At 45.5% G+C, this 140,180-nt stretch overlaps 1 protein-coding gene across 1 annotated transcript; it reads left to right on the top strand.

Annotated features, from left to right (window-relative positions):
• The first annotated feature begins 35,527 nt into the window (after window positions 1-35,527).
• LOC142664836 (uncharacterized) lies at window positions 35,528-81,557 on the top strand. The gene is made up of 8 exons (XM_075844209.1): window positions 35,528-35,725; window positions 50,417-50,571; window positions 53,923-54,102; window positions 54,187-54,310; window positions 64,899-65,050; window positions 65,760-65,945; window positions 66,021-66,144; window positions 79,236-81,557. Exons 2-8 carry the CDS (start codon window positions 50,449-50,451, stop codon window positions 80,888-80,890), a joined length of 2,544 nt encoding a protein of 847 aa, XP_075700324.1. The 5' UTR covers window positions 35,528-35,725; window positions 50,417-50,448; the 3' UTR covers window positions 80,891-81,557.
• The last annotated feature ends 58,623 nt before the right edge of the window (window positions 81,558-140,180 follow it).

Here is a 140,180-nt window from a genome sequence, read left to right on the forward strand (position 1 = left end):
AGGGATGCAGCAGCCGAAGAAACTCTTCCAGGTTCCTCAAAGATCGAGCGGAAGGTCCGTAAGAAGCACTGCAAGTCCCGGGTCTCTGGTCCCTGATGTTCCCACAGAGGATTGGCCCATGCCAGGGCTTTGCCAGTAAGGAGAGAGATGATGAAGTCCTGACGTCATCCAAACAGAAGGACCTGGCATGAAGTCTGAAATGGATCAGGCACCGATTCAAAAATCCCCTGCAGGACCTCGGATCTCCGTCATAGCGTGGAGGTAGCAGCAAAAAACACAGGGGGTTGGTACCGGTACAGACAGGAAGTGTAGCAGGCGGAACCGCAGGAATGGGTGCGGTGACGACTGTGGTTGGAGCGAGCAACCGATGGGCTATGGCGTTCACCGACAGGAGGAGCTGGTCTTATCGTGACTGGAGATCCTCCATCTCAGCCAGCGTGGCTTGTGCCGTCAAAGTCTCAGGTTGACCAGCGGGGTCCATGGCCTGGGCGTACTGTCACAAAGCGGGTTAGTGGACCCACTAGGCCGTACCGCCGTACCCGGAAGGCAGCTGGACAAACCACAGGAAACCCTAGAAATACAATGTCCCGCACAAGGGTACCTGAATAGTCCAGATGGTGGCCGCAGCTCTGGCACAGATGAGATGGGTGCAGAGGATGGCGCCAAACGTGGCGGATGACACAGGAGCCGCAAGTTGCGCCAGACGTGGCGGATTCCTCCGGACGTGGCAGATGACACAGGACGTGGCAGATTCCTCTGGACGTGGCAGATGACACAGGACGTGGCAGATTCCTCTGGACGTGGCAGATGACACAGGACGTGGCAGATTCCTCTGGACGTGGCAGATGACACAGGACGTGGCAGATTCCTCTGGACGTGGCAAATGACACAGGACGTGGCACGACTAGATACTAAGGCAAAGCACGGGAAACAGGAACGGGGAACAAGGCACGGGTAACAACAAAAACGGGAAACACTAAGGGACCATTTGCAAGACAGACTGGGAAAACTAACAACGCTCAAGCAAGGATTAGAAGGCATGGGGCCTTCTTATAGACCAGGAAATCGTGGCAGTTGATGATGATGACGATTTCCTTATTGCGCGCACTGGCCCTTTAAGACAGGGCGCAAGCGTGCGCGCGCACCCTTCGGGACACAGCCGAACGGAGCGGAAGTGAGCGCTGGCGTCTCCTAGGAGGGAGACGGGGACCAGCGCTCATAGATCCATGGCTGCGGGCGTCGGGAGGTGAGTGAACCCGACGGCCCGCGGCCATGGACGCTACACCGGGCTTAAGGCCACCCTGAGAACAGGTCTTCACATACGAGCACATTGTCATACACTTCTTCCTCGGGTAGTTGTATGTTCTGCAGTGGGGAAGGTGCTGGATGGGCTTCAGGCCTCCCTGAGAACAGGTTTACACATACGAGCACCTTGTCATACACTTCTACCTTGGGTAGTTGTATCTTCTGTAACGGGGAAGATACTGGCCGGGTTTCAGGCCACCCTGAGAACAGGTCTTCACATACGAGCGCATTCTCATATACTTCTACCTCGGGTAATTGTATGTTTTGCAGTGGGGAAGATACAGGCCGCCCTTCAGGCCACCCTGAGAACATGTCTACACATACGAGCACATTGTCATACACTTCTACCTTGGGTAGTTGTATCTTCTGTAGTGGGGAAGATACTGGCCGGGCTTCAGGCCACCCTGAGAACAGGTCTTCACATACGAGCGCATTCTCATATACTTCTACCTCGGGTAGTTGTATCTTTTGCATTGGGGAAGATACAGGCCGGCCTTCAGGCCACCCTGAGAAAAGGTCTACACATACGAGCACATTGTCATACACTTCTACCTCTGGTAGTTGTATGTTCTGCAGTGGGGAAGTTACTGGCCGTACTTCAGGCCTCCCTGAGAACAGGTCTACACATACGAGCACATTGTCATACACTTCTAACTCGGGTAGTTGTAAGTTCTGCTGTGGGGGAGATACAGGCCGGGCTTCAGGCCACCCTGAGAACAGTAGAACCTATCCATAGGGTATATACATGCATCATTTTACATAACCATTTCCTCACGTAACACGGCTGTGCTCCTTATAAATATTATACCAAAAAAGAGTACATGGAGTCTTTAAGTCAAGAAATAAAACATATACTTTATTTAGCAAAATATAAAAAGTTAATACATGAACTATTTAAAAATGAAACACCACAGATGACAGACAAAAAGACCACCAGAACATGAGGCAATTAATCATAAGAATTCACATAACCATTATATATCCACATATACATTGGTGTACAGTATCATAAAGAAAGTGCATAGTGCAACATGATTACTTAGACCATTAGTATATCTATTTCTAAGGGTATGGAAAATATACTGTTACCAGCCTCAATACAAGGGCCAATAGGGGACCCCCCTACCACTATTCCATTTAGTAAAGTGCTAAGTGCAATAGTTAAAGTGCAATATGTGCAATAGTTAACTTGGTAGTTGTATGTTCTGCAGTGGGGAAGATACAGGCCAGGCTTCAGGCCACCCTGAGAACAGGTCTACATATACGAGCACCGTGTCATACATTTCTACCTCGGGTAGTTGTATGTTCTGCAGTGGGGAAGATAGTGGCCGGGCTTCAGGCAACCCTGAGAAAAGGTCTTCACATACGAGCACATTTCCATACACTTCTACCTCAGGTAGTTGTATGTTCTGCAGTGGGGAAGATACAGGCCGGGTTTCAGGCCACCCTGAGAACAGGTCTTCACATACGAGCACATTGTCATACACTTCTACCTCGGCTAGTTGTAAGTTCTGTAGTGGGGAAGATACAGGCCGGGCTTCAGGCCACCCTGAGTACAGGTCTACACATACGAGCACATATTCATACACTTCTACTTTGGGTAGTTGTATGTGCTGTAGTGGGGAAGATACAGGCCGGGCTTCAGGCCACCCTGAGAACAGGTCTTCACATACGAGCACATTGTCATACACTTCTACCTCGGGTAGTTGTATGTTCTGTAGTGGGGAAGATACTGGCCAGGCTTCAGGCCATCCTGAGAACAAGTCTTCACATACGAGCACATATTCATACACTTCTACCTCGGGTAGTTGTATGTTCTGCTGTGGGGGAAATACAGGCCGGGCTTCAGGCCACCCTGAGAACAAGTCTTCACATACGAGCACATTGTCATACACTTCTACCTCGGGTAGTTGTATGTTCTGTAGTGGGGAAGATACTGGCCAGGCTTCAGGCCATCCTGAGAACAAGTCTTCACATACGAGCACATATTCATACACTTCTACCTCGGGTAGTTGTATGTTCTGCTGTGGGGGAAATACAGGCCGGGCTTCAGGCCACCCTGAGAATAGGTCCACACATACGAGCACATATCCATATACACTTCTACCTCGGGTAGTTATATGTTCTGCAGTGGGGAAGACACTGGCCGGGCTTCAGGCCTCCCTGAGAACAGGTCTACACATACGAGCACATTGTCATACACTTCTACCTCGGGTAGTTGTATGTTCTGCAGTGGGGAAGATACACGCTGGGCTTCAGGCCACCCTGAGAACAGGTCTACACATAGGAGCACATATTCATACACTTCTACCTCTTGTAGTTGTATGTTCTGCAGTGGGGAAGATACTGGCCTGGCTTCAAGCCAGCCTGAGAACAGGTCTTCACATACGAGCACATTGTCATACACTTCTACCTCGGGTAGTTGTATGTTCTGCAGTGGGGAAGATACTGGCCTGGCTTCAAGCCAGCCTGAGAACAGGTCTTCACATACGAGCACATTGTCATACACTTCTACCTCGGGTAGTTGTATGTTCTGCAGTGGGGGAAGATACTGGCCGGGCCTCAGGCCACCCTGAGAACAGGTCTCCACATACAAGCACATTGTCATACACTTCTACCTCGGGTAGTTGTATGTTCTGCAGTGGGGAAGATGCTGGCCGGGCTTCAGGCCACCCTGAGAACAGGTCTACACATACGAGCACATTTCCATACACTTCTACCTCGGGAAGTTGTATGTGCTGCAGTGGGGAAGATACAGGCCGGGCTTCAGGCCACCATGAGAACAGGTCTTCACATACGAGTACATTGTCATACACTTCTACCTCGGGTAGTTGTATGTTCAGCAGAACAATGGCCTCCTGTCTGCCAAGTACGGAAGCCTGCTGGTCCCGCCCGGGGGCTTGCCCTAAAAGGATTCCGGTCGCTAAAGAAAGGTGGCGCAGGCTCAGAAGCTGAGCCTGTGACATCTGCCGCCGTGCTGTAACGGCAGGGAACGGAGCTAGCACCTGGAGGCCTAATAATGGTCTCCTGGTCTCCATGTACAATAGCCTATTTGGTCCCGCCCACAGACGGATCTAATAGGCTTTTTGTCAGTAAATGTAAGATTAGAGGTGCAGGTCCTCAGGTTCCCAAGTGGTACGAAAAAAGCAAAAAGTTAAATAAAAGTGTAAAAATAAAAGTTTCAAGTGAATAAAAACAAACACTCACTTTTTTTCTATAAGTTTTTTATTATTGGAAAAAAATGCACGTTAAAAAAGGTTCACAAATTTGGTAAACAAAACCTATAAAACTGGAATGTTATTTTTCCCGCATGGTGAACCCCGCAAAAAAACATTAGTAAAACAGAATGCCAGAATCTCGATTTTTTTTTTTATCACCATCCCTCCAAAACATGGAATAAAAAGTGATCAAAAAGTTGCATGTACCCCAAAATGGTACCAATAAAAACTACAACCCGTCACGCAAAAAACAAGTCCTCCCCCAGCTTATATAACTGAAAAAAAAGGTTATGGCTCTCAGAATATGGGGACACAAAATGTGCAGTGTACCAAAAGCGGATAAGATCGGGCACCATTTATCAGTGTGACACCGGCTACATATCTGCAGGTTTTTATTTATTTACCCCATTATTAAACCCTCTTATTATACCCTGATGTACTCCTCACATATTACATATACCCTGATGTACACCTCACATATTACATATATCCTGATGTACTCCTCACATATTACATATATCCTGATGTACTCCTCACATATTACATATATCCTGATGTACTCCTCACATATTACATATACCCTGATGTACTCCTCACATATTACATATATCCTAATGTACTCCTCACATATTACATATATCCTGATGTACTCCTCACATATTACATATATCCTGATGTACTCCTCACATATTACATATACCCTGATGTACTCCTCACAGATTACATATACCCTGATGTACTCCTCACATATTACATATACCCTGATGTACTCCTCACATATTACATATACCCTGATGTACTCCTCACACATATTACATATACCCTGATGTACTCCTCACATATTACATATACCCTGATGTACTCCTCACATATTACATATATCCTGATGTACTCCTCACATATTACATATATCCTGATGTACTCCTCACATATTACATATACCCTGATGTACTCCTCACATATTACATATACCCTGATGTACCCCTCACATATTACATATATCCTGATGTACCCCTCACATATTACATATATCCTGATGTACTCCTCACATATTACATATACCCTGATGTACTCCTCACATATTACATATACCCTGATGTACTCCTCACATATTACATATACCCTGATGTACTCCTCACATATTACATATACCCTGATGTACTCCTCACATATTACATATATCCTGATGTACTCCTCACATATTACATATACCCTGATGTACTCCTCACATATTACATATACCCTGATGTACTCCACACATATTACATATATCCTGATGTACTCCTCACATATTACATATACCCTGATGTACTCCTCACATATTACATATACCCTGATGTACTCCTCACAGATTACATATACCCTGATGTACTCCTCACATATTACATATACCCTGATGTACTCCTCACATATTACATATACCCTGATGTACTCCTCACACATTACATATATCCTAATGTACTCCTCACATATTACATATATCCTGATGTACTCCTCACATATTACATATATCCTGATGTACTCCTCACATATTACATATATCCTAATGTACTCCTCACATATTACATATATCCTGATGTACTCCTCACATATTACATATATCCTGATGTACTCCTCACATATTACATATACCCTGATGTACTCCTCACAGATTACATATACCCTGATGTACTCCTCACATATTACATATACCCTGATGTACTCCTCACATATTACATATACCCTGATGTACTCCTCACACATATTACATATACCCTGATGTACTCCTCACATATTACATATACCCTGATGTACCCCTCACATATTACATATATCCTGATGTACCCCTCACATATTACATATATCCTGATGTACTCCTCACATATTACATATACCCTGATGTACTCCTCACATATTACATATACCCTGATGTACTCCTCACATGTTACATATACCCTGATGTACTCCTCACATATTACATATACCCTGATGTACTCCTCACATATTACATATACCCTGATGTACTCCTCACATATTACATATACCCTGATGTACTCCTCACATAATATATATACACTGATGTACTCCTCACCTATTATATATACCCTGATGTACTCCTCACATATTACATATATCCTGATGTGCTCCTCACATATTACATACATCCTGATGTACTCCTCACATATTACATACACCCTGATATGCTCCTCACATATTACATATATCCTGATGTACTCCTCACATATTACATACATCCTGATGTACTCCTCACATATTACATATATCCTGATGTACTCCTCACATATTACATATATCCTGATGTACTCCTCACATATTACATATACCCTGATGTACTCCTCACATATTACATATACAGCGATGTACTCCTCACATATTACATATATCCTGATGTACTCCTCACATATTACATATACCTTGATGTACTCCTCACATATTACATATATCCTGATGTACTCCTCACATATTACATATATCCTGATGTACTCCTCACATATTACACATATACTGATGTACTCCTCACATATTACATATACCCTGATGTACTCCTCACATATCACATATACCCTGATGTAATCCTCACATATTACATATACCCTGATGTACTCCTCACATATTACATATACCCTGATGTACTCCTCACATATTACATATACCCTGATGTACTCCTCACATATTACATATATCCTGATGTACTCCTCACATATTACATATATCCTGATGTACTCCTCACATATTACATATATCCTGATGTACTCCTCACATATTACATATATCCTGATGTACTCCTCACATATTACATATACCCTGATGTACTCCTCACATATTACATATACCCTGATGTACTCCTCACATATTACATATACCCTGATGTACTCCTCACATATTACATATATCCTGATGTACTCCTCACATATTACATATACCCTGATGTACTCCTCACATATTACATATACCCTGATGTACTCCTCACATATTACATATACCCTGATGTACTCCTCACATATTACATATATCCTGATGTACTCCTCACACAGCCCACTATAGGCAGTGCCACACAGCCCCCTGTAGATAATGTCACACAGCCCTGTAGCAAGTGCCACACAGCCCCCTGTAGATAGTGCCACACAGCCCCCTGTAGATAGTGCCACATAGCCTCTTGTAGATACTGCCACACAGCCCCCTGTAGATAGTGCCACACAGCCCCCTGTAGATAGTGCCACACAGCCCCCTGTAGATAGTGCCACACAGCCACCTGTAGATAGTGCCGCACAGCCCCCTGTAGATAGTGCCGCACAGCCCCTTGTAGGTAGTGTCGCACAGCCCATCTGTAGGTAATGCCGCAGAGTCCCCTGTAGGCAATGTCACACAGCCCCCTGTACGCAATGTCACACAGCCCCCTGTAGGCAATGTCACACAGCCCCCTGTAGGCAATGTCACACAGCCCCCTGTAGGCAATGTCACACAGCCCCCTGTAGGCAATGTCACACAGCCCCCTGTAGGCAATGTCACACAGCCCCCTGTACGCAATGTCACACAGCCCCCTGTAGGCAATGTCACACAGCCCCCTGTAGGCAATGTCACACAGCCCCCTGTAGGCAATGTCACACAGCCCCCTGTAGGCAATGTCACACAGCCCCCTGTAGGCAATGTCACACAGCCCCCTGTAGGCAATGCCACACAGCCCCTTGTAGGTAATGCCACACAGCCCCCTGGAGATAATGTCACACAGCCCCCTGTAGGTAATGCCACATAGCAACCTGTAGGAAATGTCACACAGCCCCGTGTAGGCAATGTCACACAGCCCCCTGTAGGTAATGCCACACAGCCCCCTGTAGATGTCACACAGCCCCCTGTAGGTAATGCCACACAGCAACCTGTAGGCAATGTCACACAGCCCCCTGTAGGCAATGTCACACAGCCCCCTGTAGGTAATACCACACAGCCCCTGTAGGTAATGCCACACAGCCCCCTGTAGATAATGCCACACAGCCCCCTGTAGGTAATACCACACAGCCCCTTGTAGGTAGTATCACATAGCCCCCTGTAGATAATGTCCTACAGCCCCCCTGTAGGTAGTACCACACAGCCCCCCTGTAGGTAGTGCCACACAGCAACCTGTAGGCAATGTCACACAGCCCCCTGGTGGTAATGCCAAACAGCCCCCTGTAGATAATGCCACACAGCCCCCTGTAGATAATACCACACAGCCCCCTGAAGATATTGTCACACAGCCCCCTGTAGTAAATGACACACACCCCCTGTAGATAATGCCACACAGCCCCCTGTAGGTAGTGCCACACAGCCCCCTGTAGATAATGCCACACAGCCCCCTGTAGGTAGTGACACACAGCCCCCTGTAGGTAATGCCACACAGCCCCCTGTAGGTAATGCCACACAGCCCCCTGTAGATGTCACACAGCCCCCTGTAGGTAATGCCACACAGCAACCATTAGGAAATGTCACACAGCCCCCTGTAGGCAATGTCACACAGCCCCCTGTAGGTAATACCACATAGCCCCCTGTAGGTAATGCCACACAACCCCCTTTAGATTTTGTCACACAGCCCCCTATAGATAATGCCAAACAGCCCCCTGTAGGTAATACCACACAGCCCCCTGTAGGTAATGCCACACAGCCCTGTAGATAATGCCGCACAGCCCCCACTAGGTAATGCCATACAGCCCCCTGTAGATAGTGCCACACAGCCCCTGTAGATAATGCCACACAGCCCCCTGTAGATAATGTCACACAGCCCCCTGTAGGTAATGCTACATAGCCCCCTGTAGGTAGTGCCACACAGCCCCCTGTAGATAATGCCACACAGCCCCCTGTAGATAATGCCACACAGCCCCTGAAGATAATGCCACACAGCCCCCTGTAGATAATGCCACACAGCCCCCTCTAGGCAATACCACACAGCCCCCTGTAAGTAAAGTCACACAGCCCCCTGTAGATAATGTCACACAGTCCCCTGTAGATAGTGACACACAGCCCCTGTAGATAATGTCACATAGCCCCCTGTAGATATGTCACACAGCCCCCTGTAGGTAGTGCCACACAGCCCCCTGTAGGTAGTGCCACACAGCCCCCTGTAGATAATGTCACACAGCCCCCTGTAGGTAATGCCACACAGCCCCCTGTAGGTAGTGCCACACAGCCCCCCTGTAGGTATTGCCACACAGCCCCCTGTAGATAATGCCATACAGCCCCCTGTAGGTAGTGACACACAGCCCCCTGAAGATAATGCCACACAGCCCGCTGTAGATAATGCCACACAGCCCCCTGTAGGCAATACCACACAGCCCCCTGTAGGTAATGTAACTCAGCCCCCTGTAGATAATGTCACACAGTCCCCTGTAGGTAGTGACACACAGCCCCCTGTAGATAATGTCCCACAGCTCCCTGTAGGTAGTGCCACACAGCCCCCTGTAGGTAGTGCCACACAGCCCTGTAGATAATGCCGCACAGCCCCCACTAGGTAATGCCACACAGCCCCCTGTAGATAATGCCACACAGCCCCCTGTAGATAATGCCACACAGCCCCCTGTAGATAAAGTCACACAGCCACCTGTAGGTAATGCCACATAGTCCCCTGTAGGTAGTGCCACACAGCCCCCTGTAGATAATGCCACACAGCCCCATGTAGATAATGCCACACAGCCCCCCTGAAGATAATGCCACACAGCCCCCTGTAGATAATGCCACACAGCCCCCTGTAGATAATGCCACACAGCCCCCTGAAGATAATGCCACACAGCCCCCTGTAGATAATGCCACACAGCCCCCTGTAGATATGTCACACAGCCCCCTGTAGGTAGTGACACACAGCCCCTGTAGATAATGTCACACAGCCCCCTGTAGATATGTCACACAGCCCCCTGTAGGTAGTGCCACACAGCCCCCTGTAGGTAGTGCCACACAGCCCCCTGTAGATAATGTCACACAGCCCCCTGTAGGTAATGCCACACAGCCCCCTGTAGGTAGTGCCACACAGCCCCCCTGTAGGTATTGCCACACAGCCCCCTGTAGATAATGCCACACAGCCCCCTGTAGGTAGTGACACACAGCCCCCTGAAGATAATGCCACACAGTCCGCTGCAGATAATGCCACACAGCCCCCTGTAGGCAATACCACACAGCCCCCTGTAGGTAATGTCACTCAGCCCCCTGTAGATAATGTCACACAGCCCCCTGTAGATAATATCCTACAGCCCCCTGTAGGTAATGCCACACAGCCCCCCTGTAGGTAGTGCCACACATCAACCTGTAGGCAATGTCACACAGCCCTCTGTAGGTAATGCCACACAGCCCCCTGTAGGTAGTGCCACACAGCCCCCCTGTAGGTAGCGCCACACAGCAACCTGTAGGCAATGCCACACAGCCCCCTGTAGGTAATGCCACACAGCCCCCTGTAGGTAATGCCACACAGCCCCCTGTAGGTAATGCCACACAGCCCTGTAGAGAATGCCGCACAGCCCTGTAGAGAATGCCGCACAGCCCTCTCTAGGTAATGCCTCACAGCCCCCTGTAGATAATGCCACACAGCTCCCTGTAGATAATGTCACAAAGCCCCTTGTAGGTAATGCCACACACCCCTGTAGGTAATGCCACACAGCCCCCTGTAGATAATGCCACACAGCCCCCTGAAGATAATGTCACACAGCCCCCTGTAGATAATGACACACACCCCCCTGTAGATAATGCCACACAGCCCCCTGTAGGTAGTGCCACACAGCCCCCTGTAGGTAGTGCCACACAGCCCCCTGTAGATAATGCCACACAGCCCCCTGTAGAAAATGCCACACAGCCCCCTGTAGATAGTGTCAAATAGCCCCCTGAAGATAATGCCACACAGCCTTCTGTAGATAATGCCACACAGCACCCTGTAGGCAATACCACACAGCCCCCTGTAGGTAATGTCACACAGCCCCCTGTAGATAATGCCACACAGCCCCCTGTAGATAATGCCACACAGCCCCCTGTAGATAATGTCACACAGCCCCCTGTAGGTAATGCTACATAGCCCCCTGTAGGTAGTGCCACACAGCCCCCTGTAGATAATGCCACACAGCCCCCTGTAGATAATGCCACACAGCCCCTGAAGATAATGCCACACAGCCCCCTGTAGATAATGCCACACAGCCCCCTCTAGGCAATACCACACAGCCCCCTGTAAGTAAAGTCACACAGCCCCCTGTAGATAATGTCACACAGTCCCCTGTAGATAGTGACACACAGCCCCTGTAGATAATGTCACATAGCCCCCTGTAGATATGTCACACAGCCCCCTGTAGGTAGTGCCACACAGCCCCCTGTAGGTAGTGCCACACAGCCCCCTGTAGATAATGTCACACAGCCCCCTGTAGGTAATGCCACACAGCCCCCTGTAGGTAGTGCCACACAGCCCCCCTGTAGGTATTGCCACACAGCCCCCTGTAGATAATGCCATACAGCCCCCTGTAGGTAGTGACACACAGCCCCCTGAAGATAATGCCACACAGCCCGCTGTAGATAATGCCACACAGCCCCCTGTAGGCAATACCACACAGCCCCCTGTAGGTAATGTAACTCAGCCCCCTGTAGATAATGTCACACAGTCCCCTGTAGGTAGTGACACACAGCCCCCTGTAGATAATGTCCCACAGCTCCCTGTAGGTAGTGCCACACAGCCCCCTGTAGGTAGTGCCACACAGCCCTGTAGATAATGCCGCACAGCCCCCACTAGGTAATGCCACACAGCCCCCTTTAGATAATGCCACACAGCCCCCTGTAGATAATGCCACACAGCCCCCGGTAGATAATGTCACACAGCCACCTGTAGGTAATGCCACATAGTCCCCTGTAGGTAGTGCCACACAGCCCCCTGTAGATAATGCCACACAGCCCCGTGTAGATAATGCCACACAGCCCCCCTGAAGATAATGCCACACAGCCCCCTGTAGATAATGCCACACAGCCCCCTGTAGATAATGCCACACAGCCCCCTGAAGATAATGCCACACAGCCCCCTGTAGATAATGCCACACAGCCCCCTGTAGATATGTCACACAGCCCCCTGTAGGTAGTGACACACAGCCCCTGTAGATAATGTCACACAGCCCCCTGTAGATATGTCACACAGCCCCCTGTAGGTAGTGCCACACAGCCCCCTGTAGGTAGTGCCACACAGCCCCCTGTAGATAATGTCACACAGCCCCCTGTAGGTAATGCCACACAGCCCCCTGTAGGTAGTGCCACACAGCCCCCCTGTAGGTATTGCCACACAGCCCCCTGTAGATAATGCCACACAGCCCCCTGTAGGTAGTGACACACAGCCCCCTGAAGATAATGCCACACAGTCCGCTGCAGATAATGCCACACAGCCCCCTGTAGATAATGTCACTCAGCCCCCTGTAGATAATGTCACACAGCCCCCTGTAGATAATATCCTACAGCCCCCTGTAGGTAATGCCACACAGCCCCCCTGTAGGTAGTGCCACACATCAACCTGTAGGCAATGTCACACAGCCCTCTGTAGGTAATGCCACACAGCCCCCTGTAGGTAGTGCCACACAGCCCCCCTGTAGGTAGCGCCACACAGCAACCTGTAGGCAATGCCACACAGCCCCCTGTAGGTAATGCCACACAGCCCCCTGTAGGTAATGCCACACAGCCCCCTGTAGGTAATGCCACACAGCCCTGTAGAGAATGCCGCACAGCCCTGTAGAGAATGCCGCACAGCCCTCTCTAGGTAATGCCTCACAGCCCCCTGTAGATAATGCCACACAGCTCCCTGTAGATAATGTCACAAAGCCCCTTGTAGGTAATGCCACACACCCCTGTAGGTAATGCCACACAGCCCCCTGTAGATAATGCCACACAGCCCCCTGAAGATAATGTCACACAGCCCCCTGTAGATAATGACACACACCCCCCTGTAGATAATGCCACACAGCCCCCTGTAGGTAGTGCCACACAGCCCCCTGTAGGTAGTGCCACACAGCCCCCTGTAGATAATGCCACACAGCCCCCTGTAGAAAATGCCACACAGCCCCCTGTAGATAGTGTCAAATAGCCCCCTGAAGATAATGCCACACAGCCTTCTGTAGATAATGCCACACAGCACCCTGTAGGCAATACCACACAGCCCCCTGTAGGTAATGTCACACAGCCCCCTGTAGATAATGTCACACAGTCCCCTGTAGATAGTGACACACAGCCCCCTGTAAATAATGTCACACAGCCCCCTGTAGGTAGTGCCACACAGCCCCCGATAGGTAGTGCCACACAGCCCCCTGTAGATAATGTCACACAGCCCCCTGTAGGTAGTGCCACACAGCCCCCTGTAGGTAGTGCCACACAGCCCCTGCAGGTAATGTCACACAGCCCCCTGTAGATAATGCCACACAGCCCCCTGTAGGTAGTGTCACATAGCCCACTGTAGATAATGTCCTACAGCCCCCCTGTAGGTAATGCCACACAGCCCGCTGTAGGTAGTGCCACACAGTCCCCCTGTAGGTAGTGCCACACAGCCCCCTGTAGATGTCACACAGCCCCCTGTAGATGTCACACAGCCCCCTGTAGGTAATGCCACACAGCAACCTGTAGGAAATGTCACACAGCCCCCTGTAGGCAATGTCACACAGCCCCCTGTAGGTAATACCACATAGCCCCCTGTAGGTAATGCCACACAACCCCCTTTAGATAATGTCACACAGCCCCCTATAGATAATGCCAAACAGCCCCCTGTAGGTAATACCACACAGCCCCCTGTAGGTAATGCCACACAGCCCTGTAGATAATGCCGCACAGCCCCCACTAGGTAATGCCATACAGCCCCCTGTAGATAATGCCACACAGCCCCCTGTAGATAATGCCACACAGCCCCCTGTAGATAATGTCACACAGCCCCCTGTAGGTAATGCTACATAGCCCCCTGTAGGTAGTGCCACACAGCCCCCTGTAGATAATGCCACACAGCCCCCTGTAGATAATGCCACACAGCCCCTGAAGATAATGCCACACAGTCCCCTGTAGATAATGCCACACAGCCCCCTCTAGGCAATACCACACAGCCCCCTGTAAGTAAAGTCACACAGCCCCCTGTAGATAATGTCACACAGTCCCCTGTAGATAGTGACACACAGCCCCTGTAGATAATGTCACATAGCCCCCTGTAGATATGTCACACAGCCCCCTGTAGGTAGTGCCACACAGCCCCCTGTAGGTAGTGCCACACAGCCCCCTGTAGATAATGTCACACAGCCCCCTGTAGGTAATGCCACACAGCCCCCTGTAGGTAGTGCCACACAGCCTCCCTGTAGGTATTGCCACACAGCCCCCTGTAGATAATGCCATACAGCCCCCTGTAGGTAGTGACACACAGCCCCCTGAAGATAATGCCACACAGCCCGCTGTAGATAATGCCACACAGCCCCCTGTAGGCAATACCACACAGCCCCCTGTAGGTAATGTAACTCAGCCCCCTGTAGATAATGTCACACAGTCCCCTGTAGGTAGTGACACACAGCCCCCTGTAGATAATGTCCCACAGCTCCCTGTAGGTAGTGCCACACAGCCCCCTGTAGGTAGTGCCACACAGCCCTGTAGATAATGCCGCACAGCCCCCACTAGGTAATGCCACACAGCCCCCTGTAGATAATGCCACACAGCCCCCTGTAGATAATGCCACACAGCCCCCGGTAGATAATGTCACACAGTCCCCTGTAGATAATGTCACACAGCCCCCTGTAGATAATGCCACACAGCCCCGTGTAGGTAATGCCACATAGTCCCCTGTAGGTAGTGCCACACAGCCCCCTGTAGATAATGCCACACAGCCCCGTGTAGATAATGCCACACAGCCCCCCTGAAGATAATGCCACACAGCCCCCTGTAGATAATGCCACACAGCCCCCTGTAGATAATGCCACACAGCCCCCTGAAGATAATGCCACACAGCCCCCTGTAGATAATGCCACACAGCCCCCTGTAGATATGTCACACAGCCCCCTGTAGGTAGTGACACACAGCCCCTGTAGATAATGTCACACAGCCCCCTGTAGATATGTCACACAGCCCCTGTAGGTAGTGCCACACAGCCCCCTGTAGGTAGTGCCACACAGCCCCCTGTAGATAATGTCACACAGCCCCCTGTAGGTAATGCCACACAGCCCCCTGTAGGTAGTGCCACACAGCCCCCCTGTAGGTATTGCCACACAGCCCCCTGTAGATAATGCCACACAGCCCCCTGTAGGTAGTGACACACAGCCCCCTGAAGATAATGCCACACAGTCCGCTGCAGATAATGCCACACAGCCCCCTGTAGGCAATACCACACAGCCCCCTGTAGGTAATGTCACTCAGCCCCCTGTAGATAATGTCACACAGCCCCCTGTAGATAATATCCTACAGCCCCCTGTAGGTAATGCCACACAGCCCCCCTGTAGGTAGTGCCACACATCAACCTGTAGGCAATGTCACACAGCCCTCTGTAGGTAATGCCACACAGCCCCCTGTAGGTAGTGCCACACAGCCCCCCTGTAGGTAGCGCCACACAGCAACCTGTAGGCAATGCCACACAGCCTCCTGTAGGTAATGCCACACAGCCCCCTGTAGGTAATGCCACACAGCCCCCTGTAGGTAATGCCACACAGCCCTGTAGAGAATGCCGCACAGCCCTGTAGAGAATGCCGCACAGCCCTCTCTAGGTAATGCCTCACAGCCCCCTGTAGATAATGCCACACAGCTCCCTGTAGATAATGTCACAAAGCCCCTTGTAGGTAATGCCACACACCCCTGTAGGTAATGCCACACAGCCCCCTGTAGATAATGCCACACAGCCCCCTGAAGATAATGTCACACAGCCCCCTGTAGATAATGACACACACCCCCCTGTAGAGAATGCCACACAGCCCCCTGTGGGTGTCACACAGCACCCTGTAGATAGTGTCATACAGCGCCCTGTAGATAATGCCACACAGCCCCCTGTAGATAATGCCACACAGCCCCCTGTAGGTAATGCCACACAGCCCCCTGTAGGTAATGCCACACAGCCCCCTGTAGGTAATGTCACACAGCCCCATGTAGATAATGCCACACAGCCCCCTGTAGGTAATGTCACACAGCCCCTTGTAGATAATGCCACACAGCCCCCAGTAGATAATGCCACACAGCCCCCTGTAGATAGTGTCACACAGCCCCCTGTAGATAATGCCACACAGCCCCCTGTAGATAATGCCACACAGCCCCCTGTAGATAATGCCACACAGCCCCCTGTAGATAATGCCACACAGCCCCCTGTAGGTAATGCCACACAGCCCCCTGTAGGTAATGCCACACAGCCCCCTGTAGGTAATGTCACACAGCCCCCTGTAGATAATGCCACACAGCCCCCTGTAGGTAATGTCACACAGCCCCTTGTAGATAATGCCACACAGCCCCCAGTAGATAATGCCACACAGCCCCCTGTAGATAGTGTCACACAGCCCCCTGTAGATAATGCCACACAGCCCCCTGTAGATAATGCCACACAGCCCCCTGTAGGTAATGTCACACGGCCCCCTGTAGATATTGTCACACAGCCCCCTGTAGGTAATGCCACACAGCCCCCTGTAGATAATGTCTCACAGCCCCCTGTAGATAATGCCACACAGCCCCCTGTAGGTAATGTCACACAGCCCCCTGTAGATAATGCCACACAGCCCCCTGAAGATAATGCCACACAGCCCCCTGTAGAGAATGCCACACAGCCCCCTGTAGGTAATGTCACACAGCCCCCTGTAGGTAATGTCACACAGCACCCTGTAGATAGTGTCACACAGCCCCCTGTAGATAATGCCACACAGCCCCCGGTATATAATGCCACACAGCCCCCTGTATATAATGCCACACAGCCCCCTGTAGGTAATGTCACACAGCCCCCTGTATATAATGCCACACAGCCCCCTGTAGAGAATGCCACACAGCCCCCTGTAGGTAATGCCACACAGCCCCCTGTAGGTAATGCCACACAGCCCCCTGTAGGTAATGTCACACAGCCCCCTGTAGATAATGCCACACAGCCCCCTGTAGATAATGTCACACAAGCCCCTGTAGATAATGTCACACAGCCCCCTGTAGGTAATGCCACACAGCCCACTGTAGATAATGCCACACAGCCCCCTGTAGATAATGCCACACAGCCCCCTGTAGATAATGTCACACAGCCCCTGTTGGTAGTGTCACACAGCCCCCTGTAGATAATGTCACACAGCTCCCTGAAGGTAATGTCACACAGCCCCCTGTAGATAATGTCACACAGCCCCCCTGTAGGTAGTGCGACACAGCCCCTGTAGGTAATGTCACACAGCCCCCTGTAGATAATGCCACACATCCCACTGTAGTTAGTGCCACACAGCCCCCTGTATATGATGTCACACAGCCCCCTGTTGGTAATGCCACACAGCCCCCTGTTGGTAATGCCACACAGCCCCCTGTAGATAATGTCACACAGCCCCCTGTAGGTAATGTCACACAGCCCCCTGTACATAATGCCACACAACCCCCTGTAGATAATGCCACACAGCCCCGTGTAGATAATGTCACACAGCCCCCTGTAGGTAATGCCACACAGCCCCCTGTAGGTAATGTCACACAGCCCCCTGTAGATAATGTCACACAGCCCCCTGTAGGTAATGTCACACAGCCCCCTGTAGATAATGTCACACAGCCCCCTGTAGATAATGGCACACAGCCCCCTGTAGATAATGGCACACAGCCCCCTGTAGGTAATGTCACACAGCCCCCTGTAGATAATGTCACACAGCCCCCTGTAGATAATGGCACACAGCCCCCTGTATATAATGCCACACAGCCCCCTGTAGGTAATGGCACACAGCCCCCTGTAGATCATGGCACACAGCCCCTGTAGATAATGGCACACAGCCCCCTGTAGATAATGGCACACAGCCCCCTGTATATAATGCCACACAGCCCCCTGTAGGTAATGTCACACAGCCCCCTGTATATAATGGCACACAGCCCCCTGTAGATAATGCCACACAGCCCCCCTGTAGGTAATGCCACACAGCCCCCTGTAGATAATGTCACACAGCCCCTTGTAGATAATGTCACACAGCCCCCTGTAGGTAACGGCACACAGCCCCCTGTAGGTAATGCCACACAGCCCCCTGTAGATAATGCCACACATCCCACTGTAGTTAGTGCCACACAGCCCCCTGTAGGTAGTGTCACACAGTCCCCTGTAGATAATGCCACACAGCCCCCTGTAGATAATGCCACACAGCCCCCTGTAGGTAATGCCACACTGCCCCCTGTAGGTAATGCCACACAGCCCCCTGTAGGTAATGTCACACAGCCCCCTGTAGATAATGCCACACAGCCCCTGTAGATAATGTCACACAACCCCCTGTAGATAATGCCACACAGCCCCCTGTAGGTAATGCCACACAGCCCCCTGTAGATAATGCCACACAGCCCCCTGTAGATAATGTCACACAGCCCCTGTTGGTAGTGTCACACAGCCCCCTGTAGATAATGCCACACAGCCCCCTGTAGATAATGTCACACAGCCCCCTGTAGTTAATGTCACACAGCTCCCTGAAGGTAGTGCGACACAGCCCCCTGTAGGTAGTGCGACACAGCCCCTGTAGGTAATGTCACTCAGCCCCCTGTAGATAATGCCACACATCCCACTGTAGTTAGTGCCACACAGCCCCCTGTATATGATGTCACACAGCCCCCTGTTGGTAATGCCACACAGCCCCCTGTTGGTAATGCCACACAGCCCTGTAGATAATGTCACTCAGCCCCCTGTAGGTAATGCCACACAGCCCCCTGTAGGTAATGTCACACAGCCCCCTGTAGATAATGTCACACAGCCCCCTGTAGATAATGTCACACAGCCCCCTGTAGATAATGCCACACAGCCCCCTGTAGATAATGCCACACAGCCCCCTGTAGGTAATGTCACACAGCCCCCTGTATATAATGCCACACAGCCCCCTGTAGATAATGCCACACAGCCCCCCTGTAGGTAATGGCACACAGCCCCCTGTAGATAATGTCACACAGCCCCTTGTAGATAATGTCACACAGCCCCCTGTAGATAATGCCACACAGACCCCTGTATATAATGTCACACAGCCCCCTGTAGATAATGTCACACAGCCCCCTGTATGTAATGTCACACAGCCCCCTGTAGGTAACGGCACACAGCCCCCTGTAAGTAATGTCACACAGCCCCCTGTAGATAATGCCACACATCCCACTGTAGTTAGTGCCACACAGCCCCCTGTAGGTAGTGTCACACAGCCCCCTGTAGGTAGTGTCACACAGTCCCCTGTAGATAATGCCACACAGCCCCCTGTAGGTAATGCCACACTGCCCCCTGTAGGTAATGCCACACAGCCCCCTGTAGGTAATGTCACACAGCCCCCTGTAGATAATGCCACACAGCCCCCTGTAGATAATGTCACACAACCCCCTGTAGATAATGTCACACAGCCCCCTGTAGGTAATGCCACACAGCCCACTGTAGATAATGCCACACAGCCCCCTGTAGATAATGCCACACAGCCCCCTGTAGATAATGTCACACAGCCCCTGTTGGTAGTGTCACACAGCCCCCTGTAGATAATGCCACACAGCCCCCTGTAGATAATGTCACACAGCCCCCTGTAGTTAATGTCACACAGCTCCCTGAAGGTAGTGCGACACAGCCCCCTGTAGGTAGTGCGACACAGCCCCTGTAGGTAATGTCACTCAGCCCCCTGTAGATAATGCCACACATCCCACTGTAGTTAGTGCCACACAGCCCCCTGTATATGATGTCACACAGCCCCCTGTTGGTAATGCCACACAGCCCCCTGTTGGTAATGCCACACAGCCCCCTGTAGATAATGTCACACAGCCCCCTGTAGGTAATGTCACACAGCCCCCTGTAGATAATGCCACACAGCCCCGTGTAGATAATGTCACACAGCCCCCTGTAGGTAATGCCACACAGCCCCCTGTAGGTAATGTCACACAGCCCCCTGTAGATAATGTCACACAGCCCCTGTAGATAATGCCACACAGCCCCCTGTAGATAATGCCACACAGCCCCCTGTATATAATGCCACATAGCCCCCTGTTCGTAATGCCACATAGCCCCCTGTAGGTAATGTCACACAGCCCCTTGTATATAATGCCACACAGCCCCCTGTATATAATGCCACACAGCCCCTGTAGATAATGTCACACAGCCCCCTGTATATAATGTCACACAGCCCCCTGTAGATAATGTCACACAGCACCCTGTAGATAATGTCACACAGCCCCTTGTAGATAATGTCACACAGCCCCCTGTAGGTAACGGCACACAGCCCCCTGTAGGTAATGTCACACAGCCCCCTGTAGATAATGCCACACATCCCACTGTAGTTAGTGCCACACAGCCCCCTGTAGGTAGTGTCACACAGTCCCCTGTAGATAATGCCACACAGTCCCCTGTAGGTAATGCCACACAGCCCCCTGTAGGTAATGCCACACTGCCCCCTGTAGGTAATGCCACACAGCCCCCTGTAGGTAATGTCACACAGCCCCCTGTAGATAATGCCACACAGCCCCCTGTAGATAATGTCACACAACCCCCTGTAGATAATGTCACACAGCCCCCTGTAGGTAATGCCACACAGCCCCCTGTAGATAATGCCACACAGCCCCCTGTAGATAATGCCACACAGCCCCCTGTAGATAATGTCACACAGCCCCCTGTAGGTAATGTCACACAGTCCCCTGTAGATAATGCTACACATCCCACTGTAGTTAGTGCCACACAGCCCCCTGTATATGATGTCACACAGCCCCCTGTTGGTAATGCCACACAGCCCCCTGTTGGTAATGCCACACAGCCCCCTGTAGATAATGTCACACAGCCCCCTGTAGGTAATGTCACACAGCCCCCTGTAGATAATGCCACACAGCCCCCTGTAGATAATGCCACACAGCCCCGTGTAGATAATGTCACACTGCACCCTGTAGGTAATGCTACACAGCCCCCTGTAGGTAATGCCACACAGCCCCCTGTAGGTAATGCCACACAGCCCCCCTGTAGATAATGCCACACAGCCCCCCTGTAGATAATGTCACACAGCTCCCTGTAGATAATGTCACACAGCCCCCTGTAGATAATGTCACACAGCCCCCTGTAGGTAATGCCACACAGCCCCCCTGTAGTTAATGCCAGACAGCCCCCTGTATATGATGTCACACAGCTCCCTGTAGATAATGTCACACAGACCCCTGTAGATAATGTCACACAGCCCCCTGTAGATAATGTCACACAGCCTCCTGTAGATAATGTCACACAGCCTCTGTAAATAATGCGACACAGCCCCCTGTAGATAATGTCACACAGCCCCCTGTGGGTAATGCCACACAGCCCCCTGTAGATAATGTCACACAGCCCCCTGTAGGTAATGCCACACAGCCCCCTGTATATAATGTCACACAGCCCCCTGTAGATAATGTCACACAGCCCCCTGTATATAATGTCACACAGCCCCCCTGTAGATAATGTCACACAGCCCCCTGTAGGTAATGCCACACAGCCCCCTGTAGATAATGTCACACAGCCCCCTGTATATAATGTCACACAGCCCCCTGTAGATAATGTCACACAGCCCCCTGTATGTAATGTCACACAGCCCCCTGTAGATAATGTCACACAGCCCCCTGTAGATAATGTCACACAGCCCCCTGTAGATAATGTCACACAGCCCCCTGTAGGTAATGTCACACAGCCCCCTGTAGATAATGTCACACAGCCCCCTGTAGATAATGTCACACAGCCCCCTGTAGGTAATGTCACACAGCCCCCTGTAGATAATGTCACACAGCCCCCTGTAGATAATGTCACACAGCCCTCTGTATGTAATGTCACACAGCCCCCTGTAGATAATGTCACACAGCCCCCTGTAGATAATGTCACACAGCCCCCTGTAGGTAATGTCACACAGCCCCCTGTAGATAATGTCACACAGCCCCCTGTATGTAATGTCACACAGCCCCCTGTAGATAATGTCACACATCCCCCTGTAGATAATGTCACACAGCCCCCTGTAGATAATGTCACACAGCCCCCTGTAGGTAATGTCACACAGCCCCCTGTAGATAATGTCACACAGCCCCCTGTAGATAATATCACACAGCCCCCTGTAGGTAATGTCACACAGCCCCCTGTAGATAATGTCACACAGCCCCCTGTAGGTAATGTCACACAGCCCCCTGTAGATAATGGCACACAGCCCCCTGTAGATAATGCCACACAGCCCCCTGTAGCCAATACCACACAGCCCCCTGTAGATAATGTCACACAGTCCCCTGTAGGTAATGCCACACAGCCCCCTGTAGATAATGTCACACAGCCCCCTGTAGATAATGTCACACAGCCCCCTGTAGATAATGTCACACAGCCCCCTGTAGATAATGTCACACAGCTCCCTGTAGATAATGTCACACAGCCCCCTGTAGGTAATTCCACACAGTCCCCTGTAGGTAGTGCCACACAGCCCCCTGTAGATAATGTCATACAGCCCCCTGTAGGTAGTGCCACACAGCCCCCTGTAGGTAATGTCACACAGCCCCTGTAGGTAATGTCACACAGCCCCCAGGAGGAGATATAAGAGGAGAGGACTACAACTCCCAGCATGTCCAGACTGTTACTATGTGATATCAGAGGACATTACAGGAGGAGGTATAAGAAGAGAGGACTACAACTCCCAGCATGTCCAGACTGTTATTATGTGATATCAGAGGACATTACAGGAGGACATATAAGAGGGGAGAACTACAACTCCCAGCATGTCCAGACTGTTATTATGTAATATTTGAGGACATTACAGAAGGAGGTATAAGAGGAGAGGACTACAACTCCCAGCATGCCCAGACTGTTATTATGTGATATTAGAGGACATTACAGGAGGAGGTATAAGAGGAGAGAACTACAACTCCCAGCATGTCCGGACTGTTATTATGTGATATCAGAGGACATTACAGGAGGAGATATAAGAGGAGAGGACTACAACTCCCAGCATGTCCAGACTGTTATTATGTGATATCAGAGGACATTACAGGAGGAGGTATAAGAGGAGAGGACTACAACTCCCAGCATGTCCAGACTGTTATTATGTTATATCAGACTACAATACAGGAGGAGATATAAGAGGAAAGAACTACAACTCCCAGCATGTCCAGACTGTTATTATGTGATATCAGAGGACAATACAGGAGGAGATATAAGAGGAGAGAACTACAACTCCCAGTATGTCCAGGTTGTTATTATGTGATATATAAGAGGAGAGGACTACAACTCCCAGCATGTCCAAATTGTTATTATGTGATATCAGAGGACATTACAGGAGGAGATATAACAGGAGAGAACTACAACTCCCAGCATGTCCAGGTTGTTATTATGTGATATATAAGAGGAGATGACTACAACTACCAGCATGTCCAGACTGTTATTATGGAATATCAGAGGACATTACAGGAGGAGATATAAGAGGAGAGAACTACAACTCTCAGCATGTCCAGACTGTTATTATGTGATATCAGAGGACATTACACAGGAGGAGGTATAAGAGGAGAGAACTAAAACTACCAGCATTTCCAGGCTGTTATTATGTGATATCAGAAGACATTACAGGGAGATATAAGAGGACAGGACTACAACTCCCAGCATGTCCAGACTGTTATTATCGGATATCAGAAGACATTACAGGAGGAGATATAAGAGGAGAGTACTACAACTCCCAGCATGTCCAGACTGTTATTATGTGATATCAGAGGACATTACAGGAAGAGATATAAGAGGAGAGAACTACAACTCCCAGCATGTCCAGACTGTTATTATGTGATATCAGAGGACATTACAGGAGGAGGTATAAGAGGAGAGAACTACAACTCCCAGCATGTCCAGACTGTTATTATGTGATATCAGAGGACATTACAGGAGGAGATATAAGAGGAGAGAACTACAACTCCCAGCATGCTCAGACTGTTATTATGTGATATCAGAGGACATTACAGGAGGAGATATAAGAGGAGAGAACTACAACTCCCAGCATGTCCAGACTGTTATTATGTGATATCAGAGGACATTACAGGAGGAGATATAAGAGAGAACTACAACTCCCAGCATGTCCAGGATGTTAATATGTGATATCAGAGGACATTACAGGAGGAGGTATAAGAGGAGAGAACTACAACTCCCAGCATGTCCAGGATGTTATTATGTGATATCAGAGGACATTACAGGAGGAGATATAAGAGGAGAGAACTACAACTCCCAGCATGTCCAGACTGTGATTATGTGATATCAGAGGACATTACAGGAGGTGGTATAAGAGGAGAGAACTACAACTCCCAGCATGTCCAGACTGTTATTATGTGATATCAGAGGACATTACAGGATGATATATAAGAGGAGAGGACTACAACTCCTAGCATGTCCAGACTGTTATTATGTGATATCAGAGGACATTACAGGAGGAGATATAAGAGGAGAGGACTACAACTCCCAGCATGTCCAGACTGTTATTATGTGATATCAGAGGACATTACAGGGAGGAGGTATAAGAAGAGAGAACTACAACTCCCAGCATGTCCAGATTGTTATTATGTGATATCAGAGGACATTACAGTAGGAGGTATAAGAGGAGAGAACTACAACTCCCAGCATGTCCAGACTGTTATTATGTGATATCAGAGGACATTACAGGAGGAGGTATAAGAGGAGAGGACTACAACTCCCAGCATGACCAGACTGTTATTATGGGATATCAGAGGACATTACAGGAGGAGGTATAAGAGGAGAGAACTACAACTCCCAGCATGTCCAGGCTGTTATTATGTGATATCAGAGGACATTACAGGGAGGAGATATAAGAGGAGAGGACTACAACTCCCAGCATGTCCAGGCTGTTATTATGTGATATCAGAGGACATTACAGGGAGGAGATATAAGAGGAGAGAACTACAACTTCCAGCATGTCCAGACTGTTATTATGTGATATCAGAGGACTTTACAGGATGATATATAAGAGGAGAGGACTACAACTCCTAGCATGTCCAGACTGTTATTATGTGATATCAGAGGACATTACAGGAGGAGATATAAGAGGAGAGGACTACAACTCCCAGCATGTCCAGACTGTTATTATGTGATATCAGAGGACATTACAGGAAGGAGGTATAAGAGGAGAGAACTACAACTCCCAGCATGTCCAGACTGTTATGGGATATCAGAGGACATTACAGGAGGAGATATAAGAGGAGAGAACTACAACTCCCAGCATGTCCAGACTGTTATTATGTGATATCAGAGGACATTACAGGAAGGAGATATAAGAGGACAGGACTACAACTCCCAGCATGTCCAGACTGTTATTATCGGATATCAGAAGACATTACAGGAGGAGATATAAGAGGAGAGTACTACAACTCCCAGCATGTCCAGACTGTTATTATGTGATATCAGAGGACATTACAGGAAGAGATATAAGAGGAGAGAACTACAACTCCCAGCATGTCCAGACTGTTATTATGTGATATCAGAGGACATTACAGGGGGAGATATAAGAGGAGAGAACTACAACTCCCAGCATGTCCAGACTGTTATTATGTGATATCAGAGGACATTACAGGAGGAGATATAAGAGGAGAGAACTACAACTCCCAGCATGCTCAGACTGTTATTATGTGATATCAGAGGACATTACAGGAGGAGATATAAGAGGAGAGGACTACAACTCCCAGCATGTCCAGACGGTTATTATGGGATATCAGAGGACATTACAGGAGGAGATATAAGAGGAGAGGACTACAACTCCCAGCATGTCCAGACTATTATGTGATATCAGAGGACATTACAGGAGGAGATATAAGATAGAACTACAACTCCCAGCATGTCCAGATTGTTATTATGTGATATCAGAGGACATTACAGGGAGGAGATATAAGAGGAGAGGACTACAACTCCCAGCATGTCCAGACTGTTATTATGTGATATCAGAGGACATTACAGGAGGAGATATAAGAGAGAACTACAACTCCCAGCATGTCCAGGATGTTAATATGTGATATCAGAGGACATTACAGGAGGAGGTATAAGAGGAGAGAACTACAACTCCCAGCATGCCCAGACTGTTATTATGTGATATCAGAGGACATTACAGGAGGTGGTATAAGAGGAGAGAACTACAACTCCCAGCATGTCCAGACTGTTATTATGTGATATCAGAGGACATTACAGGATGATATATAAGAGGAGAGGACTACAACTCCTAGCATGTCCAGACTGTTATTATGTGATATCAGAGGACATTACAGGAGGAGATATAAGAGGAGAGGACTACAACTCCCAGCATGTCCAGACTGTTATTATGTGATATCAGAGGACATTACAGGGAGGAGGTATAAGAAGAGAGAACTACAACTCCCAGCATGTCCAGACTGTTATTATGTGATATCCGAGGACATTACAGTAGGAGGTATAAGAGGAGAGAACTACAACTCCCAGCATGTCCAGACTGTTATTATGTGATATCAGAGGACATTACAGGAGGAGGTATAAGAGGAGAGGACTACAACTCCCAGCATGACCAGACTGTTATTATGGGATATCAGAGGACATTACAGGAGGAGGTATAAGAGGAGAGAACTACAACTCCCAGCATGTCCAGGCTGTTATTATGTGATATCAGAGGACATTACAGGGAGGAGATATAAGAGGAGAGGACTACAACTCCCAGCATGTCCAGGCTGTTATTATGTGATATCAGAGGACATTACAGGGAGGAGATATAAGAGGAGAGGACTACAACTCCCAGCGTGTCCAGACTGTTATTATGGGATATCAGAGGACATTACAGAAGGAGGTATAAGAGGAGACGACTACAACTCCCAGCATGTCCAGACTGTTATTATGTGATATCAGAGGACATTACAGGAGGAGATATAAGAGGAGAGAACTACAACTCCCAGCATGTCGAGACAGTTATTATGTGATATCAGAGGACATTACAGGGAGATATAAGAGCAGAGGACTACAACTCCCAGCATGTCCAGACTGTTATTATGTGATATCAGAGGACATTACAGGAGGAGATATAAGAGGAGAGGACTACAACTCCCAGCATGTCCAGACTGTTATTATGTGATATCAGAGGACATTACAGGGAGATATAAGAGGAGAGAACTACAACTCCCAGTATGTCCAGACTGTTATTATGTGATACCAGAGGACATTACAGGAGGAGGTATAAGAGGAGAGAACTACAACTCCCAGCATGTCCAGGATGTGATATCAGAGGACATTACAGGAGGTGGTATAAGAGGAGAGAACTACAACTCCCAGCATGTCCAGACTGTTATTATGTGATATAGGAGGACATTACAGGAGGAGGTATAAGAGGAGAGGACTACAACTCCCAGCATGTCCAGGCTGTTATTATGGGATATCAGAGGACATTACAGGAGGAGATATAAGAGGAGAGGACTACAACTCCCAGCATGTCCAGGCTGTTATTATGTGATATCAGAGGACATTACAGGAGGAGATATAAGAGGAGAGGACTACAACTCCCAGCATGTCCAGACTGTTATTATGTGATATCAGAGGACATTACAGTAGAAGATATAAGAGGAGAGAACTACAACTCCCAGCATGTCCAGGCTGTTATTATGTGATATCAGAGGACATTACAGGATGATAAATAAGAGGAGAGGACTACAACTCCCAGCATGTCCAGACTGTTATTATGTGATATCAGAGGACATTACAGGAGGAGGTATAAGAGGAGAGGACTACAACTCCCAGCATGACCAGACTGTTATTATGGGATATCAGAGGACATTACAGGAGGAGGTATAAGAGGAGAGGACTACAACTCCCAGCATGACCAGACTGTTATTATGGGATATCAGAGGACATTACAGGAGGAGGTATAAGAGGAGAGAACTACAACTCCCAGCATGTCCAGGCTGTTATTATGTGATACCAGAGGACATTACAGGGAGGAGATATAAGAGGAGAGGACTACAACTCCCAGCATGTCCAGGCTGTTATTATGTGATATCAGAGAACATTACAGGGAGGAGATATAAGAGGAGAGGACTACAACTCCCAGCATGTCCAGACTGTTATTATGGGATATCAGAGGACATTACAGAAGGAGGTATAAGAGGAGACGACTACAACTCCCAGCATGTCCAGACTGTTATTATGTGATATCAGAGGACATTACAGGAGGATATATAAGAGAGAACTACAACTCCCAGCATGTCCAGACTGTTATTATGTGATATCAGAGGACATTACAGGAGGAGATATAATGGGAGAGAACTACAACTCCCAGCATGTCGAGACAGTTATTATGTGATATCAGAGGACATTACAGGGAGATATAAGAGCAGAGGACTACAACACCCAGCATGTCCAGACTGTTATTATGTGATATCAGAGGACATTACAGGAGGAGATATAAGAGGAGAGGACTACAACTCCCAGCATGTCCAGACTGTTATTATGTGATATCAGAGGACATTACAGGGAGATATAAGAGGAGAGAACTACAACTCCCAGTATGTCCAGACTGTTATTATGTGATACCAGAGGACATTACAGGAGGAGGTATAAGAATAGAGAACTACAACTCCCAGCATGTCCAGGATGTGATATCAGAGGACATTACAGGAGGTGGTATAAGAGGAGAGAACTACAACTCCCAGCATGTCCAGACTGTTATTATGTGATATAGGAGGACATTACAGGAGGAGGTATAAGAGGAGAGGACTACAACTCCCAGCATGTCCAGGCTGTTATTATGGGATATCAGAGGACATTACAGGAGGAGATATAAGAGGAGAGGACTACAACTCCCAGCATGTCCAGGCTGTTATTATGTGATATCAGAGGACATTACAGGAGGAGATATAAGAGGAGAGGACTACAACTCCCAGCATGTCCAGACTGTTATTATGTGATATCAGAGGACATTACAGTAGAAGATATAAGAGGAGAGAACTACAACTCCCAGCATGTCCAGACTGTTATTATGTGATATCAGAGGACATTACAGGAGGAGATATAAGAGGAGAGAACTACAACTCCCAGCATGTCCAGACTGTTATTATGTGATATCAGAGGACATTACAGGAGGAGATATAAGAGGAGAGAACTACAACTCCCAGCATGTCCAGACTGTTATTATGTGATATCAGAGGACATTACAGGAGGAGGTATAAGAGGAGAGAACTACAACTCCCAGCATGTCCAGACTGTTATTATGTGATATCAGAGGACATTACAGGAGGAGGTATAAGAGGAGAGAACTACAACTCTCAGCATGTCCAGACTGTTATTATGTGATATCAGAGGACATTACAGGAGGAGGTATAAGAGGAGAGGACTACAACTCCCAACATGTCCAGACTGTTATTATGTGATATCAGAGGACATTACAGGAGGAGATATAAGAGGAGAGAACTACAACGCCCAGCATGTCCAGACTGTTATTACGTGATATCAGTGGACATTACAGGAGGAGGTATAAGAGGAGAGAACTACAACTCCCAGCATGTCTAGGATGTTATTATGTGATATCAGACGACATTACAGGAGGAGGTATAAGAGGAGAGAACTACAACTCCCAGCATGTCCAGGATGTTATTATGTGATATCAGAGGACATTACAGGAGGTGGTATAAGAGGAGAGGACTACAACTCCCAGCATGTCCAGACTGTTATTATGTGATATCAGAGGACATTACAGGAGGAGGTATAAGAGGAGAAGACTACAACTCCCAGCATGTCCAGACTGTTATTATCTGATATCAGAGGACATTACAGGAGGAGATATAAGAGGAGAGAACTACAACGCCCAGCATGTCCAGGCTGTTATTATGTGATATCAGAGGACATTACAGGAGGTGATATAAGAGGAGAGAACTACAACTCCCAGCATGTCCAGACTGTTATTATGTGATATATAAGAGGAGAGGACTACAACTCCCAGCATGTCCAGGTTGTTATTATGTGATATATAAGAGGAGAGGACTACAACTCCCAGCATGTCCAAACTGTTATTATGTGATATCAGAGGACATTACAGGAGGAGATATAACAGGAGAGAACTACAACTCCCAGCATGTCCAGGTTGTTATTATGTGATATATAAGAGGAGAGGACTACAACTCCCAGCATGTCCAAACTGTTATTATGTGATATCAGAGGACATTACAGGAGGAGGTATAAGAGGAGAGAACTACTACTCCCAGCATGTCCAGACTATTATTATGTGATATCAGAGGACATTACAGGAGGAGATATAAGAGGAGAGAACTACAACTCCCAGCATGTCCAGACTGTTATTATGTGATATCAGAGGACATTACAGGAGGAGGTATAAGAGAAGAGGACTACAACTCCCAGCATGTCCTGACTGTTATTATGTGATATCAGAGGACATTACAGGAGGAGATATAAGAGGAGAGGACTACAACTCCCAGCATGTCCAGACTGTTATTATGTGATATCAGAGGACATTACAGGAGGAGATATAAGAGGAGAGAACTACAACTACCAGCATGTCCAGACTGTTATTATGGAATATCAGAGGACATTACAGGGATATATAAGAGGAGAGAACTACAACTCCCAGCATGTCCAGGCTGTTATTATGTGATATCAGAGGACATTACAGGAGGAGATATAAGAGGAGAGAACTCCAACTCTCAGCATGTCCAGACTGTTATTATGTGATATCACAGGACATTACAGGAGGAGGTATAAGAGGAGAGAACTACAACTCCCAGCATTTCCAGGCTGTTATTATGTGATATCAGAAGACATTACAGGGAGATCTAAGAGGACAGGACTACAACTCCCAGCATGTCCAGACTGTTATTATCGGATATCAGAGGACATTACAGGAGGAGGTATAAGAGGACAGGACTACAACTCCCAGCATGTCCAGACTGTTATTATCGGATATCAGAGGACATTACAGGAGGAGATATAAGAGGAGAGAACTACAACTCCCAGCATGTCCAGACTGTTGTTATGTGATATCAGAGGACATTACAGGAGATATAAGAGGAGAGAACTACAACTCCCAGCATGTCCAGGCTGTTATTATGTGATATCAGAGGACATTACAGGAGGAGATATAAGAGGAGAGAACTACAACTCCCAGCATGTCCAGACTGTTATTATGTGATATCAGAGGACATTACAGGAGGAGGTAAAAGAGAGAACTACAACTACCAGCATGTCCAGACTGTTATTATGTGATATCAGAGGACATTACAGGAGGAGATATAAGAGGAGAAAACTACAACTCCCAGCATGTCCAGACTGTTATTATGTGATATCAGAGGACATTACAGGAGGAGATATAAGAGGAGAGAACTACAACTCCCAGCATGTCCAGACTGTTATTATGTGATATCAAAAGACATTACAGGAGGCGATATAAGAGAGGAGAGGACTACAACTCCCAGCATGTCCAGACTGTTATTATGTGATATCAGAGGACATTACAGGAGGAGATATAAGAGGAGAGGACTACAACTCCCAGCATGCCCAGACTGTTATTATGCGATATCAGAGGACATTACAGGAGGAGATATAACAGGAGAGGACTACAACTCCCAGCATGTCCAGACTGTTATTATGTGATATCAGAGGACATTACAGGAGGAGATATAAGAGGAGAGAACTACAACTCCCAGCATGTCCAGACTGTTATTATGTGATATCAGAGGACATTACAGGAGATACAAGAGGAGAGAACTACAACTCCCAGCATGTCCAGACTTTTATTATGTGATATCAGAGGACATTACAGGAGGAGATATAAGAGGAGAGAACTACAACTCCCAGCATGTCCAGGCTGTTATTATGTGATATCAGATGACATTACAGGGGGAGATATAAGAGAGGACTACAACTCCCAGCATATTCAGACTGTTATTATGTGATATCCGAGGACATTACAAGAGGAGGTATAAGAGGAGAGAACTACAACTCCCAGCATGTCCAGACTGTTATTATGTGATATCAGAGGGCATTACAGGAGGAGATATAAGAGGAGAGGACTACAACTTCCAGCATGTCCAGACTGTTATTATGTGATATCAGAGGACATTACAGGAGGAGATATAAGAGGAGAGAACTACAACTCTCAGCATGTCCAGACTGTTATTATGTGATATCAGAGGACATTACAGGGAGATATAAGAAGAGAGAACTTCAACTCCCAGCATGTCCAGGCTGTTATTATGTGATATCAGAGGACATTACAGGAGGAGATATAAGAGGAGAGAACTACAACCCCCAGCATGTCCAGGCTGTTATTATGTGATATCACAGGACATTACAGGAGGAGATATAAGAGGAGAGAACTACAACTCCCAGCATGTCCAGGCTGTTATTATGTGATATCAGAGGACATTACAGGAGGAGGTATAAGAGGAGAGAACTACAACTCCCAGCATGTCCAGGCTGTTATTATGTGATATCAGAGGACATTACAGGGGGAGATATAAGAGGAGAGGACTACAACTCCCAGCATGTCCAGACTGTTATTATGTGATATCAGAGGACATTACAGGAGGAGATATAAGAGGAGAGGACTACAACTCCCAGCATGTCCAGACTGTTGTTATGTGATATCAGAGGACATTACAGGAGGAGGTATAAGAGAGAACTACAACTCCCAGCATGTCCAGACTGTTATTATGTGATATTAGAGGACATTACAGGAGGAGATATAAGAGGAGAGGACTACAACTCCCAGCCTGTCCAGACTGTTATTATGTGATATCAGATGACATTACAGGGGGAGATATAAGAGGAGAGAACTACAACTCCCAGCATGTCCAGACTGTTATTATGTGATATCAGAGGACATTACAGGAAGAGATATAAGAGGAGAGAACTACAACTCCCAGCATGCCCAGACTGTTATTATGTGATATCAGAGGACATTACAGGAGAAGATATAAGAGGAGAGAACTACAACTACCAGCATGTCCAGGCTGTTATTATGTGATATCAGAGGACATTACAGGAGAAGGTATAAGAGGAGAGGACTACAACTCCCAGCATGTCCAGACTGTTATTATGTGATATCAGAGGACATTACAGGAGGAGATATAAGAGGAGAGAACTACAACTCCCAGCATGTCCAGGCTGTTATTATGTGATATCAGAGGACATTACAGGAGGAGATATAAGAGGAGAGGACTACAACTCCCAGCATGTCCAGACTGTTATTATGTGATATCAGAGGACATTACAGGAGGAGATATAAGAGAGAACTACAACTCCCAGCATGTCCAGACTGTTATTATGTGATATCAGAGGACATTACAGGAGGAGATATAAGAGAGAACTACAACTCCCAGCATGTCCAGACTGTTATTATGTGATATCAGAGGACATTACAGGAGGAGATATAAGAGGAGAGAACTACAACTCCCAGCATGTCCAGACTGTTATTATGTGATATCAGAGGACATTACAGGAGGAGGTATAAGAGGAGAGAACTACAACTCCCAGCATGTCCAGACTTATTATGTGATATCAGAGGACATTACAGGAGGAGATATAAGAGGAGAGAACTACAACTCCCAGCATGACCAGACTGTTATTATGTGATATCAGAGGACATTACAGTAGGAGATATAAGAGGAGAGAACCACAACTCCCAGCATGTCCAGACTGTTATTATGTGATATCAGAAGACATTACAAGAGGAGGTATAAGAGAGAACTACAACTCCCAGCATGTCCAGGCTGTTATTATGTGATATCAGATGACATTACAGGAGGAGATATAAGAGGAGAGAACTACAACTCCCAGCATGCCCAGACTGTTATTATGTGATATCAGAGGACATTACAGGAGGAGATATAAGAGGAGAGAACTACAACTCCCAGCATGTCCAGACTGTTATTATGTGATACCAGAGGACATTACAGGAGGAGATATAAGAGGAGAGAACTACAACTCCCAGCATGTCCAGACTGTTATTATGTGATATCAGAAGACATTACAGGAAGAGATATAAGAGGAGAGAACTACAACTCCCAGCATGTCCAGACTGTTATTATGTGATATCAGAGGACATTACAGGAGGAGATATAAGAGGAGAGGACTACAACTCCCAGCATGTCCAGACTGTTATTATGTGATATCAGAGGACATTACAGGAGGAGATGTAAGAGGAGAGGACTATAACTCCCAGCATGTCCAGACTGTTATTATGTGATATCAGAGGACATTAAAGGAGGAGATATAAGAGGAGAGGACTACAACTCCCAGCATGTCCAGACTGTTATTATGGAATATCAGAGGACATTACAGGGATATATAAGAGGAGAGAACTACAACTCCCAGCATGTCCAGACTGTTATTATGGAATATCAGAGGACATTACAGGGATATATAAGAGGAGAGAACTACAACTCCCAGCATGTCCATGGCCATAGCCCCGCCCCTCGAATAGCCCCGCCCATCCTCTAGGTCATTATCTCCTCTTTACACTGTTAAAGAGCCCCGCCCCTCAAATCACGTGATCATCACTATTTACTGCTCAATTGAGTTCCGCCCCCTCAGGTACTGATCACATGATAGTGACGTCATCACAGCTCCTTTGTCTACTTCTCTGCTGCATTGCTTGAGTTCCGCCCCCTTTAGAAATGAATCACATGATGATGACGTCACCACCACAGGTCCTTCATCCACCACCTATAAGCTGCACAGTGTAGCTCCGCTCCCTCAGGTAGGAATAACAGCAGAGACGTCATCACAGGTCCTTAATCTACCATTTCTCTGCCGCACAGATGAGCTTCGCCTCCCCCATTGTCTACTTCTCGTCTGTACAGCTGAGCTCCGACCCCCTCATGGCACGTGATTTCTATCACATGATGGTGACGTCATCACAGGTCCTTCAGACATAGTCCTATTACAGAAACGTAGCAGGTCCTGGTCGGTGGAGGACTGGTAGTCACTGCTGTTGTGTTCTTCTCTCTGTTATCAGTCAGTAGAAGATTTCCCATGATTCACAGCGGTGTATACAGAGGATATATATATATTACCTGCTAGTAAGCTGCATTCTCCCCTGTCTTACATTATTAGTAGAAGAAGACGCGGCGTGTGACTGCAGTGTAAGGTAAGATGACGTCACACGCGTTATATGTGAGGAGAGAGGCTGCCGGTGACGTGTTATATGTGAGGAGAGAGGCTGCCGGTGACGTGTTATATGTGAGGAGAGAGGCTGCCTGTGACGTGTTATATGTGAGGAGAGAGGCTGCCGGTGACGTGTTATATGTGAGGAGAGAGGCTGCCGGTGACGTGTTATATGTGAGGAGAGAGGCTGCCGGTGACGTGTTATATGTGAGGAGAGAGGCTGCCGGTGACGTGTTATATGTGAGGAGAGAGGCTGCCGGTGACATGTTATATGTGAGGAGAGAGGCTGCCGGTGACGTGTTATATGTGAGGAGAGAGGCTGCCGGTGACGTGTTATATGTGAGGAGAGAGGCTGCCGGTGACGTGTTATATGTGAGGAGAGAGGCTGCCGGTGACATGTTATATGTGAGGAGAGAGGCTGCCGGTGACATGTTATATGTGAGGAGAGAGGCTGCCGGTGACGTGTTATATGTGAGGAGAGAGGCTGCCGGTGACATGTTATATGTGAGGAGAGAGGCTGCCGGTGACGTGTTATATGTGAGGAGAGAGGCCGCCGGTGACGTGTTATATGTGAGGAGAGAGGCTGCCGGTGACGTGTTATATGTGAGGAGAGAGGCTGCCGGTGACATGTTATATGTGAGGAGAGAGGCTGCCGGTGACGTGTTATATGTGAGGAGAGAGGCTGCCGGTGACATGTTCTATGTGAGGAGAGAGGCTGCCGGTGACGTGTTATATGTGAGGAGAGAGGCTGCCGGTGACGTGTTATATGTGAGGAGAGAGGCTGCCGGTGACGTGTTATATGTGAGGAGAGAGGCTGCCGGTGACATGTTATATGTGAGGAGAGAGGCTGCCGGTGACGTGTTATATGTGAGGAGAGAGGCTGCCGGTGACGTGTTATATGTGAGGAGAGAGGCTGCCGGTGACGTGTTATATGTGAGGAGAGAGGCTGCCGGTGACATGTTATATGTGAGGAGAGAGGCTGCCGGTGACGTGTTATATGTGAGGAGAGAGGCTGCCGGTGACATGTTATATGTGAGGAGAGAGGCTGCCGGTGACATGTTATATGTGAGGAGAGAGGCTGCCGGTGACGTGTTATATGTGAGGAGAGAGGCTGCCGGTGACATGTTATATGTGAGGAGAGAGGCTGCCGGTGACATGACACGCGTTATATGTGAGGAGAGAGGCTGCCGGTGACGTGTTATATGTGAGGAGAGAGGCTGCCGGTGACGTGTTATATGTGAGGAGAGAGGCTGCCGGTGACGTGTTATATGTGAGGAGAGAGGCTGCCGGTGACGTGTTATATGTGAGGAGAGAGGCTGCCGGTGACATGTTATATGTGAGGAGAGAGGCTGCCGGTGACATGTTATATGTGAGGAGAGAGGCTGCCGGTGACATGTTATATGTGAGGAGAGAGGCTGCCGGTGACATGTTATATGTGAGGAGAGAGGCTGCCGGTGACATGTTATATGTGAGGAGAGAGGCTGCCGGTGACATGTTATATGTGAGGAGAGAGGCTGCCGGTGACATGTTATATGTGAGGAGAGGCTGCCGGTGACGTGTTCTATGTGAGGAGAGAGGCTGCCGGTGACATGTTATATGTGAGGAGAGAGGCTGCCGGTGACATGTTATATGTGAGGAGAGAGGCTGCCGGTGACGTGTTATATGTGAGGAGAGAGGCTGCCGGTGACGTGTTATATGTGAGGAGAGAGGCTGCCGGTGACATGTTATATGTGAGGAGAGAGGCTGCCGGTGACGTGTTATATGTGAGGAGAGAGGCTGCCGGTGACGTGTTATATGTGAGGAGAGAGGCTGCCGGTGACGTGTTATATGTGAGGAGAGAGGCTGCCGGTGACGTGTTATATGTGAGGAGAGAGGCTGCCGGTGACGTGTTATATGTGAGGAGAGGCTGCCGGTGACGTGTTCTATGTGAGGAGAGAGGCTGCCGGTGACGTGTTATATGTGAGGAGAGGCTGCCGGTGACGTGTTCTATGTGAGGAGAGAGGCTGCCGGTGACATGTTATATGTGAGGAGAGAGGCTGCCGGTGACATGTTATATGTGAGGAGAGAGGCTGCCGGTGACGTGTTATATGTGAGGAGAGAGGCTGCCGGTGACGTGTTATATGTGAGGAGAGAGGCTGCCGGTGACGTGTTATATGTGAGGAGAGAGGCTGCCGGTGACGTGTTATATGTGAGGAGAGAGGCTGCCGGTGACGTGTTATATGTGAGGAGAGAGGCTGCCGGTGACGTGTTATATGTGAGGAGAGGCTGCCGGTGACATGTTATATGTGAGGAGAGGCTGCCGGTGACGTGTTCTATGTGAGGAGAGAGGCTGCCGGTGACATGTTATATGTGAGGAGAGAGGCTGCCGGTGACATGTTATATGTGAGGAGAGAGGCTGCCGGTGACGTGTTATATGTGAGGAGAGAGGCTGCCGGTGACGTGTTATATGTGAGGAGAGAGGCTGCCGGTGACGTGTTATATGTGAGGAGAGAGGCTGCCGGTGACGTGTTATATGTGAGGAGAGAGGCTGCCGGTGACGTGTTATATGTGAGGAGAGAGGCTGCCGGTGACGTGTTATATGTGAGGAGAGAGGCTGCCGGTGACGTGTTATATGTGAGGAGAGAGGCTGCCGGTGACGTGTTATATGTGAGGAGAGAGGCTGCCGGTGACGTGTTATATGTGAGGAGAGAGGCTGCCGGTGACGTGTTATATGTGAGGAGAGAGGCTGCCGGTGACGTGTTATATGTGAGGAGAGAGGCTGCCGGTGACGTGTTATATGTGAGGAGAGAGGCTGCCGGTGACGTGTTATATGTGAGGAGAGAGGCTGCCGGTGACGTGTTATATGTGAGGAGAGAGGCTGCCGGTGACGTGTTATATGTGAGGAGAGAGGCTGCCGGTGACGTGTTATATGTGAGGAGAGAGGCTGCCGGTGACGTGTTATATGTGAGGAGAGAGGCTGCCGGTGACGTGTTATATGTGAGGAGAGAGGCTGCCGGTGACGTGTTATATGTGAGGAGAGAGGCTGCCGGTGACGTGTTATATGTGAGGAGAGAGGCTGCCGGTGACGTGTTATATGTGAGGAGAGAGGCTGCCTGTGACGTGTTATATGTGAGGAGAGAGGCTGCCGGTGACGTGTTATATATGAGGAGAGAGGGTGACGTGTTATATGTGAGGAGAGAGGCTGCCGGTGACGTGTTATATATGAGGAGAGAGGGTGACGTGTTATATGTGAGGAGAGAGGCTGCCGGTGACATGTTATATGTGAGGAGAGAGGCTGCCGGTGACGTGTTATATGTGAGGAGAGAGGCTGCCGGTGACGTGTTATATATGAGGAGAGAGGGTGACGTGTTATATGTGAGGAGAGAGGCTGCCGGTGACATGTTATATGTGAGGAGAGAGGCTGCCGGTGACGTGTTATATGTGAGGAGAGAGGCTGCCGGTGACGTGTTATATGTGAGGAGAGAGGCTGCCGGTGACGTGTTATATATGAGGAGAGAGGGTGACGTGTTATATGTGAGGAGAGAGGCTGCCGGTGACATGTTATATGTGAGGAGAGAGGCTGCCGGTGACGTGTTATATGTGAGGAGAGAGGCTGCCGGTGACGTGTTATATGTGAGGAGAGAGGCTGCCTGTGACGTGTTATATGTGAGGAGAGAGGCTGCCGGTGACATGTTATATGTGAGGAGAGAGGCTGCCGGTGACATGTTATATGTGAGGAGAGAGGCTGCCGGTGACGCGTTATATGTGAGGAGAGAGGCTGCCGGTGACATGACACGACACGACACGTGTTATATGTGAGGAGAGAGGCTGCCGGTGACGTGTTATATGTGAGGAGAGAGGCTGCCGGTGACGTGTTATATGTGAGGAGAGAGGCTGCCGGTGACATGACACGACACGTGTTATATGTGAGGAGAGAGGCTGCCGGTGACGTGTTATTTGTGAGGAGAGAGGCTGCCGGTGACGTGTTATTTGTGAGGAGAGAGGTTGCCGGTGAGGTGTTATATGTGAGGAGAGAGGCTGCCGATGACGTGTTATATGTGAGGAGAGAGGCTGCCGGTGACGTGTTATATGTGAGGAGAGAGGCTGCCGGTGACATGTTATATGTGAGGAGAGAGGCTGCCGGTGACGTGTTATATGTGAGGAGAGAGGCTGCCGGTGACATGTTATATGTGAGGAGAGAGGCTGCCGGTGACATGTTATATGTGAGGAGAGAGGCTGCCGGTGACATGTTATATGTGAGGAGAGAGGCTGCCGGTGACATGTTATATATGAGGAGAGAGGGTGACGTGTTATATGTGAGGAGAGAGGCTGCCGGTGACGTGTTATATGTGAGGAGAGAGGCTGCCGGTGACGTGTTATATGTGAGGAGAGAGGCTGCCGGTGACGTGTTATTTGTGAGGAGAGAGGCTGCCGGTGACGTGTTATGTGTGAGGAGAGAGGCTGCCGGTGACGTGTTATATGTGAGGAGAGAGGCTGCCGGTGACGTGTTATATGTGAGGAGAGAGGCTGCCGGTGACGTGTTATATGTGAGGAGAGAGGCGGTGACGTGTTATGTGAGGAGAGAGGCTGCCGGTGACATGACACGTGTTATATGTGAGGAGAGAGGCTGCCGGTGACATGTTATATGTGAGGAGAGAAGCTGCCGGTGACATGACACGTGTTATATGTGAGGAGAGAGGCTGCCGGTGACGTGTTATATGTGAGGAGAGAGGCTGCCGGTGACGTGTTATATGTGAGGAGAGAGGCTGCCGGTGACGTGTTATATGTGAGGAGAGAGGCTGCCGGTGACGTGTTATATATGAGGAGAGAGGGTAACGTGTTATATGTGAGGAGAGAGGCTGCCGGTGACGTGTTATATGTGAGGAGAGAGGCTGCCGGTGACGTGTTATATGTGAGGAGAGAGGCTGCCGGTGACGTGTTATATGTGAGGAGAGAGGCTGCCGGTGACGTGTTACATGTGAGGAGAGAAGCTGCCGGTGACGTGTTACATTTGAGGAGAGAGGCTGCCGGTGACGTGTTACATGTGAGGAGAGAGGCTGCCGGTGACGTGTTACATGTGAGGAGAGAGGCTGCCGGTGACGTGTTACATGTGAGGAGAGAGGCTGCCGGTGACGTGTTACATGTGAGGAGAGAGGCTGCCGGTGACGTGTTACATGTGAGGAGAGAGGCTGCCGGTGACGTGTTACATGTGAGGAGAGAGGCTGCCGGTGACGTGTTACATGTGAGGAGAGAGGCTGCCGGTGACGTGTTACATGTGAGGAGAGAGGCTGCCGGTGACGTGTTATATGTGAGGAGAGAGGCTGCCGGTGACGTGTTATATGTGAGGAGAGAGGCTGCCGGTGACGTGTTATATGTGAGGAGAGAGGCTGCCGGTGACGTGTTATATGTGAGGAGAGAGGCTGCCGGTGACGTGTTATATGTGAGGAGAGAGGCTGCCGGTGACGTGTTATATGTGAGGAGAGAGGCTGCCGGTGACGTGTTATATGTGAGGAGAGAGGCTGCCGGTGACGTGTTATATGTGAGGAGAGAGGCTGCCGGTGACGTGTTATATGTGAGGAGAGAGGCTGCCGGTGACATGTTATATGTGAGGAGAGAGGCTGCCGGTGACGCGTGTTATATGTGAGGAGAGAGGCTGCCGGTGACGCGTGTTATATGTGAGGAGAGAGGCTGCCGGTGACGTGTTATATGTGAGGAGAGAGGCTGCCGGTGACATGACACGTGTTATATGTGAGGAGAGAGGCTGCCGGTGACATGTTATATGTGAGGAGAGAGGCTGCCGGTGACATGACACGTGTTATATGTGAGGAGAGAGGCTGCCGGTGACATGTTATATGTGAGGAGAGAGGCTGCCGGTGACATGACACGTGTTACATGTGAGGAGAGAGGCTGCGCGTTACATGTTATATGTGAGGAGAGAGGCTGCCGGTGACGTGTTAAATGTGAGGAGAGAGGCTGCCGGTGACGTGTTATATGTGAGGAGAGAGGCTGCCGGTGACGTGTTATATGTGAGGAGAGAGGCTGCCGGTGACGTGTTATATGTGAGGAGAGAGGCTGCCGGTGACGTGTTATATGTGAGGAGAGAGGCTGCCGGTGACGTGTTATATGTGAGGAGAGAGGCTGCCGGTGACGTGTTATATGTGAGGAGAGAGGTGACCGGTGACATGTTATATGTGAGGAGAGAGGCTGCCGGTGACGTGTTATATGTAAGGAGAGAGGCTGCCGGTGACGTGTTATATGTAAGGAGAGAGGCTGCCGGTGACGTGTTATATGTGAGGAGAGAGGCTGCCGGTGACATGTTATATGTGAGGAGAGAGGCTGCCGGTGACATGACACGTGTTATATGTGAGGAGAGAGGCTGCCGGTGACATGACACGTGTTATATGTGAGGAGAGAGGCTGCCGGTGACGTGTTATATGTGAGGAGAGGCTGCCGGTGACATGTTATTTGTCAGGAGAGAGGCTGCCGGTGACATGTTATATGTGAGGAGAGAGGCTGCCGGTGACATGTTATATGTGAGGAGAGAGGCTGCCGGTGACATGACACGTGTTATATGTGAGGAGAGAGGCTGCCGGTGACGTGTTATATGTGAGGAGAGAGGCTGCCGGTGACGTGTTATATGTGAGGAGAGAGGCTGCCGGTGACGTGTTATATGTGAGGAGAGAGGCTGCCGGTGACGTGTTATGTGTGAGGAGAGAGGCTGCCGGTGACGTGTTATGTGTGAGGAGAGAGGCTGCCGGTGACGTGTTATGTGTGAGGAGAGAGGCTGCCGGTGACGTGTTATATGTGAGGAGAGAGGCTGCCGGTGACGTGTTACATGTGAGGAGAGAGGCTGCCGGTGACGTGTTATGTGTGAGGAGAGAGGCTGCCGGTGACGTGTTATGTGTGAGGAGAGAGGCTGCCGGTGACGTGTTATGTGTGAGGAGAGAGGCTGCCGGTGACGTGTTATGTGTGAGGAGAGAGGCTGCCGGTGACGTGTTATGTGTGAGGAGAGAGGCTGCCGGTGACGTGTTATGTGTGAGGAGAGAGGCTGCCGGTGACGTGTTATATGTGAGGAGAGAGGGTGACGTGTTATATGTGAGGAGAGAGGCTGCCGGTGACATGACACGTGTTATATGTGAGGAGAGAGGCTGCCGGTGACATGTTATTTGTGAGGAGAGAGGCTGCCGGTGACATGACACGTGTTATATGTGAGGAGAGAGGCTGCCGGTGACATGTTATTTGTGAGGAGAGAGGCTGCCGGTGACATGTTATATGTGAGGAGAGAGGCTGCCGGTGACATGTTATATGTGAGGAGAGAGGCTGCCTGTGACATGACACGTGTTATATGTGAGGAGAGAGGCTGCCGGTGACGTGTTATATGTGAGGAGAGAGGCTGCCGGTGACATGTTATATGTGAGGAGAGAGGCTGCCGGTTATATGTGAGGAGAGAGGCTGCCGGTGACATGACACGTGTTATATGTGAGGAGAGAGGCTGCCGGTGACGTGTTTTATGTGAGGAGAGAGGCTGCCGGTGACGTGTTATATATGAGGAGAGAGGGTGACGTGTTATATGTGAGGAGAGAGGCTGCCCGTGACACGTGTTACATGATATAAAGAGGTATTTCCGTCACATGTATAACATATTAGAGGAGACCTCCAGTGGTAACACAACTTTCCATGTCTGCACCCCCCACCCGGCTGTATACCTCTCTCTACACGTCTTCTATATATACTGGATTTGATCTTCTGCCTTGTCTGTTCTTTATAAAAGTCTCCATCCTGATTCTGAGATTTCCCCGGCTTTCTCTTCCTCTCTGCTTTATCAATCCCATGATGCTTCAGCACAACATCACATGACCAGCTACAGACCATACCATTTCTTCATGCTGAGGGACACTGATTATCACTCTCTATGAAAAACCATAAGTATACAGACAGGGAGGCTGCACTTTATTCTTAAACATCATGATTTCCTAAACTGTGAGTCGTAACCCCCTGGGGGTCGTGTGAAGACCTCCGGGGAGTCGCCAGCCACTGACAGAGTCGAATCCAGGACATCAATCTGTGTCCTCAGTGTGCAGATACAGTTGACTTCAATGCTGGAGCAAGGAGCTGACGCCTGTCTGCACTGAGCCACACACTACGCAGACCAGAGGAGCAGAGAATCTCCTCCACCCATCGTGGGAACGGGCATAGGCGAGTATGTATATTATTATTTTTATTAGGCACAATTGGGGCTGTGTGGGGGCAGCTATGGGGGCATTATACTGTGTGGAGGCAGCTATGGGGCATTATACTGTGTGGAGGCAGTTATGGGGCATTATACTGTGTGGAGGCAGTTATGGGGCATTATACTGTGTGGAGGCAGTTATAGGGGCTTTATACTGTGTGGAGGCAGCTATGGGGGACATTATACTGTGTGGAGGCAGCTATGGGGGTATTATACTGTGTGGAGGCAGCTATGGAGACATTATACTGTGTGCGGGCAGCTATGGGGACATTATACTGTGTGCGGGCAGCTATGGGGGTTTTATACTGTGTGCGGGCAGCTATGGGGGTATTATACTGTGTGGAGGCAGCTATGGGGGCATTATACTGTGTGGAGGCATCTATGGGGGCATTATACTGTGTGGAGGCATCTATGGGGGCATTATACTGTGTGGGGGCATCTATGGGGGCATTATACTGTGTGGGGGCAGCTATGGGGGCATTATACTGTGTGGAGGCAGCTGTGGGGACATTATACTGTGTGGAAGCAGCTATGGGGACATTATACTGTGTGGAGGCAGCTATGAGGACAATATACTGTGTGGGGGCAGCTATGGGGACATTATACTGTGTGGAGGCAGCTATGGGGACATTATACTGTGTGGAGGCAGCTATGGGGACATTATACTGTGTGGAGGCAGCTATGGGGACATACTGTGTGGAGGCAGCTATGGGGACATTATACTGTGTGGGGGCAGCTATGGGGACATTATACTGTGTGGGGCCAGCTATGGGGGCATTATACTGTGTGGGGAGGCATTATCTGGACATTATACTGTGTGGGGGCAGCTATGGGGACATTATACTGTGTGGAGGCAGCTATGGGAACATTATACTGTGTGGAGGCAGCTATGGGGACATTATACTGTGTGGAGGCAGCTATGGGGACATTATACTGTGTGGAGGCAGCTATGGGGGTATTATACTGTGTGGGGCACTATAGGCGCCTTATACTGTGTGGGGGGTGCTATAGGGACATTATGCAGTGTGGGGGAAGTTATAAGGGCATTATACTGTGTGGGAGGCGCTATAGGGGCATTATACTGTGTGGGGAGACGCTATAGGGGCATTATACTGTGTGGAGGCAGCTATGGGGACATTATACTGTGTGGGGGCAGCTATGGGGCATTATACTGTGTGGGGGCAGCTATGGGGACATTATACTGTGTGGAGGCAGCTATGGGGGCATTATACTGTGTGGAGGCAGCTATGGGGGCATTATACTGTGGGGGCAGCTATGGGGACATTATACTGTGTGGAGGCAGCTATGGGGACATTATACTGTGTGGAGGCAGCTATGGGGACATTATACTGTGTGGAGGCAGCTATGGGGACATTATACTGTGTGGAGGCAGCTATGGGGGCATTATACGGTGTGGAGGCAGCTATGAGGACATTATACTGTGTGGAGGCAGTTATAGGGGCTTTATACTGTGTGAAGGCAGTTATAGGGGCTTTATACTGTGTGGGGGAAGCTATGGGGACATTATACTGTGTGGAGGCAGCTATGGAGACATTATACTGTGTGGAGGCAGCTATGGGGACATTATACTGTGTGGAGGCAGCTATGAGGGCATTATACTGTGTGGAGGCAGCTATGAGGGCATTATACTGTGTGGAGGCAGCTATGGGGACATTATACTGTGTGGAGGCAGCTATGGGGGCATTATACTGTGTGGGGGCAGCTATGGAGACATTATACTGTGTGGAGGCAGCTATGAGGGCATTATACTGTGTGGAGGCAGCTATGGGGACATTATACTGTGTGGGGGCAGCTATGGGGGCATTATACTGTGTGGAGGCAGCTATGGGGGCATTATACTGTGTGGAGGCAGCTATGGGGGCATTATACTGTGTGGAGGCATCTATGGGGGCATTATACTGTGTGGGGGCATCTATGGGGGCATTATACTGTGTGGGGGCAGCTATGGGGACATTATACTGTGTGGAGGCAGCTATGGGGGCATTATACTGTGTGGAGGCAGCTGTGGGGACATTATACTGTGTGGAGGCAGCTGTGGGGACATTATACTGTGTGGAAGCAGCTATGGGGACATTATACTGTGTGGAGGCAGCTATGAGGACAATATACTGTGTGGGGGCAGCTATGGGGACATTATACTGTGTGGAGGCAGCTATGGGGACATTATACTGTGTGGAGGCAGCTATGGGGACATTATACTGTGTGGAGGCAGCTATGGGGGCATTATACTGTGTGGAGGCAGCTATGGGGACATTATACTGTGTGGAGGCAGCTGTGGGGACATTATACTGTGTGGAGGCAGCTATGGGGGCGTTATACTGTGTGGAAGCAGCTATGGGGACATTATACTGTGTGGGGGCAGCTATGGGGACATTATACTGTGTGGAGGCAGCTATGGGGGCATTATACTGTGTGGAGGCAGCTGTGGGGACATTATACTGTGTGGAAGCAGCTATGGGGACATTATACTGTGTGGAGGCAGCTATGAGGACATTATACTGTGTGGGGGCAGCTATGGGACATTATACTGTGTGGAGGCAGCTATGGGGACATTATACTGTGTGGAGGCAGCTATGGGGACATTATACTGTGTGGAGGCAGCTATGGGGACATTATACTGTGTGGAGGCAGCTATGGGGGCATTATACTGTGTGGAGGCAGCTATGGGGGCATTATACTGTGTGGAAGCAGCTATGGGGACATTATACTGTGTGGGGGCAGCTATGGGGACATTATACTGTGTGGAGGCAGCTATGGGGGCATTATACTGTGTGGGGGCAGCTATGGGGGCATTATACTGTGTGGGGGCAGCTATGGGGGCATTATACTGTGTGGAGGCAGTTATGGGGACATTATACTGTGTGGGGGCAGCTATGGGGACATTATACTGTGTGGAGGCAGCTATGGGGACATTATACTGTGTGGAGGCAGCTATGGGGACATTATACTGTGTGGGGGAAGCTATGGGGACATTATACTGTGTGGAGGCAGCTATGGAGACATTATACTGTGTGGAGGCAGCTATGGGGACATTATACTGTGTGGAGGCAGCTATGGGGACATTATACTGTGTGGAGGCAGCTATGGGAGCATTATACTGTGTGGAGGCAGCTATGGGGACATTATACTGTGTGGTGGCAGCTTAGGGGACATTATACTGTGTGGGGGCAGCTATGGGGGCATTATTCTGTCTGTGGGCAGCTATGGGGACATTATACTGTGTGGGGGCAGCTATGGGGACATTATACTGTGTGGGGGCAGCTATGGGGGCATTATACTGTGTGGGGAGGCATTATCTGGACATTATACTGTGTGGGGGCAGCTATGGGGACATTATACTGTGTGGAGGCAGCTATGGGGACATTATACTGTGTGGAGGCAGCTATGGGGACATTATACTGTGTGGAGGCAGCTATGGGGACATTATACTGTGTGGAGGCAGCTATGGGGACATTATACTGTGTGGAGGCAGCTATGGGGGCATTATACTGTGTGGGAGGCGCTATAGGGGCATTGTACTGTGTGGGAGGCGCCATAGGGGCATTGTACTGTGTGGGGAGACGCTATAGGGGCATTATACTGTGTGGAGAGACGCTATAGGGGCATTATACTGTGTGGAGAGGCATTATAGGGACATTATACTGTGTGGAGAGGCACTATAGGGACATTATATGGTTTGTGAGCCACTAAGGGGTCATTATAATGTGGGGGGAGGCATTATACGGTGTGTGGAGGCACTAAAGGGGCATTATACGTTGTGGGGAGGCAGTATAGGGACATTATACCGTGTGGGTAGGCACTATAAGAGCATTATACTGTTTGGGGAGGCGCTATAGGGGCATTATACAGTGTGGGGAGGCAGTATAGGGGCATTATACAATGTGGGGAGGCAGTATAGGGGCATTATACAGTGTGGGGAGGCAGTATAGGGGCATTATACTGTGGGGGACACTATAGGGACATTATACTGTGTGGGAGGCACTATAGGGCCATTATACAGTGGGGAGGCACTATAGGGCCATTATACAGTGTGGAGAGGCGCTATAGGGACATACAGTGTGGTGAGGTGCTATAGGGGCATTATACTGTGGGGAGGCGCTATAGGGGCATTATACTGTGTGGGGAGACGCTATAAAGGCATTATACTGTGGGGGTATTATGCTGTGTGGGGAGGCACTATATGGACATTATACGGTGTGGGGAGGTGCTATAGGGGCATTATACTGTGTGGGGAGACGCTATAAGGGCATTATACTGTGCGGCACAGCTATAGGGGTATTATACTGTGTGAGGAGGCACTATAGGGGCATTATGCTGTGTGGGGAGGCATTATAGGGACATTCTACTGTGTGGGGGCAGCTATAGGGGCATTACACTGTGGGGGCACTATAGGGTCATTATACTTTGTGGGGGCACTATAGGGTCTTTATACTGTGTGGGGGCCACTAAGGGGTCATTATACTGTGTGGGGGCCACTAACGGGTCATTATACTGTTTGGGGAGACGCTATAGGGACATTATACTGTGCGGCACAGCTATAGGGGTATTATACTGTGTGGGGAGGCACTATAGGGACATTATACTGTGTGGGGGCAGCTAGGGGGGCATTTTTTACGGTGTGGTGGACACTAAGGGGTTGTTTACTATGTGGGGGCATTTATGGGCCTTATACTTTGCGGTTGCAGCTTTACGGGCGTTATATTGTGTAGGACGGCATTATGCATGGGCATTATACTATGTGGGGCAGATATAGGGGCATTATACTATGTGGGGCAGATATAGGGGCATTATACTTTGTGGGGGTAATTTATACTGTGTGGGGGCAGCTATAGGGGCATTACACTGTGTGGGGGCCACTAAGGGGTCATTATACTGTGTGGAGGCAGCTATGGGGGCATTATACTGTGTGGGGGCCACTAAGGGGTCATTATACTGTGTGGGGGCCACTAAGGGGTCATTATACTGGGTTGGGACCCTTTCAGATCTGTATCACCCCCCTGTTAACGCCTAGCTACACCTGTATGAGCCACTAATAGATGGGTCGGGTCACATAGCCCACCACCAGCAGCCATAGTTGGGCCTCAGCGACACACAGCAGCAGGATACCTAGAGCCCGTTCCATCCCCCACCCGCACAATTGTCGCTGTTTTCCATGTTCCAGGGACTTATTTTTGGAATGGACATATAAGTTTCTGCTGATGGGTGACACATAGATCTCCATAGACTCAAGTACAGAAAGCGTGTCACCGAGCCCGATCCACACTGCTGCTAAGCAACCGCCCCAGTCTGATATATAGAGATAAAAGGTGAGGGATGGACACATGGAAAACCAGAATGAAGCACATTGGAGAGTTTAGTTTAGGCCGGAGTGTCCCTTTAACAGGATATTCCATAAATGTCTGATAGATACGGGTCTCTCCTTTGGGAACCCCACCTATGTAGAGAAGAGGGGTCCCCTGACCTGCCTGATGTGGTGGTCGCTGCATCCAGGAGAAGAATGAATGTAGAGGGGGCCGCGCTCATCTGTTTCCCTTACACCAGTAGAAGTGAATAGAACGAGTCGTACATGTGTGACCACCTCTATCATGGGGTTCGTGTGGTTAATGCACGATCAACAGAGCCAGTGACGACGGGGCAACTCCAACAGGGTTTATTGTATCCAATGTTGACAGAACAACTCGCGTTCAATGCAGGAACAACACACAGTCCACAAGATCAGGTGATCACAGGAACATCTTCAGAGCGCCGGCCTCAGCTTCAGCTCTCCTGAAGGTCTAAATCCAGAAGATCTCCATCCTCCCCAGGACAATCCCTTATATCCACTCAGGGGGAGGAACATCTTGGCAGTTTCTAGTCACCATCATTATAATGACTTTAGTTTGTGTCTCTACTGTCTGTATGCGAGATGTGGTCCTTTGTGCTATCATGTGTATTGCCATAGCCGGGATGAGAATACAATGGGGAAGATAATTGGATCTGCCTTGTTTGCTGGTCTGGACCTGAGCTGAATGTAACTGTGGTGTCTCCTGATGACCCCCTGTGGAGACTGGACAATGAGGACACTTTATGTCTTGTGGACTTCACCTCTGACTTTTCTGATTGTCCATAGGCCGTAGACACAAACTGTGGTACCCGATTACAGAATCATTCCTCTCTACTGAGGGCTCACAATAAACCACACATAATGCGCCATCACACCCTCTTTATTAATTCTCTGCCTGGACCAGTCACCAGCAGCCCCCTCGCCCACATGGGTACGGGTCCCCCTCGCCCACATGGGTACGGGTCACCCCTCTGGGACCCATACCTCTCATCAATCAGACATTTATGATATATCTAGTAGATAATTGTCGGTGCTGGTCATGTCCCTTTATTCCATGTGGTGGAGGCTCGGAGAACCGGTTTCTGACGTCCCCTGTATGATTTTCTCCTCTTCTCATAAAGTCGCCTGCAGTACTACAACCACCAGTGGATCCATGTTCTCATCCAGAATGTTCCTTCTCCTGAATGACCCACCAACGATGGACAAGGACAGCAATGAGATGACCACAAGAATATTAAACTTCACCCTGGAGATCATCTACCTTCTGAGCGGAGAGGTAAACGTTTCTATATTTCTATGTTCTTTATTGTATTATGTAACAAGTCACACATAAGAGGAAGAAGCCGGTGTCCTGTATACCATCTACGAGACCTTCCAAGTGACGGGAAGAAGTGAAGATCAGCAAGCAATATGGTCAGTTATGTGTCATGGTGATAGTAATGTAGAGTAATGAGAATAGTAAGTAGTCACGTTGTAACCAGGATGAGAAGGACCACCGGGACCAGGAGGAGAAGGACCAGAGGAACCAGGAGAATCACATGGTCAGAGTCTGTCCTGGAGAGGAGGATTTCTACCACTAGTCTGACCTCTATATAGAAACATAGAAGATGACGGCAGGAGGAGAATCACATGGCCGGAAGTCTGTCCTGGAGAGGAGGATTTCTACCACTAGTCTGACATATATATAGAAACATAGAAGATGACTGCAGGAGGAGAATCACATGGCCGGAGTCTGTCCTGGAGATGTGGATTTCTACCACTAGTCTGACATCTATATAGAAACATAGAAGATGACGGCAGGAACCAGGAGAATCACATGGCCGGAGTCTGTCCTGGAGATGAGGATTTCTACCTCTAGTCTGAACTCTATATAGAAACATAGAAGATGATGGCAGGAGAAGAATCACATGGCCGGAGTCTGTCCTGGAGATGAGGATTTCTACCTCTAGTCTGAACTCTATATAGAAACATAGAAGATGATGGCAGGAGAAGAATCACATGGCCGGAGTCTGTCCTGGAGATGAGGATTTCTACCACTAGTCTGACCTACTATATAGAAACATAGAAGATGACGGCAGGAACCAGGAGAATCACATGGCTGGAGTCTGTCCTGGAGATGAGGATTTCTACCACTAGTCTGACATCTATATAGAAACATAGAAGATGACGGCAGGAGGAGAATCACATGGCCGGAGTCTGTCCTGGAGACGAGGATTTCTACCACTAGTCTGACATCTATATAGAAACATAGAAGATGACGGCAGGAGGAGAATCACATGGCCGGAGTCTGTCCTGGAGACGAGGATTTCTACCACTAGTCTGACCTCTATATAGAAACATAGAAGATGATGGCAGGAACCAGGAGAATCACATGGCCGGAGTCTGTCCTGGAGACGAGGATTTCTACCACTAGTCTGACATCTATATAGAAACATAGAAGATGACGGCAGGAACCAGGAGAATCACATGGCCGGAGTCTGTCCTGGAGACGAGGATTTCTACCACTAGTCTGACATCTATATAGAAACATAGAAGATGACGGCAGGAGGAGAATCACATGGCCGGAGTCTGTCCTGGAGATGAGGATTTCTACCACTAGTCTGACATCTATATAGAAACATAGAAGATGACGGCAGGAGGAGAATCACATGGCCGGAGTCTGTCCTGGAGACGAGGATTTCTACCACTAGTCTGACCTCTATATAGAAACATAGAAGATGATGGCAGGAACCAGGAGAATCACATGGCCGGAGTCTGTCCTGGAGACGAGGATTTCTACCACTAGTCTGACATCTATATAGAAACATAGAAGATGACGGCAGGAGGAGAATCACATGGCCGGAGTCTGTCCTGGAGATGAGGATTTCTACCACTAGTCTGACATCTATATAGAAACATAGAAGATGACGGCAGGAGGAGAATCACATGGCCGGAGTCTGTCCTGGAGATGAGGATTTCTACCACTAGTCTGACATCTATATAGATACATAGAAGATGACGGCGGGAGGAGAATCACATGGCCGGAGTCTGTCCTGGAGATGAGAATTTCTACCACTAGTCTGACATCTATATAGAAACATAGAAGATGACGGCAGGAGGAGAATTACATGGCCGGAGTCTGTCCTGGAGATGACGATTTCTACCACTAGTCTGACATCTATATAGAAACATAGAAGATGACGGCAAGAGGAGAATCACATGGCCGGAGTCTGTCCTGGAGACGAGGATTTCTACCACTAGTCTGACATCTATATAGAAACATAGAAGATGACGGCAGGAGGAGAATCACATGGCCGGAGTCTGTCCTGGAGACGAGGATTTCTACCACTAGTCTGACCTCTATATAGAAACATAGAAGATGACGGCAGGAGGAGAATTACATGGCCGGAGTCTGTCCTGGAGATGACGATTTCTACCACTAGTCTGACATCTATATAGAAACATAGAAGATGACGGCAAGAGGAGAATCACATGGCCGGAGTCTGTCCTGGAGACGAGGATTTCTACCACTAGTCTGACCTCTATATAGAAACATAGAAGATGACGGCAGGAACCAGGAGAATCACATGGCCGGAGTCTGTCCTGGAGACGAGGATTTCTACCACTAGTCTGACATCTATATAGAAACATAGAAGATGACGGCAGGAACCAGGAGAATCACATGGCCGGAGTCTGTCCTGGAGACGAGGATTTCTACCACTAGTCTGACATCTATATAGAAACATAGAAGATGACGGCAGGAGGAGAATTACATGGCCGGAGTCTGTCCTGGAGATGACGATTTCTACCACTAGTCTGACATCTATATAGAAACATAGAAGATGACGGCAAGAGGAGAATCACATGGCCGGAGTCTGTCCTGGAGACGAGGATTTCTACCACTAGTCTGACATCTATATAGAAACATAGAAGATGACGGCAGGAGGAGAATCACATGGCCGGAGTCTGTCCTGGAGACGAGGATTTCTACCACTAGTCTGACCTCTATATAGAAACATAGAAGATGACGGCAGGAGAATCACATGGCTGGAGTCTGTCCTGGAGATGAGGATTTCTACCACTAGTCTGACATCTATATAGAAACATAGAAGATGACGGCAGGAGGAGAATCACATGGCCGGAGTCTGTCCTGGAGACGAGGATTTCTACCACTAGTCTGACCTCTATATCGAAACATAGAAGATGACGGCAGGAACCAGGAGAATCACATGGCCGGAGTCTGTCCTGGAGACGAGGATTTCTACCACTAGTCTGACATCTATATAGAAACATAGAAGATGACGGCAGGAGGAGAATCACATGGCCGGAGTCTGTCCTGGAGATGAGGATTTCTACCACTAGTCTGACATCTATATAGAAACATAGAAGATGACTTCACCTGGTCCATCTAGTTGACTTTTATATCAATTCCTTCTTATATCTCTGAGGATAGATCTAGGATTACACCGGGCAGGTTTACATTTATGATTTTCCCCCACATTAATATCAGATTGTGCCCTCGTGTTGTAGTTTCTTTCTTCCTGTAATATATAAAGTTTTCCATCGTGTCCCATTATCCTTTGTTAAACAAACGAAGTTCTTAAGTATCTATCTCTCTCTCTCTCTCTCTCTCTCTCTCCATACACAGGAATACACAATAGTGAAGAAGACATGGGGTGACTGTGTGGCCCCCAGCAGTCATGAGTCTGGGGGATGGAGCCGGACCCCCATCACAGAGCCCTTTCCTCACTCCCGGATACATGAGAAGAACAATATGCAGAAGATCCTAGAACTTCTCCACAAGATGACTGAGCTGCTGACTGGAGAGGTGACGCTGCTGGGAATGCTGGGAAATTATACAGTATCAGCACTGGAGGAGTCTGGGTAATGACTGTGTCATTGTGTGTGTCAGGTTCCTATAAGGTGTCAGGACGTCGCTGTCTATTTCTCCATAGAGGAGTGGGAGTATGTAGAAGAGCACAAGGATCTGTACGAGGAGGTCATGATGGAGGACTACCGGCCACACACATCACAAGGTAAAACTATATATATATATTTATTTTAACCCATTAAATAATACCTGTAATTTCAGGTGACTTTACAGAATAATCTACTATGTGTGTGTGTGTGTACATGAGTAACTATTTCTGTCTATTATATAACTTCTGTAATTCATTTATCAGGTTTCCCCGCTGTAATCTCTATTTCTAATTGTCATTTGTCCCTGAACTCTAGATGTCCCCCTGCACATCACATAGAGGGAAGGGGAGATACTGCTGCTCTGTCAGTAGCACAAATTCACTGTATAAATTGATATAAATATAATTGTGCTCCCACAATATGAGAAAATTAGAAGGTTCACTGAAATGACAATTGAGTAAAATATACCTTTTATTAGTAACTCATTTTAAAAACAGGGGTAACACACCACTGTGAAATAAGCCCCACCGTGATAATTTAAAAACGTATTAAACAGAAAACACTGAGTCATTATGATAGATATATCTCAGTGTTTGTAACAATGTTTCACTGACAACAGCATTTGACCTGGGCACAACAGTAGTACAATCCCCAAAGTGCACCAGTGTCCGTGAACAAAACACCGGAACTCCTAGCGCTGGGTGTAAACAATGCTACTGTCCCCTATGCAGACATTCAGTATACAATGAAAGACCCTACGCGTTTCAGATACTCATCCTCAGGGGTCCGTATCTTGGTCACTCTGGCCTCATCACCAGCGATAATGGTATTCAACAGCAGATATTCTGCTGTGCGTCACGGGAAGATGCTCGTATCGATGTCAACGGCATACTTCATTACAGGCGCTAGGTTACTATAAGCCCCAAACTCCACCCCTCGTTTTGGCGGCGATACATAAACTGACCAATCACAACACCCTCTCGATTCGTGACACCTGCCCATGTGACCCCCCGCCGTCAGCTGACAGCCAGGGGTCATCATCGGCCGCATCAATCCGAACGCGCAGGCGCAGTGGGAGCCAGGGACGTATCGCCCGGACTGCCAGGTAGGAGGAAGGTAAGAGCAAGCCGATAATTTGTTTGTGAATATGTCTTGCGGGACAGTTACCCACCGCAAGTGGACTGCCTCAAATAAGCAACTCTTTAGTTTAAAAACACATATTAGGTGGACGAGATAGCGGAATCCCTCCCATTTGAAATATTTAAGCACAAGATCTCTAAATATGTTAAGGGGCCAATATGGCCATATCAAACATAGTGAACTATGCAAAATACCACCCAACCAAAAGGCCACCCAAGGTGAATATTGGCCGTCTAAGGTGGAGGAATAGTATAACATATTAAATAAAACAAGTATAATTAGTCTGCTCGTTTAAACCCGCTGGTTGTATGCATGCCAATCTATGGATCCATTGGGCTTCTTTGCGTAGAATAAGGTTGTCCCAATCACCTCCTCTTTTGGGGGGTCTAATAAGTTCAATTGCTTGAAACTTTAAACATGCTGCTTGGCCTTGGTGTTTGGCATGCACATGCTTAGATATTGGGGTGTCCCTAGCATGGATAATATCTCCAACATGCTCCCTTATCCGGCGCCGAAATTGTCGCGCCGTTTTTCCCACATAATTAAGGGGGCATGGGCATGTAATGAGGTAAACCACCCCCGCTGTTTTGCAATTGACAAAATCCCGAATGTTGTATTTCTCCTGTGTTGCAACACCCTCAGAAGCAGCACGGAGGATATAGTATAGCTGTGACTCAAGCACCTAGTGAAGATAAAACTTTACTAGGAGAAGTATCCGCATGTAGTACATTATACAGCAGTAATGAGCAGTGTAGCTGTGACTCCCAGCACTGGGGTGAGAGAGAGCACTTACTGGCAGCAGCATGGAGGACATTATACAGCAGTGATGAGCAGTGTAGCTGTGACTCCCAGCACTGGGGTGAGAGAGAGCACTTACTGGAAGCAGCATGGAGGACATTATACAGCAGTGATGAGTAGTGTAGCTGTGACTCCCAGCACTGGGGTGAGAGAGTTACTGGAAGCAGCATGGAGGACATTTTACAGCAGTGATGAGCAGTGTAGCTGTGACTCCCAGCACTGGGGGGAAAGAGAACACTTATTGGAAGCAGCATGGAGGACATGATACAGCAGTGATGAGCAGTTTAGCTGTGACTCCCAGCACTGGGGTGAGAGAGTTACTGGAAGCAGCATGGAGGACATTTTACAGCAGTGTAGCTGTGACTCCCAGCACTGGGGGGAAAGAGAACACTTACTGGAAGCAGAATGGAGGACATTATACAGTAGTGATGAGCAGTGTAGCTATGACTCCCAGCATTGGGTGAGAGAGAACACTTACTGGAAGTAGCATGGAGGACATTATAAAGCAGTGATGAGCAGTGTAGCGGTGACACCCAGCACTGGGGTGAGAGAGAACACTTACTGGAAGCAGCATGGAGGATATTCTACAGCAGTGTAGCTGTGACTCCCAGCACTGGGGTGAGCGAGAGCACTTACTGGAAGCAGCATGGAGGACATTATACAGCAGTGATGAGCAGTCTAGCAGTGACTCCCAGCACTGGGGTGAGAGAGAGCACTTACTGGAAGCAGCATGGAGGATTTTATACAGCAGTAATGAGCAGTGTAGCTGTGACTCTCCGCATTGTGGTGAGATAGTAAAATATTGCTGCTTTTAGTAATGTAACACAATTGTGGACACCATGTAACTGTCTTTTTTGAGGAGGCCTGTGAGTCTGCCACTAGTTCCCCCATCCTTTATAGTTGGAGTATTTCCTGGAAGCGTTCAATGATTTTTGGGAGGCATGAGTTTTTCCTTAGGGTATTATAGTCCTGGCTGCTATTAACAGGAATCTGAGAAGACTCTTAGAAGCCATAAAGGAATTATAGATCGCAGTAAAACTGCCGGATCATTAGAGATGGAAAACCCATGCTCTTACCAATCAACGCCACCACTTTAGTCTATAAGCCTGTATGGGGGGGGGAGGAACACTCCCACCATATGTGCGGCATTACCCCACAGGCCTGGCAGCATTGATCTGAGACCGCTGGATACAGTAAAAGTAGCACCACCGACACCCTGTAACAGCGGGATAACATTTTGTAGTTTTGTCTCTTGAGCTTTGCAGGATGTGAGAATTTATGGCAGAGTGAAGGATTTTGTCCCATCAGCTGAGGGAATATATGGTTGAGTTTTTTGTTTTTTTCCCAAGAAGAGTGGAATGTAGGGGATATAGCAGAATTTAGTGATAAAAAATTTATAATGGAAATTACTTTGGGAGGGTGTCCTAGATGCAAAACTTCTCATAAGGAGTCCGAGAACATGCATTTTCAAATGAAGTTTTTGGGCATCTTAGAAATGTCTCGTATTCCGATCATTTCCTGGACCATCGTAGAAATGTCTCGTATGAAGGTATTCCAATCATTTCCCGGATGATCGTAGAAATGTCTGGTATGAAGGTATTCTAATAATTTCCTGGACGATCGTAGAAATGTCTCGTATGAAGGTATTCTGATCATTTCCTGAACCATCGTAGAAATGTCTCGTATGAAGGTATTCCAATAATTTCCTGGACCATCGTAGAAATGTCTCGTATGAAGGTATTCCAATCATTTCCTGGACCATCGTAAAAATGTCTCGTATGAAGGTATTCCAATCATTTCCTGGGCGATCGTAGAAATGTCTCGTATGAAGGTTTTCCGATCATCTCAGAAGAGCGAAGGCAGGCACGTTGGACAGTGATCGAAATGACGTGGTCAGACCTGAAGGAAATGCCAGATTTCCAGATAAAAGGGGTAGAGGGCCATCCATTGAAAAGAGGCTTGTTTAACCCCTTCAGGACGCAGCCTTGTTTTGGCCTTAAGGCTCAGAGCGCATTTTTCAAATCTGACATATTTCACTTTATGTGGTAATAACGTCGGAATGCTTAAACCTATCCAAGCGATTCTGAGATTGTTTTCTCGTGACACATTGGGCTTCATGTTCGCGGTAAAATTTGGTCGATATATTCAGTGTTTATTGGTGAAAAATTGCAAAATTGAGAGAAAATTTTGAAAAAATAGCATTTTTCAGAATTTAAATGCATCTGCTTGTAAAACAGACGGTTATACCACCCAAAATAGCCACTAGTTCACATTTCCCATATGTCTACTTTAGATTGGCATCGTTTTTTGAACATTCTTTTATTTTTCTTGGACGTTACAAGGCTTAGAACATAAACAGCAATTTCTCATATTTTTAAGAAAATTTCAAAAGCCTTTTTTTTAAGGTACCTCTTGAGTTCTGAAGTGGCTTTGAGGGGCCTCTGTATTGGAAACCCTGATAAAACACCCCATTTTCAAAACAGCATTTAGAAAGTTTTTTAACCCTTCAGGCATTTCACAGAAATTAAAGCAAAGTGGAGGTGAAATTTGCAAATTTAATTTTTCTTGCTGAATTTCAATTTTATTCAATTTTTTTCTGTAACACAGAAGGTTTTACCAGAGAAACACTACTAAATATGTATTGTCCAGATTCTGAAGTTTTTAGAAATGTCCCACATGTGTCTCTAGTGGCTCGTGGAATAAAACACAAGCCCTAGAAGCAAAGAAGCACCTCGTGCATTTTGAGGCCTCTTTTTTTTATTAGAATATATTTTAGGCAGCATGCCAGGTTTGAAGAGGTGTTGAGGTGCCAAAACAGTAGGAATCCTCCAATAGTGACCCCATTTTGGAAACTACGCCCCTCAAGGAATTAATCTATGGTTGTTGTTACCATTTTGACCGCACAGTTTTTTCACAGCACGTATTTGAATTGGGCTGTGAAATGAAAATAATTTCATTTTTTCCAATAAAATGTCATTTGTGATCAAAAATTCTTATTTTCACAGGGAACAAAATACCCCATTGTGTTGCCCAATTTGTCCTTAGTGTGGCAATACCCCATTTGTGGTGATAAACCGCCGTTTGGGCCCATGAGAGGGCTCAGAACGAAAGGAGCGCTATGTGTTTGTTGGCGTCCAGATTTTGCTGGATTGGTTTTCGGGTGCCATGTCGCATTTGCAGAGCCCCAGAGATATCAAAGCAATGGAAACCCACCATAAGTGACCCCATTTTGGAAACTACACCCCTCAAGGAATTCAAATATGGTTGTTGTTACAATTTTGACCACACAGTTTTTTCACAGCACATATTTGAATTGGGCTGTGAAATGAAAATAATTTCATTTTTTCCAATAAGATGTCATTTTTTATCAAAATTTCTTATTTTCACAGGGAACAAAATACCCCATTTTGTTGCCCAATTTCTCCTGAGTGCAGCAATACCCCATTTGTGGCGATAAACTGCCGTTTGGGCCCATGGGAGGCCTCAGAAGGGAAGGAGCGATGTGTGGTCTTTGAAGTGCAGATTTTGCTGGTTTGGTTTTCGGGTTCCGTGTCGCATTTGCAGAGCCCCAGAGATATCAAAGCAATGGAAACCCACCAGAAGTGACCCCATTTTGGAAACTACATCCCTCAAGGAATTCATTTATGGCTGTTGTGACCATTTTTACCCCATAGTTTTTTCACAGAACTTATTTGAATTGGGCTGGGAATTAATACAAAATAGTTTTTTTCAAATAATATGTAGTTTTGGCTGAAAATTTTTTATTTCCACAAGAAACAAAATACCCCATTCTGTTGCGCAATTTGTTCTGAGTGCCACAATACCCCATTTGTGGTGAAATACTGCCGTTTGGGCCCATGGGAGGGCTCAGAAGGAAAGGAACACTATTTGGCCTACTGGGGATTTTCTAGTGCGAAGTCATGTGTATGCAGAAGCCCCTGAGGTACCAGTACAGTTGAAACCCCCGAGAAGTGACCCCGTTTTAAAAACTACACCCTTAAGGCATTCATCTAGAGGTGTAGTGAGCATTTTGACCGGAGACCTACACCCCATAAACTGTAATGTGGGTTCTCCCGTGTATGGCAATACCCTACATGTGGCTGTTATCAGCTGCCTGGGCACACAGCAGGGCCCAGAGGGGAAAGACGAGGGGTGATAAGCTGTGCGGAGGGCATCAGGGTAAGTAAAATTGGGGTAAATTATAAACCAAGGGATGTATGATCAATTTTAAAACACTCTTTCATACAGAGCTCTGGTTATTCGGGACACGCGTCACATTGATATATTGTGTCCTCCCTTATCGCCCTCTTATAGCAGACTTTGCACCTCTTTTGACTTTTTCCCTTCTTGCCAGTTTGGGGAACTTCTCCTGGAAAGTGTTGCCGCCCTGGTACGATGCGTGTGGCCCCGCTTCCAGAAGTACTGGGTGCCCCCCCTTCTTGGTCCCTAAAGATTAGGTTCTTGATAATCACCTATTGAAATTCCAGGAAAGTTCCCCTCTGGCCTGCACATCGATGTAGTACGTACGTGTTGTACAATGCCATCTGTATGAGGTGCCCAGCCAGCTTCTTATACCTCACCGCATGGCGCTTCAGGACTTGATCTGACAAGTCCACCCCTCCCATGCACCTATTGTAGTCCAGGATGCAGTCTGGTTTGGGGGTGGCCTTTCCTTCATATATCCTAAACCTGTAGGTATACCCTGATGCACTCTCGCACAGCTTATACATCTTCACGCCATACCTTGCCCTCTTACCCGGCAGGTACTCGTGGAATTGAACCCTCCCTTTAAATTCTACCAAGAACTCATCAATAGAAATACACGCCTCGGTGGTGAATGCTGGGAAAACCGGGCACTGAAACGGTCTAATAGGGGTCTCCGTTTATACAAACGGTCAAAACTGGGGTCGTCTTGGAGTGGGCAATGCTCATTAGGAGAAGCGAAGTATTGCCTCATTTTTATTGTTTTTTAGTTTCCAGTTCAGTTCTGAAGTTGCTTTGAGGGGCCTATATATTAGAAACCCCTATGAAAAACCCCATTTTAGAAACTAGACCCCTCAAAGTATTCACAACAGCATTTAGAAAGTTTATGAACTCTTAAGGGGTTTTACAGGAAATTAGAGCAAAGTAGAGGTGAAATGTACATTTTTATTTTTGTCAGAAAATCCTTTTTATACTATTTTTTCCTATAACACAAAAGGTTTTACCAGAGAAACGCAACTTAATACTTATTGCCCGGATTTTGCAGTTTTGAGAAATATCCCACACGTGGCCCTAGTGTGATAATGGACTGAAGCCCCGGCCTCCGAAGCAAAGGAGCATCTGGTGGATTTTGAGGCCTCTTTTTTATTAGGCACCATGTCCGGTTTGAAGAGGTCTTGTGGTGCCAAAACAGTGGAAACCCCCCAAAAGTGACCTAAATTTGGAAACTAGACCCCTTGAGAAATCCATTGTAGTTTTCTTGGGGTGCATGCGGCTTTTTGATCAGTTTTTATTCTATTTTTAGGTGGCGTGGTGACTAAAAAACAGCAATTCTACTATTGTTTTTTTATTCAATTTTTTTTTTTACAGCGTTCACCGTGCGCTATAAATGACATATTCACGTTATTCTGCGCGGCGATACGATTACGGTGATACCAGATGTTTATAGTTTTTTATGTCTTATGGCGTTTGCACAATAAAATACGTTTTGTAAACAATCATTCACTTTTTGTGTTCCTTATTCTAAGAGCCAGAACTTTTTTATTTTTCAATCAATAAAGCCGTGCGAGGACTCATTTTTTGCGTAACGAACTGTAGTTTCCATCAGTACCATTTTTAGGTACATGCGACTTTTTGATCTTTTTATTCCATTTTTTTGGTTTGTGAAGTGACCAAACAATTGTGATTGTGGTTCTGTTTATTATTATTTTCGTTTACGGCGTTCACCGTGCGGGATAAATAATGAAATAATTTTGTAGTTCAGGTCGTTACGGACGCGGCGATACCAATTATGTATAGTTTATTTGTTTGTTTATATATTTTTATTAATAATAAAGGACTGATAAGGGAAAAAGGGGGATTTTTACTTTTAAAACTTTTATTTTCTTATTTTTACACAACTTTTTTTTAACTTTATTACTTTGTCCCATTAGGGGACTTGAGGGCAGGAGGCCCTGATCGCTATTCTAATACACTGCACTAAATGCGTAGTGCAGTGTATTAGAACTGTCAGCTACTCACTGACCGCAAGCATAGTGGGTCCTGACTAGGGCATAGCCGGACGCCATTGTTTGGTGTCCGGTTGCCATAGTCACCATCGCCGGCCGCTATCGTGTAGCAGGCCAGCGATGGCAGCTTAACCCCTAAAAAGCCGCGATCTCGATAGAACGCGGCTTTTAAGGGGTTAATCAGCGGGGACACAGCGATCGGTCCCCGCTGTAGGAGCTGTGACAGCTGCTGTACAAGACAGCAGCTGTCACAGCTCCTGTATGTGTCGGGAGGACGGCCGAAACGGCCGTTACTCACGAGACATACTATTTGGTCATGGAGCGCGAACGATAAAGCTGCCATGACCTAATAGTACGTCCAGGAGCGGGAAGGGGTTAAGATGAAGAAGAATTACATGCACGCACCCAAATCGTTTGCTATAAAGGGAAGTGATGATTTGTGACATACTGTCCAAGTCGCTTTGCTAGTCCAAGGGATCACAGTTAAAGGAACCTGTCAAATTGGAGCTTCTAAGCCAACCCAAAGCTTGGACTGTTCATGGAGGGACCAGTCAATAACTAAATCTCAAGGAGAGCTTAAAGTCTCCACAACGCATCGGGTACCCTACATGCACTGTATAAGGTCATCTAATACCTTCAAGAGAAGGAGGTACCTGGCTTTTGTTGGGCACACACACATTTGCTTTAGTAAAGATGCGATCTTTAATCTCGCATTGGAATAAGAAATAATGCACATTGTCCTATTCAGGAGTACAGTGTATAGCACTATTATATTCAGGATTACAGTGTATAGTACTAGTATATTCAGGAGTACTGTGTATAGTACTGTTATATTCAGGAGCGCAGTGTATAGTACTATTATATTCAAGAGTACAGTGTATAGTACTATTATATTCAGGAGTACAGTGTATAGCACTATTATATTCAGGATTACAGTGTATAGTACTATTATATTCAGGATTACAGTGTATAGTACTATTATATTCAGGATTACAGTGTATAGTACTATTATATTCAGGAGTACAGTGTATAGCACTATTATATTCAGGAGCGCAGTGTATAGTACTATTATATTCAGGAGTACAGTGTATAGTACTATTATATTCAGGAGTGCAGTGTATAGTACTATTATGTTCAGGAGCGCAGTGTATAGTACTATTATATTCAGGAGCGCAGTGTATAGTACTATTATATTCAGGAGTGCAGTGTATAGCACTATTATATTCAGGATTACAGTGTATAGTACTAGTATATTCAGGAGCACAGTGTATAGTACTGTTATATTCAGGAGCGCAGTGTATAGTACTATTATATTCAAGAGTACAGTGTATAGTACTATTATATTCAGGAGTACAGTGTATAGCACTATTATATTCAGGAGTGCAGTGTATAATACTATTATATTCAGGATTACAGTGTATAGTACTATTATATTCAGGATTACAGTGTATAGTACTATTATATTCAGGTGTACAGTGTATAGTACTATTATATTCAGGAGTACAGTGTATAGCACTATTATATTCAGGAGCGCAGTGTATAGCACTATTATATTCAGGAGCGCAGTGTATAGTACTATTATATTCAGGAGCGCAGTGTATAGTACTATTATATTCAGGAGTACAGTGTATAGTACTATTATATTCAGGAGTACAGTGTATAGTGCTATTATATTCAGGAGTACAGTGTATAGTGCTATTATATTCAGGAGCGCAGTGTATAGTACTATTATATTCAGGAGTACAGTGTATAGTACTATTATATTCAGGAGTGCAGTGTATAGTACTATTATATTCAGGAGCGCAGTGTATAGTGCTATTATATTCAGGAGCGCAGTGTATAGTACTATTATATTCAGGAGCGCAGTGTATAGTACTATTATATTCAGGAGCACAGTGTATAGTACTATTATATTCAGGAGTACAGTGTATAGTACTATTATATTCAGGAGTGCAGTGTATAGTACTATTATATTCAGGAGCGCAGTGTATAGTACTATTATATTCAGGAGCGCAGTGTATAGTACTATTATATTCAGGAGTGCAGTGTATAGTACGATTATATTCAGGAGTGCAGTGTATAGTACGATTATATTCAGGAGTGCAGTGTATAGTACGATTATATTCCGGAGTGCAGTGTATAGTACGATTATATTCCGGAGTGCAGTGTATAGTGCTATTCTATTCAGGAGCGCAGTGTATAGTGCTATTCTATTCAGGAGCGCAGTGTATAGTACTATTATATTCAGGAGCGCAGTGTATAGTACGATTATATTCCGGAGCGCAGTGTATAGTACTATTATATTCAGGAGCACAGTGTATAGTACTATTCTATTCAGAAGCACAGTGTATGATACATATGTACGGGCCCCCCCCCCCCTCGTCCACATGGCTACGGGTCACCCCTCTGGGACCCGGACCTCTCATCAATCAGTCATTAATGATATATCCTGCAGATAATTGTCGTTGCTGATCATGCCCCTTTATTCCATGTGGTGGAGACTCGGAGAACCGGTTTGTCTCAATAAGTCATCCCCTCTGATTCTCTTCTCATAAAGACGCCTGCAGTACTACAACCTCCAGTGGATCCATGTTCTCATCCAGAATGTTCCTTCTGAATGTCCCACCAACGATGGACAAGGACAGCAATGAGATGACCACAAGAATTTTAAAATTCACCCTGGAGATCATCTACCTGCTGAGCGGAGAGGTAAACGTTTCTATATTTCTATGTTCTTTATTGTATTATGTAACAAGTCACACATAAGAGGAAGAAGCCAGTGTCCTGTATACCATCTACGAGACCTTCCAAGTGACGGGAAGAAGTAAAGATCACCCAGCAATATGGTCAGTTATGTGTCATGGTAATACTAGTGTAGAGTAATGAGAATAGTAAGTAGTCACGTTGTAACCAGGAGGAGAAGGACCACCGGAACCAGGAGGAGAAGGACCACCGGAACCAGGAGGAGAAGGACCAGAGGAACCAGGAGAATCACATGGCCGGAGTCTGTCCTGGAGACGAGGATTTCTACCACTAGTCTGACATCTATATAGAAACATAGAAGATGACGGCAGGAGGAGAATCACATGGCCGGAGTCTGTCCTGGAGACGAGGATTTCTACCACTAGTCTGACATCTATCTAGAAACATAGAAGATGACGGAAGGAGGAGAATCACATGGTCCATTTACTGTTGGTTTTCCAAACACATCTGCTGTAAGTTTGTACCGAGCATCTAATTAGTCAGTGAAATAAAAAAATGTTTTGATTTACCCCCACTCAGGCAGATTGTGCCCTCGTCTTCTTGTGTTGTTCTTTCTTTCCTCCTGTAACATATAAAGGTTTCCATCATGTCCCATTTTCCTTAAGTTCAACAAAAGAAGTTCTTTAAGTGTCTCTCTCTTTCTCTCCATACACAGGAATACACAATAGTGAAGAAGACATCAGGTGACTGTGTAGCCCCCAGCAGTCATGAGTCGGGGGGATGGAGCAGGAACCGGAACCCCATCATAGAGCTCCCTCCTCACTCCCGGATACATGAGAAGAACAATAAGAAGAAGATCCTAGAACTTCTCCACAAGAAGACTGAGCTGCTGACTGGGGAGGTGACACTGCTGGGAAATTATAAAGTATCAGCACTGGGGGAGTCTTGGTAATGACAGTATCATTGTGTCTGTCAGGTTCCTATAAGGCGTCAGGACTTCGCTGTCTATTTCTCCATGGAGGAGTGGGAGTATGTAGAAGAACACAAGGATCTGCACAAGGAGGTCATGATGGAGGACCACCGGCCGCGCACATCACAAGGTAAACGATCTATAAATAATATCTGAACACTTACTGGAAGCAGCATGGTGGACATTATTCAGCAGTGATGAGCAGTGTAGCTGTGACTCCCAGCACTGGGGTGAGAGAGAGAACATTTACTGGAAGCAGCATGGAGGACATTATACAGCAGTGATGAGCAGTGTAGCTGTGACTCCCAGCACTGGGGTGAGAGAGCACTTACTGGAAGCAGCATGGAGGACATTATACAGCAGTGCTGAGCAGTGTAGCTGTTACTCCCAGCACTGGGGTGAGAGAGCATTTACTGGAAGCAGCATGGAGGACATTATACAGCAGTGATGAGCAGTGTAGCTGTGTCTTCCATCACTGGGGTGAGAGAGAACACTTACTGGTAACAGCATGGAGGACATTATATAGCAGTGTAGCTATGACTCCCAGCACTGGGGTGAGAGAGAACACTTACTGGTAACAGCATGGAGGACATTATACAGCAGTGATGAGCAGTGTAGCTGCTACTTCTAGCACTGGGGTGAGAGAGCACTTACTGAAAGCAGCATGGAAGACATTCTACAGCAGTGATGAGCAGTGTAGCTGTGACTCCCAGCCCTGGGGTGAGAGAGAACACTTATTGGAAGCAGCATGGAGGACATTATACAGCAGTGTAGCTGTGACTCCCAGCACTGGGCTGAGAGAGAACACTTACTGGAAGCTGCATGGAGGACATTATACAGCAGTGATGAGCAGTGTAGCTGTGACTCGCAGCGCTCGGGTGAGAGAGAGCACTTACTGGAAGCAGCATGGAGGACATTATAAAGCAGTGATGAGCAGTGTAGCTGTGACTCCCAGCACTTGGGTGAGATAGTAGAAGTTTGCTGTTTTTAGTAATGTTGTACATTTTTCTGTAATATGATTTATTATTAAGTTTCTTATCTTCGCTTGCACTATTACTTATTGGGAAATTTTAAATGACAATTACTCTTTTTTATCCCCTTCCCAACCTTTGAGGTATACATACATCTTAGCCGGGTAGAGGGCAATAGGAGCGGGCTTACGGGCTTAGCCTGCACTATATTAAGTGGGTGTGCACGTCACTGTAACAAGCTGGATCCCGCTCGTTTAACCCCTTAGATGCCGAGGTCAAATGCGATTGTGGCATCTAAGCCATTAGAGGAGGGGCGATTGCTGAGTGACAATGGGTCTCATGGCAGCCTGGGGCCAAATGGTGGCCCCCAGGTCTGCCTTCTTGGTGCCCTGCCAGATGTATGATTTACTGCAATACATTAGTTCAAGTACCTTAGGGGGACTAATAAAAAAAAAAAAAAGTGAAGAAGATTAAAGTGATTTTTGATGTACAAAAAAAATATTAAAAGTTCAAAAAGCCGTCGTTTTCCCCTGAAGCATTGTGGGAAAAAAAGGAAAAATAGTTAACATAATTGGTATAGCCGCATCCCTTAAGTCTGAACTATTACAATTTCACATTATTTAACTTGCACATTGAACGCAGCAAAAAAATTATTTAAAAAAATACTGATTTGAAAAAAAACGCCAGTCGCTGTTTTTTCGTCACCTCATTTCCCACAAAAAAGGTTATTAAAAGTGATCAAAAACGGACGTACTCAAAAATGCTACCATTAATATTTCTTGTTGAGCCAATAGCAACCATAATAATATTTCAAGTACATAATTATAAATCTTCATTAAAATGCTGACATCCGGTAACCCCTGGAGACAAACATACAAGGGGGTGGTGTTAACTGTTCTTTGCCATGAGGGAGATAACGACAAACAGCTTCATTTTGTGTCTGGGTGTTCAGCCAACCCACTACAATGGGATGTATGAAGGCCACACTATGAACACATAAAGATAACACATTTATTTGGGACTCGAGCAGAACTATGTAGAGGAAAGGTCGTTAAAATAATGGAGAATACACATCTTCGTAATTCGGCATCCTGCTTGATAATTCATAATGTACCATCCTTCACACAGGCATTAGTGATTGAATGGGTCGTCGTAAGGAGCTCACTGAATTCCTGCGTGGTTCTGTAATAGGATGTGACCGACATAAGGCATTTTGGATGATTGTACCTTCCAACTTTGTAGGAACAGTTTTGGGTTCAATCTTCTCTGTTCCCCCATGAATGCGGTGATGGAGGAGACCCTTCTTTCTTTTCCCCGGGGGCACAGGCGGTGTAACGCCGAGGAAGGAGCGGCAACGGAATTTCTGCCGCCAAATTGAAGATCCGGACAGCGGTGTCCAGCCTCGGCAATTCAGGATGAGTTTCACTCCCCTGGGGAAGTAGCCCCGAGAGTCCTGGGCAGGTAGCATTTCTCCCCGGCAGAAACACCTGACCGGAGTTCACATGCGGAGGTGCGCAGTGTCGGCTGCCGCTATACTAGGCCGCGGGACGGCCTCTCCTGCCTGCAGGCTCGGGTGAGTGGACCCCCCACTTGGATAATACCCCTACAGACTCCTGGATACCCCATCGCTCCCCCTGAGCCCTGCAGATTGCCCGAAGTGGAGTACAAATCTTACGAGTGTTTACACCTCCCCCGCACACTGGGGACTAGTGGGAACGCCCCGGGGATCCTGGTCCCCTTCACGTAACTCCCTGAGGACCCCGCTGCTCACCCTGGCGTCCCACAGACCACATTGCCTGGTGACCGGCTTGCGATGTGACCATCTCCCCCCTTACTGGATAACGAACGAGGGTGACTAGCCCTGCCTCGTGTCTGTCTGGGAACAGGACCCTGGCGGAACACCATTGCCATATTTGTATTCTAATGTCTCCTGTATGGATCTAGCTCATGCTGCCACTGATGGTTTAGTGATCGTCTGAATGGCCATCTGACCCACTGTTACTCTGCTTATGCACCTTTTGACCCGTTTCCCCTGACATAGGGAACTGTGTCATGGACAGATACTTCACAAATTCGTCAAAAGGAAAATCGACGCACTCTCAGAACACCCCAGTACTGGACTCCCGCGCTCCTCCACTATGCAGAAAAACAAAAACACTGCTAAAGGGGAAAAATCATCTAAACTCGCACCCGCTAATGTGCGCTCTCCACAACCACAATTCTCTCCGGAGCTATTTACAGGAGATGACATGACCCCCCCCCCCCCCCTCAGCTGTCCCACAAAACAGCCCTCCACACGGCTCTGCCATGGTCTCACTTCAGGCCACCCTGGTGGCGCAGGAGGTCTCAAAGTTATTGCTGCTTCTCTTTGATAAACGCCTGGATGTCCTACACATGTCCAACTCGGCGTTAGCCCAGATCACCTCCAACTCTCAGAAGATTGCTGACTTGTAGACTAGATTCACCTCCTCTGAAGACACCATTTCCGGTCTGGAGGATACCCTGCGCCAGAGCCAAGCCACTACTCAGGCACTGAGCGACAAACTGGAGGATCTGGAGAACAGGTACAGTCACAGCAACCTGAGATTTGTGGGTATCCCTGAAACGGTGACCGCTGACTGCTTGACGGACTACCTCAGCAGATCCCTTCCACAAGCGCTTAACCTAGATCTTGGGGGAGACACCCCTCATGACTGAGAGCACACAGCCCTCCTAGGTCCAATAGAGAAGCGGGGGACACTAGGCCACATCCTGTCATAGCCAAGTACCTCCAATGGGCTATAAAAAAAAAAAGTTGTTCGAACCTATCGGAACCAGAGGAACCTATTGATCAACGTCTCCAAAATCTTGATTTTCCAGGACTACTCTGCAGCTATCTTACTGAAAAGAAAAGCCTTTGCGCCTGTTTGCCGCCTGCTTCATGAGAGGAACACTCTCTTTCAACTTTTGTTCCTGGCGAGGCTGAGAGTCCAAGATGGCGAACACATCCGAATTTTTGAAGATCCGGTTTTGGCTCGGCGACCGCTTCACCTGGAGGACCGCGACGCCGAGTGATATGCACCTGTGTTACCAGGGAATGTGCATGACTTTCATTGGACATGTGCACATTTCACACACGGTTCGGAAGTGATGCAGACAACGTTCAGTTAGTATTATTGGCAGTAACCTCGCTGTTCTTGGCCTGGATTGCTGTTACTGTTGTTCATTTAATCGATCCCCTGTTTTGCCTTTATTGCTTGTCTTTGATGTATTCTCTCCTCTTTCAGACCCCTGGGTGCACGACTCCTGAACTTGCTGACATCTCTATTTAGGCTACACATGCGGCTCGCTGGGACCGTGTGGGGTGGCGACTGGTTTACGACTCTACTGATCCAGAACTTCCCACTAGACACAGAATGAGCACCTCACATACACTGACTCCTGAAACTTATCACGTCACCACATTTAAAATTCCTGTCATGGAACGTTGCAGGCCCAAACACGCCACTGAAGAGACGGAAAGTACTTAACCTCCTCAAGAGACTCTCCCCAGATATCATATGATATCAGATGTCAGGAGACTGACTGGAGACTGGGCACCCGAGGGAAATTGACGGCCCCCTGGTTGGGCGAATGTCATTCCGCCTTGCACTCTTCAAGGGCGGTGGCGATTATTTTTAGAAAAACCCTACAATTCACGCTAGAACAATCCATTAGCGACCCCCAAGGCAGATATATCATCTTGCGCATCACGGTGGAAGGCACTCCCTACTTCTTAGTCAACGTATATGCCCCTAATCAGGACCAGCACGTGTTTTACACGGAGGTTATTCAAGTATTTCTGGTTCTCCCGCGCTGCGACGTAATCATTGGCGGGGACTTTAATCTAGTCCAAAATGTCTCTATGGATCGCTCCCCACCAAACCCTCAATCCCACATGGCTGCGTCTTCCTTGGAGTTTTTCCTTGACTCTCTTAATTTGTGTGACCCTTGGAGAGTAGTTGACGCTGGAGCTCGGGAATACATGTGTCACTCTAGTTCACATGGCTCATTCTCAAGAATCGACTATTTCCTAATCTCCACCTCATTGTTTAATTCCCGAATCTATCCGATTACTATTTCGGACTATGCCTCGATTACCTTTACTACAGCCTTGTCCTCCCCAACTGAGAGATCTAAATTCTGGAGATTTCCTGCCTACCTGACAGATTCCTTTGAGTTCCAGCAATACCTTCACATGCACTGGGATAATTACTTGAATGGCAACATATCCCAGTCTGATGATATCCCTCTATTGTGGGCTTCATCAAAGGCTGTGATGCGGGAACATGTCATCAGTTCTCTGTCTTGGAGGCGGAAATTACGGAGAGATCGTTTCACTGCCTTACATAACTCTCTATTATCGACCCAACGGACCCATGCTAATGATTCTACCCCAGAAAGTCATCTAGCGTATCAGACAGCTAAGCCCCTACTGGACACCTTCATCCATGATGTATCTCATTGGCAGGTGAGAAATACCGCCAAGTTTTATAGGTGGGGTAATAAGACAGGCAATCTACCGGCCGCACTTACTAAACAGAGACACCCCTTTACACCTATCCGTCTCCTTGCTTAATCCCTCCATGAAATCTATTTCCACGGACCCTACTGAGATAGCACAAATTTTCACAGAATACTATGAGGATCTTTATAGGGCCACCCTGACTTCTTCTGACATGGATTCCTTTATGGACTCTGTTCATTTGCCCACTCTCTCTCTACAGGACATCAGGTTTTGTTGATAAACAGGAGGAAGAAGTGAGACAGGAAATTTCTTTGACCTGTAATGGGAAAACGCCGGGTCCAGACGGATTTTCCGCAGAATATTACAAAATGCTAGGCCCCAAAATTGTAGCGATCCTGACGAGTCTATATAATGAAACCTTTATACATAATAAGCCTATTGACCGCTTCACAGAATCTCGCACGGTGCTTATATCAAAACCAGATAAGGACCCATCCTTACCCCAAGCTTACCGCCCGATATTACTACTAAATCAAGATTATACGTTTTTTGGCTAGAATATTGGTGGACAGACTCCAATGCTTTCTCCCTAGTCTCTGTGAGGCCCAGACTGGGTTCAAGAAGTGTAGGACCAGCATAAAAAAATATTAGAACGGCGGTGGCTGCGACTGTTGGCGCAGGACCCCACACAATCGGTCACCATGCCAATGAGCTTGGATGCCGAGAAGGCCTTTGACACCGTGGCATGGCCTTTTTTTTAGACGCGATCCTCTCCAAATTACAATTTGGCACGATTGTCTCTCAATTTGTACATTTTCTTGGCTTTGGTGCGACGACGTGCGTGACGGTAAATGGGCTGACTTCACCCCTTATAGCTATATTTAGGGGCACAAAGCAGGGCTGCCCTCTTTCCCCGTTACTCTTTAATCGCTCCTTCGATCCCCTGTTACATCATCTGGTGCAAACTCCGATTTTTAGGGGAAATGAATCACATAATTTAGAGTTGAAGGTAGCCGCGTTTGAGCATGATATCTGGTTAGTGGAGTCTGATCATAAACAGGTGCTGGCCCCGCTCCTTCAGGACCTGGATAGATTGGGGAAATTGTCCAGCTATGTGCTAAATGTGGACAAAATGGAATCTCTTTTACTAAATGGACCTTCTGTGCTGCTGTGGTTCTCAGCCTTCACATTCCGGTGGAAATCTTCAGCAGTAACATATTTGGGGGTACAAATTTCCAAACACCCGGGTAAATTATATAGGCTTAACATGTCCCAATATATCTCCCAATTAGAGAAGAGATTAAGCACTTGGAAACACTTCACACTCTCCTATTTGGGGAGGGCAAATCTGATTTAGGATGTCAGAATTTCCTAGACTCCTCTATCGCCTACACACGCTGCCAATTTACCTCCCACCAGCGGATGAAAAACTGATTAACTTCCTTTTATAGGACTTTTATGTGTGGCGGGAAAAAAATCACGTATAGACTTCAACATCCTGCAGCAGGGGGGGATTAATTTCCCCAATATCAATCAATAAAACTTGGCGGCACTGCTTCCCTTTGTCTCTGACTGGCTCCATGACACCTCATGCTACACGTCCACCCCCTTGACTCTAGTCTCTTCCCGGGTCGGGCACTTGCAGCTCTTCTACACCTTCCTTACAATCTGTTATCCATTGACACTAGAAATAACCCTTTACTCTTTAACACCTGGAGGGCATGGCAAAACATCAGAGCGCATTTTCATCTCTCCCCTTCGCTGTCTCTCTACCTGCCATTGATCTGTAACCCTAACTTCCAGGATGGCAACCCCCAAGGCATCTTTCGTAGGTGGCATGCACTGGGTCTGACCTCAATAAAACACTTTACATATTGGAGAGGATAATGCTTATGATGTTTGAGATGCGGTTGAAGTTCCTGATCGCACCCATTGATCCCTTCCATTATTCACAAGCCAAAAGCTATATCACCAATGTCTTGAAGCAATTGCCAGAGCGGGAATGGAACCACCATCATCTCCAAGGCTTCTCTAGACAAAACATATACAAAAGGTCAAATAACCAAGAACTACCAGCTCTTACACCTACCGCTGGACTATGCCGTCACTCAGACACCACTGACTAAATGGCAGATTGATGATCAATCACTCACTCACTCCGTCATTTTGATAGCTTTGGACCAAGCCCATAAATTTCTGCCCTCGGCCCAATTTTTAGAGATGACACATAAAATAGCACACAGATCCTATCCAACTCCAATTGTAGGCCACAGAATAGGTTTATATCCCACCTCCCAATGCTTTAAATGCAGCACCATGGAGGCCAATCTGCGCCATGGTCTCTGGGCCTGCCCTAATATTCAGACTTGATGATCCCGTATCCGATCTTACACAATTCAGAACCTCATGAACTAGACCCATGACACAGCACTTTGGGCATTTTTTGGCTCTATGTACCCGGACACACACAGGTACTTCCAGGGAGCATATACAGTGCCCACCAAAAGTTCTGGAACATCCTCATAACTTTTGAACAGCTCGAGGTAGAGGGTTGAAATTTGGTGAGATTTAATGGGGTTATAAAATCTAACAGTTAACACCAAAAAAAAAACACCCCCACCCGGTGGGGTGGGGGGGGCAGCAAAATCTTAAATGACACGGGGGGTCGAGTGGGGGCTCATTTTGAAATCTATTTTCAATCCAAGAACGATGCCGTGATCGTTTTTGAGATAGGATTTATTTTTTGCTGATATATTTAACTTTAACGTTATCATCTTCATTTCAGGCTACCGTCGGTGTAGCATTACCCAAAATGTACCACGCTGGTAAAATCCTAAATGTGTGTGTGAGAGCTTGGAAATCTCACATCAAGGTGACTATAAATGACGTATTATTACAATGAGCCTCAGTGATACAAAATGGACCTTGTCTACGATTGTAACATGATTTCACGTGCACACATTTCGGTAGTCGCTTGTGAATTTCAGAGAGCGCTAATTCGGAGAGTAATTTTCATTTTTTGTACATTTCTATTGTCATATCACAAAGTGCATTTGACCTAAACGGAAAGGATGACTTTGAGAGGGTTTGGCGAAGAAAGAATAAGATCCTATCAAGAGTGATACTTTACGTTTCGGTCAAATGCATTTTGTGCAGATGCAATGCACTCTCTGAAGTTCACAAGCGACTACCGAAATGTGTCCAAGTGAAATCATGTTACAGCCGTAGACGAGGTCCATTTTGTATCGCCGAGGCCGGCATTGTTTTCGTATTGAAAAGAGCTTTCAAATGAGCCCCCACTCGCCCCCCCCCCCCCCCGGGCCATTAAAGATTTTCCTGTGAGTGTGTTTTTTTTTGGCCGTTAACTATTAGATTTTATGACCCCATTAAATCCCACCAAATTTCAACCCTCTACCTCGAGCCGTTCAAACGTTATGAAGGTATTCCAGAACTTTTGGTGGGCACTGTAGACTATTACATTATGTGGCAGCGGCGGGCGCGAAGGCCATTTTACAAACCTAGTTACGTGACCAGGCCCCATCATTTAGGCTTTTTGTGGACAAACTCTCATATTTATTTAAGATGGATTGGATGGAAGCACCTCTCCATAAGGAAATCTAGGTGGAGCAGTTCTTTGCCGCATGGGAAACCTTCATCTCCTACTTCCACAGAGTGAGGACGGATATTAGGAACTACTTTCAGCACATTATCTGGTTTCAGGAAAAGATACTTCTAGGAAACACACCAGTGTGAGGGTGCACAGGATTCTGGAGTTGTCGAGGTGTTGGTGAGAGTCGTGCACTCAGTTGGCGTGTTCTCTTCTCTCAGACGTCCCTTCAGCGTCTACAGTGGCGTGGACGGAGATGGGTGATTGGCTGGTCCCCGTTCTTTCTCTTTGTCCATGGTTGCATTAAGCCTTGATTAAGAGGAGAAGCAGGCTTTTTATTTTTTGTATGCCATTAATGCAGCAGGAGATTTGGTTCTGAAGACAGGCTGACTTGTTTGTTTTTGCTTCCCCCCCCCCCACCCCCGCTTTCCCTGACTAATAATACAAGATGTTCTGATTGATTGCTGTGTATTATATAACATCTGTCATCTCTTGTACCCAAATTTGCTTCTGGGGATTCCCTCTCCCCTTTTATTTTTGTTTGTTTTCATTTTTCTTCCCCATTGTATTTATGTGCCCCCTATTCAAAAAGTATAATAAACAAAATTGGGGGAAAAAAAATTTTTTTTGTCTTTGTGATCCTAAGGGCTCATTCAGACGAGCGTAATCCTCAACCGTGTGCTGTCCATTAAAATAACGGACAGCACATGGACTTTCAATGGGGCCCACTGAAGTCTATCCGTGTGCTGTCTGTGTTTGAACGCATCAAATGCAGAGAAATAAAATCCTTGCATGCACCTGAAAAACGCATGTTACACGCAAAGCTGCAAACTGCCCAATGTAGATAGCGCCAATTGGGGCTCCCACTTAGAGCAGATTCCCTGACCAGAACGTTGCCGAAGCTCTGGCCATGGATTTCGCGTCTGGGGGAGCCCCTGACCTCCAGAAGCAGAGTCCCCGGCCAATGAGTTTCTGACGCTCAGGCTGGGGATTCTGGCATCTCAAAGCCCCTAACGTCACTATATATGGACTTCAGGGATTCCTTCTAGGAGTAGATTTCCTGACCAGAGCATTGCCGATGCTCTGGCCGGTGATTTCGGCATCTCAAAGCCCCTAACATCACTGTCCATATATGATTTCAGGGACTCTCTCTAGGAGCAGAATCCCCGGCCAGAGCGTTGCCGATGTTGTAGCCAGGGATTCTCGCATTACAAAGCCCTTAACGTCACTGTACATATATGGACAGTGATGGCAGGGGCTCCTTCAGGATCGGAATCCCTGGCCAGAGCATTGCCGATGCTCTGGCCGGGGATTCTCACAAACCCTTGTGAGGATCTGGATCAGTTTTTAATGGTAGTCACAAGAATGGCTTTCTAAAAAACGGCCTTTAAAAACTGATTCCTTGACTTTCATGGTGGTTGTCAGGTCGTGAAAACGTCTGAAAATAGAACAGGTTATGTTTTTGTAAAGGATCTGCCAGACACCGCTTCTGTGTCGACGCCTGTGGTTAATCAGTCTGCATTTGCTCCTAGGTCTGATAGAGTGACTCGATCTGCTACCACTCAGGCTGGTAAGCTGAGGAGTGGGAGAACCTATCACAGCCTGGCCAGACGGTTCTAGCTCCCGCCCTCGGTCTATTTATACCTTCATTTCCTGCTTGTCCTTTGCCTGTGATTCAATCCTGTTTCCTGGCTCTGCTGCTCCTTCTATTACTATTGACCTTGCTTCATTTTGACCCTGGCTTCATTGACTATGCTCCTGCTCTGCGTTTGGTACCTCGTACACTCCTGGTTTGACTCTGCTCGTTCACTTCTCCTGTTGCTCACGGTGTTGCCGTGGGCTACTGCCCCATTTCCCTTAGCTTCTTTGTACCCTTGTCTGTTTGTCTGTCGTGCACATATTGAGTGTAGGGACTGTCGCCCAGGTGTACGCCGTTGCCTAGGACGGACCGTGCAAGTAGGCAGGGACTGAGTGGCGGGTAGATTAGGGCTCACCTGTCTGTCTCCCTACCCCGACATTACAATTTTTTTTGACAGACCGTATTCATGGGCCTTTTTTAACTGTCGTGTGAATATAACCAAATGCCCCTGGCTGCAATGACAACTCATCACGCGGGCGCCGATGGGGTGACAGATGGAACCTCCTCCCTGTTACATTTCTTAAATACAACGGTCTAGGGATGTCACGATACCAGAATTTGGACTTCGATACCGATACTTCGTTTAGTATTGCGATTTCGATACCAATTTCGATACTTTGCCAACAGTAATAATAAAAAAGTTCTTCCGTTTTCTGATGCGGCGCGACGTGTGATGAATTTTGAACGCGCCTCACATTAATAGTAATTAATCCCATCATGTTTCTCAGTCATAATGGGTTAATGTGTGAGGTACATGATGGGGTTAATTACTATTAATGTGAGGAACATGGAGGGTAAATTCATCGCACCTCGCGCCTCACATTAATAAGTGAATGAAAGCAGTGTTTATTTCATTTTTTTACAGCGCACACATCAGAAATGATGTAAAAACATTGTCCGCGCCATTACTGAATGTGTATATTTTATGTATTGAGACTTATTTTAATGTTTACTGTAAAAAAGGTGAATGTGTGGTTTTTTTAAATTTAACAATACTTTGTTTTTACTTTATTTTTAAACTTTAATGTACTGACATATATCAGATATGTGCCAGTACATTACCCTGTGGACGGATGGCAAACAGGCTGTTGTTACCCTAACAACAAGAGATATGGTAAGACAGCCCTGGGGTCCGTCAATAGACCCTGGGCTGTCTGCCCATATATGGTATGGCCCTCGATTGCGTCACAGGAATTCCCTGTGACGCGATGCATGGGCATCCCCCCTGCTCATTTTCTCCTGAATGCTGCAGTCAGCTGTGATCGCAGCATTCAGCGGAATAACGGCGGAGAGATAGAGCGGGGCTGCGGCTGTGTAATACAACCATTGCCCCGCTCCTGACAGGAAGTGCGCGCGCGGTCAGCATGAGGTGATGCGGCCGGCGCTGCACTAATGAGCGCAGGCACTGGAGGACAGAACATGGGGGTGTTTTGTAGCGCGCCCGCCATGTTCTGTCTTCAGTGCAGCGCCGGCCGCATCACATGATGCTGACCCCGCGCGCATATGTCAGGACTCAGGAGCGGGGCTGTGGCTGAATTACACAGCCGCAGCCGCGCTCTCATACAGTCATGTATTACTATACTGAGCTGTGCGGCTGCGCAGCTCAGTATCGAAATACAGGAAATAGCGGTATCGAACCGTTTGTGGATGCACAGTATCGAAACAGTATCGAAGTTTCGATGCACCGTGCATCCCTACAACGGTCGCTATTGACTGCGACATGTAAGGGGTTAAACGGCCGGAATCTGAGTTCTCTAGTACTGACTGTTGCAGCAGAATGTTGGCTGTAAGTTGCACCCGCTGGTGATAGCCCTGGCACAACTCCTGTCTTTGTGCTATCACCATGACCTAACGGTTAGTCAGTTTACAGAAACGACCTATTCCCCATGACATACTATTATGTCATGGGACGGGAAGAGGTTAGGGATCTTTCTGAAGCTTTTGAAGTGGCATTAAGGATGTGTTTAACTTGAGATGTGAGCTTTGTCCCATGGCACATTGTCTTGTATAAGGTAGACTGCGGTGATCATGAGATTGTCCATAACAATATGAAGTTGTTGTATTAAGGTGATGCCCAATGGCTAGTGGAGGGCCAAATGTGTGGACAGGGGACAGGCGTGATTGCCAGACAAGGTATTGCTGTTCAGATTTTATCATTTTATTGAGTCTAGGCTTATCTAATACATGTGGTCTCTGAGTGTAGACCAGAATCCTGGACTTTGTCATTATTACTGTGTAAAGTGTTATACAAAGCTTTAGAAAGCTGGAATTACTCGGTTTTTTCGTGCAGTTTTTATTGCCAAAGCCATGAGTGGTTTCAAAAGGAATGGGAAATATAAATGAAGGACTTCTCCTTCCTGCTTGATCCACTTCTGGCTGTAACTCAAAAAATGGCATAAAAACTTCTCATCAGACTGCATTAAAAACTGCTTGTGTGTTTTCAGTCTAATGTGAATGATTTAAATTTGTCTAGTTTGCGGCATTTAAAAAAAACAAAAAACATTTTTAATCCTTACAGGAAATCACAGTAAGGACTCTGAGGGAAATTTAATGTTATCACTAAATTATAAAGTAGAAGATGAAGATCTCATGCAGCAGTCTTCAGGAGAAAACATCCTTACCCTTAATGTACATCCAGGACTTCACAGCACAGATCTATCATATAATCCTCCTAATCATAAGGAACCTTCTCCTGACCAATCACAGATTGTTACCACAAGTACAGGTCAGAAAGTGGGTAAAAGATTTCAAGGTAGTGAATGTGGAAAACCATTTACAAAAATCTCAGATATTTTTTCCCACAGAATTCACACAATGGAGAAATCATACTCCTGTTCAGAATGTGGGAAATGTTTTAAATGTAAATCACATCTTATTACACATCAGAGAATTCACACAGGGGAGAAGCCGTATTCCTGTTCAGAATGTGGGAAATGTTTTATTACTAATCACCACCTTAAGGCTCATCAGAGAAGTCACACAGGGGAGAAACCATTTCCATGTTCAGAATGTGGGAAATGTTTTATTACTAATAACCACCTTAAGACTCATCAGAGAATTCACTCAGGAGAGAAGCCATATTCTTGTCCAGAATGTGGGAAATGTTTTACAAATAAATCAGAACATGTTTTACATGAGAGAAGACACACAGGGGAGAAGCCATATCCATGTTCAGAATGTGGGAAATGTTTTACAAATAAATCAGCCCTTGTTGTACATGAGAGAAGTCACACAGGTGAGAAGCCATATTCATGTTCAGAATGTGAGAAATGTTTTACAAAAAAATCAGATCTTACTAAACACAAGAGAACTCACACAGGGGAGAAGCCATATCCATGTTCAGAATGTGGGAAATGTTTTACAAATAAATCAGCCCTTGTTGTACATGAGAGAAGTCACACAGGTGAGAAGCCATACCCCTGTTCAGAATGTGGGAAATGTTTTACAAATAAAACAGATCTTACTAAACACAGGAGAACTCACACAGGAGAGAAGCCATATTCCTGTTCAGAATGTGGGAAATGTTTTACATCAAACGAAAATCTTGTTAAACATCAGAGAACTCACACAGGGGAGAAGCCATATTCCTGTTCAGAATGTGGGCAATGTTTTATTACGAACGCCAACCTTAGGTCTCATCAGAGAAGTCACACAGGGGAAAAGCCATATTCTTGTTCAGAATGTGGGAAATGGTTTACATCAAACGAAAGTCTTGTTATACATCAGAGAACTCACACAGGGGAGAAGCCATATTCCTGTTCAGAATGTGGGAAATGTTTTACATTGAAATCTCATCTTGCTATACACGAGAGAACTCACACAGGAGAGAAGCCATACCCCTGTTCAGAATGTGGGAAATGTTTTACAAATAAATCAGGTCTTGCTAAACACAAGAGAACTCACACAGGAGAGAAGCCATATTCCTGTTCAGAATGTGGGAAATGTTTTACATCAAACGAAAGTCTTGTTATACATGAGAGAACTCACACAGGGGAGAAGCCGTATTCATGTTCAGAATGTGGGAAATGTTTTATTACGAACGCCAGCCTTAAGGCTCATCAGAGAAGTCACACAGGGGAGAAGCTGTATTCTTGTGTAGAATGTGGGAAATGTTTTATAACTAACACCAAGCTTAAGACTCATCAGAGAAGTCACACAGGGGAGAAGCCATAATCATGTTCAGCATGTGGGAAATGTTTTATAGATCGAGCACATCTTGTTATACATGAGAGAACTCACACAGGGGAGAAGCCGTATTCATGGTCAGAATGTGGGAAATGTTTTATTACGAACGCCAGCCTTAAGGCTCATCAGAGAAGTCACTCAGGGGAGAAGCCATATTCTTGTGTAGAATGTGGGAAATGTTTTATAGATCGAGCACATCTTGTTATACACGAGAGAACTCACACAGGAGAGAAGCCGTATTCCTGTTTAGAATGTGGGAAATTTTTACATCAAACAAAACTCTTGTTACACATCATAGAAGTCACACAGGGGAGAAGCCAAATTCATGTTAAGAATGTGGGAAATGTTTTATAGATAAATCACGTCTTGTTATACATGAGAGAAGTCACACAGGGAAGAAGCCATATTAATGTTCTATATGTGGAAAATGTTTTACAATAAAATCTAATGTTAAAACTCATCAAAGATTTTACATAGAGACGAAACCATATTCTTGTTTGAAATATTGGCAATTGTATAAATGCAAAAAAAATATTTTTAACACATCAGGTTATTAACAGACATTATAGAGAAACTGTCACCAGGTTAATGCTGCCCTGATTCCAGCACTGGGTCATTTACTAGTCCTTCTAAGAATATCAAAAAGTTAATTTATTTCAGTAATTCAATTCAAAAAGTGAAACTCATATATTCTATAGATTTATTACACAGAGGGATCTATTTCCAGCAGTTTTTTCTTTTCATGTTGTTGATTATGGGAACAGTTACTGAAAACCCAAAACTTAGTCTCTCAGAAAATGAGAATATTATATAAGCCCAACTTCAAAAATGATTTTTAATACTGAAATGTCATCCTACTGAGAAGTCTGTCCAGTATCTGCCCTCAATACTTGGCCGGGGCTCCGACTGCATGACTTACCTCATCAATACGGCATGACGTGGGTGGAATCAGCCTGTGGCACTGCTGAGGTGTTATCAATGCGGTGTGGCATGGAGGCGAACAGCCTGGCACTTCTGAGGTGTTATCAATGTGGCGTGGCATGGGGGTGATCAGCCTGTGGCACTGCGGAGGTGTTATCAATGAGGCGTGGCAAGGGGGCGATCAGCCTGTGGCACTGCTGAGGTGTTGTGGAAGCCCAGGTTTTATGATATCGGCCTTCAGCTCGTCTGCATTGTTGGTTCTGGGGTCTCTCATCTTCCTCTTGACAATACGCTATAGATCCTCTATGGGGTTTAGGTCGGGCGAGTTTGCAGGCCAATCAGGCGCAGTGATACTGTGGTTATTACACCAGGTGTTGGTACTTTTAGCAGTGTGGGCAGGTGCCAAGTCCTTCTGGAAAATGAAATCCGCATCTCCATAAAGCTTGTCAGCAGAGGGAAGCATGATGTGCTCGAAAATTTCCTGCTAGACGCTGCGCTGACTGCATTTAAATAACACAGTTGACCAACACTGCTGCTCAGTGTCCAAATTCCTGTTTTCAGATGAAAGTAAATTTTGCATTTCATTTGGAAGGTTCCAGAGTCTGGAGGAAGAGTTGAGAGGCGTCAATCCAAGTGTCTTGCGGTCCAGTGTGAAGTTTCCGCAGTCAGTGATGGTTTGGGGGCCGTGGCATCTGCTGGTGTTGCTCCACTGTGTTATATCAAGTATAGAGTCAGCGCAGCATCTAGCGGGACATTTCCCAGCACTTCATGCTTCCCTCTGCTGACAGCTTTATGGAGATGCTGATTTAATTATCCAGCAGGACTTGGTACTTTTGGCAGTGTGGGCAGGTGCCAACACCTGGTGTAATAACCACAGTATCACTGCGCCTGCTTGGCCAGCAATCTCACCTGACCAAAACCCCATAGAGAATCTATAGGGTATTGTCAAGAGGAAGATGAGATACCCGACCCAACAATGCAGACGAGCTGAAGGCCGATATACAACCTGGGATTCCATAACACCTCAGCAGTGGCTGATCGCCTCCATGCCACGCTGCATTGATGCAGTAATTCATGCAGAGTCGGAGCCCTTACTAAGACGTGAGTGCAGACACTACATAGTTCTCAGAGGACGACATTTCGGTATTAAAAATCTATTTTGAAGTTGGGCTTATTTAAATATTCTAATTTTCTGAGAGACTAAATTTTGGGTTTTTATTAACTTTCCATAATCATCAACATTAAAAGAAAAAATGCTGGAAATAGATCCCTCTGTGTGTAATGAATCTATAGAATATACGAGAGACACTTTTTAAAATTGAATTACTGAAATAAATTAACAATTTGATATTCTAATTCATTGAGAAGGACTAGTATATGTACTGAGCTTGGTTCTGGAGCTGTATATATGTACTCACCTTTGTTCTGGTGCTGTGTATATGTATGAGCTTTGTTCTGGGGATGTATAAATGTAATGAGCTTGGTTCTGATTCTGTATATATGTACTGAGCTTTGTTCTGGTGCTGTATATACAGTGGAGGAAATAAGTATTTGATCCCTTGCTGATTTTGTAAGTTTGCCCACTGTCAAAGTCATGAACAGTCTAGAATTTTTAGGCTAGGTTAATTTTACCAGTGAGAGATAGATTATATTTAAAAAAAAACAGAAAATCACATTGTCAGAATGATCTATATTTATTTGCATTGTGCACAGCGAAATAAGTATTTGACCCCCTACCAACCATTAAGAGTTCAGCCTCCTCCAGACCAGTTACACACTCCAAATCACCTTGGTGCCTGCATTAAAGACAGCTGTCTTAATTGAACAGTGTCACCCAAAAAAAAAAATTTAATATCAGTTTGATGTTAGTGTTTTATTAAAAACGTTTGTATTAATTTGTGTGTTTGTGTGTTACTTTTTTTTATTTTTACACTTTTTCTTCCCTATGGGGGCTGTCATTTATTTTTCCATTTCTGTATGTGTCGATTAACGACACATACAGACATGGAATACGGCAGCTCAGTCCATAGGAGTCAATGAATGGGACCCGTCCCATTGACTTTGCACTATGGCTCTGTCCTGCGCAGACGCAGGTCAGAATCAGACAGAGCAGAGCAGCTGTTTGCAGGGAGAGAGCAGGCGCCATCTTGAAGACCAGCTGCACTGCAGGTAAGATGTGTGTCTCTGCATGTCCCACTCTACCTCACAGATCCCCGCTCTCGTGACCCCCGACGGGCCCCCCTCCCACGACGGCCCCCCCCCCCCCTCCCTCCCTTGTGTGAAGCCCGTCCATCCAGCCCTTTCCTGGTTATATCTGCGTCTGGGAAAGCTGGGTGGCCACCATTACCCCTCCTACTGGAGTGTTTAGGGATGTGACTAATGAACCTCTCACACTCCAGTAGGAGGGGTAATGGTGGTCACCCAGCTTTCCCAGACCCCTGAACGGTAAATCCCTCTAGTTGTGCTGAGACTGTTTGGGGATGTGACTAATGAACCTCTCAGTCTCACCACAATTAGAGAGATTTACCGTTCAGGGGCCTGGGAAAGCTGGGTGACCACCATTACCCCTCCTACTGGAGTGTGAGAGGTTCATTAGTCACATCCCTAAACACTCCAGTATGAGGGGTAATGGTGGTCACCCAGCTTTCCCAGATGCAGATATAACCAGGAAAGGGCTGGATGGACGGGCTGAGGGTGCACAGGGTTTTTGGTGACCCCCTCTGTCATGTGATCGGACCTAGGTTACCGGTTCATCAGACGGGGTTCATGTGACTATAACTCTGTCCATAACAAGAGACAGTGCACTCAGGACAAGCCCTGCCCTCATGCCATAGTTGTGTGGTTCTGTCTGCGGTGGGTGGCTCTGACACCCGCCTCCCCCGTTGGGTCATCTCAGGACAGAAGGGGTGTCCGCATTGGAGACACAGCGCCGCACCTGTCCTCAGGTTGTGTCTGGTATTGCAGTTCACCTCCATTGAAGTGAATAGGACAGAGCTGTAATACCACACACGACCTGAGGACAGGTGCGGCGCCATGTTTTCCTGGACGACCCCTTTAAGACTTTTCCCGTGTGTGTGTGGCAGAGTGGAGTGTGCACGGGTGCCGCTGATTCTTCAAAACAGCTGATAAGCGGCTATGAAGTATCAGCGGCGAGAACACACACACACACACACACACATCCCACAAACACACAAAATCACGTGTAATCAAGCATTTTTTATGTGGTTTTTTTTGCACGTAAAATGTGCAAAAAAAAAAACATGTTAAATACACGGCGTGTGAACCGGTCAACTGAAAAGTCATTCACTTCACTTTCATCATTCTAAGGCTGGGTTCACACGACCTATTTTCAGGCGTAAACGAGGCGTTTTACGCCTCGATTTACGCCTGAAAAGACGGCTCCAATACGTCGGCAAACATCTGCCCATTCATTTGAATGGGTTTTCCGACGTACTGTGCCGACGACCTGTAATTTTACGCGTCGCTGTCAAAAGACGGCACGTAAAATAACAGCCTTGGCAAAGAAGTGCAGGACACTTATATACATTATATGCAGGACACTTCTTGGGACGTAATTTGAGCCGTTTTTCATTGAATTCATTGAAGAACAGCTCCAAATTACGGCCGTAATTGACGCCTCGCAAAACGCGTGTACGAGCAATTACGTCTGAAAAGACGGAGCTGTTTTCTCCTGAAAACAGCTCCGTCATTTCAGACGTAAATGCAGTTAGCGTGTGCACATACCCTAGGGGTATGTTCACACACAATGTTTTCAGCTGAAAAATCGGAAGCAGAACGCCTACAAGCATCTGCCCATTGGTTTCAATGGGAAATACGGCGTTCTGTTCCGACAGGGCGTTTTTTACGTGGTAGTTTTCCAAAAACAGCAAGTAAAAAGACGCCCGACCAAAATGAAGTGCAAATCACTTCTTGGGACGTTTTTGGAGCCGTTTTTCATTGACTTTATAGAAAAACAGCTCCAAAAACGGCCGTTAAAAAACGCGAGTTTGATTAAAAAATGGCTGAAAATCAGGAGCTGGTTTCCCTTTGTTTAGTAAGCGTGTGAACATACACTTGGCCTTTTGGTGTGTCCTATAACTTCTTCCAGCTGCAGAATCACACCCAATATGGCTGCCTGACACTGCTTAGCAATTTGAAGACACCTTTACCTGGCTTGTGAGAGGGGGGGTGGTGAGGTTCCCGCCCACATTTACAGCAGCTGTGAGTCAGGTTGCTTTGCCTTATTCACCTTGCTGTAATTCTGGGAAGTGCTCCCCCCTGGTGGCCAACATAGGAAAACATGTCAAATTATTATTTAATTTTTAATACTTTCCACCATACGGAAAAAATAAAAATACAGCAAAAAACGTAAAAAATATAATAGAAATAAGTAACAACACTTAAAAAAAAAAAAGGTTTAATTTGCGACTCATTCCCTTTAAATGGTCACCTGTATAAAAGACTCCTGTCCACAGACTCAATGAATCAGTCTGACTCTAAGGGTATGTGCACACACACTAATTACGTCCGTAATTGACGGACGTATTTCGGCCGCAAGTACCGGACCGAACTCAGTGCAGGGAGCCGGGCTCCTAGCATCATAGTTATGTACGATGCTAGGAGTCCCTGCCTCGCTGCAGGACAACTGTCCCGTACTGTAATCATGTTTACAGTACGGGACAGTTGTCCTGCAGCGAGGCAGGGACTCCTAGCATCGTACATAAGTATGATGCTTGGAGCCCGGCTCCCTGCACTGTGTTCGGTCCACTACTTGCGGCCGAAATACGTCCGTATATTACGGACGTAAATAGTGTGTGTGCACATACCCTAACCTCTACAACATGGGCAAGACCAAAGAGCTTTCTAAGGATGTCAGGGACAAGATCATAGAGGATTCACTGAAAATAGGTAATGAATGTTGTTCAGTATTAAATATGATTCACCGCCTGGAAGAACGATTAAAAAGTAGTTTATTAGTTGTATTCATAAAATTGTGGCTCTACCAGCCGTTGATACCAGACCAGGCTTAAGCAAGTGATTAGCGACAAGAAAGGTGGTGTAGAGTGATTGATGTCTCCTTTCCACCCAAATCACCACCTATCTGCTTGTAGTATAAATAACGCTATATCCTTGCCATTGATAACGGTCTATCTAAATCCTATGCGTTTCATCATCACATACACGGTGATGCTTCCTCAGGGATTGATAGATTTTGATTTATTTCAAATATCGTTAAATTCAAAAGTAGTGAAGTGATAACAATGTTACAGCACTGGATAGCACTGTTTATGTGCTGATTCGTAGCCTCCAGACGCATGCACGGCTCTGATACACTGGCCGTACACGCGCCGGAGATACTAAGGACTTAAAAGGCTGAGAGCCCGCCCTCCAAAGGTCGTCCCCTGAATGAGCCGCCAATCCGCATATTACACGGCAACCAGTGACGTGCCGGAGGCGGCATCACGGGGACCTAACAACCTAGAAGGGTTACTGGACGATCAAAGCGTCCATGGTAACTAGGGGATGCTACACGCGGCTCCTGGGTTGTCAGTAAACAAAAATACATCGTGTGAATATTGTGGTCACACATGGCCCTGTGAACAGACATTGTGTAATATACTGATAGAGATATATATATATATGTAAGGATAATATTTTTGCAAACAATATACATGGTAATGATCCCTGACAGTCCCCCCCCCCCCTAAAAATAATTTTACTCTATCCCTGAGTCTTGCCTAGCAACCTACTACTGACAACTCGAACCAGGCGGGTAGGGGTTTTGGATTTCTTCACCAGCTTGAGACGAGCTACTCCTCATGAGTAACCCCCCCCCCCTTGTACCTGGACTTCCAAGGTTTCGGAGTGGTCCTAACTTTCCCTTTTCTCCTCAGGATGCAGGATGTTTGTCTTTATAGAGACAAACACAGCACACAAGGACAGAGAATAGTATTAAAAAGACCACTATCACTACTCCTATTTGTGCTAATATTTTCTGCCGTCCAGTCATCCATGAAAAATACTGGTCCGATGGGTCGGTAATACCGGAGTTCCTTTTCAACTCCTGAGATAAGCTCTCCAACTTATGTATGGCCATTGTGACTTTTCCTATGGGCCCGGTGTTGTCAGGGATATACGTACAACAGATTGTCCCTATCATTCGGCATACCCCACCTTTTTCAGCCAATGTCATATCAAGAGCCATTCTATTCTGGAATGTAATAGTTGAGGTAGGCCCTAGGTGGTCGGCTAACCCTTGTAAAGCATCTCGGGTATAATTTACAAACCGCTGCTGGTTGTAATATATATATATATATATATATATATATATAATTAATTCAGTCTACATTTTTATTAACGGTCATAATTGTCGCACTGTCACTTACTGTCCTAATGGGACTTTTACCCCTGCATACACAACAGGTCATGGGCAGCATCTTCCCCAAACCTAAAGACACCCGGGTAACATAACCTCCGGGCTGTCATTGCTGGCATGTACTTCTTACATATGAGTGACAACAACCAGTGACCTTCACCTCCCACCTCCACATAAAACGCCTCAGATTGTAATTTGCAGTACCGCGGCATATTTACACACATTATAACTATAAACCTCAGACAATATAAACAATAGGGCCTCAACTAATAATATAATGCGATCACCAATCTCATGCTATCACCCTCAGGTTTTGGGTCCCATCAGTTCATTGCAAGTCCTGTACATCATCGTCATCTTCTTCTTCTGTCTTCTACTCTTCACTGACTGTCACCCTCCGGGTAACCCACACAATTGTGGAGTCAGACTGCACAGTGGTGTCCAGTGGGGGATTTATTATTATCCGCCTTCTGGTCACTTACTTATTAAAACACTTGATACTGCTGACGGATTCACTCAGGTCTTTGGTCTTTACTTCACTTTGCTGATGTCATCAGGACTGGGTTTGGTCCTTCTCATCTGTCAGACACCGTCTCTTTTAGTATACGTCACCGGGCTGTACATAGCACCTCATTCTGTGAGCTTGGGGTGAGTTCCCACGTAGACGGAATAGTGGAGTTTTATTGTGACTACCACAAACCCTCCGTATCTATTCTCTTCCTCTGGCAAGTTACTTGTCTGCATGGCTGCTTAGAATTGTGACACTGCCGTCAGTTCATGACAAAAGCGTTGTACTTGCTCAGGCTGCGCCTGCCACATCTCGGTGGTGGAGTTAATCATATTAAAATTCTTTTAGTTCATGTTTACTGGCACTTGCCGGGGATCCAACCCTTGTCAATTGTTAAAATAAATGCTAATCTGGTGATAACATCATCCGCATACACTATAAATGTTTTTCTAAGTACATACAATAACAATGGCAGACCCTTAAACGACATCAAACAAACACCTTTATATAAAAAAAAAAACGAATCTGTTCCACTGGACAGGGCACCTAGACAATGTGTAATTACTGGGTACATTGTATTTGCACTTGGTGTTACACTTTCCAGCAGGATTTATGTCTTATTCTCAGCTGATTACCTGGAATAGCTCCTTTTCACAGAAATATACACAGATTCCACATGTTTATCTGACCAGTGTCTCAAACCAATTTTTCTCCCCCTACTCTGGTTTTTTTTTAACCTGGGAAGGCCTCTCCAGTTCGGTTCTCTTTGTGGGAGGCGGGTATGATAAGGTTGGCACCGGTCTGCCAGGACTGTTCTGTAGGCAAATCAAACAGCTCGAACAGAATTTAGCAGCATCAGCTGTAAAGCCTGGGACATACCAATTAGATTTTACCACGTGGATCCTTGCAGTCTTGGGGCATATGTGAGGTCATACACCATCAATGCAAGTGCCATCAAGAGTGCCTTGTGTGCTACCGGTTTACCTGCCTTTATCCGTCCACATTCTGTCAGAATCTGGTTCTCACGCCTTCCGCTCCCAGTTGGACTCTTAATGTGGAGAACAATCTTTCCATCGCATAATCCGTAATTGATCTTAATCAGATAATTAATTTGAAGAAAAACATTAACAATGACAGATTTATGTTAAACGTTCACACTGGGCAGTAACTAAAACTGATACCTACAAACTGATTCTTCTTTATATATATATATATATATATATATATATATACACATATACACTGCACAGAATTCTCTGCTCTAAAATTTGCCTTTCACAACAAAAAATATTTTCAACTGGGAATCTACTTGTACTGAGAAGTTCTCATTTACACAAACATAATACTGAAGCCTCCAATAGTCCAATGCTAAGGCTGGTTCAGAACTTTACATAAAACGTAACCTGAGTATTTAATATTCCCACAACACTTTTTGAATATCGTTATTAAACAAACTAACTTTGGGCTAACATCTGGAGAACTGCTGACATCCTATCATTCTACAAACACCTGTTCAATACTTGGAATAAGCACTGTTCCCCTGTCACAACGTCTGCAGTGGGGAAGATACCGGCCGGGCTTCAGGCCCCCCTGAGAACAGGTCTACACACACGAGCACATTGTCATACACTTCTACCTCGGGTAGTTGTATGTTCTGCAGTCGGTGGGATGGGTAATCTTGCCGGGGTGCACTTTTCACAGGTACCTTTGCTGTTTTACATATGTCATGCCGTACGCACATCATGCAGGCTGCTACAAACCTAGTGGTGGCATTATTGTATCCAGGGACAAGCCAATTTACTGACTCTTGGCTGCACATACTTTTGTTGTCCGTTCTGTCTTTTCTTGCTCTCTCAATTGGCTTACCCAATGATCCAATAAAGTTCCTACTACCAATGGGCCCTTAATTGTGGGCGATGCCAAAAGCGTACCTAGAGTCAGTGTAAATGTCGGCCGTCTTACCTTCCAGGTTACAAGCCTCAGCGAGAACCTCCCAGCTCCGCTCCTTGAGATGAACAAGAAGGTAAGCGTGGTTTCTGGATAATTTACCTGGTGCCTCGTATCCTGTCTTGTACATACTGTATATAATCAAGTATTTCTACAGTACAAATTGACATTAAAAACCCATGTCACATATAGATAGAACATATCAAAGGGGTGGCATCTTCATTCTCTAAAATAAAAACAAATGTTATACACAAAAATTACTAAAATCTTTACATAAAATTAACAATGTTCAGATAATTTTCACCTCCTTCCCTACTAAATCTGTGAAGACTCATCTGTGAGTGACCTCGGCCTCTTGTGTAAATTTGCTGGAGGGGGATGGTCTCTTACACAATACCTCATATTGGGTGGAGACTACAGCACAGCATACCCAGTGCCATATTTACTGTTCTGGAAGGATCTACACAGAAAAAAAACTTCAACATTTAGGTTACTCTCATACACATTTAATGTGGATTACTCATTGGGGTCTCATACACATTTTGTAGATCTCCTGAAACCAAATTCATTAATTCAAAAAAAACAAAATTGTACCTGATCAGTCCCTTCACCATTCCCCCCTTTTTGGACTCTATGAAAGTAATGTAGCAGAGTTCAAAACTACATGTCAACATAATAAGGTTGGGCACTCTATCTGGGGGGCACTAGTTTGACCCCCTGTAATACACAACAGCCTGGAACAAAAATGAATTTCTTCTGATAAAAATAAATTTTATCTTTACAATGACTTGCAACCATTTACCTGTAAAATATCTCACATTTTCCAAAATAGCATTTAGGCCGCACTATAGCACGCGCCTCATGTGTGAAAACTAAACAATTGTAATTAGTTATTCAATAAAACGTAAAATAATATATCTGGTAATATTAATTACTGCAAACCAATAAACTATATACAAGAATAGGGAACAGTGGGGGCACATACATTTTCAGGACCATTTACATGTGCACACATGTACATTTTACATTTACATGTGCACACGCTAGCTGTCATTTACGTCTGAAAAGACAGACTGTTTTCGGGAGAAAACAGCTGCTTCGTTTCAGACGTAAATGCTCCTCCTCGCATTTTGCGAGGCTTCTCTGACAGCCGTAAATTTTGAGCTGTGCTTCATTGAGTTCAATGAAGAACGGCTCAAATTACGTCTGAAAGAAGTGTCCTGCACTTCTTTTGACGAGGCTGTATTTTTACACGTCGTCGTTTGACAGCTGTCAAACGACGACGCGTAAATGACAGGTTGTCTGCACAGTACGTCGGCCAACCCATTCAAATGAATGGGCAGATGTTTGCCAACGTATTGTAGCCTTATTTTCAGACGTAAAACGAGGCATAATACGCCTCGTTTACGTCTGAAAATAGGTTGTGTGAACCCAGCCTCAGACTTCACACATCACACAGCCCCCCTCTCCGTCACAATCTATCACACGTTACATCAAATTCTACAGGAGGGGGTCACACACTAACTCCTCACAGCTTCTGTTCTCACAATCGTAACAATTTCAATGCCGAAAAAAATTCTCCCATACGATGAACCTCCAAGAGTCACACATCTGTACAACACAAGATAACGTATTTATCTGCAATCATTCATCACACTATTGTATAGGAATTATCTACATTCAAAACATCAAACACGTCATCTGTAACAGTGTCCAATCTATCGGCCACTACCTCTATATTATGATGGCGTGTCTTTTCACCAGTGCACAGCATCCTGCACCCCTGGAATGGAATCTAGAATAAAAGAAAACACTGCAGCATGTGTTACTGTCAGCTCTTTACTGAGGGAAATGACAAAATTAACAAGGCTATCATTTCATACTGATTTGGTTGGGCCGCGCGTGACCTCATCAGGGGGTGGGGGCAGCCTCTCCCACAGGAAGCACATAGCTCAGCTGTGAGGGGGGTTTTGCTGCCCACAATGAGGACACACCCAACATGAGGGACTGCCGCCATTATAGGGCGGCGGCTGGTCCTGTGGTGTATAATACATATAACATACAATGCCTTTCTTATTTCCAACTTCCTTTTGTTCTCTCGAATACATTTTGCCCAGTCTCCGGCTTGTAGCCGCCCTCCCCTATACATCGCGCACACTTCCATCAATTTCTTAGTTTTACTCACATACGGTTTCCCTTCCATTCACCAAATCATACGAATAGGATCATCCGGGTACGGGTGATCTTGATGATTTGAATATGGACCGTAAACCATCCATTCTAACCGTCTATATTCTTCACGTAAGTTACGTAACACTTTTTGGTCTGCAACCCTCTAGTGACTGGTTCACCGTGGTCTGGCCAAAATATTAAAATTTCTTAGTTTGCAACTCACTAGGTCTGGCTGGAATATTACAATTTCTCAGTCTGCAACTCATTAAGTCTGGCTGGAATATTACTCGCGACTTATCACATGTCTTATCGTGCCCCTGTATTAAACAGGTTATATTTTCTATCTAGTCCCTAATTACCCAGAGGATGGTTAGTCGGGCGCGACTAATTTCTTACGGGTTCAAGACCACACAGCGGGGATGTCGCTCCTGTTTCCTGAGCTAATCCAGGCAATCGACCAGGGTTCTACAGACTACCACAAGACCGTCAACTAACATAGATAAGTCGAAGATTTATAAAACCAACTGACTTACCGTGTTATGGTGGAGGTGATCAGGCTCCTTCAGTGGTCAGTCCCGGGTCGTCTGCTTCACCCTGTATGACAGAGGGAGGGTCATGGTGGAGGGAGGGTCATGGTGGGGGGAGCGTCATGGTGGAGCATCATGGTGGAGGGAGCGTCATGGTGGGGGGAGCGTCATGGTGGAGGAGAACGTCATAGTTTGGGGCTACTTTGATACCTCAGGGTCTGGATTCCTGGAGGTCATTGATGAAAAATGGTTTCTTATAACAACATATAAGAGGGACAGTCCATGACCTCAGGCTGAAGAGACATTGGGTGATACTACAAGACAATGCTATAAAGCACACAAGAATGGTGGAGGGAACGTCATGGTGGAGGGAGCGTCATGGTGGGGGGAGCGTCATGGTGGAGGGAGCGTCATGGTGGAGGGAGCGTCATGGTGGAGGGAGCGTCATGGTGGGGGGAGCGTCATGGTGGAGGGAGCGTCATGGTGGGGGAGCATGGTGGGGGAGCATGGTGGAGGGAGTGTTGTGGTGGAGGGAGCGTCATGCTGGAGGTAGCATCATGGTGGATGGAGCGTCATGGTGGAGGGAGTGTCATGGTTAGGTGCTGCTTTGATACCTCAGGGTCTTGATTCCTGGAGATCATTGATGAAAAATGGTTTTTTACTTATAACTAAACATAAGAGGGGCAGTCCATGACCTCAGGCTGAAGTGACTTTGGGTGATACTACAAGACAATGCTATAAAGCACACAAAAATGGTGGAGGGAGCGTCATGGTGGAGGGAGCGTCATGGTGGAGGGGAGCGTCATGGTGGGGGGAGCGTTATGGTGGAGGGAGCATCATGGGGGAGCGTCATGGTGGGGGTGCATGGTGGAGGGAGTGTCATGGTGGAGGGAGTGTCATGCTGGAGAGAGCGTCATGGTGGGGGGAGCATCATGGTGGATGGGAGTGTCATGGTTTGGGGCTGCTTTATACCTCAGGGTCTGGATTCCTGGAGATCATTGATATAAAATGGTTTCTTACTTGTAACTAAACATATAAGAGGGGCAGTCCATGACCTCAGGCTGTAGAGACATTGGATGATGCTACAAGACCATGTTCTTTGTTCAAGCATGTCCAGGTTGTTATTATGAGATATCAGAGGACATTACATGGAGGAGATATAAGAGAGAACTTGTTAGGGAAGTTTTATTTTAAATTTATGTATCAGAAACTAAAAGTGTGCATTGAGCTATACAAGTTTCTCTGCAAAGGTTTTTTTTTGCTGACAAGGTGTTTAATATGTTATCAAGTAGAAGGGGGATGGGCAGTTGAATTCCTTTAAGGCCTCATGCACACGACCGTATTTTTTCCCACCCGTAAATACTGGCGTAAATACAGGTCCGGTGTCACACGTATTCGACCCGTTTTGCACCAGTATTTACGGACCCGTGCCCGTAAATATGGGTCCGGTGTCACCCGTATTCCACCCGTATTTACGGGCACGTTTTTGGTGGCAAAATAGCACTGCACTAATCGGCAGCCCCTTCTCTCTATTCTTTCTGTAATAAAAGTTAAAGAAATTCATACTTACCCGGCCGTTGTCTTGGTGACGCGTCCCTCTCTTCACATCCAGCCCGACATCCCTGGATGACGCGGCAGTCCATGTGACCGCTGCAGCCTGTGATTGACCTGTGATTGGCTGCAGCGGTCACATGGGCTGAAACGTCATCCAGGGACGGCCAGGACGTCGGGCCGGATGTCGAGAGGGACGCGTCACCAAGGCAACGGCCGGGAGACCGGACTGGAGGAAGCAGGAAGTTCTCGGTAATTATGAACGTCTTTTATTTTTATTTTTTACAGGTTGCTCTTTATTCTGATCGGTAGTCACTGTCCAGGGTGCTGAAAGAGTTACTGCCGATCAGTTAACTCTTTCAGCTCCCTGGACAGTGACTATTTACTGACGTCGCTTAGCAACGCTGCCGTAATGACGGGTGCACACATGTAGCCACCCGTCATTACGGGAGCTCCATAGACTTCTATGGACTGTCCGTGCCGTTATTACGGCCTGAAATAGGACATGTTCTATCTTTTTTAACGGCACGGGCACCTTCCCGTAAGAAAACGGGAAGGTACCTGTGGCCAATAGAAATCTATGAGCCCGTTATTACGGGTCGTAATTACGACCCGTAATAACGGGAGTTTTTACGGTCGTGTGCATGAGGCCTTAGAGAGTGAAGTCAAGTATTTACATAAGTATCGAAGTCAAGTAAAGAGATAACAAAGCTGTGTAAAGACTGGTTTGAACTAGGTGTATCCCATATATAAAAGCCATAATACTGGAGGTAGCAGCAGATATTTGCTGATGGATTTTTGATCTACCTGTCATAATGTCTCCTTATCGATTAGAATAAAGACGCGCCATTTTTATTCAGATGACTCCTTGAATCTATTTAATAAGCACCTAAATTCTTCTAACAATTGGTTCTTCGAGCCGGAAATCCAACACCTCCTGACCCCTCGTCTACCCGAGGACTGCTTACCGTGCACGGGGTGAGTTATTCTATGAACTCGCTAAATCTAAAGACCCCCAGCTCAATTGCTGTTAAACAGAGGCCAGTCTGATGGGACGCATGGGGTTGGAGTGAAGGATTCTAAAAGAACGTATAGGGAAAAATTGAGTATACAAGTTTTCATCTGAATAACGGTAATATAATTTTGTTTATATATGTTTTTTTCATATTTAGATGTTATAAGGTTATGTGATAAAAACCTCAGTTGGATCCTAGGTACTAAGACTGGGTCTACGTTATATTAAGCATAGGTCTTAATATAAAAACCTGGGAATAACAGTTCTCGAGGTTAGAAGTCCATAGCCTATGTGTGAAGGCCACAGGTAATAAATACCTCCGTGCAGCACGTAAAAGATAAAGTACTTGGAGATTTGGAGGATCTCCTATAGATTAAGGATTATAGAGTATTACGATTATTTGTTGTGTAAAGTTCAATATTGTGGTTAAAAGTATTGAATGATTGATATCTGAGGGGAACAGCTTTGTCTTTGTAAGTGTCTGAATTGTGCTGTGTAAGGTAATGATGTGTATAGGTTTATGCTACTGTGAATGTATGATATGAAAATATATGAGACTCCTTGACTGTGAAGAATGAATATATGAGGGTTAAATAAATAAAACCCTGTGTGTATAAGGGAGTCCGATTAGGTGTGGTCCTAGGTAAAACTGTTAACAGGACAAATCCGTAGAAAAATACTGTTAAAACCCCCAGGAACATTAAGTATATGACTGATTAGCATAATACTTCTAAATATTGGTGTGAGTGTGATAGAAAACAATTAAAGAATTGAAACTTTTTACTAATGTATTAACATGGAGCATGATGACGTGTCTTGTGGGAGAACAGAAGTTACTGATTCTATTGTGTGAGTTACCAGACAGGGAGTCACAGGAATCCCATCTGTTCAACTAACCATTGTATATAATAAATTAACCCTTATCTTTACCGCATTATATTGACATGTGCCAGTGGTATTGTACACTAGATCTCTCTATCTCCTGGTGTGCATACATCATATCGGCTTTATATATATATATTGTAATGACGGGGGGTAGGGAAACGGACAAGTGAGCCCTAGTCTACCCGCCACTCTGTCCCTGCCTACTTGCAACGACCTGCCCTAGGCGACGGGGTACAACTGGGCGGCTGTCCCTGCGCTCAGTAAGTGCACGACAAACATACAAGGGAATACAAGCAAGGGAAAGGGGCAGTTGCCCACGGCAACACCGTGAGCAACCAGAGTGGTGAACGAGCTGAGTCAAGCCAGGAGTGTGCGAGGTACCAAACGAAGAGCAGAAGAGTAGTCAGTAAGCCAGGGTCTGTATGGAGCAGGATCAAAATAGAAGGAGCTGTAGCTGGGCCAGGAAACCACACGAAAAGAATCACAAGCACCTAGGGACAGGAAGGGCAGGCTTAAATAGACCGAGGGCGGGAGCTAGCTGAGTCTGGCCAGGTTGCGATAGGCTCTCCCACTCCTAAGCCTGCCAGCCTGAGTGGTGGAAGCTGGAGTCAGTCTCAGGGATGTAGATTCAGGTGCTGACTGATTAATTATGGGAGCTAACCCCGAAGCTGTGCCTGGCAGATCCTTTACAGTACCCCCCCCCCCTTTTATGAGGGGCCACCGGACCCTATCTAAGTGGACCTGGCTTACTGGGGAAACGCAGGTGGAACCTCCTGACCAATACCCCAGCGTGAACATCCCGGGCGGGTACCCAAGTCCTCTCCTCGGGCCCGTATCCTCTCCAATGGACCAGGTACTGGAGGGAGCCTTGGACCATCTTGCTGTCCACAATCTTGGCCACCTCGAATTCCACCCCCTCAGGGTTGAGGACGGGAACAGGAGGTCTCCTCGAGGGAGCCAAGGACGGGGAGCAGCGTTTAAGGAGAGAGGCATGAAACACATCGTGTATACGAAAAGACGGGGGTAACTCCAGCCGGAAGGAGACAGGATTGAGGACCTCAATGACCTTATACGGCCCAATAAACCGGGGAGCAAACTTCTTGGACGGAACCTTGAGACGCAAGTTCCTAGACGATAACCACACCAGATCCCCGACCATAAACAAGGGGTTAGCAGAACGTCTTCTATCAGCCTGAGTTTTTTGTACGCTCTGGGACGCCTCTAGGTTCTTCTGAACCTGGGCCCAGACTGTGCACAGTTCCCGATGAACGACCTCTACCTCGGGATTGTTGGAACTACCAGGTGAAACGGAGGAGAACCGTGGATTAAACCCAAAATTACAGAAAAAGGGGGAGACCCCTGACGAGTTACTGACCCGGTTATTAAGGGAAAATTCGGCGAGGGGAATGAATGAGACCCAATCATATTGACAGTCAGAGACAAAACACCTTAAATATTGTTTTAGAGATTGATTAGTCCTCTCAGTTTGGCCATTGTTTCAGGATGGAAGGCAGAGGAGAAGGACAGATCAATCTCCAACTTCATACCGAAGGCTCTCCAAAACAATGAAACAAATTGTACCCCTCTGTCCGAAACAATATTGACAGGGACCCCATGGAGACGCAGGATGTGTTTGACAAACAAGGTAGCCAACGTCTTGGCGTTGGGTAGTTTCTTGAGGGGCACAAAGTGGCACATCTTACTGAAGCGGTCTACTACCACCCACACCACCGACTTGCCTTGGGATGGAGGCAAATCGGTGATAAAATCCATGGAGATATGTGTCCAAGGTCTCTGGGGAATGGGCAACGAACGCAGTAAGCCCGCTGGTCGGGACCTGGGAGTCTTGGACCTAGCACAAACCTCACAAGCGGCGACGTAGGCCTTAACGTCTTTAGGCAACCCAGGCCACCAATAGTTTCTAGTAATGAGGTGTTTGATACCCAGGATGCCTGGATGACCAGATAGTGCGGAGTCATGATTTTCCCTAAGTACCCTTAGCCGGAATTGCAGGGGAACAAACAGCTTGTTCTCAGGAAGGTTCCCGGGAGCTGAACCTTGATCAGCAGCAATTTCAGAGACTAAATCAGAATCGATCGAGGAAATGATTATACCTGGAGGCAAAATACAAGCAGGATCTTCCTCCGAAGGAGGGCTGGCCATGAAGCTACGCGACAGTGCATCAGCCTTAATTTTTTTGAGACCCAGCCCTATAGGTAACCCAAAAATTGAATCTGGTAAAAAATAACGCCCATCGAGCTTGTCTCGGGTTTAGCCTCCGGGCAGATTCTAGGAAAACCAGATTCTTGTGGTCGGTAAGGACCGTTACCTAGTGCCTAGCCCCCTCCAGGAAGTGGCGCCACTCTTCAAATGCCCATTTAATGGCTAAGAGTTCGCGGTTGCCAATATCATAGTTACTCTCAGTTGGCGAAAACTTCCTGGAGAAGTAGGCACAGGGGCGGAGATGGGTGAGAGACCTGGTACCCTGGGACAAGACAGCCCCCACTCCCATCTCAGATGCGTCAACTTCCACGATAAATGGCTCCATTTGGTTGGGCTGAACCAGCACCGGGGCCGAGATAAAGCACTTCTTAAGGACCTCAAAAGCCTGGACAGCCTCAGGAGGCCAGTGGAGGAGATCAGCTCCTTTGCGAGTGAGGTCCGTAAGAGGCTTAGCGATGACCGAGAAGTTAGCAATAAATCTCCTGTAATAATTAGCGAACCCCAAAAAACACTGTAACGCCTTCAGGGAGGCAGGTTGGACCCATTCCGCCACAGCTTGAACCTTGGCGGGGTCTATGCGGAATTCATGAGGAGTGAGGATTTGACCCAAAAATGGTATTTCCTGTACCCCAAACACACATTTTTCGGTTTTGGCAAACAGTTTGTTTTCCTGAAGGACCTGGAGCACCTTCCTGACATGCTCAATGTGGCAGGACCAGTCCTTGGAAAACACCAGTATGTCATCAAGGTACACTACAAGAAATATCCCCAGGTAATTTCTCAAAATCTCATTTATGAAATTCTGGAAGACCGCAGGGGCATTACACAACCCAAAGGGCATGACGAGGTATTCGAAATGTCCTTTGGGCGTGTTAAACGCAGTCTTCCACTCATCCCCCTCTTTGATGCGGATAAGGTTATACGCCCCCCGTAGGTCCAACTTAGAGAACCATTGGGCCCCCTGAACCTGATTGAAGTGATCAGGAATCAAAGGAAGGGGATACTGGTTCCTTACCGTGACCTTATTCCGGCTACGGTAGTCAATGCATGGCCTAAGACCACCATCCTTCTTCCCTACGAAGAAGAAGCCAGCACCTACCGGAGAAGTAGAGGGATGAATGTAAGCCTTGGCCAGGCATTCCTGGATATACTCTCTCATGGCTTCACGTTCGGGACAAGAAAGATTAAATATCCTACCCTTAGGAAGCTTAGCTCCTGGTACCAATTCGATAGCGCAATCGTATTCTCTATGAGGAGGTAACACTTCGGAGGCCTCCTTAGAGAAAACATCAGCGAAGTCCTGAACAAACTCGGGTAGCGTGTTCGCCTCCTCAGGGGGAGAAATAGAATTAACAGAAAAACATGACGTAAAACATTCATTACCCCATTTGGTTAGCTCCCCAGTATTCCAGTCAAACGTGGGATTATGCAACTGCAACCAGGGAAGGCCTAGAACCAAATCGTACGATAATCTTCATCAACAGTACAGAGCACTGCTCCAAATGCATGGAGCCAACAAGGAGTTCAAAAACAGGGGTCTGCTGTGTAAAATAACCATTAGCAAGAGGAGTGGAGTCGATACCCACTACCGGGACAGGTTTAGGCAAATCAATCAGAGGCATGGCAAGAGACATAGCAAATTCCATAGACATGATATTAGTAGAGGACCCTGAATCCACGAAGGCACTGCCGGTAGCAGACCTACCACCAAAAGAGACCTGAAAGGGAAGCAAGATCTTAGTACGTTTCCTATTTACGGGAAATACCTGTGCGCCCAAGTGACCTCCCCGATGATCACTTAGGCGCGGAAGTTCTCTGGCTGCATTCTTACGCTTAGGACAGTTGTTCACTTGATGCTTGTCATCCCCACAGTAGAAGCAGAGACCATTCTTCCTGCGGAATTCTCTACGTTGTTGGGGGGACACGGAGGCCCTGAGTTGCATAGGTATCTCTGAGTCTTTCGGGGAGGAACGAAGCAACGGAACTTCGGGAGGCATCATGGGGTAGTCGGAGGAGAAAACACATAAACGTTCACGTTGTCGTTCCCTGAGACGTCGGTCAAGTCGTACCGCTAAAGCCATAACCTGGTCTAGGGAGTCAGAAGAGGGATAGCTAACTAGCAGGTCTTTAAGGGCATTCGACAGACCCAACCTAAACTGGCACCTTAAGGCAGGGTCATTCCACCGAGAAGCTCCGCACCACTTCCTAAAGTCAGAACAATACTCCTCAACAGGTCTCTTACCCTGACGTAAGGTCACCAGCTGACTCTCGGCAAAGGCAGTCCTGTCAGTCTCGTCATAAATAAGTCCGAGAGCAGAAAAGAAACAATCAACGGAGGAAAGTTCAGGAGCCAAGGAGAAGGCCCACTCTTGGGGCCCTTCATGGAGCCGGGACATAATTATACCCACCCGCTGGCTCTCAGAACCTGAGGAATGAGGCTTTAAACGAAAGTAAAGCCTACAACTCTCCCGAAAGGAGAGAAAAGCCCTCCGGTCCCCTGAGAACCTGTCGGGCAACTTGAGGTGGGGTTCAAGAGGTGAGGTGAGGGGAACTACCAAGGTAGCATCAGGCTGGTTGACCCTCTGAGCCAGGGCCTGGACCTGTAGGGAGAGACCCTGCATTTGCTGAGCCAGGGTCTCACGGGGGCCCATAGTGGTGTCAGGGACCAGGGTAGACTAGGTATGGGCTTGTGATTATGTAATGACGGGGGGTAGGGAAACGGACAAGTGAGCCCTAGTCTACCCGCCACTCTGTCCCTGCCTACTTGCAACGACCCGCCCTAGGCGACGGGGTACAACTGGGCGGCGGTCCCTGCGCTCAGTAAGTGCACGACAAACATACAAGGGAATACAAGCAAGGGAAAGGGGCAGTTGCCCACGGCAACACCGTGAGCAACCAGAGTGGTGAACGAGCCGAGTCAAGCCAGGAGTGTGCGAGGTACCAAACGAAGGGCAGGAGCTAGCTGAGTCTGGCCAGGTTGCGATAGGCTCTCCTAAGCCTGCCAGCCTGAGTGGTGGAAGCTGGAGTCAGTCTCAGGGATGTAGATTCAGGTGCTGACTGATTAATTATGGTAGTTAACCCCGAAGCTGTGCCTGGCAGATCCTTTACAGAAGTTATATATATATATATATATATATGTAATTAATTATTTGATGTCCAATCTCCATAAGAAGATTTTGGTTTATATTACAGATTGCAGAATATGTGTAATATTGTAAAATATGTAATAGTGTTATACTAACTGTATGTTTGCTGTTTGAATGGACGGAAGTATATGGTATAGTCTCTCTGTGTCTTGCAGACTTATCCACCAGAACGTGGGTCTAAGTTGAGACCCTTTATTATAAAATTTGTGTGTGAAGTGGCGGGTAACCTCTCCCGTCCGCGAATCTGGACAGCACTCTTGCACGTCCACGTTGTGACTATTATTGCGCTCGTGGTCAGGAGTGAGTTAGCGAGTTAACAATTGAGAGAAGTAAGATAGAAGTGTATGTCTGACTCATTTTATATTCATAAGTTCTGCATCTTTTCTGTTGGGGTTAAAAGCATTTTCTACTATACTTCTATGTTGTGTTCTCTTGTGATGTGGATGTATGGACTCTTCTGTCACTAACAATACAGTGAATGGGTAATAGAAGAACCTATGAAAGGTGTGTGAATGTATAAGGCCAGTGAAGGGTTACCCCTGAACTGTCTGTCTGCTATGAGGGACGGTAAATGTCCCTGAATCCCATAAAAGGTCCGCTCTCTAATCTAATGCTCCATGTCACACTCAGTAGCAGGAGTTAGTAGAGAGTGAAGCAGGGAATGTTTGTGTACTGAGTGATGGTTTGACCCTTTGTATCTATAAGAGTGATTCTCCATTGTATATTTCTACACCTCCTTACTATATATATATATATATATATATATATATATATATATATATATATATATATATATATATAGATAGTATGTTCAGCGTAGGTTCCCACCTTACAGGGGTCGCCTTGTCGTGGCAGGTGGGCAAACACTTTTTGATCAAAATGTGCACTAAGAACCTCCCTATTATAAGTAGATTTAGCTTTAGTGCATATTTATTTATATTTAGTGGTTTAGGTGGCATTAGTGTCGCAGTGTCCTGTCACCATTCTTTTTCTGCTATATACATATACACACTACCGTTCAAAAGTTTGGGGTCACCCAGACAATTTTGTGTTTTCCATGAAAACTCACACTTATATTTATCAAATGAGTTGCAAAATGACTAGAAAATATAGTCAAGACATTGACAAGGTGAGAAATAATGATTTTTATTTGAAATAATAATTTTATCCTTCAAACTTTGCTTTCGTCAAAGAATGCTCCATTTGCAGCAATTACAGCATTGCAGACCTTTGGCATTCTAGCTGTTAATTTGCTGAGGTCATCGGGAGAAATTTCCCCCCATGCTTCCAGAAGTCCCTCCCACAAGTTGGATTGGCTTGATCGGCACTTCTTGCGTACCATACGATCAAGCTGCTCCCACAACAGCTCTATGGGGTTGAGATCTGGTTACTGCGCTGGCCACTCTATTACAGATAGATTACCAGCTGCCGGCTTCTTCCCTAAATAGTTCTTGCATCATTTGGAGGTGTGCTTTGTGTCATTGTCCTGTTGTAGGATGAAATTGGCTCCAATCAAGCGCTGTCCACAGGGTATGGCATGGCGTTGCAAAATGGAGTGATAGCTTTCCTTATTCAAAATCCCTTTTACCTTGTACAAATCTCCCACTGTACCAGCACCAAAGCAACACCAGACCATCACATTACCTCCGCCATGCTTGACAGATGGTGTCAGGCACTCTTCCAGCATCTTTTCAGTTGTTCTGCATCTCACAAATGTTCTTCTGTGTGATCCAAACACCTCAAACTTCGATTCTTCTGTGCATAACACTTTTTTCCAATCTTCCTCTGTCCAATGTTTGTGTGCTTTTGCCCATATTAATCTTTTCCTTTTATTAGCCAGTCTCAGATATGGCTTTTTCTTTGCCACTCTGACCTGAAGGCCGGCATCCCGGAGTCGCCTCTTCACTGTAGACGTTGACACTGGCGTTTTGCGGGTACTATTTAATGAAGCCTCCAATTGAGGACCTGTGAGGCGTCTATTTCTTAAACTAGAGACTCTAATGTACTTGTCTTGTTGCTCAGTTGTGCAGCGGGGCCTCCCACTTCTCTTTCTACTCTGGTTAGAGCCTGTGTGTGCTGTCCTCTGAAGGGAGTAGTACACACCGTTGTAGGAAATCTTCAGTTTCTTGGCAATTTCTCGCATGGAATAGCCTTCATTTCTAAGAACAAGAATAGACTTTCGAGTTTCACATGAATGCTCTCTTTTTCTAGCCATTTGATGGAGAGTTTAATCGAACCCACAAATGTAATGCTCCAGATTCTCAACTAGCTCAAAGGAAGGTCAGTTTTATAGCTCCTCTAAACAGCAAAAATGTTTACAGCGGTGCTAACATAATTGCACAAGGGTTTTCAAGTGTTTTCTAATCATCCATTAGCCTTCTAAGACAGTTATGTACCATTAGAACACTGGAGTGATGGTTGCTGGAAATGGGCCTCTATACACCTATGTAGATATTGCATTAAAAACCAGACGTTGCGGCTAGAATAGTCATTTACCACATTAACAATGTATAGAGTGTATTTCTGATTAATTTATTGTTATCTTCATTGAAAAAAACTGTGCTCTTCTTTAAAAAATAAGGTAATTTCTAAGTGACCCTAAACTTTTGATCAGTAGTGTATGTGCATAGGAAACAGTCTCATTGTTGTAACAATTTGCCAATATAGGTTTACTGCTATCCAAGATCACCCAGTCCCACACAGCCATCACTATGAATATGGTTATAGAGAAAGGGGGGGGGGAAGTCAGACCCTTAATGTACGATCTTGCAAATGACAATGTCTTGTTTGATATGGAACATGAGTCTGATTGTCACAGTTTAATGCAACTTGAAACACAAGGGTTACCAGGTGTTACTGATGAACCTTTCACTAACTATGATGTTCAGTATTTTGTAGACGGATCCAGATACTGGAATGAGCAGACAGGACATTTCACCACCGGGTATGCAGTAGTCCAGAAAGGTAAGACAGTGCTGAAAAAGTCACTGCCCTCCAGCAGCTCTGCCCAGGAGGCAGAACTCATGGCACTCGCAGAAGCATGTAAGTTGGGCACAGGTAAAAGGGTGAACGGCTATACAGACTCAAGGTACGTCTTTGGAGTCGCACACGATTATGACACAATATGGCGAGCAAGAGGCTTTCTGACTTCAGCAGACAGACCAATACAACACTGGTTTGCACCTGAATCTCAGAACGCAGCTGCTCGGCATTTAGAGGGTTGCCTGACATAACCCCGGTAAAATGACAAAAACACCCAGTAAGCACAAGCCTTGCCCTGATTACCTCTTCCAGCGACTGCAGGTGGACTACATACAGCTACCCGAGGTAGGTGTATATGAATATGTCCTAGTGTATATGAATATGTCCTCTTGTATATAATTATTTCCTCGTATGTACTCACTTTTTTTCAAACTGGCCTCAGGCATGGCCAGTAACCAAAGCTACAGCTAAAAACACTGCTAGGAAAATACTCGGTGAAGTAATAGGCCAATATGGGATCCCTGAAGTAATTGAGAGAGAGGAACCCACTCCACAGGATAAGTACGAAGGCATATACTTACTAGCCTCGGCATCTCACAGGCATTCCATACACCATATTACCTGAGAAGGTAAATGTCCTTTTTGGGTTTAACTAACTTCTGCAGAAGTTGGATAGCCAATTATGCTGCTATTACAGGACCATTGAGGTCTTTGATTTACGAGGAACCCCTTGCAGCCCAGGATTCCATTAAATGGACTCCTGAAGATGAGGAGACATTTTTTCAGATGAAACAGGCTCTTGTAGGCTCTTCAGTGCTTGGACTACCTGATTATTCAAAACCCTTTATTCAAACTGTAGATTGTAAAAATAGACATATGATTTCAGTGCTAACACAGGAGTATGGGGGAAAGGATAGATCTCTAGCCTACTTCTCATCAAAACTCGACCCAGTAGCTAGAACCTTACCTCCCCATGTTCAATCAGTGGTAGCCGCCGCAGAACCTATAAGAGCTTCCGCCACATTAGTGTTATTTATGATAGAGAGTGGGTACCACTTTAAATTCTTCGACTTTGATGCCTACTGCTGAGGATGATGAACCACATAATTGCCTATACTCCATAGTAGAAAGAGTGGAACCAAGATCAGATCTTAAAGATATTCCACTACCAAATAGTGATCTCATACTGTTTGTAGATGGATTTTGTAAGAACAAATACATCCTACCCAGCAACTTATTCAGATATGCAGTCATATTGAGCCATGGGACAAGCCATGTCTCAACAGAGGGGTTAGTAGAAATCATATCTAAAGTGTTCATTTCTTATGGCTTTACTAAGTACTCTAAAAATGTTGTTTAACCTTGTTAATATGCGCCAAACATAATCCGCAGGGGAATGTAAGACCAAAAAGAGGACAGTTCCCAAGTCCACAATATCCATTCTAACATATTTTGTATGGATTTCATTGAATTTTAGCTTCCTAAAATATTAGGTATATATATATAGGGGTGTTAATTTGAATCTCAGAGTAGGTAAGAAAAAATTTGGTTTGAGACACTTGTCAGATAAAATATATGATATTTGTGAATATTTCTGTGAGTAGAAGATGTTACAGGTAATCAGCTCAGATCAATGTACAAATCCCGCTGAAAAGTGTAACAAGTGTGACATAAAATGTACCCAGTAACTACATATTATCTATGTGCCCTGTCCAGCGGGACAGAGAGGTTTTTCTTATATAAAGGTGATTGTTTTGTTTGTTTGTTTTTTATTTGTTTGTTTGATTTGATGTACAGGACTGTCAAAGAACTGATGGGACCCAAGCCTGAGGGGTGATAGCATGTGATTGGTGATTATTGGTTGTCCAATTATTTTATTGGTTGAGACCCTATTGTCTGAGGTTTATAATTATGTGTGTAAACATGTCACGGTACTATGAATAATAACTTGAGGCGTTTTATGTGGAGTTATGAGGTGAAGGTCACTGGTTGTTGTCACACATAAGTAAGACGTACATGGCAGTAAGGAGAGCCCGGAGGTTATGTGACCTGGGTGTCTTTAGGTTTGAGGAAGATGCTGCCCATGACCTGTTGTTATATCTGCAGGGGTAAAAGTCCCATTAGGACAGTAAGTGACAGTACGACAATTATGACCAATATGTACCGTGGTGGAGAAGTTTAGATTATTGCCAATATTAGTAGGTTTAGCAGCAAAGAAGGCTCATAATATAGAGAAAGTGGCCGACAGATTGGACACACTTACAGATTGTGTTTGATGTTTTGAATGCTGCCCAAGGGGGCATTTGACAAGTAGTTGGCCCAGCCTGTTGCTATGATATAGACCCTACTGCCATTATGCATGACAAGTATGACAATAGAGCAAGCTAAGAAAATAGTCGGTAAGGGGGATAAGCCCCCTTTTAAGTACCTGGCTTTGGTAAATGTGAAAGTGATTAAAATGTTTAGGTGAGTTTATTTTGTGCAGCGGCCATCTTGTCTGGAGACCCCATCTTGTTCTTATGTAGTGAATAAGAAAGACATTGTCCCTTTAAGACGACTATATTAATGCTGATTTCGTAAGCTATTAAAGTCAGTTATCTTTGACCTTGGTTCTCATGCGAAACTCAAAGGGAAGAAATATTGCTTAGTGATTATTGATGTATTCCCCACAGCAAGTCCAGATGCCAGCACAGTCGCTAAAACATTGGTAAAGGAGATAATACCTAGGTTTTGGATACCTGAGAATATATACAGCGACAATGGGATACTAAAAAACAAACTCCAGAAAACAATGGAAGAGACTGGGAAGAATTGGGTATATTATTTACCATTAGTGGTCCTAAATATGCATGTGACTCCTACAGCATCAGGGTTGACTCCTTTTGAAATGATGTATGATAGATCATTTGTAAGACCACAGTTAAATCCATTCTCTAGGATGGATGAGGAGTCTGATTTTACACTTGCTGAATAGATGGCAAAAATTTTAACCAACAGGGAAGTTTCTATCTCTAATTGTATTCCAGGTGACTCTGTACCTGAACCTGAGAAGTCAGGAAATTAGATCCTGATCAAAAGTTATAAAAAGAAGACACTGGTATCATCCTCGTTGGGAAGGACCATATCATGTTCTGCTTACCATACCTACGGCCATCAAGATAGCCGAACGTACCTCTTGGATACACTTATCACACTGTAAGGTAGTTAGGTAATTGCCACTATCCTCTGAGGCTATAAGAGACTGATTACAAAGGGTGGACATTTGTTAGAAGTGACTGGTCTTAAACTTCAGCAAAGAAAACATCCAGAGCCTGGGGGGAGACAGGGCAAAATGTTATAAGTTATTCTAGGTATCCTATGGGGGTCCAAGGTGTGTATGGGATCACTGGAAAACAGGGTCAGGGGAAGGATTCCCTAAGGACTTAGTTTGGAGGAGTTAAATATTTAAATTTCACTGAAGGTGAGATGGCAATATAATGAAAACAAGAGATGGGATCCCGCAGATAACATTAATTCAGGAACTCCGGTCAATGGAAATGGAATGTGGTTAGCATTAACTTTAGTGAAGGACAAACAGCCACATTGCAGGTAGACTTTTGTAACCATCTCAGAGCTGGAAACAATGGATGGTTAAAAGGTAACTTAAATAGAGGAGAATCAGCCAAGTAAACAAGGTCAGGCAAATACATCTATGCTATACAAACACATATAAAGCTAGGATGTCCTGTCATGGACTTTGGCTGTATGGATTACGGCTATGCCCGACTATGGATATTATGCCAGTAATCCCTCTTTAAAAGACAGGTTCATTATTATTAAGAAACCTACTTCTCCCTGTACACATTCCACCAAATGTAACTAGTTATTTTTTATATGAGCTGATGTTTCATGTGCTGACCCTATAGGGCATTTTATTGATGTTAAGGAAAAGGATGCAATTGGAAGTCCTTTAGCCCTGGATAGATACCTACCCTCTATAGTCTATCTGGCCAACTTCACTTATGAAGATAAATTGGCTTTAGAAACAGGTTACAGTGATAAAAATGAATGGTTAGCCTGGATGAGATTGACTGCAATCCAAAATAATAGAACTAACTATCGCCTGTGCAAAAGCCAGGCCACATCTGGCTACTATACATTTCAGGCTATCCGATAAGGAGAACCCACAAGGTCTGCAATGCATGTTATCTTTATATAATGCATCATATAATCCAGGTGATCAATTATGTAAGACATTCTCTCTATTGTACCCACCTGTGTGGAGAGATGAAATCCCCACGCTTAGTAGTTGCTTACCCAGGCACCTACACCTGCTTTCTGAGGAATGGGCAAGGTAAGAAAGTAGGGAAGCTCACTGAAGAGTTTTGTGAAACCACCAAAGATATTGGTACCGATCATGGTAATTACTCCTTTAATTGGTTTACCAACCAGATGAGGTCAAGGACTGATCTCTGTGGCTATGTGGAGACAGGAAGCTGAGACCTGGGCTACTGGCCAAGTGGCGGGGAAGCTGTACTCTGGTTCAGCTTCTGATGCCATCCACTTGTTTCCAGCCCCTAAGTTTCAGAGAATGAGAAAAAGCCCTGGAGACTATCTGAATCGCTATAAGCGGTCTATCCCTGGAGACTATCTGAATCGCTATAAGCGGTCTATCCCTGGAGACTATCTGAATCGCTATAAGCGGTCTATCCCTGGAGACTATCTGAATCGCTATACGTGGTCTATCCCTGGAGGCTATCTGAATCGCTATAAGCGGTCTATCCCTGGAGACTATCTGAATCGCTATACGTGGTCTATCCCTGGAGGCTATCTGAATCGCTATAAGCGGTCTATCCCTGGAGACTATCTGAATCGCTATAAGCGGTCTATCCCTGGAGACTATCTGAATCGCTATAAGCGGTCTATCCCTGGAGACTATCTGAATCGCTATACGTGGTCTATCCCTGGAGGCTATCTGAATCGCTATAAGCGGTCTATCCCTGGAGACTATCTGAATCACTATAAGCGGTCTATCCCTGGAGACTATCTGAATCGCTATAAGCGGTCTATCCCTGGAGACTATCTGAATCGCTATAAGCGGTCTATCCCTGGAGACTATCTGAATCGCTATAAGCGGTCTCCCTGGAGACTATCTGAATCACTATACGCGGTCTATCCCTGGAGATTCCTTTGACCACAGAATATACATAGGTGGAATAGGAGTACCCTGAGGGGGGCCAAATTAATTTAAGGCCTCAGATTTCATCAGGCTTCGAGAGTGTACTTTTCTGGTGGTCTACGATAAATAAGAATGTCGACTGGATTAATTATATTTATCACTATCAACAGAGATTTGTTAATTATACCAGAGATGCAATAAAGGGCATTGCAGATCAGGTGGGATCTACATCTTTAATGACATGGTGACATAGAATGGCCCTGGATATGTTACTCGCAGGAAAAGGGGGTGTCTGCAAAATGTTTGGTATCTTCTGTTGTACTTTTATTCCCAATAATACAGCTCCTGATGGCAGTATTACCAAGGCATTGGAATGACACAATTCCCTGTCCGAAGAGCTTGTGGAAAACTCCGGAATAAATTACATCTTCACTAATTTGCTTGAAGGATGGTTTGGAAAATGGAGTAACCACATATCCAGTCTATGGATTTCCTTAGCAACTGTGGCAGCCATACTTGTAACTCGTGGATTTTGTTGCATTTCCTGCATAAGGCGACTAATTCAGAGACTCATTGACACTTCAATTACTAAGACTATGTACCAAGAGATTCAAAATGAGGACTTATGCGATGGCTTGGAAACACCTCTTGATGACGGTCAAGATTCAGAAGGACTGGTAAAAACTTAAGGAGAAAATCTGTTTTGAATGACACAGAACATTTCTAGATACATTTACAACAGGAGGGAATGTTAGGGAAGTTTTATTTTAAATTTATGTAGTCAAGTATTTACATAAGTATCGAAGTCGAATAAAGAGATAACAAAGCTGTGTAAGGACTGGTTTGAACTAGGTGTATCCCATGTATAAAAGGCATGATACTGGAGGTAGCAGCAGATATTTGCTGATTAATTTTTGATCTACCTGTCATAATGTCTCCTTATCGATAAGAATAAAGACACACCATTTTTATTCAGATGACTCCTCGAATCTATTTAATAAGAACCTAAATTCTTCTAACAGAACTACAACTCCCAACATGTCCAAACTGTTATGTGATATCAGAGGACATTACAGGAGGAGATAGAGAGGACTACGACTCCCAGCATGTCCAGACTGTTAGATCAGAGGACATTACAGGAGGAGGTATAAGAGGAGAGAACTTCAACTCCCAGCATGTCAAGGCTGTTATAATAAGATATCCGAGGACATTACAGGAGGAGATGTAAGAGGAGAGAACTACAACTCCCAGAATGTTTAGACTGTTATTATGTGATATCACAGGACATTAAAGTAGGATATATAAGAGAGAACTACAACTCCCAGCATGTCCAGACTGTTATGTGATATCAGAGGACATTACAGGAGGAGGTATAAGAGGAGAGGACTACAACTCCCAGCATGTCCAGATTGTTATGTGATATCAGAGGACATTACAGGAGGAGGTATAAGAGGAGAGAACTACAACTCCGAGTATTTTCAGACTGTTATTATGGGATATCAGAGGACATTACAGGGGAGATATAAGAGAAGAGAACTACAACTACCAGCATGTCCAGACTGTTATTATGGGATATCAGAGGACATTACAGGAGGAGGTATAAGAGTTGAGAACTACAACTCCCAGCATGTCCAGGCTGTTATTATGTGATATCAGAGGACATTACAGGAGGATATATAAGAGAGGAGAGAACTACAACTCCCAGCATGTCAAGGCTGCTATTATGTGATATAAGAGGAGAGAACTACAACTCCCATGATGTCCAGGCTGTTATTATGGGATATCAGAGGACATTACAGGAGGAGATATGAGAGGAGAGGACTACAACTCCCAGCATGTCCATACTGTTATGTGATATCAGAGGACATTACAGGAGGAGGTATAAGAGGAGAGAACTACAACTCCCAGCATGTCCAGACTGTTATTATGGGATATTAGAGGACGTTACAGGAGGAGGCAGAGGAGAGAACTACAACTCCCAGCATGTCCAGACTGTTATTATGTGATATCAGAGGACATTACAGGAGGAGGTATAAGAGGAGAGGACTACAACTCCCAGCATGTCCATACTGTTATGTGATATCAGAGGGCATTACAGGGAGGAGGTATAAGAGGAGAGAACTACAACTCCCAGCATGTCCAGTCTGTTATTATGTGATATCAGAGGACATTACAGGAGGAGGTATAAGAGGAGAGGACTACAACTACCAGCATGTCCAGACTCTTATTATGTAATATCAGAGGACATTACAGGAGGAGATATAAGAGGAGAGGACTACAACTCCCAGCATGTCCAGACTGTTATGCGATATCAGAGGACATTACAGGAGGAGATATGAGAGGACTACAACTCCCAGCATGTCAAGGCTGTTATTATGTGATATAAGAGGAGGGAACTACAACTCCCAGCATGTCCGGACTGTTATTATGTGATATCAGAGGACATTACAGGAGGAGATATAAGAGGAGAGAACTACAACTCCCAGCATGTCCAGACTTATGTGATATCAGAGGACATTACAGGAGGAGATATAAGAGGAGAGAACTACAACTCCCAGCATGTCCAGACTGTTATGTGATATCAGAGGACATTACAGGAGGAGATATAAGAGAGGAGAGGACTACAACTGCCAGCATGTCCAGGCTGTTATTGTGTGATATCAGAGGACATTACAGGAGGAGGTATAAGAGGAGAAAACTACAACTCCCAGCATGTCCAGACTGTTATGTGATATCAGAGGACATTACAGGAGGAGATATAAGAGGAGAGAACTACAACTCCCAGCATGTCCAGACTGTTATTATGTGATATCAGAGGACATTACAGGAGGAGATATAAGAGGAGAGAACTACAACTCCCAGCATGTCCAGACTGTTATTATGTGATATCAAAGGACATTACAGGAGGATATATAAAGGGACAGAACTACAACTCCCAGCATGTCCAGACTGTTATTATGTGATATCAGAGGACATTACAGGAGGAGATATAAGAGGAGAGAACTACAACTACCAGCATGTCCAGACTGTTATTATGTGATATCAGAGGACATTACAGGAGGATATATAAGAGGAGAGGACTACAACTCCCAGCATGTCCAGACTGTTATTATGTGATATCAGAGGTCATTACAGGAGGAGATATAAGAGAAGAGAACTACAACTCCCAGCATGTCCAGACTGTTATTATGTGATATCAGAGGACATTACAGGAGGAGGTATAAGAGGAGAGAACTACAACTCCCAGCATGTCCAGACTGTTATTATGTGATATCAGAGGACATTACAGGAGGAGATATAAGAGGAGAGGACTACAACTCCCAGCATGCCCAGACTGTTATTATGGGATATCAGAGGACATTACAGGAGGGGGTATAAGAGGAGAGAACTACAACTCCCAGCATGTCCAGCCTGTTATTATGTGATATCAGAGGACATTACAGGAGGGGGTATAAGAGGAGAGAACTACAACTCCCAGCATGTCCAGGCTGTTATTATGTGATATCAGAGGACATTACAGGGAGGAGATATAAGAGGAGAGAACTACAACTACCAGCATGTCCAGACTGTTATTATGTGATATCAGAGGACATTACAGGAGGAGATATAAGAGGAGAGAACTACAACTACCAGCATGTCCAGACTGTTATTATGTGATATCAGAGGACATTACAGGAGGATATATAAGAGGAGAGGACTACAACTCCCAGCATGTCCAGACTGTTATTATGTGATATCAGAGGTCATTACAGGAGGAGATATAAGAGAAGAGAACTACAACTCCCAGCATGTCCAGACTGTTATTATGTGATATCAGAGGACATTACAGGAGGAGGTATAAGAGGAGAGAACTACAACTCCCAGCATGTCCAGACTGTTATTATGTGATATCAGAGGACATTACAGGAGGAGATATAAGAGGAGAGGACTACAACTCCCAGCATGCCCAGACTGTTATTATGGGATATCAGAGGACATTACAGGAGGGGGTATAAGAGGAGAGAACTACAACTCCCAGCATGTCCAGCCTGTTATTATGTGATATCAGAGGACATTACAGGAGGGGGTATAAGAGGAGAGAACTACAACTCCCAGCATGTCCAGACTGTTATTATGTGATATCAGAGGACATTACAGTGAGGAGATATAAGAGGAGAGAACTACAACTCCCAGCATGTCCAGACTGTTATTATGTGATATCAGAGGACATTACAGGAGGATATATAAGAGGAGAGGACTACAACTCCCATCATGTCCATACTGTTATGTGATATCAGAGGACATTATAGGAGGAGATATAAGAGGATAGAACTACAACTCCCAGCATGTCCAGACTGTTATTTTGTGATATCAGAGGACATTACAGGAGGAGATATAAGAGGAGAGAACTACAACTCCCAGCATGTCCAGACTGTTATTATGTGATATCAGAGGACATTACAGGAGGAGGTATAAGAGAGAACTAGAACTCCCAGCATGTCCAGGCTATTATGTGATATCAGAGGACATTACAGGAGGAGGTATAAGAGGAGAGAACTACAACTCCCAGCATGTCCAGCCTGTTATTATGTGATATCAGAGGACATTACAGGAGGGGGTATAAGAGGAGAGAACTACAACTCCCAGCATGTCCAGGCTGTTATTATGTGATATCAGAGGACATTACAGGGAGGAGATATAAGAGGACAGAACTACAACTACCAGCATGTCCAGACTGTTATTATGTGATATCAGAGGACATTACAGGGAGGAGATATAAGAGGAGAGAACTACAACTCCCAGCATGTCCAGACTGTTATGTGACATCGGAGGACATTACAGGAGGAGGTATAAGAGGAGAGAACTACAATTCCCAGCATGTCCAGGCTGTTATTATGTGATATCAGAGGACATTACAGGAGGAGATATAAGAGGAGAGGACTACAACTCCCAGCATGTCCAGACTGTTATTATGTGATATCAGAGGACATTTCAGGGAGGAGATATAAGAGGAGAGGACTACAACTCCCAGCATGTCCAGACTGTTATTATGTGATATCAGAGGACATTACAGGAGGAGATATAAGAGGAGAGGACTACAACTCCCAGCATGTCCAGGCTGTTATTATGTGATATCAGAGGACATTACAGGAGGAGATATAAGAGGAGAGAACTACAACTCCCAGCATGTCCAGACTGTTATTATGTGATATCAGAGGACATTACAGGAGGAGATATAAGAGGAGAGGACTACAACTCCCAGCATGTCCAGACTGTTATTATGTGATATCAGAGGACATTACAGGATGAGATATAAGAGGAGAGGACTACAACTCCCAGCATGTCCAGTCTGTTATTATGTGATATCAGAGGACATTACAGGAGGAGATATAAGAGGAGAGGACTAGAACTCCCAGCATGTCCAGACTGTTATTATGTGATATCAGAGGACATTACAGGAGGTGATATAAGAGGAGAGGACTACAACTCCCAGCATGTCCAGACTGTTATTATGGTATATCAGAGGACATTACAGGAGGAGGTATAAGAGGAGAGAACTACAACTCCCAGCATGTCCAGACTGTTATTATGTGATATCAGAGGGCAATACAGGAGGAGATATAAGAGAGGAGAGGACTACAACTCCCAGCATGTCCAGACTGTTATTATGTGATATCAGAGGACATTACAGGAGATATAAGAGGAGAGAACTACAACTCCCAGCATGTCCAGACTGTTATTATGTGATATCAGAGGACATTACAGGAGGAGATATAAGAGGAGAGGACTACAACTCCCAGCATGTCCAGACTGTTATGTGATATCAGAGGACATTACAGGAGGAGATATAAGAGGAGAGAACTACAACTACCAGCATGTCCAGACTGTTATGTGATATCAGAGGACATTACAGGAGGAGATATAAGAGGAGAGAACTACAACTCCCAGCATGTCCAGACTGTTATTATGTGATATCACAGGACATTACAGGAGATATAAGAGGAGAGAACTACAACACCCAGCATGTCCAGACTGTTATTATGTGATATCAGAGGACATTACAGGAGGAGATATAAGAGAAGAGGACTACAACTCCCAGCATGTCCAGACTGTTATTATGTGATATCAGAGGACATTACAGGAGGAGGTATAAGAGAAGAGAACTACAACTCCCAGCATGTCCAGGCTGTTATGTGATATCAGAGGACATTACAGGAGGAGGTATAAGAGAGGAGAGGACTACAACTCCCAGCATGTCCAGACTATTATTATGTGATATCAGAGGACATTACAGGAGGAGGTATAAGAGGAGAGAACTACAACTCCCAGCATGACCAGGCTGTTATTATGTGATATCAGAGGACATTACAGGAGGAGATATAAGAGGAGAGGACTACAACTCACAGCATGTCAAGACTGTTATTATGTGATATCAGAGGACATTACAGGAGGAGATATAAGAGGAGAGAACTACAACTCCCAGCATGTCCAGACTGTTATTATGTGATATCAGAGGACATTACAGGAGGAGGTATAAGAGGAGAGGACTACAACTCCCAGCATGACCAGCCTGTTATTATGTGATATCAGAGGACATTACAGGAGGAGGAATAAGAGGAGAGAACTACAACTCCCAGCATGTCCAGACTGTTATTATGTGATATCAGAGGACATTACAGGAGGAGATATAAGAGGAGAGAACTACAACTCCCAGCATGTCCAGACTGTTATTATGGGATATCAGAGGACATTACAGGGAGGAGGTTTAAGCAGAGAGAACTACAACTCCAAGCATGTCCAGACTGTAATTATGTGATATCAGAAGACATTACAGGGAGGAGATATAAGAGGAGAGGACTACAACTCCCAGCATGTCCAGACTGTTATTATGTGATATCAGAGGACATTACAGGAGGAGATATAAGAGGAGAGAACTACAACTCCCAGCATGTCCAGACTGTTATTATGTGATATCAGAGGACATTACAGGAGGAGATATAAGAGGAGAGAACTACAACTCCCAGCATGTCCAGACTGTTATTTTGTGATATCAGAGGACATTACAGGAGGAGGTATAAGAGGAGAGAACTACAACTCCCAGCATGTCCAGACTGTTATGTGATATCAGAGGACATTACAGGGAGGAGATATAAGAGGAGAGAACTACAACTCCCAGCATGTCCAGTCTGTTATGTGATATCAGAGGACATTACAGGGAGGAGATATAAGAGGAGAGGACTACAACTCCCAGCATGTCCAGACTGTTATTATGTGATAGAGGACATTACAGGAGGAGATATAAGAGGAGAGAACTACAACTCCCAGCATGTCCAGACTATTATTATGTGATATCAGAGGACATTACAGGAGGAGATATAAGAGGAGAGAACTACAACTCCCGGCATGTCCAGACTGTTATTATGTGATATCAGAGGACATTACAGGGAGGAGATATAAGAGGAGAGAACTACAACTCCCAGCATGTTCAGGCTGTTATTATGTGATATCAGAGGACATTACAGGGGGAGATATAAGAGGAGAGAACTACAACTCCCAGCATGTCCAGACTGTTATTATGTGATATCAGAGGACATTACAGGAGGAGGTATAAGAGGAGAGAACTACAACTCCCAGCATGTCCAGACTGTTATTATGTGATATCAGAGGATATTACAGGAGGAGATATAAGAGGAGAGAACTACAACTACCAGCATGTCCAGACTGTTATTACGTGATATCAGAGGACATTACAGGAGGAGATATAAGAGGAGAGGACTACAACTCCCAGCATGTCCAGGCTGTTATTATGTGATATCAGAGGACATTACAGGAGGAGATATAAGAGGAGAGAACTACAACTCCCAGCATGTCCAGGCTGTTATTATGTGATATAAGAGGACATTACAGGGAGAAGATATAAGAGGAGAGGACTACAACTCCCAGCATGTCCAGACTGTTATTATGTGATATCAGAGGACATTACAGGGGGGATATGAGGAGAGAACTACAACTCCCAGCATGTCCAGACTGTTATTATGTGATATCAGAGGATATTACAGGAGTATATATAACATGAGAACTACAACTCCCAGCATGTCCAGACTGTTATTATGTGATATCAGAGGACATTACAGGGGGAGATATAAGAGGAGAGAACTACAACTCCCAGCATGTCCAGGCTGTTATTATGGGATATCAGAGGACATTACAGGAGGAGATATAAGAGGAGAGGACTACAACTCCCAGCATGTCCAGACTGTTATTATGGGATATCAGAGGACATTACAGGAGGAGATATAAGAGGAGAGAACTACAACTCCCAGCATGTCCAGACTGTTATTATGGGATATCAGAGGACATTACAAGGAGGAGGTATAAGAGGAGAGGACTACAACTCCCAGCATGTCCAGACTTATTATATGATATCAGAGGACATTACAGGAGGATTTATAAGAGGAGAGAACTACAACTCCCAGCATGTCCAGGCTGTTATTATGTGATATCAGAGGACACTACAGTAGGAGATATAAGAGGAGAGAACTACAACTCCCAGCGTGTCCAGGCTGTTATTATGGGATATCAGGGGACATTACAGGAGGAGATATAAGAGGAGAGAACTACAACTCCCAGCATGTCCAGACTGTTATTATGTGATATCAGAGGACATTACAGGAGGAGATATGAGGAGAGGACTACAACTACCAGCATGTCCAGACTGTTATTATGTGATATCAGAGGACATTACAGGAGGAGATATAAGAGGAGAGGACTACAACTCCCAGCATGTCCAGACTGTTATTATGTGATATCAGAGGACATTACAGGAGGAGGTATAAGAGAAGAGGACTACAACTCCCAGCATGTCCAGACTGTTATTATGTGATATCAGAGGACATTACAGGAGGAGGTATAAGAGGAGAGGACTACAACTCCCAGCATGTCCAGACTGTTATTATGTGATATCAGAGGACATTACAGGAGATATAAGAGGAGAGAACTACAACTCCCAGCATGTCCAGACTGTTATTGTGTGATATCAGAGGACATTACAGGAGGAGATATAAGAGGAGAGGACTACAACTCCCAGCATGACCAGACTGTTATTATGGGATATCAGAGGACATAACAGGAGGAGGTATAAGAGGAGAGAACTACAACTCCCAGCATGTCCAGACTGTTACTATGTGATATCAGAGGACATTACAGGAGGAGGTATAAGAGGAAAGAACTACAGCTCCCAGCATGTCCAGGCTGTTATTATGTGATATCAGAGGACATTACAGGAGGAGGTATAAGAGGAGAGAACTACAACTCCCAGCATGTCCAGACTGAAATTATGTGATATCAGAGGACATTACAGGAGGAGATATAAGAGGAGAGAACTACAACTCCCAGCATGTCCAGACTGTTATTATGTGATATCAAAGGACATTACAGGGAGGAGATATAAGAGGAGAGGACTACAAATCCCAGCATGTCCAGACTGTTATTATGTGATATCAGAGGACATTACAGGAGGAGATATAAGAGGAGAGAACTACAACTCCCAGCATGTCCAGACTGTTATTATGTGATATCAGAGGACATTACAGGAGGAGGTATAAGAGGAGAGAACTACAACTCCCAGCATGTCCAGACTGTTATTATGGGATATCAGAGGACAATACAGGAGGAGATATTAGAGAGGAGAGGACTACAACTCCCAGCATGTCCAGACTGTTATTATATGATATCAGAGGACATTACAGGAGGAGATATAAGAGGAGAGAACTACAACTCCCAGCATGTCCAGACTGTTATTATGGGATATCAGAGGACATTACAGGAGGAGATATAAGATGAGAGGACTACAACTCCCAGCATGTCCAGACTGTTATTATGTGATTTAAGAGGACATTACAGGAGGAGATATAAGAGGAGAGAACTACAACTCCCAGCATGTCCAGACTGTTATTATGTGATATCAGAGGAGATAAAAGAGGAGAGAAGTACAACTCCCAGCATGTCCAGGCTGTTATTATGTGATATCAGAGGACATTACAGGAGGAGATATAAGAGGAGAGAACTACAACTCCCAGCATGTCCAGACTGTTATTATGTGATATCACAGGACATTACAGGAGGAGATATAAGAGGAGAGAACTACAACTCCCAGCATGTCCAGGCTGTTATTATTTGATATCAGAGGACATTACAGGAGGAGATATAAGAGGAGAGGACTACAACTCCCAGCATGTCCAGACTGTTATTATGTGATATCAGAGGACATTACAGGAGGAGGTATAAGAGGAGAGAACTACAACTCCCAGCATGTCCAGACTGTTATTATGTGATATCAGAGGACATTACAGGAGGAGGTATAAGAGGAGAGAACTACAACTCCCAGCATGTCCAGACTGTTATTATGTGATATCAGAGGACATTACAGGAGGAGATATAAGAGGAGAGAACTACAACTCCCAGCATGTCCAGACTTATTATGTGATATCAGAGGACATTACAGGAGGAGGTATAAGAGAGAACTACAACTCCCAGCATGTCCAGACTGTTATGTGATTTAAGAGGACATTACAGGAGGAGATATAAGAGGAGAGAACTACAACTCCCAGCATGTCCAGACTGTTATTATGTGATATCAGAGGACAATACAGGAGGAGATAAAAGAGGAGAGAACTACAACTCCCAGCATGTCCAGGCTGTTATTATGTGATATCAGAGGACATTACAGGAGGAGATATAAGAGGAGAGAACTACAACTCCCAGCATGTCCAGACTGTTATTATGTGATATCAGAGGACATTATAGGAGGAGGTATAAGAGGAGAGAACTACAACTCCCAGCATATCCAGACTGTTATTATGTGATATCAGAGGACATTACAGGAGGAGATATAAGAGGAGAGAACTACAACTCCCAGCATGTCCAGACTGTTATTATGGGATATCAGAGGAGATTACAGGAGGAGGTATAAGAGGAGAGAACTACAACTCCCAGCATGTCCAGGCTGTTATTATGGGATATCAGAGGACATTACAGGAGATATAAGAGAGAACTACAACTCCCAGCATGTCCAGGCTGTTATTATGTGATATCAGAGGACATTACAGGAGGAGATATAAGAGGAGAGAACTACAACTCCCAGCATGTCCAGGCTGTTATTATGTGATATCAGAGGACATTACAGGAGGAGATATAAGAGAAGAGAACTACAACTCCCAGCATGTCCAGACTGTTATTATGTTATATCAGAGGACATTACAGGAGGAGATATAAGAGGAGAGAACTACAACTCCCAACATGTCCAGGCTGTTATTATGTGATATCAGAGAACATTACAGGAGGAGATATAAGAGGAGAGGACTACAACTCCCAGCATGTCCAGACTGTTATTATGTGATATCAGAGGACATTACAGGAGGAGATATAAGAGGAGAGGACTACAACTCCCAGCATGTCCAGACTGTTATTATGTTATAATCAGAGAACATTACAGGAGGAGATATAAGAGGAGAGAACTACAACTCCCAGCATGTCCAGACTATTATTATGTGATATCAGAGGACATTACAAGAGGAGATATAAGATGAGAGGACTACAACTCCCAGCATGTCCAGACTGCTATTATGTGATATCAGAGGACATTACAGGAGGAGGTATAAGAGAACTACAACTCCCAGCATGTCCAGACTGTTATTATGTGATATCGGAGGACATTACAGGAGGAGGTATAACAGGAGATAACTACAACTCCCAGCATGTCCAGACTGTTATTATGTTATTTTAGAGGACATTACAGGAGGAGATATAAGTGGAGAGAACTACAACTCCCAGCATGTCCGGGCTGTTATGTGATATCAGAGGACATTACAGGAGGTGATATAAGAGGAGAGGACTACAACTCCCAGAATGTCCAGACTGTTATTATGTGATATCAGAGGACATTACAGGAGGAGATATAAGAGTAGAGAACTACAACTCCCAGCATGTCCAGGCTATTATGGGATATCAGAGGAGATTACAGGAGGAGATATAAGAGGAGAGAACTAAAACTCCCAGCATGTCCAGACTGTTATTATGTGATATCAGAGGACATTACAGGAGGAGATATAAGAGGAGGGAACTACAACTCCCAGCATGTCCAGACTGTTATTATGTGATATCAGAGGACATTACAGGAGGAGATATAAGTAGAGAGGACTACAACTCCCAGCATGTCCAGACTGTTATGTGATATCAGAGGACATTACAGGAGGTGATATAAGAGGAGAGGACTACAACTCCCAGAATGTCCAGACTGTTATTATGTGATATCAGAGGACATTACAGGAGGAGATATAAGATGAGAGGACTACAACTCCCAGCATGTCCGGGCTGTTATGTGATATCAGAGGACATTACAGGAGGAGATATAAGAGGAGAGGACTACAACTCCCAGCATGTCCAGACTGTTATTATGGGATATCAGAGGACATTACAGGAGGAGATATAAGAGGAGAGAACTACAACTCCCAGCATGTCCAGGCTGTTATGTGATATCAGAGGACATTACAGGAGGAGGTATAAGAGGAGAGAACTACAACTCCCAGCATGTCCAGGCTGTTATTATGTGATATCAGAGGACATTACAGGAGGAGATATAAGATGAGAGGACTACAACTCCCAGCATGTCCGGGCTGTTATGTGATATCAGAGGACATTACAGGAGGAGATATAAGAGGAGAGGACTACAACTCCCAGCATGTCCAGACTGTTATTATGTGATATCAGAGGACATTACAGGGAGATATAAGAGGATAGAACTACAACTCCCAGCATGTCCAGACTGTTATTATGTGATATCAGAGGACATTACAGGAGGAGATATAAGAGGAGAGGACTACAACTCCCAGCATGTCCAGACTTATTATGTGATATCAGAGGACATTACAGGAGGAGGTATAAGAGGAGAGAACTACAACTCCCAGCATGTCAAGACTGTTATTATGGTATATCAGAGGACATTACAGGAGGAGGTATAAGAGGAGAGAACTACAACTCCCAGCATGTCCAGACTGTTATTATGTGATATCAGAGGGCATTACAGGAGGAGATATAAGAGAGAACTACAACTCCCAGCATGTCCAGACTGTTATTATGTGATATCAGAGGACATTACAGGAGGAGATATAAGAGGAGAGGACTACAACTCCCAGCATGTCCAGACTATTATGTGATATCAGAGGACATTACAGGAGGAGGTATAAGAGGAGAGAACTACAACTCCCAGCATGTCCAGACTGTTATTATGTGATATCAGAGGACATTACAGGAGGAGGTATAAGAGGAGAGAACTACAACTCCCAGCATGTCAAGACTGTTATTATGGTATATCAGAGGACATTACAGGAGGAGGTATAAGAGGAGAGAACTACAACTCCCAGCATGTCCAGACTGTTATTATGTGATATCAGAGGACATTACAGGAGGAGGTATAAGAGGAGAGAACTACAACTCCCAGCATGTCCAGGCAGTTATTATGTGATATCAGAGGACATTACAGGAGGAGATATAAGAGAGAACTACAACTCCCAGCATGTCCAGACTGTTACTATGTGATATCAGAGGACATTACAGGAGGAGGTATAAGAGGAGAGAACTACAACTCCCAGCATGTCCAGACTGTTATTATGTGATATCAGAGGACATTATAGGAGGAGGTATAAGAGGAGAGAACTACAACTCCCAGCATGTCCAGACTGTTATTATGTGATTTAAGAGGACATTACAGGAGGAGGTATAAGAGGAGAGAACTACAACTCTCAGCATGTCCAGACTGTTATGTGATATCAGAGGACAATACAGGAGGAGATATAAGAGGAGAGGACTACAACTCCCAGCATGTCCAGGCTGTTATTATGTGATATCAGAGGACATTACAGGAGCAGATATAAGAGGAGAGAACTACAACTCCCAGCATGTGCAGGCTGTTATTATGTGATATCAGAGGACATTACAGGGAGGAGATATAAGAGGAGAGAACTACAACTACCAGCATGTCCAGACTGTTATTATGTGATTTAAGAGGACATTACAGGAGGAGATATAAGAGGAGAGAACTACAACTCCCAGCATGTCCAGACTGTTATGTGATATCAGAGGACATTACAGGAGGAGGTATAAGAGGAGAGAACTACAACTCCCAGCATGTCCAGGCTGTTATTATTGGATATCAGAGGACATTACAGGAGGAGATATAAGAGGAGAGGACTACAACTCCCAGCATGTCCAGGCTGTTATTATGTGATATCAGAGGACATTACAGGAGCAGATATAAGAGGAGAGAACTACAACTCCCAGCATGTGCAGGCTGTTATTATGTGATATCAGAGGACATTACAGGAGGAGATATAAGAGAAGAGAACTACAACTCCCAGCATGTCCAGACTGTTATGTGATATCAGAGGACATTACAGGGAGGAGATATAAGAGGAGAGAACTACAACTCCCAGCATGTCCAGTCTGTTATGTGATATCAGAGGACATTACAGGGAGGAGATATAAGAGGAGAGGACTACAACTCCCAGCATGTCCAGACTGTTATTATGTGATAGAGGACATTACAGGAGGAGATATAAGAGGAGAGAACTACAACTCCCAGCATGTCCAGACTATTATTATGTGATATCAGAGGACATTACAGGAGGAGATATAAGAGGAGAGAACTACAACTCCCGGCATGTCCAGACTGTTATTATGTGATATCAGAGGACATTACAGGGAGGAGATATAAGAGGAGAGAACTACAACTCCCAGCATGTTCAGGCTGTTATTATGTGATATCAGAGGACATTACAGGGGGAGATATAAGAGGAGAGAACTACAACTCCCAGCATGTCCAGACTGTTATTATGTGATATCAGAGGACATTACAGGAGGAGGTATAAGAGGAGAGAACTACAACTCCCAGCATGTCCAGACTGTTATTATGTGATATCAGAGGATATTACAGGAGGAGATATAAGAGGAGAGAACTACAACTACCAGCATGTCCAGACTGTTATTACGTGATATCAGAGGACATTACAGGAGGAGATATAAGAGGAGAGGACTACAACTCCCAGCATGTCCAGGCTGTTATTATGTGATATCAGAGGACATTACAGGAGGAGATATAAGAGGAGAGAACTACAACTCCCAGCATGTCCAGGCTGTTATTATGTGATATAAGAGGACATTACAGGGAGAAGATATAAGAGGAGAGGACTACAACTCCCAGCATGTCCAGACTGTTATTATGTGATATCAGAGGACATTACAGGGGGGATATGAGGAGAGAACTACAACTCCCAGCATGTCCAGACTGTTATTATGTGATATCAGAGGATATTACAGGAGTATATATAACATGAGAACTACAACTCCCAGCATGTCCAGACTGTTATTATGTGATATCAGAGGACATTACAGGGGGAGATATAAGAGGAGAGAACTACAACTCCCAGCATGTCCAGGCTGTTATTATGGGATATCAGAGGACATTACAGGAGGAGATATAAGAGGAGAGGACTACAACTCCCAGCATGTCCAGACTGTTATTATGGGATATCAGAGGACATTACAGGAGGAGATATAAGAGGAGAGAACTACAACTCCCAGCATGTCCAGACTGTTATTATGGGATATCAGAGGACATTACAAGGAGGAGGTATAAGAGGAGAGGACTACAACTCCCAGCATGTCCAGACTTATTATATGATATCAGAGGACATTACAGGAGGATTTATAAGAGGAGAGAACTACAACTCCCAGCATGTCCAGGCTGTTATTATGTGATATCAGAGGACACTACAGTAGGAGATATAAGAGGAGAGAACTACAACTCCCAGCGTGTCCAGGCTGTTATTATGGGATATCAGGGGACATTACAGGAGGAGATATAAGAGGAGAGAACTACAACCCCCAGCATGTCCAGACTGTTATTATGTGATATCAGAGGACATTACAGGAGGAGATATGAGGAGAGGACTACAACTACCAGCATGTCCAGACTGTTATTATGTGATATCAGAGGACATTACAGGAGGAGATATAAGAGGAGAGGACTACAACTCCCAGCATGTCCAGACTGTTATTATGTGATATCAGAGGACATTACAGGAGGAGGTATAAGAGAAGAGGACTACAACTCCCAGCATGTCCAGACTGTTATTATGTGATATCAGAGGACATTACAGGAGGAGGTATAAGAGGAGAGGACTACAACTCCCAGCATGTCCAGACTGTTATTATGTGATATCAGAGGACATTACAGGAGATATAAGAGGAGAGAACTACAACTCCCAGCATGTCCAGACTGTTATTGTGTGATATCAGAGGACATTACAGGAGGAGATATAAGAGGAGAGGACTACAACTCCCAGCATGACCAGACTGTTATTATGGGATATCAGAGGACATAACAGGAGGAGGTATAAGAGGAGAGAACTACAACTCCCAGCATGTCCAGACTGTTACTATGTGATATCAGAGGACATTACAGGAGGAGGTATAAGAGGAAAGAACTACAGCTCCCAGCATGTCCAGGCTGTTATTATGTGATATCAGAGGACATTACAGGAGGAGGTATAAGAGGAGAGAACTACAACTCCCAGCATGTCCAGACTGAAATTATGTGATAGAGGACATTACAGGAGGAGATATAAGAGGAGAGAACTACAACTCCCAGCATGTCCAGACTGTTATTATGTGATATCAAAGGACATTACAGGGAGGAGATATAAGAGGAGAGGACTACAAATCCCAGCATGTCCAGACTGTTATTATGTGATATCAGAGGACATTACAGGAGGAGATATAAGAGGAGAGAACTACAACTCCCAGCATGTCCAGACTGTTATTATGTGATATCAGAGGACATTACAGGAGGAGGTATAAGAGGAGAGAACTACAACTCCCAGCATGTCCAGATTGTTATTATGTGATATCAGAGGACAATACAGGAGGAGATATTAGAGAGGAGAGGACTACAACTCCCAACATGTCCAGACTGTTATTATATGATATCAGAGGACATTACAGGAGGAGATATAAGAGGAGAGAACTACAACTCCCAGCATGTCCAGACTGTTATTATGGGATATCAGAGGACATTACAGGAGGAGATATAAGATGAGAGGACTACAACTCCCAGAATGTCCAGACTGTTATTATGTTATTTTAGAGGACATTACAGGAGGAGATATAAGTGGAGAGAACTACAACTCCCAGCATGTCCGGGCTGTTATGTGATATCAGAGGACAATACAGGGAGATATAAGAGGAGAGAACTACAACTCCCAGCATGTCCAGACTGTTATTATGGGATATCAGAGGACATTACAGGAGGAGATATAAGAGGAGAGAACTACAACTCCCAGCATGTCCAGGCTGTTATTATGTGATATCAGAGGACATTACAGGAGGAGATATAAGAGGAGAGAACTACAACTCCCAGCATGTCCAGACTGTTATTATGTGATTTAAGAGGACATTACAGGAGGAGATATAAGAGGAGAGAACTACAACTCCCAGCATGTCCAGACTGTTATTATGTGATATCAGAGGAGATAAAAGAGGAGAGAAGTACAACTCCCAGCATGTCCAGGCTGTTATTATGTGATATCAGAGGACATTACAGGAGGAGATATAAGAGGAGAGAACTACAACTCCCAGCATGTCCAGACTGTTATTATGTGATATCACAGGACATTACAGGAGGAGATATAAGAGGAGAGAACTACAACTCCCAGCATGTCCAGGCTGTTATTATTTGATATCAGAGGACATTACAGGAGGAGATATAAGAGGAGAGGACTACAACTCCCAGCATGTCCAGACTGTTATTATGTGATATCAGAGGACATTACAGGAGGAGGTATAAGAGGAGAGAACTACAACTCCCAGCATGTCCAGACTGTTATTATGTGATATCAGAGGACATTACAGGAGGAGGTATAAGAGGAGAGAACTACAACTCCCAGCATGTCCAGACTGTTATTATGTGATATCAGAGGACATTACAGGAGGAGGTATAAGAGGAGAGAACTACAACTCCCAGCATGTCCAGACTTATTATGTGATATCAGAGGACATTACAGGAGGAGGTATAAGAGAGAACTACAACTCCCAGCATGTCCAGACTGTTATGTGATTTAAGAGGACATTACAGGAGGAGATATAAGAGGAGAGAACTACAACTCCCAGCATGTCCAGACTGTTATTATGTGATATCAGAGGACAATACAGGAGGAGATAAAAGAGGAGAGAACTACAACTCCCAGCATGTCCAGGCTGTTATTATGTGATATCAGAGGACATTACAGGAGGAGATATAAGAGGAGAGAACTACAACTCCCAGCATGTCCAGACTGTTATTATGTGATATCAGAGGACATTATAGGAGGAGGTATAAGAGGAGAGAACTACAACTCCCAGCATATCCAGACTGTTATTATGTGATATCAGAGGACATTACAGGAGGAGATATAAGAGGAGAGAACTACAACTCCCAGCATGTCCAGACTGTTATTATGGGATATCAGAGGAGATTACAGGAGGAGGTATAAGAGGAGAGAACTACAACTCCCAGCATGTCCAGGCTGTTATTATGGGATATCAGAGGACATTACAGGAGATATAAGAGAGAACTACAACTCCCAGCATGTCCAGGCTGTTATTATGTGATATCAGAGGACATTACAGGAGGAGATATAAGAGGAGAGAACTACAACTCCCAGCATGTCCAGGCTGTTATTATGTGATATCAGAGGACATTACAGGAGGAGATATAAGAGAAGAGAACTACAACTCCCAGCATGTCCAGACTGTTATTATGTTATATCAGAGGACATTACAGGAGGAGATATAAGAGGAGAGAACTACAACTCCCAACATGTCCAGGCTGTTATTATGTGATATCAGAGAACATTACAGGAGGAGATATAAGAGGAGAGGACTACAACTCCCAGCATGTCCAGACTGTTATTATGTGATATCAGAGGACATTACAGGAGGAGATATAAGAGGAGAGGACTACAACTCCCAGCATGTCCAGACTGTTATTATGTTATAATCAGAGAACATTACAGGAGGAGATATAAGAGGAGAGAACTACAACTCCCAGCATGTCCAGACTATTATTATGTGATATCAGAGGACATTACAAGAGGAGATATAAGATGAGAGGACTACAACTCCCAGCATGTCCAGACTGCTATTATGTGATATCAGAGGACATTACAGGAGGAGGTATAAGAGAACTACAACTCCCAGCATGTCCAGACTGTTATTATGTGATATCGGAGGACATTACAGGAGGAGGTATAACAGGAGATAACTACAACTCCCAGCATGTCCAGACTGTTATTATGTTATTTTAGAGGACATTACAGGAGGAGATATAAGTGGAGAGAACTACAACTCCCAGCATGTCCGGGCTGTTATGTGATATCAGAGGACATTACAGGAGGTGATATAAGAGGAGAGGACTACAACTCCCAGAATGTCCAGACTGTTATTATGTGATATCAGAGGACATTACAGGAGGAGATATAAGAGTAGAGAACTACAACTCCCAGCATGTCCAGGCTATTATGGGATATCAGAGGAGATTACAGGAGGAGATATAAGAGGAGAGAACTACAACTCCCAGCATGTCCAGACTGTTATTATGTGATATCAGAGGACATTACAGGAGGAGATATAAGAGGAGGGAACTACAACTCCCAGCATGTCCAGACTGTTATTATGTGATATCAGAGGACATTACAGGAGGAGATATAAGTAGAGAGGACTACAACTCCCAGCATGTCCAGACTGTTATGTGATATCAGAGGACATTACAGGAGGTGATATAAGAGGAGAGGACTACAACTCCCAGAATGTCCAGACTGTTATTATGTGATATCAGAGGACATTACAGGAGGAGATATAAGATGAGAGGACTACAACTCCCAGCATGTCCGGGCTGTTATGTGATATCAGAGGACATTACAGGAGGAGATATAAGAGGAGAGGACTACAACTCCCAGCATGTCCAGACTGTTATTATGGGATATCAGAGGACATTACAGGAGGAGATATAAGAGGAGAGAACTACAACTCCCAGCATGTCCAGGCTGTTATGTGATATCAGAGGACATTACAGGAGGAGGTATAAGAGGAGAGAACTACAACTCCCAGCATGTCCAGGCTGTTATTATGTGATATCAGAGGACATTACAGGAGGAGATATAAGATGAGAGGACTACAACTCCCAGCATGTCCGGGCTGTTATGTGATATCAGAGGACATTACAGGAGGAGATATAAGAGGAGAGGACTACAACTCCCAGCATGTCCAGACTGTTATTATGTGATATCAGAGGACATTACAGGGAGATATAAGAGGATAGAACTACAACTCCCAGCATGTCCAGACTGTTATTATGTGATATCAGAGGACATTACAGGAGGAGATATAAGAGGAGAGGACTACAACTCCCAGCATGTCCAGACTTATTATGTGATATCAGAGGACATTACAGGAGGAGGTATAAGAGGAGAGAACTACAACTCCCAGCATGTCAAGACTGTTATTATGGTATATCAGAGGACATTACAGGAGGAGGTATAAGAGGAGAGAACTACAACTCCCAGCATGTCCAGACTGTTATTATGTGATATCAGAGGGCATTACAGGAGGAGATATAAGAGAGAACTACAACTCCCAGCATGTCCAGACTGTTATTATGTGATATCAGAGGACATTACAGGAGGAGATATAAGAGGAGAGGACTACAACTCCCAGCATGTCCAGACTATTATGTGATATCAGAGGACATTACAGGAGGAGGTATAAGAGGAGAGAACTACAACTCCCAGCATGTCCAGACTGTTATTATGTGATATCAGAGGACATTACAGGAGGAGGTATAAGAGGAGAGAACTACAACTCCCAGCATGTCAAGACTGTTATTATGGTATATCAGAGGACATTACAGGAGGAGGTATAAGAGGAGAGAACTACAACTCCCAGCATGTCCAGACTGTTATTATGTGATATCAGAGGACATTACAGGAGGAGGTATAAGAGGAGAGAACTACAACTCCCAGCATGTCCAGGCAGTTATTATGTGATATCAGAGGACATTACAGGAGGAGATATAAGAGAGAACTACAACTCCCAGCATGTCCAGACTGTTACTATGTGATATCAGAGGACATTACAGGAGGAGGTATAAGAGGAGAGAACTACAACTCCCAGCATGTCCAGACTGTTATTATGTGATATCAGAGGACATTATAGGAGGAGGTATAAGAGGAGAGAACTACAACTCCCAGCATGTCCAGACTGTTATTATGTGATTTAAGAGGACATTACAGGAGGAGGTATAAGAGGAGAGAACTACAACTCTCAGCATGTCCAGACTGTTATGTGATATCAGAGGACAATACAGGAGGAGATATAAGAGGAGAGGACTACAACTCCCAGCATGTCCAGGCTGTTATTATGTGATATCAGAGGACATTACAGGAGCAGATATAAGAGGAGAGAACTACAACTCCCAGCATGTGCAGGCTGTTATTATGTGATATCAGAGGACATTACAGGGAGGAGATATAAGAGGAGAGAACTACAACTACCAGCATGTCCAGACTGTTATTATGTGATTTAAGAGGACATTACAGGAGGAGATATAAGAGGAGAGAACTACAACTCCCAGCATGTCCAGACTGTTATGTGATATCAGAGGACATTACAGGAGGAGGTATAAGAGGAGAGAACTACAACTCCCAGCATGTCCAGGCTGTTATTATTGGATATCAGAGGACATTACAGGAGGAGATATAAGAGGAGAGGACTACAACTCCCAGCATGTCCAGGCTGTTATTATGTGATATCAGAGGACATTACAGGAGCAGATATAAGAGGAGAGAACTACAACTCCCAGCATGTGCAGGCTGTTATTATGTGATATCAGAGGACATTACAGGGAGGAGATATAAGAGGAGAGAACTACAACTACCAGCATGTCCAGACTGTTATTATGTGATATCAGAGGACATTACAGGAGGAAGTATAAGAGGAGAGAACTACAACTCCCAGCATGTCCAGACTGTTATTATGTGATATCAGAGGACATTACAGGAGGAGATATAAGAGGAGAGAACTACAACTACCAGCATGTCCAGACTGTTATTATGTGATATCAGAGGACATTACAGGAGGAGGTATAAGAGGAGAGGACTACAACTCCCAGCATGTCCAGACTGTTATTATGTGATATCAGAGGACATTACAGGAGGAGGTATAAGAGAGAACTATAACCCCCAGCATGTCCAGACTGTTATTATGTGATATCAGGACATTACAGGGAGGAGATATAAGAGGAGAGGACTACAACTCCCAGCATGTCCAGACTGTTATTATGTGATATCCGAGAACATTACAGGAGGAGATATAAGAGGAGAGAACTACAACTCCCAGCATGTCCAGGCTGTTATTATGTGATATCAGAGGACATTACAGGAAGAGATATAAGAGGAGAGAACTACAACTCCCAGCATGTCCAGACTGTTATTATGTGATATTAGAGGACATTACAGGAGGGGATATAAGAGGAGAGGACTACAACTCCCAGCATGTCCAGACTGTTATTATGTGATATCAGAGGACATTACAGGAGGAGATATAAGAGGAGAGAACTACAACTACCAGCATGTCCAGGCTGTTATTATGTGATATCAGAGGACATTACAGGAGGAGATATAAGAGGAGAGAACTACAACCCCCAGCATGTCCAGGCTGTTATTATGTGATATCAGAGGACATTACAGGAAGAGATATAAGAGGAGAGAACTACAACTCCCAGCATGTCCAGGCTGTTATTATGTGATATCAGAGGACATTACAGGAGGAGATATAAGAGGAGAGAACTACAACTACCAGCATGTCCAGGCTGTTATTATGTGATATCAGAGGACATTACAGGAGGAGATATAAGAGGAGAGAACTACAACCCCCAGCATGTCCAGGCTGTTATTATGTGATATCAGAGGACATTACAGGGATATATATGAGGAGAGAACTACAACTCCCAGCATGTCCAGACTGTTATTATGTGATATCAGAGGACATTACAGGAGGAGATATAAGAGGAGAGAACTACAACTCCCAGCATGTCCAGACTGTTATTATGTGATATCAGAGGACATTACAGGAGGAAATATAAGAGGAGAGGACTACAACTCCCAGCATGTCCAGACTGTTATTATGTTATATCAGAGGACATTACAGGAAGATATAAGAGGAGAGAACTACAACTCCCAGCATGTCCAGACTGTTATTATGTGATATTAGAGGACATTACAGGAGGGGATATAAGAGGAGAGGACTACAACTCCCAGCATGTCCAGACTGTTATTATGTGATATCAGAGGACATTACAGGAGGAGATATAAGAGGAGAGAACTACAACCCCCAGCATGTCCAGGCTGTTATTATGTGATATCAGAGGACATTACAGGAAGAGATATAAGAGGAGAGAACTACAACTCCCAGCATGTCCAGACTGTTATTATGTGATATCAGAGGACATTACAGGAGGAGATATAACAGGAGATAACTACAACTCCCAGCATGTCCAGACTGTTATTATGTGATATCAGGACATTACAGGAGGAGATATAAGAGAGGACTACAACTCCCAGCATGTCCAGACTGTTATTATGTGATATCAGAGGACATTACAGGAGGAGATATAACAGGAGATAACTACAACTCCCAGCATGTCCAGACTGTTATTATGTGATATCAGGACATTACAGGAGGAGATATAAGAGAGGACTACAACTCCCAGCATGTCCAGACTGTTATTATGTGATATCAGAGGACATTACAGGAGGAGGTATAAGAGGAGAGGACTACAACCCCCAGCATGTCCAGACTGTTATTATGTGATATCAGGACATTACAGGGAGGAGATATGAGGAGAGAACTACAACTCCCAGCATGTCCAGACTGTTATTAAGTGATATCAGAGAACATTACAGGAGGAGGTATAAGAGGAGAGGACTACAACTCCCAGCATATCCAGACTGTTATTATGTGATATCAGAGGACATTACAGGTGGAGATATAAGAGAGAACTACAACTCCCAGCATGTCCAGACTGTTATTATGTGATATCAGAGGACATTACAGGAGGAGATATAAGAGGAGAGAACTACAACTCCCAGCATGTCCAGAATGTTATTATGTGATATCAGAGGACATTACAGGAGATATAAGAGGAGAGGACTACAACTCCCAGCATGTCCAGACTGTTATTATGTGATATCCGAGAACATTACAGGAGGAGATATAAGAGGAGAGAACTACAACTCCCAGCATGTCCAGGCTGTTATTATGTGATATCAGAGGACATTACAGGAAGAGATATAAGAGGAGAGAACTACAACTCCCAGCATGTCCAGACTGTTATTATGTGATATTAGAGGACATTACAGGAGGGGATATAAGAGGAGAGGACTACAACTCCCAGCATGTCCAGACTGTTATTATGTGATATCAGAGGACATTACAGGAGGAGATATAAGAGGAGAGAACTACAACTACCAGCATGTCCAGGCTGTTATTATGTGATATCAGAGGACATTACAGGAGGAGATATAAGAGGAGAGAACTACAACCCCCAGCATGTCCAGGCTGTTATTATGTGATATCAGAGGACATTACAGGAAGAGATATAAGAGGAGAGAACTACAACTCCCAGCATGTCCAGGCTGTTATTATGTGATATCAGAGGACATTACAGGAGGAGATATAAGAGGAGAGAACTACAACTACCAGCATGTCCAGGCTGTTATTATGTGATATCAGAGGACATTACAGGGATATATAAGAGGAGAGAACTACAACTCCCAGCATGTCCAGACTGTTATTATGTGATATCAGAGGACATTACAGGAGGAGATATAAGAGGAGAGAACTACAACTCCCAGCATGTCCAGACTGTTATTATGTTATATCAGAGGACATTACAGGAAGATATAAGAGGAGAGAACTACAACTCCCAGCATGTCCAGACTGTTATTATGTGATATTAGAGGACATTACAGGAGGGGATATAAGAGGAGAGGACTACAACTCCCAGCATGTCCAGACTGTTATTATGTGATATCAGAGGACATTACAGGAGGAGATATAAGAGGAGAGAACTACAACTACCAGCATGTCCAGGCTGTTATTATGTGATATCAGAGGACATTACAGGAGGAGATATAAGAGGAGAGAACTACAACCCCCAGCATGTCCAGGCTGTTATTATGTGATATCAGAGGACATTACAGGAAGAGATATAAGAGGAGAGAACTACAACTCCCAGCATGTCCAGACTGTTATTATGTGATATCAGAGGACATTACAGGAGGAGATATAACAGGAGATAACTACAACTCCCAGCATGTCCAGACTGTTATTATGTGATATCAGGACATTACAGGAGGAGATATAAGAGAGGACTACAACTCCCAGCATGTCCAGACTGTTATTATGTGATATCAGAGGACATTACAGGAGGAGATATAACAGGAGATAACTACAACTCCCAGCATGTCCAGACTGTTATTATGTGATATCAGGACATTACAGGAGGAGATATAAGAGAGGACTACAACTCCCAGCATGTCCAGACTGTTATTATGTGATATCAGAGGACATTACAGGAGGAGGTATAAGAGGAGAGGACTACAACCCCCAGCATGTCCAGACTGTTATTATGTGATATCAGGACATTACAGGGAGGAGATATGAGGAGAGAACTACAACTCCCAGCATGTCCAGACTGTTATTAAGTGATATCAGAGAACATTACAGGAGGAGGTATAAGAGGAGAGGACTACAACTCCCAGCATATCCAGACTGTTATTATGTGATATCAGAGGACATTACAGGTGGAGATATAAGAGAGAACTACAACTCCCAGCATGTCCAGACTGTTATTATGTGATATCAGAGGACATTACAGGAGGAGATATAAGAGGAGAGAACTACAACTCCCAGCATGTCCAGAATGTTATTATGTGATATCAGAGGACATTACAGGAGATATAAGAGGAGAGAACTACAACTCCCAGCATGTCCAGACTGTTATTATGTGATATCAGAGGACATTACAGGAGGAGATATAAGAGGAGAGAACTACAACTCCCAGCATGTCCAGACTGTTATTATGTGATATCAGAGGACATTACAGGAGGAGGTATAAGAGGAGAGAACTACAACTCCCAGCATGTCCAGTCTGTTATTATGTGATATCAGAGGACATTACAGGAGGAGGTATAAGAGGAGAGAACTACAACTCCCAGCATGTCCAGTCTGTTATTATGGGATATCAGAGGACATTACAGGAGATATAAGAGGAGAGAACTACAACTCCCAGCATGTCCAGACTGTTATTATGTGATATCAGAATACATTACAGGAGGAGATATAAGAGGAGAGGACTACAACTCCCAGTATGTCCAGACTGTTATTATGTGATATCAGAGGACATTACAGGAGGAGGTATAAGAGGAGAGAACTACAACTCCCAGCATGTCAAGACTGTTATTATGTGATATCAGAGGACATTACAGGAGGAGATATAAGAGGAGAGAACTACAACTCCCAGCATGTCCAGACTGTTATTATGTGATATCAGAATACATTACAGGAGGAGGTATAAGAGGAGAGAACTACAACTCCCAGCATGTCCAGACTGTTATTATGGGATATCAGAGGACATTACAGGAGGAGGTATAAGAGGAGAGAACTACAACTCCCAGCATGTCCAGACTGTTATTATGTGATATCAGAGGACATTACAGGAGGAGGTATAAGAGGAGAGGACTACAACTCCTAGCATGTCCAGACTGTTATTATGTGATATCAGAGGACATTACAGGAAGAGATATAAGAGGAGAGAACTACAACTCCCAGCATGTCCAGACTGTTATTATGTGATATCAGAGGACATTACAGGAGGAGATATAACAGGAGATAACTACAACTCCCAGCATGTCCAGACTGTTATTATGTGATATCAGGACATTACAGGAGGAGATATAAGAGAGGACTACAACTCCCAGCATGTCCAGACTGTTATTATGTGATATCAGAGGACATTACAGGAGATATAACAGGAGATAACTACAACTCCCAGCATGTCCAGACTGTTATTATGTGATATCAGGACATTACAGGAGGAGATATAAGAGAGGACTACAACTCCCAGCATGTCCAGACTGTTATTATGTGATATCAGAGGACATTACAGGAGGAGATATAACAGGAGATAACTACAACTCCCAGCATGTCCAGACTGTTATTATGTGATATCAGGACATTACAGGAGGAGATATAAGAGAGGACTACAACTCCCAGCATGTCCAGACTGTTATTATGTGATATCAGAGGACATTACAGGAGGAGGTATAAGAGGAGAGGACTACAACCCCCAGCATGTCCAGACTGTTATTATGTGATATCAGGACATTACAGGGAGGAGATATGAGGAGAGAACTACAACTCCCAGCATGTCCAGACTGTTATTAAGTGATATCAGAGAACATTACAGGAGGTATAAGAGGAGAGGACTACAACTCCCAGCATATCCAGACTGTTATTATGTGATATCAGAGGACATTACAGGAGGAGATATAAGAGGAGAGAACTACAACTCCCAGCATGTCCAGAATGTTATTATGTGATATCAGAGGACATTACAGGAGATATAAGAGGAGAGAACTACAACTCCCAGCATGTCCAGACTGTTATTATGTGATATCAGAGGACATTACAGGAGGAGATATAAGAGGAGAGAACTACAACTCCCAGCATGTCCAGGCTGTTATTATGTGATATCAGAGGACATTACAGGAGGAGGTATAAGAGGAGAGAACTACAACTCCCAGCATGTCCAGTCTGTTATTATGTGATATCAGAGGACATTACAGGAGGAGGTATAAGAGGAGAGAACTACAACTCCCAGCATGTCCAGTCTGTTATTATGTGATATCAGAGGACATTACAGGTGGAGATATAAGAGAGAACTACAACTCCCAGCATGTCCAGACTGTTATTATGTGATATCAGAGGACATTACAGGAGGAGATATAAGAGGAGAGAACTACAACTCCCAGCATGTCCAGAATGTTATTATGTGATATCAGAGGACATTACAGGAGATATAAGAGGAGAGAACTACAACTCCCAGCATGTCCAGACTGTTATTATGTGATATCAGAGGACATTACAGGAGGAGATATAAGAGGAGAGAACTACAACTCCCAGCATGTCCAGACTGTTATTATGTGATATCAGAGGACATTACAGGAGGAGGTATAAGAGGAGAGAACTACAACTCCCAGCATGTCCAGTCTGTTATTATGTGATATCAGAGGACATTACAGGAGGAGGTATAAGAGGAGAGAACTACAACTCCCAGCATGTCCAGTCTGTTATTATGGGATATCAGAGGACATTACAGGAGATATAAGAGGAGAGAACTACAACTCCCAGCATGTCCAGACTGTTATTATGTGATATCAGAATACATTACAGGAGGAGATATAAGAGGAGAGGACTACAACTCCCAGTATGTCCAGACTGTTATTATGTGATATCAGAGGACATTACAGGAGGAGGTATAAGAGGAGAGAACTACAACTCCCAGCATGTCAAGACTGTTATTATGTGATATCAGAGGACATTACAGGAGGAGATATAAGAGGAGAGAACTACAACTCCCAGCATGTCCAGACTGTTATTATGTGATATCAGAATACATTACAGGAGGAGATATAAGAGGAGAGAACTACAACTCCCAGCATGTCCAGGCTGTTATTATGTGATATCAGAGGACATTACAGGAGGAGGTATAAGAGGAGAGAACTACAACTCCCAGCATGTCAAGACTGTTATTATGTGATATCAGAGGACATTACAGGAGGAGGTATAAGAGGAGAGGACTACAACTCCCAGCATGTCCAGGCTGTTATTATGTGATATCAGAGGACATTACAGGAGGAGATATAAGAGGAGAGAACTACAACTCCCAGCATGTCCAGTCTGTTATTATGTGATATCAGAGGACATTACAGGAGGAGATATAAGAGGAGAGAACTACAACTCCCAGCATGTCCAGGCTGTTATTATGTGATATCAGAGGACATTACAGGAGGAGATATAAGAGGAGAGAACTACAACTCCCAGCATGTCCAGGCTGTTATTATGTGATATCAGAATACATTACAGGAGGAGGTATAAGAGGAGAGGACTACACCTCCCAGCATGTCCAGGCTGTTATTATGTGATATCAGAGGACAATACAGGAGGAGGTATAAGAGGAGAGAACTACAACTCCCAGCATGTCCAGACTGTTATTCTGTGATATCAGAGGACATTACAGGGGGAGATATAAGAGGAGAGAACTACAACTCCCAGCATGTCCAGGCTGTTATTATGTGATATCAGAGGACAATACAGGAGGAGGTATAAGAGGAGAGAACTACAACTCCCAGCATGTCCAGACTGTTATTATGTGATATCAGAGGACATTGCAGGAGGAGATATAAGAGGAGAGAACTACAACTCCCAGCATGTCCAGGCTGTTATTATGTGATATCAGAGGACAATACAGGAGGAGGTATAAGAGGAGAGAACTACAATTCTACTTTACAGCTCAATTGAGCTCCGCCCCCTCAGGTACTGATCACATGATAGTGACGTCATCACAGCTCCTTTGTCTACTTCTCTGCTGCATTGCTTGAGCTCCGCCCCCTTTAGAAATTAATCACATGACGATGACGTCACCACGACAGGTCCTTCATCCACCACCTATAAGCTGC

Source organism: Rhinoderma darwinii, chromosome 1, assembly GCF_050947455.1.
Source record: "Rhinoderma darwinii isolate aRhiDar2 chromosome 1, aRhiDar2.hap1, whole genome shotgun sequence".
In the NCBI taxonomy this organism is placed as follows: Eukaryota; Metazoa; Chordata; class Amphibia; order Anura; family Rhinodermatidae; genus Rhinoderma; species Rhinoderma darwinii.

Excerpts from the sequence above, each read along its gene's own strand:
- LOC142664836 (XM_075844209.1), top strand. The coding sequence starts at position 50,449 with ATGTTCTCATCCAGAATGTTCCTTCTCCTGAATGACCCACCAACGATG. Across the intron at positions 50,572-53,922 it reads TCTACCTTCTGAGCGGAGAG|GAATACACAATAGTGAAGAA; the intron begins GTAAACGTTTCT and ends CTCCATACACAG. Across the intron at positions 54,103-54,186 it reads CTGAGCTGCTGACTGGAGAG|GTTCCTATAAGGTGTCAGGA; the intron begins GTGACGCTGCTG and ends TGTGTGTGTCAG.